Genomic DNA, 144179 nt, shown 5'->3' with positions numbered 1-144179 from the left:
AAAATCTTTAATACCATGAATGTACTTTCATTCTTTTGCATGTAATGGACAGATTGGAATCCATAGATTCAGAAAATATGAAATAAAGTTAAAGCAATGTTGACAATCCTTCGTTTGATATTGATAGGCGGCGACTATTGACGACAAGGAATATTCTAAGTAGAAACAAAAATAGTGTTTTCCGACTGTACTGAAAATTAGGGTAAACCTGACCTGACGTCATCCGGCCCACAATAAAGTATATACTTGGAATTTACTTGTGAAAATGACCTCAGGTGACAACATGAGTTGAAAGATGCACTGTGAGATAAAAAGCGCGGCCCAACCCAGACTATAGATTTATTTGTCGATTGTTTTCAGATGATAAGGGCAAGGCCCATGACGCCAATGAGGACAAAGACGATGACGTCCAGGGCTTCCTTTTCAGTCGCCTCAAGGAGATGTATCCCGAACTCAAGGAAAACCTCAGCGAATTCCGCAAGTTTCTGGTTGAAAGTAGCAACGAGATGGCTCCGTTGAAGGTGTGGCAGTTGCAGGGTATGTAACTGTAATAAGGAGTTGAGGAGTGATTTCTCGTATCAGCTCGGCTGGCTGAAAAATAAAATGCTTTCGTTTACACTCAGGACAGCTTCAGAAAATTTGCTCCCTGACATTGTTATCAGATTCTAATTTCAAAAAATGTTCTACTCTGAAATGATGGTTGGTTGAGCAAATCATGGTATCAACCAGTGAAGTTGAGCATTTTAAAATGTGTCAATTACCCCCCAAATGGCCCAAGCATATTTTAGTATTTTTAAATTTTCAGATTTGAGTTTCCAAGCAGCACAACGGGTTGTGTCCGCAGCTCCTAAAGAATCGTTACGAGTTCTACGGGACATCAGTCAGAATTTCCCGACGCAGACGCGATTTCTGGTTAAGACGACGGTCAAGGAGGAGATGAGGACTGAGATTCAACAGAACCAGAGGGTGAGTCTGAGGGATCTTGAGGCAGACGTCTCTGAGATCGTAACGACCCGGTAACGAGCTGGAGAAGTCTTGGGGTACGATGGCCTTCAGAGGGGCATAGCTGATCGGTTCTTCACTCAGGCTGAAACCTCAGTCAGACCTAGAATTAGGCCTGACAGATGATTCTGACCCCATGGCTGATCAGGGCTTGGCCAGTTCTCCACTGGTCTTCAAGGCCTGTTGGCTCCTGGTTAAACCTCAGTCAGACCCAGAATTAGGCCTAACAGATGTTACTGACCCAGTGGTTGATCAGAACTTGGCCAGTTCTCCACTGGACTTCAAGGCCTGTAGGCTCCAGATGAAACCTCAGTCAGACCTAGAATTAGGCCTGACAGAGATGATTCTGACCCCGTGGTTGATCAGAACTGGGCCAGTTCTCCACTGGACTTCAAGGTCTGTAGGCTCCAGATGAAACCTCAGTCACACCTAGAATTAGGCCTGACAGAGATGATTCTGACCCAGTGGCTGATCAGAACTTGGCCAGTTCTCCACTGGACTTCAAGGCCTGTAGGCTCCAGATGAAACCTCAGTCAGACCTAGAATTAGGTCTGACAGAGATGATTCTGACCCAGTGGTCGATCAGAACTTGGCCAGTTCTCCACTGGACTTCAAGGCCTGTAGGCTCCAGATGAAACACCAGTCAGACCTAGAATTAGGCCTGACAGATGATTCTGACCCCATGGCTGATCAGAACTTGGCCAGTTCTCCACTGGACTTTAAGGCCTGTAGGCTCTAGATGAAACCTCAGTCAGACTTAGAATTAGGCCTGACAGATGATTCTGACCCAGTGTTTGATCAAAACTTGCCCAGTTCTCCACGTGAATTCAAGGCCTGTAGGCTCCAGATGAAACCTCAGTCACACCTAGAATTAGGCCTGACAGAGATGATTCTGACCCAGTGGTTGATCAGAACTTGGCCAGTTCTCCACTGGACTTCAAGGCCTGTAGGCTCCAGATGAAACCTCAGTCAGACCTAGAATAAGGCCTGACAGAGACGATACTGACCCAGTGGTTGATTAGAACTTGGCCAGTTCTCCACTGGACTTCAAGGCCTGTAGGCTCCAGATGAAACCTCAGTCACACCTAGAATTAGGCCTGACAGAGATGATTCTGACCCCATGGCTGATCAGAACTTGGCCAGTTCTCCACTGGACTTCAAGGCCTGTAGGCTCCTGGTTAAACCTCAGTCAGACCTAGAATTAGGCCTAACAGATGATACTGACCCAATGGTTGATCAGAACTTGGCCAGTTCTCCACTGGACTTCAAGGCCTGTAGGCTCCTGGTTAAACCTCAGTCAGACCTAGAATAGGTGCTGACTCTATTCAGTTTGTCTGTCTTACTGACAATTTGTTTTCGTTCTATTTCAGATTTTGGAGTCCGTATATCAAGTTGGAACGGGTGAATCCACGTTATTCATCAACGGGTTACAGATTGACTTCGATATCTACGACCCATTCACTCTCCTTGATACCCTGAAGTCCGAGGCCAGGCTACTCGAGGGTTTCCATGCTATTGATATCAAGGTGAGTAGCTTGACTTGTAACGGGTTACAGATTGACTTCGAAGGAACTTTCAAGGAACTAAAATTCCTGGCTCTTCACAACACGTACATTAACGTTTGAAATAGTTGAGGGTCTGTCGGATGAGACTAAAAGCCGTGGTCCCTTGTACCTGAGTGTCTATGCCAGGGCAAGTAAAAGATCCCACATAGGTGGACAATAGCCTATAGTGGACTCCATACCTCCGGCAAAAATCTAATAGGGTTACAACGCCGGTAATGATGATGATGATATCTACAACCCATTCACTCTCCCTGACACCCCGAAGTCCGAGGCCAGGTTACTTGAGGGATATCAAGGTGGGTTGCCTCTACCAGTTAGCATTTTAATTTTTTAGAAGGGAAGAAAACACTTCTTAGACTGAGGTCTGTATTTTTTAGACTAACAAATAGTTATAGTTGTACATATGTGTATGGCACCTTTCGTGGTATATCACGGTCAAGGTGCTGTAGTATACCACACTCAAGGTGACTATAGTCCAATTCACGAGAAAAAGGCACTCCAATTTTAGATTATTTCACACAGAGAGCGTGGAAGTTGAACAAAATGTAGTATTTCATCGGAAAGTTCAAAGTCTAAGGTATCAAAAAGTACACACTTTTGCCAGACCCGGATATCACATCACCACGAGGGACCGAGCCATTTTTCCAGCCATTTTTGGAACTTTTTTCGCTCCACAAAGTTTTTCAGTTTTGTAGATGGAGTTCGCCTTTCTTAAAACGTCATAAAAAGCAACCTATTTTCAATTTTGGCCTACATTTTTTCTGTCTTGCAGGGTGATCACCTTCAGACGATGCTTTCACTTGAGATGAAGGATTCGGATGTACAATACGCTTTGGACATTAGGGACCAAAGTGTTCAGGTATCGTTGAAATTCATCAACCTTTTCTCGCCTCAGTTTTACATTTTTCTTCCGAGAAGGAAAAAGCCTATAGCATTCCGCGAAGATGACGTCACTGCAGCTGCTGCCCTCTATTTCCCCATCGCTGAATTACAGGCAATGTCGGACAAACATGCGATTTCGTAATGGATTCAGGCTTTCTAACTAGGGCAGTTAGATTCAATCTGGCACATGTCCGAGTGTTGGAAATACTACATAATTGTTCTGAATATTTCTCTCTCTGACTCTTTGGTATCATTCATGCTAAAAACAATGCAGGGTCAAAGATAATTGACTTTGAAATAAGCTCAAATGCGTAGAAATAAGTGTCGATGTCCGACTGTCACGTGACTAAAACGTCATCAATATCTTATTCAAATGACCTTGTGAGCTATAAATAGTAACTTCGCGGGATGCTATTGCTTGCAGTTACATGTACAACCTGTGGGCTGTGTTTGTCTTATTATATGTTTCTGGTTCTCTTTGCACACCAAAATACAAATCTCTGGTCCCAAACTTTTGTTGAGACATTGCAGATCAGTTTTAAATACACGTGTCATTTCATTTTATCAAAAGCAAGGGCACAAATCTGAGCTATGAAGTCTTAAAGGGACAATATACGCAGCAGCTAGGCAGGCAAGATAAAGTTACACAAAGTCACCAATAGGGGTCTCTCACATCTCACAGATTCATGCTTGTACAAGGATCTATTTCAAAATTTTTTGCAGTATTTAAACAATCTTCAAAAGGACAAAAAGTACAACAGCTGGCCTTCATCGGTCCAGGAGTTCCTGAGACCAACCTTCCCAGGGATGTTACGCCACATCGCCAAGAATATCTTCCACCTCGTCTTCATGGTCGACCCAGCACAGAAACCAAGTCGTGAACTACTCAAAATGGCGGAGGCGTTCTACGTCCACAGTGCACCAATCAGGTAAATATATTCATAACGTTTGTTTTAAGCAGTTTGCTAGTTCTTTTTTTAACCTTTGCTCATCACAAAACTATTTCTCATAACGATCATTTTTTGTCTTTTCAGGATAGGCGTGGTAGTCCTCTCAACCGACAAAGATGACATCGACGGCCGAGAAGATGCCAGCGTGGCACTGTACCGCGCATTCACCTACTACAGAAAGAAGGACTCTGCGTACAAGGGGGTGTCATTCATCACCGACGTCTACGAGAGAGCGGGCAGTGGAGAGATTACCCCAGAGGTCGTTGTGGCCGAGATGCTGAGCGAAGGCTTAACTGATCCCGAGATTAAGTCCATTCTTGGCCCGAAGTCAAAATATGATAAAGGGAGACTGGTAGGCTTCATTGTTACTGTAAACAGCCTCAGGGCTAGTACTAATTTTACAAACTTTCAATATACAGTAGAACCTCTCTATTAAGGACACCCTCAGGACTGAAAAGTGCTGTCCTTAATAGAGAGGTGTCCTGATTAGAGAGGTCAAATTGAATGGAAACACCCAATTTGGGACCAAAACTAGTGTCCTTAGTAGAGAGAGTGTCCTTAGTAGAGAGGTGTCCGCTAAGGGAGGTTCTACTGTATTTGTTTCTTGATATCTTTTTTTCTTTGCGTTGACAGTTTTTTTAAATACAAAGGGCCGCAGAGCTATTAAACGTTTTTTTTTTCCGCAGGAAGCTGTTGACTTCTATAAGCGTACTGGCCTTGGGAGCCTCCCTCAAGTCCTCATGAATGGTGTGCCCTTAAAGAAGGAGGAACTCACTGGCGATTCATTCGAAGAGGCAGTAGTCGGCAGCATCATGAAGGCTACCCCCGACATCCAGAAGGCGGTCTATAATGTAAGTTTGACACACTTTTTTTGCCGTGTGAACTGAGTTACAGATGACCAGTCCAAAGGAAATTTGGAGGTTTGTGTCAGTGCGGCACACCAGATCAGACACCAGAGCATGTGCTCCAGAATTGCCCACTTTGGGATACTGAGAGACTGGCCACATGGCCAAACAGTCCATCAATGGAGACCGAACTCTGGGGATCAAGGGAGGAACAAGAGACGACAGCCAGGTTTATTAGAGACATTGGCCTGGTTCTTACAGTGCGATCCTCTTGCGATGCTCCAGAACTGCCCACTCTGGGGCCCAGAGAGACTGGCCACATGGCCATACGGAGCATCAATGGAGACTAAGCTCTTGGGATCAAGGGAGGAACAAGAGATGACAGCCAGGTCTATTAGAGATATAGGCCTGGTTCTTACAGTGCGATGCTCTTGCGATGCTCCAGAACTGCCCACTCTGGGACACAGAGAGACTGGCCACATGGCCATACGGAGCATCAATGGAGACCGAACTCTGGGGATCAAGGGAGGAACAAGAGATGGTAGCCAGGTTTATTTATAGAGACATTGGCCTGGTTTTTACAGTGCGATCCTCTTGCAATGCTCCAGAACTGCCCACTCTTGGACCCAGAGAGACTGGCCACATGGCCATACGGAGCATCAATGGAGACTAAGCTCTGGGGATCAAGGGAGGAACAAGAGATGACAGCCAGGTTTATTAGAGATATAAGCTTGGATCTGTAGCATAGCCATGAAAAGGAATGGAATGCTAAGAAGAAGATGGGGAAGGATTACCTCTCCATATTTTTGTGGATTTTGCACAAAAAAATCAATTTGCAAAGAAAGGAAATTTCTTTTGGAAAAGGGATAGAAATAACACTATCCGCCATTATCAGAATTGTGAAAATTTCGTTTTGTTAGAAGATTTCGCAAATCTAATTTCCAGGGTAAAATCTATGATGGCAAGGACATCCTGGAATGGTTGATGTCGCAGAAGTCTGTCATGCCGAGGTTGAATAATCGCGTTTTCAACCTGGATGATGCCGAGTACTTAGACTTCACGAAGAATGCTAGTAAGTTTCATCCTTTAATCCCCGAAGTGAGTATGAATCTGTCGGTGGCAGCCATTTTCTGTCTCATCACACTGTGTGATTGCCAGGTATAATGTACTGTATTTTTCCAAGATGGCCGCTAATACTGTCAGAGAGAAAACGCTTGAATATATCATCTGCTTTGGAGATTGCCTTGTTCCCAGGAGTGAAAGTATTTTAAGCATATTCGGGTTTACAAAAGACAAATTTATATAGATTGATTTTGTGAAAAAACCCTTTTTTTCCCATCTGCAGATCCCGCATTGCTTGACCGCGGCACCGCCTTCAAGAAAAAGAGTCCAGCCGAGATGACAGGGGTGCTGGCTGGTGCCCTCAGATATATCACCAGGAGAGGTAATTATAAACGACAAGTCCAATTGGCATTTCCGATGTATTTTCTCTCAAGATTTAAGACATTATTTTTTGCGATTTTCAAAAATTCTGAAAAAAAAAAAAAAAAAAAAAAATTTTCTAATTAAAAAAATTCACAAATTTTTGTTTTTGGCGGATTTTGTAATTTCTTTCCAATTTTTGAATGAAAATAAAAAAAATTTTGCGATTCTTTTTTTTTAAAATTGCAAAATATGTGAAAATAAAACATAAATTGAGCATCTAACAGTATTAATTTTGTTATAGTGTGTTACAACTGCACATTCTAATCTATCCTAGATAAAAACATTTTGAGGGGGAGGGGGGCATTTTCCTTGCATATTGTAGTTGACCACCTTTAATGAAAAAGAAGATAGTCAATAGAAATGTCTTTCCTGTAATATACCAAATGTACGATAGCAAATTGTACTTTATACAATCCTTATTACAGTACAAGGTTCTCCTTCTTACTTACAAGTGTCTTTACCAACTTGCTCCCCAATACCTTTCAGAACTTCTCACCGTTCATACCATTTCTCGAACTCTGCGCTCTTCATCAGCCGTTCTTCTGTCTATCCCAAAGGCAAATGTCATGTCAGTCGGTGGTAGAGCATTTTCAATTGGAGCCCCTCAGTTGTGGAACAAACTTCCTTCAACTGTTAGGAACTGCAGCTCTCTGTTATCTTTCAAGGGACAACTCAAACCTTTGCTTTTTAAAGAGGCCTATCAAGCGCCTTGAGCGGCCAGTTAATGGTTGGATACTGCGCTATATAAGACTCGTATTATTATCATTATTATTATGCTTTCCTTTCATGACGCCCTTTTTCCCATGCAGATATTGACGAAGGTAATTTTGGTGGATTTGTTTGTAAAACTATTCCTAGCTTTCACCTCAGAGTCTGTTACATTACAATACAATAAGGAGTTAATTTTCCGAGGACCCCTCCCAAAATAGAGAAATCGATAATATGTATAACTTTTCTTGGAAAAACAAGTGAAAATGCGAATCTTGAAATGACCTTTTCACTGGAGAACTCTTTGTACCCTTTGGACGATATTGGAACTGCCATATGCAATGTGATTGATATTGTATTCGAACCTGCTGGAACTGAGCATTTTTTTACCAATACAATTAAAATAACATCTGCCAAGTCAGTAGGCTGTTTCAAGTTATGCTGGGGTGGGGGGTGGGGCTGGTGGTCAGCAGGCATACATACAGAGTTCAGGTGCAGATCCAAGGGTGATCCTGACCCCTGACCCCTCCTGGCCCCCTGCTCTGGCATCGAATTATTTTGTCGTTGGTGTGTCGTCAAGATTGGCTTGAAATCGCATCTCAGAGTCTCGAGATTTCAAACTAACAATCAATAGCATCGGGTTTTGGTACAATGTAGCATCACTCCCAAGTCAAAACTGCTATTATCAGTCCAAAATTTGTATTTCAAAGCAATTTTGATAGTTTTATCCCCTTCAATGTTTTCCCTGCATGCAGTCTTCTGACCTTTTCATGCCTGTTGCTTTAGGATTTAGATATTTTCTCAGTAGTAGTTGTTGCTACGGATACAGACACCATCCGGCTACAGTTGTGGCGATTTTTAAACTTTTTCCCTGTGTCACTATTTTTTTAGGCCGACTTATTTTAAGAGGGACGAGAGGAGTTTGTTAAAGATTTGAAATTTGTAATTGAATTTGAAAATTTTCAACAGCGTAAATATGTGCGAAATATAAAAATGTCAACATTGCCGTTGTGTGGATAGATATACAAAAACTATATATACCAAGTTTCAGCTAATTTGTATGCATAATAGCTCCACTAGGGCATTGTGTATAACTGCATTTCTATTCTCCTGGACCAGTAATTACCAACGGCGTACCCCTTTATGCAAGTATCAATTCGTGTCTTGTACCCCCCCTCCTCAAGGGTACGACACCTTATCACCCTATAACGACATCTTAAGACTCATGCATCACCCTTTTTTCACCAATGCTACTTTTTCTTCCGTCAAGACATCACCATCAACAATATATCAGTTATCACCATCATATAAAGTAACCGGACTAATTTTACTGGGTAAGGCTGTATGTTCGACAAGACATCGACACATTAGCATCCTTATTCTTTCCAGCTTCGCCAAATTTTTACTAAAGGAAAAATAAATACTACTCAAGCATCGGCAAAGATTAGTGGTGATAGCTTAACTACCCTTGAGGAGGGGGGGTACAAGAAACGAATTGATACTTGCATTAACGTTGCGTTCTTCATTTCAGATGATGTCTATGTGAGGCAGATGACCTACTGGGTGGTTGGTGATCTCGGGACGAAATCTGGACGCAGGTTGCTATACGACGCCATCAGGCATTCTGTGAGTTGAAGAACGGTGACATTTTTAGAATCAGTTTTGTGATCTGTTTTATCATTTCGTTTTGACTCCTGTCAAAACTTCTTTCAACATTTTGGACTATTTTTAGGCCCCGGAGAAAACCTCCATCGTCAGACAGTGACGCCATCTTTATCATATGTGATCCGTCACAGCAAAAGCAGGCGCATGTCGCTCTGAGCTCGGCAGGTTGAGACGGACTGTTTGTTCATTTCTCTATTGTCTGCCTTTCGTGAAATATGAGCACATCAATTTCTTCCATTATCTCCTGGTGTCATTTAGGCTCATCTTCTGTGCGACATGTGCCTGGTTTTGCTGTGACGGGTCACATATAGACAGTGATCTACCTAATGATGGAATATTCGACTATATCAAAGTCAACAGGCGCTGTTGTTGAAAATGTTGTTCCTGTATAAAGTCATGAAAGCGACCATGTAACTTTTCAGAAATCTTCTAACGACGCTCGAATCGGTATTGTACACAACCCGACCACTTTCCCGAAAGGTGCCGAGAAGCCGCTAATAGCCACAGCTGTTCAGGTCGCCATTGACACCCTGCCCAACAATCTCGCTAAGATGTTCATCACAAAGTTGCTGAAGGAGGAGAATGTTGTAGCGTTGGTTGATGGGACAAGGAAAATAAGGGACTTAGAAGTCAATGTGAGTAGATAGCAAGTTGAAGTTTTAAGTCGAAGTACCCATGCAGAGACCATCCCGAAAAAAATTTGGGAAAAAAGTAGGCCACACTCATTTTGAGGGCACCATATAAAAGCTGCCATCACAAGGTATGGCTGGTTTGAGCATTCTCACTTTTAAGGCATCTTACGAAAGCTGCCATCACATGGTATGGCTGGTTGGAGCATTCTCAATTTGAAGGCATAACATAAAAGGTGCCATCACAAGGTATGGCTGGTTGGAGCATTCTCACTTTGAAGGCATAACATAAAAGCTGCCATCACAAGGTATGGCTGGTTGGAGCATTCTCAATTTGAAGGCATAACATAAAAGCTGCCATCACAAGGTATGGCTGGTTGGAGCATTCTCACTTGAAGGCATATCATAAAAGCAGCCATCACAAGGTATGGCTGGTTGGAGCATTCTCAATTTGAAGGTACCATATAAAAGCTGCCATCACAAGGTATGGCTGGTTGGAGCATTCTCACTTTGAAGGCATCTTATAAAAGCTGCCATCACAAGGTATGGTTGGTTGGAGCATTCTCAATTTGAAGGCACCATATAAAAGCTGCCATCACAAGGTATGGCTGGTTGGAGCAAGCATAGATTCCCAAATTTCTAACTGAGTTTTGCGTTTTAGGGTATGGATATTGATAAGTATGAAGAGTCGCTGAAGCAGTGGACTAACGACTTTCTGCACAGCCATCGTGGATTCTGCGAGAAAGCTCTGGAGATTCAGCCGGGGGAGCGAGTGGTAATAGCAAATGGAAGGGTGAGTGTCAAGTACATCGAGGCAATGGGCTTAAAACCGAGGTATCTGGTGTCTATGCCAGCCCAAGAAAAGACACCACCGAGTGAGAAACATGAGTAACTTGTGTGGACTCTACCTCAGGCCAAAGACGGAGTCACTAGGTCAATAAACTTGACTTGTGTCTGACCGAAGTGGCACACAAAGATTGCTCATCCTACCTTAGAGGAGGAATACTCCCTTGAGAATACGCCCTGTAAATTTCAGAGTGAACGCTGAAGATGAAGAAGAAGATCGTGAATTAAATCGGTATCGGTATGTAATAAAGAGTTAGGTGAATTTTGCGGTCGATAATGACTGCAAAGTCTTTAAGGACTGCTGTTTCCGAATTCGGAAATATTTGAATGTTGCTGCTCAGATGACAGGTCTTTCATATATTTTCTATTCAGATTATTGGTCCGTTCCGTGATGATGAAGAGTTCAGCCAGGAAGACTTTGGCGTGTTGGAGAAGCATGGCTCACAGCTCGTGGCGAGCTCGGTCAAGGATAAGGTCATAGAGATGAGTCTCAATGCTCACCAGTGAGTAATCTGTGTCTCTCTTGGTAACATGATGTCGAGGACATCGCTATTGCATGCAATGTCATTGTGTCCGATCTGCAGTAGTTTCCTCAAGGTCTCCACCTACACCTGCAGTAGTTGCGTCCCAGCTCGCGACTTCCAACCATCACACCCTGGTTCTTCCTTGTGTCTTTTTCCCCCAGTCAATTCTGGGCACCATTGCAGCAGTCTCTAGCAGTCTCTTTTGAAAATAGAACTGACTTCATAAACACTAAATACATGTCAGTATAGTGAAAAAGAGGTACACCCCCCCCCCCCTTAACCCAGAAACAACTGGGGAGTACACTGCATCCATACAATTCATATGAACAGATGTGATTTAAATCGAGTAAATTGAAAAAAATCTAGATATTTTCTAGAAATTTAATTTGTTTTAAATTTTTTTACAGTTCTAGTGACATAGTTATGAAGATCAGTTCTCTCCTGCTGTCCAACCCACACTCCGGCAGCTCAAGAAAAAATCTTAATGGTCTTAGAGGTCGTCACAGCGCCGTTGACCTCCCCGCACCCAACGAGGGCCCGTCATTCGATATAGTCGCCGTAGTTGACCCGGCGACACGCGAGGCTCAACGTATGGCGCCGATCATTCTGGTGTTACAGGAGGTCGTCAATGCCAATGTGAAGATTTACATGAACTGTAGAGAAAAACTATCGGAGATGCCATTAAAGAAGTAAGTCTTTTTGTTGAGTTGAGTTCAGTCGTAAGATATATGAAGAGTTCACGTGCAAAAGCTGCTAAACGCCGTTCTCATAAAAATTGAGGTAACTTTATCAAAATGAAGCTGACAGTGCTCCAAGTTGTAAGAAGTCACTTTTGATGCTTCAACTATTAGAGTCATAGCAGAAATGTTGTGTTCACTCAAAAAGAACTCAAGTAGATTCAGTGGTTTTTTCATCTGAGCTCTTCTTTGAATTTGCCCAGATGCGGGGCCACTGTAGATTACACTTTTGCCCCATGTGTGGGATATTTGACCTGCCCTGGCGTAGACGCTCAAGTACAAGGTACCACAGCTTTTAGCCCCTTCAAACAGACCCTTTATAAATCATTCCAACCTGTATCTATCTTCCAGTTTCTATCGATTTGTATTGGAACCCGAAGTGACCTTCAAACTGGAAAAAACCGTGACGGGCCCGATCGCGACATTCTCCAACCTGCCCCACAAACCGCTCCTCACCATGAACTTTAATCCTCCTCAGAGCTGGCTGGTCGAGTCGGTCCGGACGCCGTATGATTTGGACAACATATATCTCGAAGAGGTAAGCGATTTTTGCTAAAAACGCTCTGCTACCATGAAAATGGGTTTATACTCACTGCAGTCCTACTGTTCCTGCTCCTATCCTTTGGGCCGGCCCGTGTCGCTTGTCTCCTTGACTTCCTACCCTTGGTATAAAGTTTACTCCTCCAGAGCATATATGAGTTGTCTACTTGACTCCATTACACAAACTGAACTGACCAACTAGCAAAGTCCACCTGTTGGTCCTCTGTAAAACTACACTAGTCTCACCACCTGGACCCAGGTGGTACTACTAAAAATTAACTGAATATGTTCCAATAACACGTTCAACTCCTTACAAAATATTATGTACAGTGCTTAGTTTGTTCAGGAGTCTTGTTTCATTTCCCAATTCCCTCGGCCCAACGAAGAACCAATCATGATATCTATATGTTTGTTGTTTTTCAGATTGAGACCGGAGTCAATGCCCATTATGAGCTCGAGTATCTTCTCCTGGAGGGCCATTGCTACGACACAGCCACCGGCACACCACCTAGGGGCCTACAGTTTACCCTTGGGACGACCAAGAACCCGATTATGTTCGACACCATCGTCATGGCAAATTTGGTATGTACAGTGGAACCTCCCTTAGCGGACACCTCTCTATTAAGGACAACCTCTCTATTAAGGACACTAGTTTTGGTCCCAAATTGGTACTTTCCATTCAATTTGACCTCTCTAATCAGGACACCTCTCTATCAAGGACATCACTTGTCAGTCCCGATGGTGTCCTTAATAGAGAGGTTCTACTGTATACATAAAAGAAACATGATTTGTAAAAAAAAACAACTTTATTCTTTTTTGTGAATATGAGGTTGAATCTGGAGCAAGTTTACTCCATGGTCTAAAAAAGATGTTTACTATTCTCTTTAGGGTTATTTCCAACTGAAGGCCAACCCAGGTGCGTGGACCCTGCGACTACGAGAGGGAAGATCTAAGGAGATCTATGATATAACCAGGTAAGCACTGGTCGGTGAATACTTGGGACTGTCGACGTCCCAGGAAATCAGTTATCTCGACCCACCTATGCACAAATGGCATGGTAGGCCTGCCTGTGCATTGGACATTCTGCACAGGAACTGATGTGATGTGGTTTGTTTAGAAACTGCTGAAGACATCGGCTTTTTTCCATATGAGGTCACTCTGTGAGTGCCCAAGTGAAAAAATGTATGACTTCACCTCTGTGAAAGTGTCCCCAGCTTGTGTGGAAATGGCATGACCTTCTCTCTTTGCAAGTGTATCCAGCACTTGTGGAAATGGCATGACCTTCTCTGTTTGCAAGTGTCTCTAGCACTTGTGGAAATGGCATGACCTTCTCTGTTTGCAAGTGTATCCAGCACTTGTTGAAATGGGATGACCTTCTCTGTTTGCAAGTGTCTCTAGCACTTGTGGAAATGGCATGACCTTCTCTGTTTGCAAGTGTCTCTAGCACATGTGGAAATGGCATGACCTTCTCTGTTTGCAAGTGTCTCTAGCACATGTGGAAATGACTTGCCTTTATCTCTTTGCAAGTGTCTCAGGCTCCTGAGGAATTGCATGATTTAGTCTCTTGTGGAAATGGCATCCTTCTGGTTGAAGGGCCTTCTTAGCTGACCAGGACCTTGTAGCTCGAATGGTTCTGACCTTTAGCCCTGTTCACAGTGAAAGTTTACCTTTAATTAGTGTGTTCCCAGCTTTATGTCCTCCTGTTTATCCTCCTGGGCGAGCCCTTGCTCCTTAGTACTCCTTGTTTATTATCCTTGTTATTTTTAACCTATATATACACATTGTGACTTTTCTCTACAAGCTTCAAGTGACCAGTCAAAAGCCTTCTAAAATCTACACCTATTATTATTTATATTCACAAGACCAAATCAGTCATGGGTATTAACTCCAACACAAAAGGGTCTTTCACAAAAGAATGTAGTTTGGCCTTTTACAAAAGATTGTGAGTTTAACACACAGTGTTTCTATTTATTTCCTATTCCAGCCACGAGTACACAGACTCACCCTCAGATTCGACAGACGTCATTGCCATGATTGACAGCTTCAAGAGCAAAATTATCAAAGTTAAGGTATGTCTGGGGATCCTCATAGCCTAGTGGTTTACACTGCTGGCCACCACGCAATAGGGCCCGGGTTTGACCCCAGGGAGAACCCAGGATTGAGGAGCCTCATAGCCTAGTGGTTTACACTGCTGGCCACCACGCAATAGGGCCCGGGTTTGACCCCAGGGAGAACCCAGGATTGAGGAGCCTCATAGCCTAGTGGTTTACACTGCTGGCCACCACGCAATTGGGCCTGGGTTTGACCCCAGGGAGAACCCAGGATTGAGGAGCCTCATAGCCTAGTGGTTTACACTGCTGGCCACCACGCAATTGGGCCCGGTTTGACCCCAGGGAGAACCCAGGATTGGGGAGCCTCATAGCCTAGTGGTTTACACTGCTGGCCACCACGCAATAGGGCCCGGGTTTGACCCCAGGGAGAACCCAGGATTGAGGAGCCTCATAGCCTAGTGGTTTACACTGCTGGCCACCACGCAATAGGGCCCGGGTTCGATCCCGGGGAGAACCCATGATCGTATGTCTGGATGAACCGGCGAGGCTTTCAAGGAACTAAAATTCCTGGCTCTTCACAGTCCTTCGAATGAGACTCAAAACCGAGGTTCCTTGCACCTGGTGTCTATGCCAGGGCAAGCTAAGACCCCACCAAGTGAGAAACATGAGTAGCTTGCGTGGACTCTATCTCTCTCGCCAAAGTCGGACCACTAGGCCAATAAACCCAATTGGCGCCTAACCGTAGTGGCACGCAGGATACGCTCATCCCGCCTTGGAGGAGGATTACTCCTAGGAGAATGACCCCTCAAAGTGCAGAGCGAACGCTGAAGAAAATGAAGAAGAAGAAGAAGAAGGTATCTCTTATGGCAAACTCTGGTTGGACAATGGTAGTATTGAGGAAAACAACAGTTCCAAGCTTTCAACCTGAGAAAGCCTACAAACAGAATCACAAGGGATGAACTCGGTGGAGTCCGCTAGGCAGACGGCGTCCAGGGAGGCAAAGGACCACATGGCGACGTTCAACAAAACATGAAACCAGGATGATAGAGATGAACTTGCCCCAAGTTGGAGAACTGCCCAGGACGGGAGGAAGTTGAAAAATCTTGTTGGCGAGCTTTGCTCCACTTGGAGTAACAGGGTTTAAGTCAAGTAAATCAAGCTGTACGTGTTTGTAAACAAAGTGACCTGAACTTCGGACAAATTTTGACTTCGTCTTTTCAGGTCACCAAAAAGCCCGAACATATCCGCGAAGATTTGTTGCAGACAGAGGACAAAAATGGCGGCATCTGGGACAGCATATCGAGGTGGGTCCCCGGTGACTCGTGGTGGAGGTATCTATCATAGTCTACTTTGTCTTCGGCTGTACATCAATATACACAACACGCTGTCCGTTTAATTTCCTTGTGAAAAACTTTCCTTTTGTTCCTTGTTAAAAGTGACCCTGCCATAAAATCCTACACGAAAGTGTTGCTTAAGTCCCTCCTGAAAACTGCCCCTTTGAGTTCCAAATAAACTATTTGTAGTTCCTTTGTAAACGTATCTCTTTTAACCCACTCCCCTTGAAAAGTTGTCTTATTTTTGAGGTCATTATACAAGGTCTCCTGTACAGACCCTTCTGTTGTTCTTATAAAAGCTTAATGATACTTGATACCCTGTCGTCAATTTTACTGAGAATGGCAAAATTCATTGTATAAATCAACTTTTCCGAAATATGAATACATGACGCTTAATACAATAAGGTTGAGTTGGTACATTTATAGCCTCTGTGTGCATTCTTGTATACATGTACTGTTGTACTGTTTTCAACACTGTCTTGGCTATAATTGTACCCCTTTACCTTACATTCTGTCAACTGCATGGGTACAATGTTTTATTAATTTTCACCTCATTTTCTCTCTCTCCTATAGTCATTTGCAAATTTTTTTTCCAATTCCAACTACAAAAATACCTCTTTTTCTGTTTATACCATTTTGTTTGTTATTCTAAGACATATCTTTTTTTTGCAACATCGGTCCTGGCTCATGTTCAACAAAGGTTTGACAGTCTTCGAGGTGTCCTCCAAATGTTTCTTGCATATTTCAACCTGAGGTACCGATATTATTCTACCCACTTGCACCACAAATTTTAATTTCATTGGATTTCTCTGCGTAAAATAGCATAAGTTTCTTTTAGTTTGTTTTCTTTACAAGCGTGGTATTAGTGTTATACAAATTCGCATCGCAATTTTGAATTTCTTTTTGCTATTTAGACATGCTTGAACAAAAACATAGCATTTTTTTACACATCATACAAATATTTTCTTTTGTTTACAATGAGTGATAATTGTGGTGTTCTGGTTGTGGGTTTGGCTAACGGAAGTGGTAATCAATTTCTTATGGCGGAATCTTTTAACCTTGAGGAAATGCCCTTCTCACATACATCACATACGAACTGGGACCTCGTTTGACGACAGGGCTTTCTCTGCCTGCGCTCCATCTCTTTGGAATCAACTCCCATCTCATATTCAGGATGCTTCAGATGTCCTTAAATTCAAATGTCATTTAAAGACCTGGCTGTACGCGAGGCACTTTGAGGGGGCAGGGCCTTGAGCACGATTTATTCGGTGGAAAGGCGCCCCACACAAATTTTATAATGTAATGTATTGTAATCAGGTTCTTGCAAACATCTTTACCCCACACCCAGGCAAATTCAGGCATTTCTCAAAAGTGGTCCTCATCGACATTAGGCCAATTTAAAAAAAATTCAGTTGAACAGATCTAACAGTTTATACTCATTGATGTGTAAAATATATGCGTTGGAATTCTTTTAATTTTTGAATCTTGCCAGTTCCAACCTAGAAGACAGATTAGTCCATTGCCTCCAGTTTGAATGATTCACTCTAAAAGAAATTTTATTTTCTGCCATATCTCTCTCCGTCCATAAATTCCTTCCTTTACGCTTCTTTTGCTTGCTGGTTAGGTTTGTTTTCAAGGTATTGAGTGTAAAACATTCGGGAACGTCTTTTGGTGTCTAAATCATGTCATGCATTAATCTGGGCATCAGATTGTTCTCAGTGAATATATATCCTTCAATGTCGGCATGATATTAATAGATTTAGAATAGAAAATATAGTCCCTCCATGGTTATAGAAATAATGCTGAGAAATTCCATTTGTTAGATTTGAAGTGCAACCTCAAAAGATTTATTAAATATTCCAGTAGTCGACATTATTTAAGTCCATTTCACCTAGTTGGCTGGAACTCCTTGTGGATTGCCTTAAAAATTTCATCTCAGTGCACCAAGGAGTAAAATCAGCTTGGCATGGAATGCACTCCATGTGTATTTTGATGTACATTGATGTAAAGTAAAGACAAAATAGAGTAGTTACCTCGATCAATGTTTTCCTTTGTAATGTACGTCTGCCTCCAATGAATCTAATGGGGAAATGGCATCTTGCATCATCTGGTAGTGTTTAAAGTATTTGAGAATTTGTCACTGCAGACGATGATGCCTTAGTCTAAAAAAGCTAGCGCAACATCATGGCAGACGTTTTGTTGTTGCGGTAACGTCTGCTCAGGTGTTGCACGTGTGGGTTCCTCAAAAATGGTCTCCAGCCAGCCAGTGCTGTTATGACATATTGAAGCTTCTTTTGTCAAATGAGCAGATGTTGTCAAATTGACAATTTGTCAATTTGACGTCTTGTTTGAATGATAACAGTCGTATATTAACGGCTATTGTCAGATTCCACGTAATGACTAGAATGATGTCAGATTGACATCAACATCATGGCAGACATCAACATCATGGCAGACGTTTTGTTGTTGCGGTAACGTCTGCTCAGGTGTTGCACGTGTGGATTCCTCAAAATTGATCTCCAGCCAGCCAGTGCTGTTATGATGTATTGAAGCTTCTTTTGTCAAATGAGCTGATGTTGTCAAATTGACAATTTGTCAATTTGTCAATTTGACGTCTTGTTTGAATGATGTCAGTCGTATATTAGCGGCTATTGTCAGTTTCCAAGAATGATGTCAGATTGACATCAACAAACATTTGCTGTGTTGAACCAAGATCGATAGAGACAAAAGGAGTTCACAGCCCTGTCTGATTTGCGGTGCATTTTGCGTTTTTTCCTTTGTTCTTCTCTGCCGCACTGCCTGTGGAGAATGGGACTAAAACGCATGACGTACCGCAATCTGGACAAATGTGTGTGTGGGGGGGGGGGGGGGGGGCCTTGAGAATGTACATGTAGAAGCATAACTACAGCATCTATTTAGCATTAGATTCAAATTTTGACAATTTTGGACTTTTACAAAATATCAGTAATAATCTTTGTTAATTCTTATTAGTACTTAATGATGGAGTTAGCAAGGTCCCTCCTTGGAATTCCATCTCATATCTTTGCCATCCCCCACGTTCTATTTCAGTAAGTTTACTGGCGGCGCCAAAGATGAGGACAAGGACAATACACTGAACATCTTCTCTGTTGCATCCGGACATCTTTATGAGCGATTCTTAAGGTGAGTTATGGGCTATTCATCTCCTAAAAATTCAGCCATGTGACAAGTAAGGTAAGGTCATACAGTTATAGCCCCTGTACAATTATATAACCCACATCTGCAGTAATGTGTATTGCCAGCTGCAATACATGTGTGATAACTGTACATTGGCTATCATTGTACCACTTTACCTTATTGGCAGTAGAAAGTGCTAATCAGAAGTTTTCAGTAAACAGTAATCAGTTTAATCTGTGATGTCATGTCAGTTCCTAGTTTGGGGTCGTTTCACTCTCTGAGAGACGTTGCCATTAGCCTTCAATGGAGTCACTGCAGTCTGCTGATTCAGACTCTCAACTAGCGGTCAAGAGGTCCCCATTTCTATTTCCACTGTTGACTCTAGGCTGATCCCTATGTCTAACATGCCTTACTGGCTTAGAACATCCTGGAGATTTGTAAACTGAACTGGCAATTCTCAGTTCCACTACTTCGAAGGTCTTTGTGAATTCCTTTTCAGAATAATGATGCTGAGTGTCATGAAGAACACGAAATCCAAAGTCAAGTTTTGGTTCCTGAAAAACTACCTGTCACCCTCATTTAAAGTAAGTATTTGTTCTCTATAATTTGGTAGCCATTTGGAATATCACATTTTCTGGAACTTTCGTTTCATATTCATTAAAGAGGTCAGACTTAGTATGATAATCAAATCTACATACTACACCTTCCCAAAACCTGCTTGTTTGAGCAATTTATTGAGTTTTCTGACTTCTCTTGTAGAAGTTTTAACTTCTACAAGAGAAGTCAGAGAATTTAAAAATGATGAATTCTGTATTTTCATGAACATTTTCTCTTTTCACTTTAGGAAACGATTCACCTTCTGCAAGAGAAGTACGACTTTGAGTATGAGCTAGTCCAGTACAAGTGGCCTCGATGGCTACATCAACAAACGGAAAAACAGAGAATCATCTGGGGGTAAAGTTGATTTTTGTGCCGTTATTCTTCATTGGCTGATGGTAACCCTCATAGCTATCTGGTCAAACTAGTTAGGCATTGTTAAAAACTAGTTCTAGGAATAGGCCTATGTGCAGATGAAAGGAGTTAAATGTACTCTGTCTCTGCTCAAGGTCAATACGCTATTTGCCCCGTGGGCATGTCACAATGGGTGTGTCCCAGTGGGCATTTCACAATGGGTATGTCCCAGTGGGTGAGTTTGAATGGGTATGTCCCAATGGGCATCTCACAATGGGTATGTCCCAGTGTGTGTATGTCCCAGTGGGCATCTCACAATGGGTATGTCCCAGTGTGTATGTTTGAATGGGTATGTCCCAATGGGCGTGTCACAAAGTGGGCATCTCACAATGGGTATGTCCCAGTGTGAAGGTTTTAATGGGTATGTCCCAGTGTGCATTTCACAATGGGTATGTCCCTTGGGCATGTCCAATTGTCAAGTTTTAACCACACATGAACAGTGAACCTTGTGAATAGGGAGGCCATGATGGATTGTTAAAAAAAATGTCCTAAAATGTTTGACAACTCTGTTTTGCCCATTTCAGGTACAAAATCTTATTCTTTGACGTCCTATTCCCTCTGAATGTCAAAAAGATCATCTTCGTCGATGCTGATCAGATTGTGCGCACCGACCTTCAGGAGTTATACGACCTTGACTTGGAGGGCGCACCATATGGCTACACCCCGTTCTGCGACAGTAGGACAGAGATGGATGGCTTCAGATTCTGGAAGTCTGGATATTGGGCGAGTCATTTGGGACATAGAAAGTATCACATTAGGTGAGGATGAGTCCTTTATTCTTCGATTGTTCAGGTACAGCCACTTCAGTGATTTTCCACCAAGCGCCCTCCGATTGTCATCGAGCCATGTCATTAGTTGTCCATCACTTTCACCTGTGTATAGTATTGCCACAGTCATTACAACTACAGTGGAACCTCTCTTAGTGAACACCTCTCTAATAAGGACACCCTCTCTAATAAGGATACTAGTTTTGGATGCAGATCAGTTCTTTCCATTCAATTTAAAGTGATACTATGATGTCATTTACAACTTTGCGGAAATATGTCCGTTTTTAATTGTTGATCACAAATGTAAAGCTCAAATTTTCCATTTTTGATTAGATTTACATGTATTATAAAATCGCTGAATGTAAACCACCACGACCGCGAAAATGTTCATGTTGTGACGTCATCAATGAAAACGGCATCGAAGCGAGCCGTCCGGGCGGAATTAAACCATCAATTTCTAGAAAATGTGCATTTCGATTCGAAAACCTTACCGATTAATGAGAAAGTGAGGTAGTCATTTGTCAAAAACAGCTAAAACATTATATGGTGAAATTTGACACGAGTTACCCTTTAACCTCTTCAATCAGGACACCTCTCAATCAATGACAGTACTCTGCGTGTGAAAACACAACCTTTGGACCATTTTAAACCAAACTGATGAAGCAATTTGATCTACCTGTTTTAATATTGTTTGTGGTTCGATACACAAATATATCTTTTGTATTTCTGTTTATCATTGGTTAGCAATTTTTCTTTTCAGTGCATTATATGTGGTCGATCTCGTCAAGTTTAGAAAAATAGCGGCCGGTGACCGGTTACGAGGACAATATCAGGGTCTCAGTCAGGATCCTAACAGTTTATCTAATCTGGATCAGGTAAGTACTCAATTTTGATGATATTCAGATATTTGTTCAGAAATTTCTGTTAATCGCAAAGATAAGAAGGCATGATAATAATTTGACAGTTTACAGTTCTCTGAAGTCAAAACTTGGTTAGCAGTTATCAACTGGATCAGGTGAGTACTCCATTTTGATGAAATTCAGATATTTTTTCAGAAATTTCTGTGAATCGCAAAGATAATAAGAAGGCATGATAATAATTTGGTGGTTTACAGTTCTCTGAAGTCAAAACTTGATGAATCAAACTGACAGAGTTGTATCTTTTTCAATTTCAGGATCTACCGAATAACATGATACATCAAGTAGCGATAAAGTCATTGCCTCAAGAGTGGCTCTGGTGCGAGACATGGTGCAGCGATGCATCGAAAGCGTCTGCTAAAACTATAGATCTGGTAGGTAGCACAAACTTTGGAACAGTCTCCCGGCTCAAATACGTATTTTAAAAAAGAACACTTTTAAACCTTCAATAAATGTTTTATATGTCAAAAGGTTGGATCGTCTGGATGTTGATGACATGTGCACTTGCAATGTCGGCCTACCTAGTTGGTGCGCATGCCACCTGCATCCCGACGATCCCTGCTTTTCTCCAGGTGCCATATAACAGGTCTCGACCTACATGGTTACCTGTGTAGCCGCTTCGGATTTGTTTTGGTCTGCATCGATCTTTCAGTGAGCGATTTCAAGATTAATTCACGCTTAAAACATCCACGCAGCACCCCAGATATTTCGTTATTGATCTCAAATTTCGTAATAAATAAGCTTTTGCGTGTATGGAATCGCTGGAAGCTAGTAAATCTGCAGTTAGTGATAAGACCCCCGAAAACTGGCTCCTACATGATACATGTACATTTGTAGTACATGTACATGTACATCAAGTTGTGTATTGATTGTAAATGTCTTGTTATGTTAATTTTAATATTGTAAATGTATTTTACACGAATAAATTAAAATTTAAAAAAATTACAACCGGTGTCGGTCTGCTGTCCAAGTTAGGCAGTTACATGTGCGTATAGAGTGGTATGGCTGTTGTTTAGTGACAGTTTCAAGCATCTGCGGAATTCTTGTACTGTGGGACCTTTCAATTGAGCTTCAAGACACCCTTGGGACTGCACATGCTTTCCTTATCCCGTTCGCTACTGCAGGGTTTCAGCAGTGTATAGTACCCCTGGCTCGCACCTCATATAGACCAGATGGCCTGGATCTCAACTTGTCTTAGAAAAGTTTCATTGCAAAATAGCGGGAATTATCCTATCTAGGTACGAGGTCTTCATTGAAGCAAGTGCAGTCCTGCCCTCGTGTGTTTTCAGGTGTAACCAACCAAAAACATATAGGGACTGTGGTGAACAATAGAACTTGGGGAAAATTTAGCAGAACCGGTACGGATTACTGCCGGCCCATAGTACGCATTGTACGGCCCTGGTAAATACCGAGTACAGTAGTGAAAGGGTTAATGGGGGACATTTGGTCGCTGTGGATTAGGTGTTGTATAGTAAAATCTATTGAAAATATTCTAGGCAGTTCACATTTCACTTGTGACTGAGGAAAACAAGTCCTAAACTGCTAAATTCCAATTTCTCGTCTAATTTATTTCCAGTGTAATAATCCGCAAACTAAGGAGCCGAAGCTACAGGCCGCCATGAGAATCGTACCCGAGTGGAAAGATTACGACCAAGAAATTAAAGACATCCTTGAAAAATATGGCACCAGTGGCGATGCAAATACTAGTCAAACTAGTCAAAGTAGCAAAACTTCGACAGGTGAGTATCAGGCAACTTAAAGTGATACTATGATGTGATTTACAACTTTGCGGAAATACGTCCGTTTTTAACTGTTGATCACAAATGTAAAGCTCAAATTTTCCATTTTTGATTAGATTTATTATAAAATCGCTGAAGGTAAACCACCGCGACCGCGAAAATGTTCATGTTGTGACGTCATCAATGAAAACGGCATCGGAGCGAGCCGTCCGGGCGGGATTAAACCATCAATTTCTAGAAAATGTGCATTTCGATTCGAAAACCTTACCGATTTATGAGAAAGTGACGTAGTCATTTGTCAAAAACAGCTAAAACATTATATGGTGAAATTTGACACGAGTTACCCTTTAAGAGATCTTTCCCGCTTTAAGGTCTCCTTAGAAATCTACTTAGCGTAAACCTCTTTATTTTAGTGAGAGGGGCTCAACCCCATGACCGTTAGATCTAGGGTCTGCAACCTTACCAGGTTGTCTAATCTTACTAGACAACAACAAATTTTGTATACATCTACAAAATGCATTGGATCTATTGGTAGACATTTTCGGCTCTGTACGGTTTATTTCCCAACCAATCTTGGTGACATCTTTAGTATTAGTATTTAGTGCTCCAGAGCCCCAAGTGATGTGGACAGAACATTTACAGCAGACTATAGTCTCTTACAGTGCTTAGAACAATTCAGGCAACATGGTTGTTTCATAGAGTCCAAATCATTTGAGGTTATTAATAAATGCACTGACATTTTGATGTCTTGTGACATGTTTGAAAGCTCTCAGTTAAGTTCAATATTCTAAACGTTTGCATGTTCGAACTGGCTATTCGAACCGCCATGGTGCATGGGGCCATTGTTTCCGGTCTTATTCGCACCGTCAGAAACAACTAATGAGAGCGCTTCTTACAAATGACCCGGATCACCTGCCCTTTCAAAATCGCTTTGTCTCCTGTACAAGCTGCTTCTCTTCAAGTGTGTGTCATGGTACGAATAGCCACGGCCTTACATGTTTCTATGGTAATACAATGTACTTTGACCTATCATCTCTTTACAGATTCCGAACACGTTAAACCAAGTATACAAAATATAAAAGTTAGCCACGGAGAGAAGAAGGATGAATTATAACAGAGCTGAGGAACTAGGGAGAATAGATGTAGAAATGATATTGCATTTAACAACGTTAACCTGATGAGGATTGCAAGGGATAGCAGGGTATCTGAAATCATATGCAGATCGCCATTTAAAGGCCCAGTACTATCTGCATCATTCTATTTCACCTATTGAGTAAAGGGGAGACAATACCTAAAGAGATTGAAAAAGGGGCAATTTTCAACATAATTTCAGCACTTGTAGAAGTAGGTATGTTTACATCAGATAATGCTCAATCACTTACTGTCAGTAATATACACAATTCAATTTGTAAGATCTGTTAGAATGTGCAGAATAGAAATGGTAGGTGTTCTCTTGTCATATTGAGGTGGTTGGAGTTGCTATTGCCACAGAAAGGGAAGAACTAAATAGGAGGGGTGGGGGGCATACCTTATGTGTACTTAGGTGTAGCCAGAGAAATACTGCAGTATGTGTACTGTAGTACATGTGGGTATCAAGTAGTATATTGCGTCTTTGTTAATTATTGTACCAATACAGGATAAATTTGCTAGCATCTACTGAAAGAAGCAGAGCGATATAGCACCGTAATTTTTTTGCTCCCCTGTGAGCAATTCCGGGGAATGATACAGGGAGAGATACTTGCCCAGATACTTCCCTGAGCGCTTGGGGAAGGATTTAGATTTCAACTGTTTGAAAGACATCATTGACGTCTCGCTCTCTCCTATGACGTCGCTAGCATCGCTATAAGATACACGGATCACATCATGGCTTATTTGTACCCTTCCCCTTGGTCTGTATCCTCTCCTTGCAAGGCCTACAGACACTCGAGGAAGGATACCAGAAAAGCCACGATATATAATCTCAAAGTCTCTTTGATATATACCATGTGGGTATCAGATCTTTGATATATCATGCGGGTATCAGATCTTTGATATATCATGTGGGTATCAGATCTTTGATATATCATGTGGGTATCAGATCTTTGATATATCATGTGGGTATCAGATCTTTGATATATATGTGGGTGTCAGATCTTTGATATATCATGTGGGTATCAGATCTTTGATATATCATGTGGGTATCAGATCTTTGATATATCATGCGGTATCAGATCTTTGATATATATGTGGGTGTCAGATCTTTGATATATCATGTGGGTATCAGATCTTTGATATGTCATGTGGGTGTCTGATCTTTGATATATCATGCGGGTATCAGATCTTTGATATGTCATGCGGGTTTCAGATCTTTGATATATCATATGGGTATCAGATCTTTGATATATCATGTGGGTATCAGATCTTTGATATATCATGTGGGTATCAGATCTTTGATATATCATATGGGTATCAGATCTTTGATATATCATGTGGGTATCAGATCTTTGATATATCATGTGGGTATCAGATCTTTGATATATCATGTGGGTATCAGATCTTTGATATATCATGTGGGTTTCAGATCTTTAATATATCATGTGGGTATCTGATCTTTGATAGGTCATGTGGGTATCAGATCTTTGATAGATCATGTGGGTATCAGATCTTTGATATATCATGTGGGTATCAGATCTTTGATATATCATGTGGGTATCAGATCTTTAATATATCATTTGGGTATCAGATCTTTGATATATCATGTGGGTGTCAGATCTTTGATATATCATGTGGGTATCAGATCTTTGATATATCATGTGGGTGTCAGATCTTTGATATATCATGTGGGTATCAGATCTTTGATATATCATGTGGGTATCAGATCTTTGATATATCATGCGGGTATCAGATCTTTGATATATCATGTGGGTATCAGATCTTTGAGATATCATGTGGGTGTCAGATCTTTGATATATCATGTGGGTGTCAGATTCCTTGTTTACAGTGATGTAGAGTTAATTTATTGCAAGCAAAATGGCCGGTGGTGTGTGGTTTACAAATGCAAACATATGAATGATTCGCTACAATTTCTGTCATTGATCACATCCAGAATGATTTGTAATAGTACCTCTGTTCTGTAGACTTGGAAATATTTCTTATTTAATAATTTGTTTGGTGTTTCGATGACAACCGCCATCAGTAAGGCGGTGTTATCTCAGTAATCTGTAACATGTTTTCTAGCGGCGGTGCTGAAGTAGAGAATTTCTACCCTCTTCAAACTTCAAATGTGACTCGCTCTACCAAAACTAGGCGCTTGTCGCATCTGAACTTGACAGGTTGATACGGACTTGTTGTTCATTTCCCTATTGTAGACCTTTTGTGAAATCTATTACAAACTGATTTGGTCACATTTCACAAAAGGTCTACAATAGGGAAATGAACAACAAGTCCGTATCAACCTGGCAAGTTCAGATGCGACAAGCGCCTAGTTTTGGTAGAGCTGGTCACAAATTTGTTTTGTTCAGAGTTGTCCAAAGCCAATCATGTAATATATGGGCGTTACCAGCGGGGGGAGGTCAGGGGGTGCAGTTTGTGAACATGATTTTGGTCAAAAAGGGTAGCCCCCTGGAGAATCTTTCGCTCGCAACACCCTGTAATATCTCTTGATGTACCTTATGCTCAAGTACTTAAGATGATAATGTTAAATAAAAACAGATTTGATTCATTGCGTTGGTGCTGTCATATCCCATTCAGTCCCTTTACTCCTTTTTAGCACTTGGTAATGTTTTGTAGGTGCTGTATATCTCAAAGTACAGTCCCAATCACAATTGACATACCCTCTGCTGCGTACAATATAAGCTCTCGTGGCGCGGAATGCTGCTTACACTTTTAGAGACAATAGTTTTTGAGCTCAGGCTCGACTGCCTGAACATTGTGCACAAAATACATGTGAGCGAATTCTGAGAGGTTTCTTATGATTGGGACTGTAGATGTACTTTACCTACAATTAACTAATAACCTCTACATGTATCACAGATTTGGTGAAATGATGATGTGATGTGGAGACCTGTGATGACCACCGCAGACAAGCGATTATCATCGCATGCGATTTAGATCCCATGTTACAGCAATTCAATTCGGTTGTTTGCGAGGTGCTTTAAATAACATTTGGAAACTTCTGATCGTCTCGTTTTCACAATGCACAATCGAGCTTACTTTGATTTTAACCCTTAAAAAGACGAATGAAATAGGGTCATTGGCAAACTTGATGCAATCTGTAAGGTTTGTACAGAAACTGTGTAAGTATTGATAAGTTTTATAATAAAATGCTGAATGTTTATAGAAATAACTCGTGAGTTTATTTGTCCTTTAGAATCATATCTGGTGCTCCTTTAAGGGCCAGAAAGTTTTTTTCTTCTTTAATTTGATTCTGCTGAGAATATAACCAACTGATCACTTTGATTTTAAAGGGGTACGCTGTTTGTAATTACGTGGGTTTCAGGAAAATAGAAATGCAGTTATACACAATGCCGTAGTGCAGTTATTATGCATACGAATTTGTTGAAACTTGGTATTCATAGTATTTGTACATCTATCCACACAACGGCAATGTTGAATTTTATATTTAGTACGTATTTACACAATTGGAAATTTTCAAATTCAATTACAAATTTTTACGAACGGCGTAGATCTTTAATATCCTGTCTCGTACAATGGCCATGATGAATTGAATGAGATCAATCGCCCACCCCTGGAGAAAGAAGCAATGTCCATGACATGGAGATAATAGAACTAGGCCATCCTGGACTGGGTAAGGAGAGCAGTCATTGTACCGGGAAATCCCATGGCCTGGAACTAGTCTTGGGTACTGTCGTACTAAACAGCTGTTCAATTCAATAATGCACAGGTTTTCAAGTGCAGCCTGAAATCGTGTTCAAAGATAGTTAACAAGCTTGCGAGAGAATTTGAAGTGTATACTGGGAATGACACCCTTAAAGAATTGGTAGCACAGGCTATCGGGCATGTACAGCTGGGTTTACACTCCCTTGGCAGTCCATTTCGTCATCCGATTCATACCGTCTCGTTGGCGAGTGACGAGGTGGGTCCACTGTGTCAGGAGTGTAGCTGGGTCCGACTCCACCTCACACAGTGCATAGGACATGTTCTACATGTTTCAAAGCTGCTGGTAAATGTTATTTGGCGGCTGAAATGATGGGAAACGCCGTCTTCTGCAATCCAGTTTTTAAGAGAAATCCCCCTTGGGAAATTTTACAAAGTTTGGCATGTTCGGAACACTATACACGCCCCTGAGCTGTTTCTCGGGGCTGCTTGTCCTCGGCATTGAAAAAATTTCAGATGGACAGTCATGTTCTTTGTGACAAATGTGTTTGTCCGTCAAAATTCATTCTGCTCACCCTAAAGCTGGCACTGGATGGAGGTTTTAGGACTCCTCCCTCGCATCCTGAACTTCAGTGCAAGACTCGGCACTGATGAGAAGCTTATGTAGCATATGTGAGGGAAAGAGCCTTCAGTCCTTTGGCGCTGGGTGGAGGTTTCAGGTATCCTCCCTCTCATCCTGAACTTCAGTGCAAGACTCGGCACTGATGAGAAGCTTATGTAGCATATGTGAGGGAAAGAGCCTTCAGTCCTTTGGCACTGGGTGGAGGTTTCAGGTATCCTCCCTCTCATCCTGAACTTCAGTGCAAGACTCGGCACTGATGAGAAGCTTATGTAGCATATGTGAGGGAAAGAGCCTTCAGTCCTTTGGCACTGGGTGGAGGTTTCAGGACTCCTCCCTCGCATCCTGAACTTCAGTGCAAGACTCGGCACTGATGAGAAGCTTCTTTAGCATATGTGAGGGAAAGGGCCTTCAGTCCTTTGGCACTGGGTGGAGGTTTCAGGACTCCTCCCTCGCATACAGAACTTCAGTGCAAGACTCGGCACTGATGAGAAGCTTATGTAGCATGTGCGAGATAAGGTGATTATGACTGACTCTGGAATTCAGGGATGCCTTCAGTTCTTTGGCGCTGCTAGGTCTGGGAATTTTGCCAGGGATGCGGTTGAACAGTTGCCTGTACAAACAGACTGGACTCCAGCAAACAATCACATTTTCGGGTGTCTTTCTCAAGCAAGCAAATAACTGCCTCCTCCTTTAACTTGATGGAGGGAGAACAATCCCATATCCCAGGCAGATGTCACCTTGAGCAAGTCACTTTACTTGAAATTTTATATGGGCAAGAGGCTATAGTGTTCACAGGTCACAAAGGTAACTAAATAGGATTATTTTCAGCCTAAATTTTGCCAACAATTGCTTGTTATAGACTCGTGCTGGGCCATAATTGGGGCAATACATAATAGCAATGATACATCATTGTGGCAAAGTAATGACACACATCGTTACCATAACACCCTTGAAATAAAATTAAACCACATATTTTAGGCCTAGATAATGACAGTTGTTTGATAATAAAATATTGGGCTATGAATCATCCATGATTTTAGACCCCAGAAAAAAGTTTGAGGTCAAATATTAGAGTGTTTATAGTATATATATATATTATACTGGTACTGATCTCGTAGAAATGTAGTGAAGGAGTAACTCGAGTGTTTAGCATATTCAAAGGGACAATATACACAGCAGCTAGGCAGGCAAGATAAAGTTACACGAAGTCGCCAATAGGGGTCTTTCACATCTCACAGTACGTCGAAATGATTCATGCTTGTACGAGGAATATATTCAGTGCTGAATCTGACATGACCCAGGGCCCTTACAGTGTATATTAGTCACCCAAAGATGGCCAAGTTAGCCCCTCTGCTCCTGCCTATAGTCCCCCTTTAAAGGGATATGCTGTCTGTGTCATTGCAGGCAATTTTAATACTGATTGCTCCGGAAAATAGTTTCAAATTCTATTACGAATTTCCAACGGCATAGACCTTTTAACTGTCATAGCTTCAGGCTGAGTAAGACCTGTTTCAGGTCAGCAATTCACCCCAGGTTTTAGGCAGTTCTTGAACTTTCGCTCCCTTTAGACATGCCTAATCCGTGTTCGTTTTTCATTCCTTGACGGAATTAATGCTTACTTAGTAGACCTGAAGATCCTTTATATATATAGACCTTGGAATTGAAATAAGGCCTGCTCTAAATAAACTCAAAATGGCATTAAAACCCCACGTCATTCTTCAAAAATTGTGTATTTTTTAATTTGATTTGAAATTTTCAATGACGAAAATACGTACGAAATACAAATTTCAGCATTTCTGTCAAGAAGACAGATATTCAAATACTAAAAATACAAAGTTTCAGCAAATTAGTACGCATAATAACCGCGCTTAAGCATTGTGTACAACTGCATTTCTATTTTCCTGGACCACTTAAAAGTGATTACGAACGGCGTACTCCTTTAAGGTATTTGGCATGCAGTGCTCACGTGGGCAACGGGAGACGAAGAACTAAAGTCCGAGGGTCATATTTGCACCCTCCTTGCCTGAATAAACAGAGTCACTTGGTCAGGAGGTTACAAACACTTGGCAAATGAATGACAAGTTGGGTCATTTATTAGTAAAAATCTGATAACAAATACATGTGATATGATGTTGCCAGATATTATAAAATACCGACATGTCCTTCAGGCCGAAGTTACATAGGCCTCATTCGTTCATTTACCACGAGTCACTTTCCGGGCTTTTCTTTTATTCCTCGGTGAATGCACGCCACAAGGCCGTGCTTTTACAGGGGAACGAAAGCAAAAGGGGAAAATGAGTCCTGGGAAATGAACGAATGAGGTCTATGTAACTTCGGCCTAATAGACCTTTTTGGTACATGAATTAATACCCAGTGGAACCACCCTTAGCGGTCACCTCTCGATAAAGAACAACCTCTCTATGAAGGACACTGGTTTTGATCCCAAATTGGTTGTTTCAATTTGACCTCTCTAAGCAGGATATCTCTCTATTAAGGACAGCAGTCCAGAGGGTGTCCTTATTAGAGAGGTTCTACTGTACTGTGTGCAGACATTATTTTAAGCTAGTTTTGGTGTGTCGCCCTCACTTATGCCCTTTACTCGTAATATAGGCATTTTGTACGGGTGGCTAAATAGCACCTGAACGGTTTATTGACGCTTTCTGACTCAATCTGTCTGAGACCAGGTTAAATTCAGGTCATTAAACCAAAGGCCTTTTCTATGCTACATGTTTACTCAACACTTAAACATTTTATCTTCCCTTGGGCTGACCGGGGCTACATGAACATGTAGGGCTTCAAGTCAAAGAGAAGGACTTATAGCATAGGCTGATCCAAGGGAATGCCCAGACCCTCTTATTTGGAAAATGTTGGATAAACTGACCATGAAATTGAGAAAAATCTTCAAAATTTAACAGGATTTGGAGAGGGAAGTGCCTCCCCTCATTTAAAAGAATCCTTAATTTGCCCCTGGTTGCCTATTACATAGAGAAATCCCCAACTAGCATCAGCAGCAGGTACTGCTAAAGAAAACACAAACAAATCGTCTACATGTATAACACTTTTATTTAATACTGATATAAAATAAATTCTGTACAACTTGGGAAGTTCTACATAAAACACGTGAAAACTGATTGCTTTCGTGTTCGCCGATGAGTAGGAAATACATCGTCAAACATTGCAAAGGAATTGATGCAATAACACTGATATATTGTCTCATAATTCTGTCGGTCAAGGCCAAAAGACTGCATTTTAGCTGTCTGAAACTTTGGTTAACCAAACCATTTTCTGCATATCCAAATCCTTTTTTTTCCATATCCGGTTTTGTTGTTAAGGTAGTTTACAGAAATTGCATTCCAAAACTGATTGGTTGACCAGAAATTTCCAGACATCACATGAAATAAACGATCACAATATCAAATGTCATTATGAATTTTACCATGATTCTACACTTTTCAAAAAACACAAACAAATGATAATGAAGATTATTGATACATGATTGTACAACTCTTCAATCACACAATGGACAGGAAGCAACACTTATCTGTCCAAAACAGTTTTGAGGAGAAAAATATGATACAAAAATTCATATTCATCCTGAAGTGCTAAAAAATTCCTGTTTTTAAAATAGGGTTGCAATTTTTTTCTGAGCACCAAAGAGAGAAAAAACAAAAAAATTGTCAGGTGTCATTTTGAAGATGAAATGTCTGAGAAAAATATATAAGGCTCACTTTTATTTTTGATATTACACAATATCAACAGAAATGTTATTATTACTCCTAATAAATCACATTAGTGACACCTAATATTGTTGAATTCAAATTTTTGTACTGGCCTTTCGGTTTCAAATATCAACACATTCACGCAGACTTTGGAAAATGAATGAATGAAGCATGGAAAAAGAAGCACATATTTCTTCTTAATATACTGAAGAAAATAGTCGCGTAGCACTAGCAGAGTACATTAAATTTAAGCAAAACGTCATGAACAGAACCTGTCATGAGTCACCATGTAAACAAACATTGAAACAAAGTAATGCCCACAAGTCGCTCCGTATTCGAAGCAAAAGCTGAAATTCAGCAAAAGAAACAGTTTTTGAAATTAGGTTTTTGCAGACGTCACATGCAGCAACACCTTCACAACCTCCATAATCGAGAAAAAAACAAAACATGAATTCAGAAATAGCCAATTTAGCCCTTGTCGGACTTGATACCAAGCCAATGACTGCCCATTTTATACCGGGTGAGCCAAAAATCTTCTTTATCCTGTTTGATACCCATCGATATTCAGTCTCATCGACATGATATTGATTGACTAAAGCAATGAAAATGGTGTGCTGCCATAGTTTTTTAGACACGAATATCATTAAAGCTGAACCGTCAACTTTACACAAGAAGTACACCAGAATGGTAGAAATGTTGCAAGTAGGTACCATAAAACAATGATTCATACCAAAACACAGGAGAAACAAGTAAAATAAAATAGAATGGCTCGGTATACCATGGCCAATAAGACTAAAAGCAGTGATCACAGAACAAATCGTAAAAATCACTGAAGAAATGTTATAAAGTGTAAAGGTAACGGTTAAGCTTTAAACAGGCAAGAACTCACTTGATATTGTAAACAATGCATGTCCGTCGCACATGCAAGTAAACGTAGAATGTGGATTATAGTCAGACATGGCAAGGCGGGATGGAGAATCGAGTGGAAGAAATATGTTCAAAGTTTAAATTCATGCCTAAATAGTGACAATATACTAATCGATACTTTCTCATGGCTCAGGTCTGAAATTCGCCGAGTCTTGACAAGGTATCAGTCAACACAACGACACTGAATTCAGTACGAAGTTTCAAATTTTAGTCAAATTGAATGAACAGATATATTAGGCCGTATTTAACTTGAACACCCAATGGGAAGTTTCTTCTGACCAAAAATGTATTAATATTAATAATAATAATAATAATAATAATAATAATAATAATATTAATATTAATATTAATATTAATATTAGAACGGTACATCATGTACTAAGTTTCCGGACACTGAAGATGTTGAATTGAACACTTAAAATAGAACACAGATACACTGTAATAATGTTATTTGTTGAACACTAGAGCCCAGCCTATCTCTAAACACCATGACCAGACCAAAGTCCAACAAGGCTAGACACTACACACCATGTATCCTTATCTAGAACATCAAATATTTGGTTATGTACAGTCTCACAATGTCAGTATCATTGACAAACATTCTGATATCAAACACATTCGAGGTCAATGAACCTAACTTTGGCCAAAACAATAACTCAATTTTTAAAATGTGGTCAACATTCTGAAAACTCAAGACTCAAAATGTGACTCGCTCTACCAAAACTAGGCGCTTGTCGCATCTGAACTCGACAGGTTGATACGGACTTGTTGTTCATTTCCCTATTGTAGACCTTTTGTGAAATCTATTACAAACTGATTTGGTCACATTTCACAAAAGGTCTAGTACAATAGGGAAATGAACAACAAGTCCGTATCAACCTGTCAAGTTCAGATGCGACAAGCGCCTAGTTTTGGTAGAGCGGGTCACAAATGTGAAGACTGTTGCCATTTTCAGGCATGGGCCAAAGTCACACCATTCCAGATGATGTTTTTGAACCACATTTTAGAGAGATTTTTTTTTCCGGTGTATAAATCAATTGTAAATTTCATTCATTCATTCTAGATTTATAACCCCTTATTATTTTTGATAATTACAACTTGGTGTATACAGTACAGGAACACCAGAAACTACAGGTAAAAACACTCATCGTGTAAAAACCATAACAATAAGTATGTATTGTAAAACAAATTTATAGAGACCATTATCATCATCTTGTCAGCTTCTGGTGAAGGTACATGTACACGACCGAGATCATAGGTTGGAGTAGGCAAGAATGGTGGCCGACATGGTTTTGTAATCCTTTCCCAGAAAATATTTGTGGGAGGTTTTTTGTTTATGCGGTTGCCTACCTTTTACAGCGAAACTTTACATTTTGTGCGTCAGTACTTTGCGGGATTACGGAATCTTATCAGGAAATAGTAAGGTTAGGTGGTACAATTATAACCTCAGTTGATGTGTAATGTACATGTACCAACACTGTAGTGGCCATACTTGTACTGGGGCTATGGAATAATTGTACCAATTTACCTTACATGTACATCATTTTCTGTAACTACACTGAAATTACAAGTATTGATCAAACAACAAATGTGGTATTGTACGTGTATCTGGAAAGTCTCTCTCAAAATATCAACCCTTTGTATTTTTAAGCCATTTGGCTTATTGCCAACATTCAGAGGGAAGGCACTGAATTCTAAAACACTTTGAAAAGACTCTATCAAAAAGATTTTTGCCCAACTCATGGCTATCATTTTAATACTCGCAAAAAAGAAACTTTTTACTTTACGCACACTGGCCCACCAGAAGCCCTGGATCATAGCTAATAAAATAGTTTTTCAAATGCCGCTAAAACTGTTCGCTTACAGCTAGCTACTCTCATCCAACGTTTCATTTCTCCTTGGAAAATGAAACATGGTCTATGCAAATCATGTCATCTTGCAAGGGTTGCAAAAGTTAGGGAAGTGATTTGAGGTCTTTCCCATTAGATGTGACCCACCACGGCAAAATGAGTCGCATGTTGCACAGAAGATGAGCCTAAAATTACACCAGGGCATAATAGAAGAAATCGATATACTCAGATTTCACAAAAGGCAGACAATAGTGAAATGATCAACAAGGCCATCTCAACCTGTCAAGCTCGGAGCGACATGCGACTCATTTTGGTGGGTCAGATATAAGGGAATCCAATATCCCATTAGTCATTTTGCAAGTCCTCTTACCCGATAGCACACCCCAATTTGCCACACAATTTATCCCAAATCCCAGAAGTATTTTTTCGGCAATCCCGGTGTTACAGAAAGACCATATCCCCCTATACTGATAACACAAATTTATATGATTTATTAACGAACATTCATATTCATAATAACACCACTAATTTGGAACACAATGCTAAGTTTTAACACACTCAACCTGTATAACCTGAGCCATTGGTTCATGTTCTTCACCTCCAGCAATCTCCGCCTCGGACACAGAATCTTTATGAGTTCGATACCTAATCTGACTCCGCAGCGGTTTCAGTACATCCACTTTATACTTATAAAGAATAACCACTAAAATAATGACGGAGAAACAAACACAGGCTGCTATAATCCCAACCATAATACGATGGTCAAATCCTTTCGCCTGTGGCTCTGGGTTAAGTCTAGTCGCTGCTGTTGGACACTCGAGATTTCTTGTGTCGAGGTAAACAATGCGCTGCCCAGGAAAATTAGAACTATCCATTCCGCATTTGACTGCCTCTATTTGTAAACGCGTTTTGTTGTTTAAACGCGACCACAGATAATAGTACATCCATTCTAAACTGCAACTGCAATCCCAAGGATTGTCACGAAAATCTATAAGGCTCATGCTATCGCGTGAAATTAGAAGATTATCGGACAATGATGATAGTTTATTGCCATATAATACTAGCTTCGTAAGTGAAGGTGTACTCAGCAGTGCATTTTCCTCCACTAGGCGGAGCTGGGGGTTACTATGAATCTCCAACTCTTCCAATTCCATGAGATCCGAAAAGGCATAGCTTCTCACAACTTGTAGCTTCGGCATACTGTTCAGTGAAAGATATTTCAGACTATCCAACCCCTTGAATGCTTCGGGTTCAAGCATATCAATAGGATTTATGCTAAGATCCAATGTTTCTAACGAAGGTATCGAATTGATGGCTTTCGATGGCACACGTGTTAATTTATTATTCTTAAGATTCAAATACTGAAGCTTCGGCAACTCGGATCCATCTTTTCCGTGGAAGGCAAACTCAGATATTACTTTAATTTTGTTCCCGATTAAACTCAGTTTGTTCAAGGCACGAAGGAGTCGGAAAGCATGGGAAGGCAAAACCGTGATTGGATTATAACTCAACATAAGTGACTTTAACGCCTTGACGTCCATCAGCGCTTCAGTCGGCACCTTCTCGAACTCATTGCCAGATAAATCCAGCGTCAACAGACTTGACAAACCGAGAAACGCATCCTTGTGCAGGGACAAAATATCATTTCTCGATAAATCCAAGCTGACCAATTTCCCCAAATCCTGAAAAACGCTCTTCTCGAGCCGCATGAAATCGTTTACCCGCAACTCCAAATTCGTCAAATTTGCCAACCCGCTGAATGTTTTGGGATTGATATAACTCAACCGATTGCTATTCAGTTTCAAGACCCGTAAGTTTTTTGCACCTCCCAAGACCGAGTCAAAAATCAGATTAATGTGATTAAAACTTAGATCAAGCACCTCCAAGTTCGTATAGGGCTGGATCTCGGCACCGACAAAACTTATCATGTTCCCACTCAGCAGTAGTTCTTTTACGGAATCAGGTTTAGGCATAGTTAGCGGAATGCTCCTTAGTCCAGCATTCTCGCAGTTATAGACGCCACTTTTAACGTTGCAGATGCACCTATCCGGGCAGTCGATTGCTCCTCTGACACAGATGAGCGACCCAAGCAGCACAGCCACGCTGAGGATACTGCAAGCTCGCATCGCCATGGTTATGATGTTGGTCTACTTGATGTGTATCTGAAATTAGTCAAAAGGAATTTTAAGGCAGCTGCAGTGGGGCCTCTTTTGGCAACTACTCAGTGAAAATACGATCACCCCCTCTCCCCCAACTGCCGCAACCAACTCTCTCCATGCAGTCAAAAGTGGTACCTAAACTGGGACACTCCTCCTGGTGCACTTGGGTAGAGGGGGCCTATCAAACGCAGCTCTCTGCCCTTCTCTGAAGGAGGCGATTCACATAAGCGCAGCAAGACCGACCCTGAACGAGGACGGTCACAACCTCATCCATCTGGAATGGCACAATCTGTGAGGAAAAGACCGCGGGGGCATGGTTATATCGAAATTCCTGCCACATCTCACGCCGGATGACATCACCAACCAAGCCAGTCGCATGAACAAGAGATCGAAAGCTCATAAGAAAGTACTTCACAGATTGGCGTCCAAAAAAGCTGGCCTATGACGCACTACTTCTATGCTATAGATCTACACTTCAATTACATGAAACGAACTTGCAATAAAAAAAAAAAATTTATGATGGACGTCGGATATAAAATTTCGGTCCTTCCTACCTCTCCGTCTCAAGTCAGTCAATAGGCCAGAACTAATTGATCTTAGTATGTTATGTACGACTGATGACATTCGAAAGTAGAAAGTCAGATTTTAGAAGGTATAGAACTTGGAAGTCCATATCTTTATCAATCCGGCAGGGCAATTGCGCCGCAATATCACCATCGATTAGATTATCAGCTTACTCCTTTATGCCATGAGCCCGATAAATGAAGTGTGAGAATGTGGCAGCTGACTTTTGAATACAATATCCCCCAGGCCCTGAACCGATACCATACTACTAAGGCCCAAGGTCGGCCTAGCAACATTACTTCAGTACACCTGCACTTAGCATTTTTGTTTACCTTCCCAGCTGATCAGTCTATTTTTAGAAACCATACAACAATGGCGAGCATGCCGTGGGGATCGTGAAGGCAACATTTTCTCGACCCAAAAGCATCATATACTTACCAATTTATGTATCCATCAAATGCACATTTCAGATCTATGCGATATATTCTTTCCGGATATGTAGTTTGTATGGTCCTAGGATGAACGGAAATGGTGAAATTAGAGCGATGAAATTACGATCGAAAAACCGCGAGCGAATTTCCTCACGGATGCAATCTTGTTTATAATCTAATTGACCACGTGAATTCCTCGCTGTTGATTGGTTGCGGGGTGCTTTGATCTTTTATTATAAACGTGACCTCGGAGAAGATTTCGTTAAATCGCGGGAAATCATGCTTGGCCACGTGGTCAGGCCCGGGTAATTTAAAAGTAGGAGGAGACCCTTTTCGTTTGCCGATACTGTTGAGGGATGGACGCTGGTGTACGATTAGAAGCAACTCTCTAGTATCTTAAAGTCTCAAATAAGAGCCATTGACCAGATTAGATAGCGGTTGAACCCTGATACAATGGGGACAGATCGGTTGATGATCGAGTCGTCCTCTCTCATGCAGTATGCCATGGTCTCCCCGCCTCCCTACTGAGTCTTCAGACATTTTTCCTACACTAAATTGAAGATCATCCCTCTATGACCTCTCAGGTCCCCACACTCTAAATGGGTCGTCCACGGTGGGATACAAGCAAGAGAGATGTCACCTCTACGATCATCCAGGTCCCCACACTGACTTATCTGATTACCACCTTTAGGATGTAATCTAGAGATGAACCCTCTGCGACCACCTTTGTCTCCTCTCTACATGCTCTATGGGACCTGAATGGTTCACGGTAGGATCACGTACCTCTTGACGACCACCCTTGTCCAACACGATGTAGTATCAAAATGGTTCTGCGGAGCGAGACATCAGGAAATAAATGAAATAACCCCAAGAAGACGTCGAATGAGTTGAAATATAAGCTAGAGATGACCTCTCGACGACATTCATTTGAATGGTTCGTCTACAGTAGGAATACAGTGTTGTGGACAACTTCAATTTGTTTGTTTCCGGCTTAACCGCGGCTCTCCTGGAACCCTTAAAAAATTTTGGGGGATAAACCTCTGTAAACTAATTCCACATTGACCGTGGCGTGCCCTTAAGATCTCAGTGGCATAATCTCCGAAAATGCCAGAGGCTCACTCCGAAAGGGGGCTCAACCAAGTGATGTTTCCATCATCCAGGAACACTAGCCGTCCACTCAATATCTGACCCCCACCTACCCAATTTTGGTTTCATATAATGTGGCCCACAACCTGACCCTCCGATGAGCCCCTCTCCCCATATTCCACACTCATGCCACACATTTTTAGTTGTTGATGTCGTTATCCAAACTACGTCATGACACCCGATTTTTAGAGTGCATTTTGGTCAAAAAATAAATGACCTCTCGATAACCACTCGGGTCTCACACGCTTTTGTATCAAAATGGTTCTTCCACACAGTACGGATACACTCTGCACATGCACGGTTGATCAAAGCATCAAAAGGGAGAGAGAGACATGTTGAAGAAAAGGCCGTCTCTTGAAGAGGACGTCGAATGAGGGGGCATACGCGTGCCCAATGACCCCTAGATCCTGCCCTTTATCTGAATGGTTCCTCCACAGTAGGAATACATTGACAACGCGCGTTGACAACGCATGTGCTGCGCGTGCGTTTTCCTTGGCCCTTAGACTGGCACTCTCGTATCTTAGATGCAGGTTTTGTAGTACATGTACACGTAGTTTGATTTACTTTATTGCATGTGTTTCAAGATGTTGTGTGTAAGCCTACACTCGTGTATCTCTTCAACTATGCATTAATTGCTAGTTTACTTTTGGAGACTGTCTTCGGTGGAGCAAATATCCAAGACCTCGCATACGTAAACTCTTCATTAACGGCCACACTATTGCCCCAACTGTCGACATGGTTCTTCAATAGGCCAATCTCTTTTCCCTCCATTAAGTTATCAAAACGGATCTTGCATTGCACATGCTGGAGATAACCTTTTTGCTTAGCACGACTGCAGTGTATCAGTCCCTACTCCGTCACAGTGGTAGACTCCCAAGGCAACCCAGTCCTCACCCTGTCTATGGGGGAGGGACGAGGCCTGTCCACTGCGTTGGGAATGTGTACTATGGAAGAACCCCTCAGATACTAAAGTAGGGAAACGGCGGCCGCGGGGGGGGGGGGGGGGAGAATCAAAACAGCACCTTGGGTACAATTTCAAAATATTGTTTATTTGTTTACACTGTCATGATATCTCAATAGTTTACATAATGCAACCATACATGAATACAAAAATATGGTAGTCAATAGGAATAGCACCAAAAACCAGCATGCAAGAAATATCGTTTATATAGAGAAGTACATGCACTCCAAATTGTAGCAAAGCTGTGGGCTCGCAGTTCATGTATTTTCCGACGTTGTCCCCCTCCCCTTACCATTACGTTTACAATACAAAGAAGTACATGCGCCACATGATTTTAATACATTGTAAAACAATAATATTTACACACACAAAAATGTATTCCCTGAGTTTGAACTTCTCTGGCAACTAGATTGGTACTCGGTCGTCTCACAGATGGCAGCACGGTGATTGCCTTGCGTGCCACCATCTGAGTAGACTCCCGGGGCAGTCCATTGCGTCATCCTAATTGGATCTCCTTCCAACAACATCTCGAACAGTGTCAATCAACCTTCCCCAGCTAGTCCAAAGCCCACCCTACGGCATAACTTATTAACTTGTGCTGTAAAGGGACAACTTGGGCGAGGGCTTTAGGATTATACCCTTGCCTGCCACCATGCGCCGCCTCATGTAGCAATCAAACTAACCTTCAATGAATTATTTTCGCTTGTGTTGCAAGGCATTTTTGGCCATGGCTTGCGACGCTTAACAGGTAAGCCTACAGTTACATTCCAACCTAGTGCATTGCTTTGGAGACGTCACGGTCCAGTTGGAAGCCATTTTTTTATGAAAAACCAACATATCTCATGCCCAACTTGTCCCTTTAAGAATCGCAGGGGGCACTGAGGGGGTAGCGATTGCCCACACCTCGGTGGGATTCCAGATTGTCGGAGGAAATGTCAACCATTGACGGGTGAAGATGCCACAACGCCTCTTGCCTGATTTTTGGTCCCAATATATTTGGTGTTCCTAAACTACACCAGGAACTGAACCTTTGCATAGAAATCTCTAAAATTATTGCACATTTCGGCCATTTCCCATTTCATTATGGTACAAAGAATACATGTACATGTATATTCATTCATATTTACACTATACATAAGCATTTATCTTCATTTCATTTGAAATGCGTCATTACATTTGTGACAACAAATGGGCAACATAATTTTACATCAATACAGTATCTTAATCTTTGTGACCAAAATGGACAAAATGAAAAAATCCTTATAAAAGGCAAAGGCACTTCGGGCAGCATTTGCATAATTTGCTCAGACCAAAGTAGTTAGAGCTGAAAAGTGAAATGTTTTCACCCCACGCATTTAGTGACTGGTGCGTGTGGAGATTGTGCGTTTAGTGACTGGTGCATGTGCTGGTGGTGCATTAGAGACTGGTGCATGTGCTAGTGGTGAATTAGTGACTGTTAATGCATTTAGTGACTGGTGCATGTGCTGGTGGTGCATTTAGTGACTGGTACATGTGATGTGGTTGTATATAGTGACTCTGTGCTATTAGTGCATTTAGTGACTGGTGCATGTGCTATTAGTGCATTTGGTGACTGGTACTTGTGCTATTAGTGCATTTGGTGACTGGTGCTTGTGCTATTAGTGCATTTGGTGACTGGTGCTTGTGCTATTAGTGCATTTGGTGACTGGTGCTTGTGCTATTAGTGCATTTGGTGACTGGTGCTTGTGCTATTAGTGCATTTGGTGACTGCTGTTTGTGCTATTAGTGCATTTGGTGACTGGTGCTTGTGCTATTAGTGTATTTGGTGACTGGTGCTTGTGCTGTTGGTGCCTTTAGCGATTATGCCTGTGCTCATGATGAGTAGTGCATTTGCTGGTGGTGCGTCAGGCTCTCGTACCTGTGCTCGTGACTGGTGCACGTCTGGTACTCATTGTGCACTCAGTGACACATGCTCGTGGGTCATGCGTTGCGTTGTGTGATGAACGCAAGTGCTTGTCATGGCTGAATATTTACTACTAGAATAAATAGATAGATGGATAATTTACTATATCTATGTATGCTAGTAATGATTGGTAAAAGTGGTACAACCGTCTCTGGGCCTACTTTGACATGCGTGGTCGCGCATACAACTTTTCATGGTGACAGTGACCAGTTGAAATTTTGTCTTGAAATGGAACCCCGGTCAACAGTCTTATTATAATTATGCATAATTTCACGACATCTTCCATCCGTCATTGCTGACGCAGTCCTATCGGAAAGTCGAATTGTTCATAAGTCTAAGCTTTCATCACGTGTACTGAAGTGTCGGAGAATCCTTTTTCAAACACAACGGGTGGATGCCCTGTAAATCTTTTGGTGTGTCCGTGTGTGGAGAGTCTGGTGATCCGTGCGAATGCGCCCGGAGAGGCATTCCGACGGACAGTAAAGAAGGCGGTAGCGCGGACGGCAGCGAGCTGGCTGGGTATCCGGACCCGGCCAAAGACGGATAGCCGGGGTATGCGACCTGCGTGACGTATGGGAGTCTTGATGCCAGGCTGGCCGCGGCTGAGAGATGGGCGGTGTCGTAGGGAGACGGCAGGAAGCAGCATCGGTCCATTGGGTTGACGTAGCCTGAGTATGCGTTCGGATAGGGTGAGGTGGATGGATAAGACGCTGGAATGGAAGAAAATTATGATACAATGTACAGAGTTAAATGTTGGAGGGTGGGACGAGGGGTGTCTCGAGGTGAGGCTTGGACTAACCTGATCTATCTATAGTTCTAGTAAAAGATTGATGACGAAAGCGTATTTCCCAAAACGACAATGGGACAACCTGAAAGTGGAACTGTCAAACGAATGTCTTAGCTCACTTGTCCTCGTCTCCGTTCAAGCTACTCTATTGGAGAAGGACTGTACCCAGTGAAGAATGGAAACAAACATCCTCCAACAGCAGGCATTTGCATCGTCCCTATAAAAATGCACTCTGCATCAAAGGGATGAGAAACGATACAATGGCCTGCTATGTGGTACGGAAACATAAGGGAAGAAGCAATAAATGCTGATAGTCTTATTTCTCTTCGCACAACTTACTTGGTACGGAATAATTCACTGGTTTCTTTGGCGTGTTCTTCCGCCATTTTGCGCGTCTGTTTTGAAACCACACCTGGACCCTCGATTCACTCAAACCAATCCTCATGGCCAGGTCCTCCCTCATGAACACATCTGGATAGGGCGCCGCCTCGAAAGCCTTTTCCATTTCTTCAAGTTGGTACGCAGTAAACGTTGTCCTTAAAAAGTTAAAACTAAGTTTCAGAGAAATGAAGACGGTATCATGCAAAAAGAGCAACGTTTGACGGGGGATGTCGGACGAAATTGGGCGGTATGATGTGAGAAAACTTCAACTGCCGTCACGTGTCGCCATTTCCTGAGCACTAAATTAGCAGCAACAAATCCTATACTAAACATGTAAAGGGACAATTTTCATGGCGCAATTTTGATGGTAGTCTGACCCCTGTCGGATAGCTTCATTGAAATGACAGCCTTTCCATGTCAGCCGAGTCGGCTTCAGATAAATGTTTACTTCTGTTTAGCCCGTTCAATTTTGAAGTCATGTGACACGAAAGTCAATACTGATTGGTCCGCTGAAGATTTGGCAGTTTGTCGTGTTCTGTTGCAACCACAACAATTTCTCTTGCAACATATACTGGCACATCACAGCTCCACACTCTCGTATACGCAGGAGGAAACCGGAACTCCGATCAACTTGTCTCGCATGCGGAAAATTCGAACGTGATCTCACCTGTACCTCGTCTTCTTCTTTTTGGGCGGTTCCTGCGCAGCCTGTTCCGTCAGCTGCTCCTGGCCTAGGTTGTTTTCTTCAGCTTTACCACTCTCATCGCTGAGATCTGAAAAATATGAATTTGTAAATTCTTGTTTAGTTATGACGGTATAAATTGCAGTAAAATATAGTTGTCTGGCTCTGTCCTCGAGCACCAAGTGTTCAGCTAGGCTGCTCAGAAGTTCGCGCCACCGGCGGGCTTTTTCTGATATCGTATGCTTTAGCGATCTTTTGATGAATTGTACTCTTTTCTTTTCATGTGCTGTAGCAATCTTTGATGAACTACCCTCTTTTTTCATATTATATTGCCGGTCGTTCTGATGAATTGCACTCCTTTTGTTTTAGAAAATCTACCTTGCACGTTGTTGTTTAGGTGACGAAAGCATCACAAAACATTTACGTTTTTCCCCAGGTCTAGCAAACATGACCATGTCAACAATATCATTTATCAAATCATTGCCAGGCCAACTTGTGACACGAAATAGTCTGAGATAATCACTCTGCAAACCTATATCCTACGCCAAGGAGTACACTTCTGATTAACTTAATTTGTTTGATGAGGTGAATTATGTTGACGAGGGCTATGAGGGCAGGGGGGAAGTCCTCGGCGAAATTATCTCCACGTATTGTCGGACCATTATTTGTGGTTGTCCTGCATCGATTGTTTTGCACGCAGGCTGGGTGGGGGGAGGTCTCAGGTATATGCTAGCGTTGATGCGGGCCGGGGTTACCCACGGAGTTATTGACAACCTAGTGAGGAGTTATTGTTATGTCATTATTCACATCTCTTTCCGAAGATGGTCAGTAACTTAATTAGAATAACCTCCCCATTCACATCAGTAACATCTTTGTATGCAAGGTTCATCCACATGCTCCTCACCCTTGCACATTATTGTTAGAAAATTTGTTAAACGATAGTGTTGAAATAAAGATATGTTAGACGAGTTTCAGATGGACCATATTATGTCTGGTAAATTCAAATTTGAGTGTATATCGAGTGCATTATTGAACAACATATCGCCACTATTTACGCCTGTACAAGGTATCACAGTGCATAACAAACTAAATCCAGGACCCTAACTGGAGTCACCTGGATCCTTTAGTTCCTGTCTTCAGCTACCCCTTTAAGGTTGAGAATGGGGTGGGGAGGTATGGACTCCCATGCAGTCCGTTTCGTCATCCTGGTCGTTTCTCCTTCGTGCGACAGGACGCAGCCGGTCCCCGGCTTCCGGAGAGTGTAGGGGAGGGGGCAGGGCATGCTGGAACATGTCACAATACCAACATGGTCAACAGAACGGGTGTTACTTTTGCACAAGAATAGAAAATTGGGCATCCAGCAACTTGCTGCCTCGACGACTTCCAGTACGACCCCCAAATGAATTACCCACTCTACTCACGATTTACAAGGAGTAAGAGAGACAGTTTAATGAAGTAAATTCACAAATTGATCGAAATCAAGCCTGGCATGTCTCTGGAGCAATTGCTAATAGGTTTTGCCTCATTTCAATAATTCTAAATGGGATTTAGTGTTCAAGTAATTGTTTCGGGGACGCAGGTTTCGTATGGGACACTTACATTTATGACATTTTGAGTTTTTATGCTGCTTGTTAACTTGGCTGAGAGTAATGTCAAGTTGGCCTATAGGGCGACTGTTTTGCAACCTGAACCAGTGTTTTTCAATACTCCGCCTCTCATTATTGTATATAACGATATTGTATATATCTCAGGATGACTGTTTTCGTACATGCAGTTGCCGCAATATTTGTGTGTTTACTGTCACTGTGTCTTCATAACGCATATGTCTCTGTTTTCTTCAGAAAACTAGAGCGCCTTTAGACCTCTGATTAGCTGTGCTGTAACGATAGCAACGTGGGATTGTGGTTATATTGTAAATTTATTGTTTTGATATTTTGATAGTAATGTACATTTGTATTTGTGTTTCGTGCCTTGTATGCAAAGATTGTGTTTTGGCCAATAAATTTCATTTCATTTCATTTCATTTTCATTTCATTTCATTTCATTTACGCGATCAATGACTGGGTCTGTGTGTACGTATTCTATTATGTGCCTATTATCAGGGCAAGATCCCAGACAAGGGGTCAAAATTGTATTTTATTATCTGCCTATATGTAAAGTCAGGGTAACATCCTAGACAAGTTGTCAAAATGATACTTATTATGTGCCTTAAGTGTCAGTGTAAGATACCAGACAAGGGGTCGATTTAAAAAAATTATAATTCTACGCCGCTGTGTTTTGTTAATTTAGTAATATCGGGGTGAAGAGGATTTAGACCCCTGGATAAACACTGTTGGTGAAATTTGATACTAAATAAAAAATAAATAAAATAAATTGCCATTGTATTTTCAAGCACCGTTGCCAAGACCCCTGACCCCTGCGTACCACACCAAAACGACCATCACCTTAACCAAATCAAAATATATAACAAATTGTGTCCCATATTTCTCATGGTCACTGATGATGGACAATCAATTAAATCAACTTATAATTAGAAAATTAAACGTTTTTGCGTAATGTTTACCAACTGATAGGTCTTAACTACCACCAATTTCACGAACACCCTCACCAATTTACTTCATAATTGCTACTAAACCAGAAAATCAATGTACCCTGACGTTTAGGGGCCCTCATACGTTAATATTTCAGGGGCCCAAGTCCATGGCCTCGGTGATGACAATACTATATAATTGAGCCAAACTGGTATTTTGTTTGAGGACAGGAGAATGTAGTACCGGCTGAAAAATAACAAAACCGATGTAAATATGTAGATTAATTTTGAAAGAAACCTTCAGTGGAAGTCTTATCTTTTGACGGACGAGCTCTTTAGACTTTCATTTCTGAGTTTTTTAGAGATCAAAATTTGATTTCAAGCACAGGCCGGATATAGAAATTTTGGAAATTCGGGGGAGCGCAGCGTAACCTAAAGAGCCCTTTGGTGGTGTGATCTAAGAAACTAGAGGGGGTTAGGGATCCATCCCCAGAAAGAAAAATTGACGTTTCGGCCCCAACATAGGCGTTTTCCCAGTTTTCTGAGGGCTAAAACTGGTCAAGTTCAAGTGAGCACCTTCTGGCTGCTCCTTGAAACCCCTGATTGATTTCTGTGGAGACCTGAGTAATAATTTGATATCCCACAGCGCTTTAGCAGTTACGTTACTGAGGAGCGCTATATAAATGCGTGACATTATTATTATTAAAACGAGATGTATACATTGGCTTCTTGGGGAGAGGAATTTGTGATGTTTTCAGTGTTCCAACATTTCAGTGTTTCCAAGCAGTAGACAGCTAGAGAGCATGGCTTTTCAATCGGAAAAACAGATTGAGGAAAACACTCCCCAACACTCAAAAGCGTTACACCAGCTCTGATGAGCAGTTCGGCGGCTCGGGCAATTGTCCATAATAGTTACAGCTGTGCATGAAATTAATGTATCTACATATCTGTACCCCCGGAATGCAAACTGAAATCATCATGTATTGTAAAATGATGGAAACCTCACGTTCATGCGATGTTTCATAACCTTTCCTGCCTCCAGACAAAGAAAACGTGACGTGATTGTATTGTGGGTGGTATCGTAAGTATTTGCCATCAATTTGAGAATACAATGAAAAGGATACCAGTCATTAGTTCGTTGGTCATTGGTTTTATATGGTAATGAATAAATGTTTAGCATTATACGGCGACGGAAGTCTTTGCCTTGTCACATGTTAACCCCTTCGGAAACCATGCAGGCAAATTATTGATAGTTCGACGATGCGAATTGCGAATTGCGAATTGCATCATTAGCATCGTCAGGTTTGAATAAAAACTTTTTCATCTGTCATCGGTATATATCATAAACACATCGTAGTATGTGGCATGAGCCTTGGCTGATTCCATTCATCCACACAGTGTAGTTTAAATGGATAATTTCATGACTGCTAACATCCTGGCAAAATCATGAGTGGTTTTCAAAATACTCCCCCTGACGGAGAGAAAAAAACTGAATCTAAGGATGAACTGCTAATGGCGGTAAACAAGAAATGCGGCGGTGTTTTGTGATAAAATCAATATCGTCAGTGGTCACACTGTAACAAAGGTGTTTTTCGAATTGAAAAATACAATCTTTTACCACAATATGTACCTTAAAAATATGGTGAGGTTTGTCATTTATGGTATTATCAAAGATGGAATATTTCGAATGATAACAAAATATCTTTTAATGGACTAGAAATAATTTATATAATTTATGTCCAAATCTCTAAATTGAACAAGTTATACATTTTCTATGTAGGCTACTAACTTCTGAGTGAAAAGTACATTTGCACCCGAATATGCTTTTAATGAAAATAATTTCAAGATGAAATTTTTTTATGTCATCTGCAGCAGTTTTTTCTCACGATGGACTAGACTGCAATTAAATCACAATTTCAGTTCAACGTTAAACATTGCTTAACTTACACTCTAACTGCCTCTAAAATCCGAAAACAAATAGCAACATCATCACTTCATGACATCAAACGTGCTTTATTACACAACTTAATCGGTTATAAAGTTATTGTCTGTGACTAATGACAGATTTTATAAGGGCTAAATCAATTAAATCGAGCAATAATTACAACAATTACGGACATGTCTCCGTGCGGGTTGTGTCCAGGGAAACTCGTTCTGGGCGAAATCAAATTTATCATGAATAATTTGACATGATTTATTCAATCAGACGTCACCACTATCATAAATTATCATTGCATCATATCATTTTGTCGTGGTGGGTGGGAGAAGGGATCCAGCATTGATAGGAATGCCGTGATATCGTTAGGCGAAGGCCGACAAGGCAGATTTTCCAGGGCCAAGCTACTCAATCGCCGTTATCGAGACAAACACCCGCAGCGTTAGTTAAACTGAGCGTTATCTCGATCAGTAAATTTCATTTGCAATAGTAGCGTTATGACTTAACAATGGTACTGCTAACGCCGATTTGTTGACCAGGACCGCTTTCAACGGTGGTGTATAGCAGAGACTGATAAAAGAGCTAATCGTGTACCCTTAATGCATTCTGATTGTGACTTTGTCCTCGCAAGACCAATTCAGTTGGGATGGAAATTATGACCAAACACGACGGAATGTGTCTCCGGAGCACAACAATGATAAAGATGGTTTATAAGTGTTTTTTCATTACAACAGGCACGACTAGGGGTCACATCAGGCCAATTTTTGAGAGCCAAGTACTTTTTCACGGCCTTCGAAAATGTACTTTTGAGGAATACATGTATTTGCAAATGGGAGAAGGCCATTTAAAATTGGCCGATCGAACAAAATTCTGCCGCACTAAAGTCTGTAGCTATAAATCCTTATTAAGCAATATGTGTAGGACTATCAAGATGTTATGCCCACGTAAACATCAAAATGAAGGTGTTGCTTTACAGTTATTCGCCTGAGACCCACTGGGAAAGGGGTAGATTTGGCGAAAATGGGAGCAGACGGAATGAAAGCACCATTGCTCGACGGACGCAAGGAACTTTGTGGAAAGGGGTAGATTTGGCGAATCAAGATTAGGACTATCAAGATGTTATGCCCACGTAAACATCAAAATGAAGGTGTTGCTTTACAGTTATTCGCCTGAGACCCACTGGGAAAGGGGTAGATTTGGCGAAAATGGGAGCAGACGGAATGAAAGCACCATTGCTCGACGGACGCAAGGAACTTTGTGGAAAAAACTCATGATTGTAATTATCCATCAAAGATATTAATGGGCCGAATTTACGAAGGGTGTTTAAGAGTTAGACGCGTGTAAATTCTACATAATCAGTTTCAGGGCCTAATGCAGTTTTCATGAAGAAACCCTGCAAGGCCCTGACTCTGTCTATTCAGACATTAAACGCTGTTTTAAGCTAAACACCCTTTGTAAATTCGGCCGAAAGTGTTGTCGCAGGCTAAGAAATAAACTATGAATTAAAGACACTGACCTTCTTCCTTATATGGAGATGATGGCGTCATTTCTGTCTTGTTACCAAGGATACCGTCGATACTATGCGAGTTTGTCTTCATAACAGCAGTGTGAATGACTTTCACCATTTCTGAAAACAAAGATTTTGAAGATTTTGAAGAAATTCCTAAAATATTTCGGCGCGACCTTCTACTTCTGATATCCTGTTTCATGTGTCGCCTGCTCATGGTGATCAGCCTTGATTTCGATAATTGGCGCTAATATCATCAAATTATAGTTGTCAATCTAATGCGTAACAGAATGTCCTGAAAATGACCGCCGAATCCCGCATGGGTTGTAGGCAAAAGCCCGGTTGTTCAAAACCACGAAATGCACGTTATCCCTAACGGTTACATGTACGTTAAGGATGCTTAAAGACGTTATCTCTTTCACTTAACCCCACTAAATACAATTTTTCACTCCGTTAAAGCTAACAAAGTTTTGACCAACACATGCCTGGTGACAGACTCATTGTAGGACACGTTCATTGACACGAGCTGTTTACGCATTTCTGTAAAAATCATCAGTTTCGCGAAAAAATGTTATGAAAAATTCAATATTTTACAAAACTAGGAGTGAATTCTCACTGTCGGCACGGGCCGATTTACGTCCGTGTTGTTGGGAATCATATTTCTTAAGCACAATTTCACCTTTGTCACCTCGCTGATTAGCCAGATCTCTGACTTTAAAATTCTTCATGCGGAGGTGAAATTCCTTGGCTCTTCAGTGAACCGTTCTTTTCGAATGAAACCAATAAAGGGTGTCGCTCCTTTAGAGTGAAAACAATGGGGTCCTCGCTCTTTTAGAGTGAAAACCGTAGTCGCTCCTTTAGAGTGAAAACAAAGGGGTCCTCGCTCTTTTAGAGTGAAAACCGTAGTCGCTCCTTTAGAATGAAAACAATGGAGTCCTCGCTCGTTTAGAGTGAAAACCGTAGTCGCTCCTTTAGAGTGAAAACAATGGAGTCCTCGCTCTTTTAGAGTGAAAACCGTAGTCGCTCCTTTAGAGTGAAAACAATGGAGTCCTCGCTCTTTTAGAGTGGAAACCGTAGTCGCTCCTTTAGAGTGAAAACAATGGAGTCCTCGCTCTTTTAGAGTGAAAACCGTAGTCGCTCCTTTAAAGTGAAAACAATGGAGTCCTCGCTCTTTTAGAGTGAAAATTGTAGTCGCTCCTTTAGAGTGAAAACAATGGAGTCCTCGCTCTTCTAGAGTGAAAACCGTAGTCGCTCCTTTAGAGTGAAAACAATGGGGTCCTCGCTCTTCTAGAGTGAAAACCGTAGTCGCTCCTTTAGAGTGAAAACAATGGAGTCCTCGCTCTTTTAGAGTGAAAACCGTAGTCGCTCCTTTAGAGTGAAAACAATGGAGTCCTCGCTCTTTTAGAGTGAAAACCGTAGTCGCTCATTTAGAGTGAAAACCGTAGTCGCTCCTTTAGAGTGAAAACAATGGGGTCCTCGCTCTTTTAGAGTGAAAACCGTAGTCGCTCCTTTAGAGTGAAAACAATGGGGTCCTCGCTCTTTTAGAGTGAAAACCGTAGTCGCTCTTTTAGAGTGAAAACCGTAGTCGCTCCTTTAGAGTGAAAACAATGGAGTCCTCGATCTTTCAGAGTGAAAACCGTAGTCGCTCCTTTAGAGTGAAAACAATGGGATCCTCGCTCTTTTAGAGTGAAAACCGTAGTCGCTCTTTTAGAGTGAAAACCATTCTTTTTGGGGTCGCTCTTGGTATACTAGCCGACTTCTCACGATTTTGGTATTAGAAATAAATTAGACATAAAAGAAATTAAAAAAACAGAAATAAAACCTAGGCAAAAGCAGCGTTTCTACATATATACAGATTGAAGAATCCAACCTTTTTTTGCAATTTCAAAAACGTAGCATTTGTTTTACATAATTTGAAATAAATTCAGATTACCAACTATTTGTCTTTCACAGGACGCGCGTACGAATTTTGATCATTGCAACAAACAATGATATTTGTACAAAATACACCGGCCAAATATCTCACTGGGCCCCCTTGATAGGGCCGAGACATAAATAAAGGCGCATTTTGAGAATCAGCAGCCAATGTCTAATATTAAGATATTGTATCTTCTAAATGAATTAGAAATGAATTTTATGAATGGAAGTTTGATACGAGGAGATGTATCGAGTCTGATACACATCCATATTCTCGATCCACATGAGCGATGTCCGCGTGAAAACTTTTACCATCAGGGCCTGATTGTAGTTCAAATCAAGTTTGTCACCAACTCTGGCGACATAACTTGGCGTTATTTTCTTCAGTACATAAAGTCCATTAGGCTTAACGCTAAGATTTGAAAGCTAACACAGTGTTGGAGACGAAATTTGTTTTGAAAAACCGGGCAGAGAATGCGGACAAGAGGAAATTTGAGTAGGCCTAATATCAATAGAATTGAGTGAAACGGGAAAAGGAATTATGACACAAAATTAACTTACCAGGGTGAAAAATTAAGCTATATCCGGTTAGTCTTTCCTGATGATGAGTAAACAAATGAATGGCAATTCCTGAAAAAGTTTGGCTTTATATGGGTGTCCGCCCAGTTTGATGACAACGGGTCCCCACGGTACGGAATCTAGTGATGTAATGAATAAAAGTCCAATTTATCCTATTTTCTCCCAATAAGTTACAATAATTGATCAATTACGGAAGGTGAAGTTCAACAAACACGTTCCATCGCCTCGGTATCGTCTGCGCAGCGGGTTGGTCGGATCGCAATTTATGGGCACCCCTCATGACAAATTTGTGTATTTATTAATTATCGGTCTGGCGCTGTTCGAATTGCATTAATTAGCGTTATTAACACAATTAGCTCTCGGTTAATTGAACAACAAACAATTTCAGATGAGTTGTGATTAGCCGAAAGTTGCTGCTGGTTCATCTAAATTATGGACTGCGCTGCCATCCCGGTCGCATCAAAAATGGCCGCCGGCAACCAATAGGAATCAACAGGTCATTTACCTCGCGAGGTTTCCCCGATAACAACCGGTTTTTGAGAATTATGGGGGATGGGATTACATGTTTTGTGATTTACAGTTAAATGTGGGAAAGTCGGGGCGGAATCAGGCGATACTTCCTCACGGCTCTGTCGCGGCCATGAATGGCCCGGATGAGGGCTGGTCTCGGAGTTCAGCAGACGCGTGCGAAATTCATTAAAATCAAAAACCGTGTTCAACAGGTGTGGGTGAAAAAAACAAAGTATTTTGTTGTAGTTCTCGGTAACTCTAATTGTCAATTAAACTGCACTAAGGTTGAATTTGAGTGCGTACTGGCTTTGGGATTGGCCAATTTATGTCTCGTCGGGCACACGACCGAGTTCAATAAACCACCATGTTAAAACGCGATTTTAATCTGTTCAGTGTGATTTTACGGGCGATTGTCAAGTGAATTGTCAAGTTTCCAGGTGTTGGAGATAACAGCAGAAATTAATGCACGATTGTCGGATAAAGTAGACCCCGGGGTATATCCAATGCCTCGGCAGAATCCTATTCATTACCGTACTCTGACACCCCCGACATCCCGGTTCAAAACAACATCTTGCGATTGGTCAGTTCGAATGGCAGGACCGCAGTGCAGACCAGGTCGCACTGATTGGACATGGAGAAACTGAAGTAATGGACATTTCGCATAAATTTGCTAACATTTATTTTGACAACATTTTCAAGCAAGCATGCAGTAAAAGCCATGATATTGCAATGAAATTCTCTTTGTTCGGGCCACATTCACCACAGTCATTTCGAGCCCTTTTATATACGAGAGAGGCTACCGTCGTTTTGTTACAAATGAAAAAATCATGACCTTCAGATGCCCTGACGAGCAACGTTTTTTCTCTCAATTATGGTAATGAAATTGACAATTATTGTGAGATTCTGATTTAATACATGGCCAATGCCAAAGTGAGACAAAAAAAGCGAAAATATCCCGCCAAAAATTAGCAATCAAAACTTGTGCGGGTGAATTGAATAATTTTGCGCGATCAAGGTTTTTTGTCCGTGATCTTTGCTCTGTCCATCGAAGTAATTAAAAAGACAAAGGAAACATTTCACCACAATTACAGACAATGGAAAAAAGTTTGCTCTCTTTTGATATCATGACGCATTTTCCTGTATGGCCACTGAGCACGACTTAAGTAATTTTTGATAAAAAGAACAGATTAATGGATAATGAAAAAAAAGATGTCAAAAATCATTTTTATTCAAAAAATCTGTTTCTGCAGATTATGTGGGTGCATTAATTGGCCAGTTATATCGTTCATTTTTGTGTCATTTTCCCAAAAAGAATAAAAATCTGGAAATCACAAAAAGGCAAGTGTCCTCAATTGTCCGATATTATTGTATAAAAATCTGTTTTTGTTCAGTTTTTCATGAATCAGAGAGGTATGCTGGTAGTATAGTCAGACCGTTATTTACTTTAGCGCCTCTTCACTTGTTAAATGAATGGTGTCCTTAGTTATCTCGTCTTTCCATTTGGGCTCAGTTCTCGTGTTCTAAACTGGTTGAGTTCACTATTTCAGGCTGCCTATCCAGGCGGTTTACTTGTGAACTTGTGGACTTGCGGTGTTGTTGTCATTGTCTCTAGACGCTCTTAGAAATAAAGGTTTTCAGATTCTGAAAAAAAAATGTTTCAGCCAACACAAATATGTGCCTTAAGTGGGTGTACATTTTTGTTGGGCGAAATACCCAAACGCTCGCTAAAATTGTTATTCTTATGAGCGCATAAATTGCATCGTGATAAAGGGAAGGGAACTATTCGTTCTGAAAAACATTATTGAAAACACAGGACGGGAAATTGTATCAATTCGATTGGAATAATTATCTTTGAATTTAAATTGCTGAACGCGACGACCGCCCCACGTACCGCATGACATTCGCACCAAAATTGGCAGTCGGAATCAAAATGCATTTTTCTTCATTAAATTTTGTTCAGATGAGATTTTCGTACTCATTTAGGGTTTAATGGGTGCTCTATCTTAAAGCATGACCTCAAATCAAATACATAATGACATATTTAAATGAGGGTCCTTGGCAAATCAGGGGACCAATATTGGTATTTACGGAGAAGCAATTGTATGTTACCAACCGGACCCAACATGATGGTCAAGCAATTTGATAACTAACTCGGTGCAGTTTTTGGGTTGCTATGGCCAGAGGACGCAATGACTGTTGAGGCCTTTAGTTTCATAACTTACAACCAGTTTTACCAATCTAAAACTGTGATATGTAACCCAGACAAACATACAAAGAGTCCGCAGTCGTGAAAAAGGGCCGGGTGTAGTAGCCGAAAATGTCGTCCCTGGAAAGGTGTCCGGCCCTATTGTATTTTAACAGATCATGGTTCACGCATATGGTTGTAGAGATACCATGACTGTCAACACAGGCGTTTCACTGGGTCTGTGTAGAAATAGGAATGGACTCGCTGCCGAATGCAAAATATGACTTATCCAGGTAATGCTAATGCATAGTGCCATAATACATAAGACTGGTGTACTGAGAACCCTCACCTGTGGTGCCGAAGGAGGGAATCTGTATAAAATTACTTTTTATCACGTTTATAGGTATCTTGACCCTCAGTATATTGACATTGCTCAGCTTTCAGACAAAGCACGTCAGACGGAGGCTAAGGAAGCGACTGGAGCCAATGTTAGTTCCTTTCATGACAGGCCAATGTCCCTTTAAGTCATGTGCGCTTCTTTTGACTTCTAGGTCAACTTGACCAACCTATTAGGTAAATTCAATTTTGTGTCATGTGCTGTATGACATCACCCTAACCGCAATGTGATAGTTCGCACTTAACAGAGTTGCCTTCTCAGTTACAAACTGCAGAAACAATGAGTGCTCTCCTAATAACTAGTTAACAACTCGGGTCACTAAATGACAATTTCCCAAAATTAATGTTATTATATTATTATCATGTCTATGTGTGCGCTGCAAGCACCAGAGTCTTTTCGGAAATTGTAAGCAATTTGGTCAGTGTCAGTTGATATTATGAGTAATTGGAATGTTGCTTACTGGTTTATTTTATATAGCACTACGTTCAGTGATTTCAATAGTGTCCAGTGACAATGTGAAGGCCTGTTGTTCGTTTTGTATCTTCGCGTTGCTTCGTCTTGCATGGGAAGGTTTCGTTATCCGTACGAATGATGAAGTAAGAAAGACGGTGGTGTCATGATAGGGTCCTGTGCTAATTCCTTACGTGACACTCGTTGCTGTGATCGTCTTTTATACTTAGTTTAACGAGGAAGGGGGAAATTTTCAAAAAAGTCGACGATAAAATTCACTCTTGCGTACTTCATCATTCACAGCTCTTTGAAAGGCTTGCTGAACCTGTCTATTGACTTAATATCATACACTAGTCTTACAAATATAAGTTATTTTAGCTTTTGAGAAAGATTTTTTCGGCCAACACAAATATGTGTTTTTCATATGAGGCTTTTAGGAATTGAAAAACCTTTGAAGACTGCTGAAAAGTATTCATAGCTTTTTCATTTTACCGAAAAACCTTCACTCTTGGGGAGACATTTGCCCCCTGTCCCTTAGCTCCGACCCTTATCTCGTACTTACCATCCCGCTGAACTTCAGTGCAACACTCGGCGGCACGATCGAGCTTTCGAGGGGAGGCGCATACGACTGACTCTGGTATTTGAGGATGGTACTGCACCAGTTGTACAAAAACAGCTTCTTCCTTATTTCGGAACTGACATAGTCTTGGGAAAACTAATAAATGAAATTACCCGAATGATGCAGTTAGATGCCAAAGTAGAGAATTTTTTCCCCATGTTCGTTCGAAAACTACCTAACGGTGCCTTTGTCGACCCGCGTGGTATAAATTATTGTTATTATTTATAATAACTTAATAATATGAGAGGACGTGCGGAGAATGATAAATTTCCTAATCACATGACAGACTGGATACAATTTGGGTTGTTACGGCCGATCAATCGATGGTCATCCGAGAACTCTATAACCCTGCAGAAGCGTTAGCGCGTTAAAGGCCGACGTGATGGAAATCAGTATTCTATTATGTCATTATCAAGATCTGTCATTTTGATACCAAAAATAAACATAAATGTAAGCTTATAAAACTAATCCTTTTTTAAATGTATATATGCCTAACTGCAATTTTTGATTTGTAAAACAGAAAGACTGCGAGTATCAATGGAATGGGCGCGGTGGTGAACCACGCCGCGGGTGCTAACCATGTGCGGCAGCCGCAAAACCGGGCCGCGGAATCGCCATGAAAATCAGGAATGAAAACGACCGAGTGCGGCGCGGCGTTAGTTTTCATCGGGTTCCTCGCCGGCCACGCGTCTGAAACAATTCTACTCTCTTATCACCTGTGGAACCGCCACTTCTCCATTCAACCCCGTCATGCTGAGATGTCAACCACCCACAAAAACAAACCCAACGGGTGGGACACGAACACTCGCATTGTCTCGCGGGTGCGCTGTAAAATCTCGCGCTGTCTCGCGAAAGCTGCAGACGACGCTATTGAAATACACTGACAGCTTTAACGAGCAAAAGATCTGAAAAACATCTTATCGCAGTTGATCTTGTTAAACGACGCGAATCTTTTGTTGCAGAATTGTATGTTGATTGAGTAAGCAGCACCAAATTTAATGAAATATTGTCCAGTTGTCCCGTTTTAATGTTGAGGCCATTGATAAACCTGGACAAATGAATGAGTTTTAAAATACCATTTAACTAGTTCAGTAAATGATGGCAACTAGATCATGAATGGAAGGTAAATTTTAAATGCGAAATTAGATATTTTAGTGGTGACAGTGACGAGAGTTGGCACGCGCAACATGGAGGCGTGACCATGCAAGTTTCAACCGTCAGGTTCTGTGCACGTGCATGACTTTTCCAGAGAGTTGATGAATTCAAAACGTCAAGGGATTAAACTTCTGATAGCTACATGTAGTATCGATGTACACATGCATTTCAAACGTTGATAGAATTTGATTTCGAAGCAATTGCCAGTTTCTGACGTAGGGATACTATCCCATACAATCGCAGTTTGTCTGGATCGAAGTAAGAACATTTCTTTCGATCCTAAAACACGATAAAAACAGAAAATTTGTCGTGTGGAACTGGCTTTCACAGCAGTCTTCAAACATGATGAAAGGTAGACCTATTAAAGCAAACGTCCCTGGGATTGACTGTCAGCAGTCTTCTAACGAGATGAAAATACAGCAAGCGACCTTCGGAATCGGCCGTCTTCGATACATGAACAAAAGCGCCATTAGGAATTGACATCAATGGTCTTCAAACAAGCTAAATAGTGCAGCAAGCGTCCTTTGGAATTGACTTTCGAATGAATTTGCAGAAACGCAATAGTAGATTAATGACATTTTCTGTCAATTATCGAGAAATCAATTGGTAGTTTTAAAATAAACTCTTTCAATGAATGAAACAAGTGATTTTTTCCTTAAATACGTTGTCATCATGTGGGCACAAGGGCAATGAAGACGAGCTTGTTTGTTTTGTCTCGTAGCGGCCGGACCGTGTCGTTGGCGGTTGCAGGTGCATAGTGTATCCTTGAGCGGACAGTTAGTGCCATTCAGGAGGAATTAATAAATCCATGGGGGTGATTCGTCGTAATAACATGCATCATTGAAGGTCATCAAAGGACAGGCGGCCGTTGCTAGCAACGCCAGAACTTCGTTTTCGTTCAGAGCTTACTTCGTTGGGGGCTTTTTATGAAATATATATTTTAGCCATCTTAGTATAAGTTTTTAAGTTTTTGATTATTTTCTTACTTTGGTGGTCGTTTCCATGAAAATGACACATGCCACTGCCGTGCCTGCACCATAAAGTTACATGTATCCATCTTACGTTTCATAAAGTTGTATATTTGTCCACTTTACTTTTCATAAAGTTGTATATTTGTCCTCTTTACTTTTCATAAAGTTGTATATTTGTCCACTTTACTTTTCATAAAGTTGTATATTTGTCCACTTTACTTTTCATAAAGTTCTATATTTGTCCATCTTACATTTCATAGAGTTCTATATTTGTCCACCTTACGTTTCATAAAGTTGTATATTTGTCCACTTTACTTTTCATAAAGTTCTATATTTGTCCATCTTACGTTTCATAAAGTTCTATATTTGTCCACCTTACGTTTCATAAAGTTCTATATTTGTCCATCTTACGTTTCATAAAGTTCTATATTTGTCCATCTTACGTTTCATAAAGTTCTTTATTTGTCCATCTTACGTTTCATAAAGTTCTATATTTGTCCATCTTACGTTTCATAAAGTTCTATATTTGTCCATCTTACGTTTCATAAAGTTCTATATTTGTCCACTTTACTTTTCGTAAAGTTCTATATTTGTCCACCTTACGTTTCATAAAGTTCTATATTTGTCCACTTAACGTTTTATTAAGTTGTATGTTTGTCCATCTTACGCTTCATAAAGTTGTATATTTGTCCACTTAACGTTTTATAAAGTTCTATATTTGTCCACTTAACGTTTCATAAAGTTCTATATTTGTCCACTTAACGTTTTATTAAGTTGTATATTTGTCCATCTTACGTTTCATAAAGTTCTATATTTGTCCACTTAACGTTTCATAAAGTTCTATATTTGTCCACTTAACGTTTTATTAAGTTGTATATTTGTCCATCTTACGTTTCATAGGGTTCTATATTTTTGTCCACTTAACGTTTTATTAAGTTCTATATATGTCCATCTTACGCTTCATAAAGTTGTATATTTGTCCACTTTACGTTTTATTAGGTTCTATATTTGTCCATCTTACGTTTCATAAAGTTCTATATTTGTCCACCTTACGTGTCATAAAGTTGTATGAAGGGACCTTGGCCTGTTCAATGCATATTATACCGGGGGCGATCATGTCTCAAAGTAATGAACCGGTCTTAGATCGGTGAGTCTAGAGTATACATGTACTTGCATTACGGCGCCATTCCGTCGCGAAAAGTCCGACAGATGTCGAACTTTCTGGCGTCAAAACTACCGTTAAGTCACACAAAGTCATGTTTTGAAAATGGCCATGATTACATTTTGAAGTTCTAAATGTCTTTAAAAGAAAAATTAAGCAATAATTACGATAGTTATATATTTTTTTTGCCCCTGTTAATTTTTAAAACGCCAATTGATCGTTACCACCATCCATTTTCAGAGGAGCCAAAATGTGTCCAAAAAGGCGCCAGGTTTCTTGGCTGATAAAAGTGTCGAACGATTTCAAAGCCAATCGAATCCCTGGCAATAATTACTATGCGATCGTTATATCGTTACGCCGGGATATTTCGTGATTTTAACGGATGTAGCTTTGGTATAATTTAACTATCTGTCTGGCTGTCGGATAGTAAAATAATTAGCTGTTATTAAAACACCGGGATATGAGTGATGAGAAAACACCTTGACCGAGTCACCTCGGAGGGATTGGTCCCCATCAAATAATTGTGCTGGCTTTCCCGGCAAAACAGAACATCGCTGTTATACTTTTATAATGCGACATACATTATTGTAGAGTCGTTTCACGTGACGTCATAACCCGCCAATGTAGAGGGACGGACAAAAGACATCAAGTTCAAATGACCATGATAGCATCTGATTCAGTTAAGTGGGGCATGACAAATCATTGTTCTGCCCTCCAACACCTATTGGGAGGAGAATGGAATTGACGATTCGGTAAAAACCTTATGTGCCAATCTAAACCGGAAAAGCCATAAACTATTGAAGCTTTTACTTTCACCCTTTTGATCGCTTTTTTATTCGTTCTCTGTGTATGATTTTTATTGCATATTTGTGTTGTCTACTCCTTATTTGGAGGTTTTTTTACAATAAATTATTATTATTATTATTATCATTGCTGACTTTGAGAACGCTCTAATATAGTAGTTTTATTTTGTCCTCAGATTGAGACCTTCTTCACGCTGGCGAACAAACCTCAACCCAGAAAACACATTTTCAACGGACTCCGGTCAAAGGTAAAATCATGGTCAGTTCGACAAAAATTTAAAATTTGTGAAAGAATTTGAAACTTTCCGATTGCGTAGATACGCACTAAAAATAAATTTCAGTATTGTTGTTAGGTAGATAGATACACAATTGATACCAAGTCTCAGCGAATTCGTGTGCATGATAATTGCACTGCGGCATTGTGTGTACATGTATAACGGACGGTGTTTCTATTTTCCTGGACCACAAGTATTACCACGGCGTCCCCTATGGAATTCCATAAATCATTCGGTGCAAGAAGTCAATTTTTGATAGCCGAGGTGAATCGACATCTGTGATAAGTGTAAACCGATTCATTTGCCCATCCCTAAATTTTCCTGGACCACAAGTACATTTGTATTACTACGGCGTCCCCTTTGGAATTTCATAAATTATTCGGTGCAAGAAGTCAAATTTTGATAGCCGAGGTGAATCGACATCTGTGATAAGTGTAAACCGATTCATTTGCCCATCCCTAAATTGAAATGTTGAACGAAATTGTACGTTCGACAGGTTATATTAATCAATATCTAAGTACAGATTGACTAATGACAGAATTATAAGGTTAGTGAAGGGTTGGCCGGTTCGCGCTGGGTATGGTTGACCCCATGCAAAATTAGTGGGTGCGCGGAAAAATATCTTTGTCTCTCTATAGTTTTTTTTATCACTTTCACTGAGATCACGAAAAACCTCAAAATAAGCCAACAATGCTCTTAGAAATAAATATTTTAAAGCTTTGAAACAAATTATTTATGGTTTTTGAACTGAAAAACGTTTTACGTTTTTAAAATAAACACAGTGCATTGACATGTATCTACCGCGCGTATAGAGATTTTTAGTAAAATGAAGAAAAAAAACTTTTTCAGAAACTCAAAAATAGCAAAAATCATCAGGTAATTTTTCATCTCATCAAAAACCTTCTGCATTTTTGTGTTGGCGAAAAGACCTTTTCAAAAGCTTAAAAACATTTGTTTATGTATAAGAGAGAAAACAATGCAAAGATATTTTGGTTTTCACGATGATCAGAAGTCCATGAAGCGGCAGTGACACCGAAAAGTCCCGGGTGAAAAAAAGTACGCCATCGTCAGTCATTTGCACCACACCAGGCTAGCCACTCTTTTAGCGGGTCGCGAACAATCTTTGTGTTCACCAACCACCCAGGGGGTACCAACGTTCGGGCGGTTACTCCACACCTGACAAAGATCTCAAACACCAAACGAAAGAATAGGAACATATTTCGTTACATCATTAGACCAGGTTGTCCCGTAATTTCGTCAAGGCACGCGCCTGCTGTGCTAGTCCGTGCGCCGGAGGGGGATCATTTCGTGATTTGGTGTAAGGACTCGTTATCAAGTTTTGCGATCAAACAAACGAAGAAAGCAAAGAAATAATTTCGAAAAATGTGACGCGGTAATAAGATGATGATTATTTCAATTTGAAAATCTTGAAAATCAGGTTTCTTGATTCGCTTTAGCATGACCCCTAAACCTATCCCCAAAACTCACCCCCGCCTGCTTTCTACCGTTTACCGATGATTTAATGGTCAATTTGATCAATTCCAAAGAAGTTTTAAAGGGCAAATGGTGCAAAGATATTATTACTATCCGAAATTATTTTTCTTGATTCGGTTCAGCACGACCCACGCCCATCCACCAAAGTTGATGCAGTTCATCTCGGCCTATACAATTCACTTTCCCCTATCAAACGGAGATCATCAACGATTTTTACGAGGGCACCTCCCCAAGAAGCAAAGATCTACTCCTAATTCTTGCCCTCCACTTATTATAATGCATAGGCCCTAAAATTTACCAATTCTTGTGGGTCCTTTCTCTTGGTGGGGCGGCACCCGACCCCTTTACCCAGCATTAGATATAAAATCTCGCACAATAGTATAAACCTTCTTCCCTTTTTTCTGTCCTATAATGAATAAGTTAGTCAAGGGCGTCTGGGTGACCTTCTTCTGATCTAAATCCAAGATGAGCATCAACCAATCGTTAGAATTGCTTTGTATCTATGTCCTGATATTTTCATCCTAGTCTACATTCGTATTATTTTAACTTTCATATTATGTTAAACACTGAATGACAGTTTCCAATTTGACGCGAATACAATTACATGTTTAATTAAGAATAAGTAATAGGATGCAACAGTAAATAGCGACCTCGCATTTAACATTGGGAATTATCGAAATGACAAATTTCCCAATCATGAAAACACGCGACATCAGAATTGACAAAAAAGTGTCGAAAAGTTTCAAATATGGAGTGCGCCTAAATAAGTAATAACTTCCCCAATTCGATAATTGTAGGTGAAATTGGTGTCTTGTTATTAAATGGGACACGGGGACACTTAATTAGTCAATATATAAGTGGAAGCTATTGAACATGTTGAATGGATTGTCAACTTTTTAATTATTTTTGCAACGTCACCTAAAGGCCCGATACACCCGCTGTAAAAAAAGCTAATTGTATTTGAATTTGCCATTTTCCCGCAGTACAAACAAACCGGATCCCCCAATCTCCAAAGCAGACAGAATATTCAGGCATATTCTCTCTGCAGAATATAGTAACTTCCATGTTGTGACAACATTGCGATTGCGTAGTGTAATCAGACTGAAAATGGCCGCGACCACAGATTCTTGCACACTTTGGAGATAAAAATACAAAAATGTATATCGTTTAGAATAAAATGATGTCAACTAAAATCAACTAAGATATCATTTTAACCGTGTCACAGACTTTTGGGTGACTGGAGGACCTGACAGTTCAATTTGTATAACATTGAAATGGCCTGGCCTTTTTCAACTTTTGAATTCTTTTTGCAACGTCACCTAACGTCACATATTTTGAATAAACGGCGCACCGATTGAACGACAGCCAGATTTTGTAGCCATATCCCACAAGGGACATTGAAAATGAACCATCCAGATCCTCTTCCAGATAATTTCAATGGCGGTTAATTCAAACAGGGATAGAACCACATCATCAAATATATACATATCCAGATCATGATTTCAATGGCGTCAATTCAAACTGGGGCAGAACCACGTCATCAAATATATTCTTCCGGTCCTTTGCAAGGAGGTTGGATTTCCCCTCCCCACACACACACACCAACTTACTTATCTTTAGCTTTAAAGAATCTTTCTAAATGGTTGGGCTTTATTCATCAATATTTTGCCCTCGTTACAGCTGTCCTATATTAACCACGGATGTAAATACTCGACATATTTTAAAGTGGTTTAAATTTGATGAAATTTATCTCAGCAACAATCAATTTTAATTTAACTTTAAGTTTATGCGATTTTGTTTTAAAGTAGGTCTATTCAAAAAGCTTTCCAGGAGAGCTGATAGTTCATTTTAATTTGTATAAACGTATATGTATGTCAAAGATGAATCATATTCAACTCCACATTAAACTTTTCAGGGACATTATTCTTATCACCGGCTCAAAATGTTTGCAACAGTTTTGTGAATGGTTGGGGAAAAAACCCTCGCCGCGACCCGGGTCGGCATCACCTCAATCGCATCAATGTAATCGACATTCTAAATCAAAACTGGTTATCTGCACTTGGATTTGTCGGCCCGAAGCTGCCCGACGATACGGACACCCCAGGACGATAGGGCGTAAGGACACCCCTGGGCTGACAATTGCTGACATGAATTGAGAGGTTTCCTGATGACAGAGGTAAAATTCAACAGAAATGACCAATTTTGGACCACAACTAGTGCCCTGAATAGAGAGGGCGTCCTTAGTAGAGAAGTGTCCACTAAGAGAGGTCCCACTGTATATTGAATTGGCGCATCAGACCACACCTCCGGGACGGACGTGTCAGTTAGATAACAAATATATAGGTCAAAATTATTGTTGTCAAACCTCGGGTACATTTAATTATACGAAATCATCCTAAATTATTAAACAATCATGACATGTCCGGTCGGATGGAAAGAAAATCACAGAGGCAATTAAAGTTAATTTTGTCATAATGAGCTTGGTGAATGGATAGAGCACGCGCGGAGGTCGATGTCAGCGTTTTAATTGCGATGAAAAACTGAACTGTCAGTCCTCTGTACTCATCCCAAGCATTTATCTAAAAATTGGCTCTGTTCGCGTTTTCAAACAGATCCCTCCCCCTTCAGGGTGATCAGATATCGAGCAACTTCTGTTTTACGCACATTCCGTTTAATTGATACGCTCGCGGAGAAGGACAATACTGGTAACTGACTGGCGGTACATCCTGCCTGTCCTTTAGTTTCAATAGGATCGAGAAAGCATGAAAATAGTCAAAGGCTTACTCTCTTCATTGAGAACTGAAATTGAATTTGAAACTTTCCGGTTGTGTATAAAAGCTAATGTGTAAATGTATGAATTTCAGTAGGCTTTTTTGCACTTGCAGGTTTAGGCCTAACGACAACCATAAAATTTGTTCTGTGGGGGTCGATTTCATCAAGATTGGCCTTAGAATAACCAGTTGATAAGACAAAAGAACAATAAGAATTCAGGGCTCGGTGAGATCGGGCTTTGTTCAGAGACAATAGGCCGTATATTGGGCTCGGCCTAAAGGGAAAAATAACGTAGTGCTCCACACAGTTGTTGTGTAGACAAATATACAAGAATTATAGATATCAAGGTTCACCCAATTTGCGTGGAAAATAACTGCACTGCGTAAATTCCAGACTTTCTGGCGACCCTAAATCCCTTATTTTTTCACATTCCCAAAAATACCTAATTTCAATCAAATTTTGAGTTCATTTGCCCTAAAAATCCCCAATTTTCTCTTTTTTCGGTGATCACGCGCTGCTCAATGTCTGATGTGAGTGGCATATCTTCTCAATCCTGGTATTTGACGGTCATCAAATCTGGTTCCTTTTAGAATCATGGGATCGTGCTTTAAATTATGTAAGTGACGATGATGCCAGATTTGATTACCGGTCTCCAACACGGGCAGTGGAGGTTTGCCAAACGCATCTAGATAAGTATTTTGTGAGTATTTGCATGAAATCCTGGAAATGGTGAGAAGGTTCTCCACTAGATAATATATCACATACCCGAAATCACCTTAAAATTGGCTCCAAATATCTCTAAACTCCCTAAATGTGAACTAAAAATGCTCTAAATTTTGCCCCCAAAAGGTCTTGTAGTTGGCCAGAAAGCCTGAAATTCATTTCTTTTTACCTATAAAAAGGCACAAGAAAAAATAATAAACATGAACGGCGGTTTCAAAGTATAAGGTGGGGTGTTCAAGATGCGTCGTCTTGACAACCAGGGGTTTTACAACACATCAATTCTGTAGGCCTAGCTAATTTGGAAGGAAGCATAAGACAATGGGAGTCTCTATGAGATGCGTACGATGCCGTCGGTTACAAATTAGGTGTACATTTCATCGGCAAAACCACAAAAGTTATATGACGCTTTGCTGATTATAATGACGACAAGCCCGTTGGCTTCGAGGGTCGCAGGTAGTGAGGCGGATGATGGCTGAGGAGAGATAAAATAGGAGTAAAAAAGGGGTAAAAAACGTTAGGCAAAAAAACCCATCACGAGGTTGAATTCCCAACAATGCAATGCACAGCGTGTTAGTACTTATCACCGTACAAAAAAAATACTCTAGATTTCTGGACTACCAAGGCTCATACACGGTCACAATGTACACTGTAATAAAAAGGAAAATGTCAAAAAGCCTCTAAGATTTCCAATACATACTTCATTCTCTCTCAAACTGAGTTATTCGCATCAACTCTAGACATTGTGAGGTCCGTGAAAAATTCATTGGCTCATTTAGACATGTAGGCCTGCTCCACAACAGTGCAAAACGAAACGGCTAGGCAATAACGTCAATTATAAAGGGAGCTAAAACCTGTTGCTCCCAATAACGTACATTTGTAAGTGTAAAAAGTAATCGGAGGTATATGCAAAGCTTCGCTTTTTTAGCCTATGCTTATTGCATGTATTTTTTGCCAATTTAACCTGTTCAACCGCACCTCCTCTGCCTGGAGACTGGGAGCGTAACCCAGTCATGTATTGCATCGTGATACACGTTAAAACAAATCGATCCATGCATGGAGCCTGAGAGCGATGCTCGGTTATACAACAGAACCCGGGGGTCAAGATGGCGCTTAATTTGACAAAAAGGAGGACGGGGAAAAATCGTTCATCCATCATTCTTATTGTCTCCGGAGGAAAAAAAACGGTAATAAAAGTACAATAGTCCGCCATGAAAGCCACTTTGGCAATTAGGGGAAATTGTTTACAAAATGAAAAACTAACAAATAACAGAAAAAACAATTGAAGATGAGCAAAGATAATAAGAGGACAAGATAATTACGCTAATTAACTATGTTTGGTATGTCAATAAGCTCGTGTAATATAGGCTACCCAATCTTTATGGAATTAATTACCCTAATAAGTAGAATTACAACAATTACCGTGTTGGTAATTCACGGTAATTATTTGGTAATTATTTGTATAATTATGAGACAATAAATTCGGAGATGGGTTTTGGGAGTGGGACATGATAGTTCAGGTTTTTTTGCGTGGTGTATGAAACTGTCAACGCTGTAAAACCATTAACCCTTAAATGGTTCAGTGAGAAAATCATCGCCACACACAGGGGAAATCGTGCGATGCCCATTGGACATTTCTCGTGGAGAGTCACATCTTGACCCTCAATGTATTGACATTGCTGATAAAGCTTTACAGACAACGCGCGTTGCGGAGGTAATGGAGGCAATACCGCTGGACATTCAGCATGGGAGTGTCATGGATATCAAAATAATAATGACCGCTTTAGACTTGGTCTGACTTAACTTTACATCGAGACATCCTTTGGGCATCAAATTAATCGACATCTTGACCCTCAACGTATTGACATTGCTAAGCTTCTTGACCCTCAATGTATTGATATTGCTGAGCTTCCGACAACGCGCGCCGCTGAGGCACGATGGCAATACCGCTGGAAGTTGAGTATGGGCAGAGGTATGGGGGAAATACCACTGGAAGTTCACTATGCATCACGACAGCACCAATGCATTTGCGTATTATATATATATATATAGTATGTTTATTCGTACTCTTAAGGTACAATGAATTTCATTACAGATAAATATCACGTCCTTACAACTTTATATTGTCTTGGTGAAAAGGCTACTGCATGCACTGGGTCCTCTGATGAACCCGGAGAATCAAAATCCCGGACCTTGGGTATCCCGTGCCTAATCAAGGTTCTGAGTCATCTCGTCTTCCTGATCTCCGATAGCGCGTCTTAGGAAAATATCCCTTTCTTGCTTCCAAGACACGATAAATTTCTAACTTAACGTGTGCAAGTTTTACAACAAAGGTTCCGTCCGATAAACTACAATAAGTGAAGGTTTTGTTGTCAGTGCTTGCTAACGATGTTTTGCCTCGTCACGCCTCCTTTGCAAGGATGTGATGCTTGAAATCAGTAGATAGTAGGCCGAGTATCTTTAGTTACGAGGATGAATGCTACAATGCCGGGAGGCCATGCGTGCGCCCCTGACGGGGAAGCATAAAGAAATCCTTAACTCCGAGAATGGGTGAACCAGGGAGCCGAGTCGCGTAATGCTCCGAGTTTTCGACTTGATTCTCCTACATGGGGTGAGGATATTAAAACCACGGGTGTGATGAGCCGTTCTGCGGCCAGGGCAATAGCGCTAGCCCAGCTGACGTGTGTCCTTCTGTAACTGTTAAACACGGAGATTAAATAGAGCAACAAAAAGAGGAGAGGTAAGGAAAAGGAGAAGTATTAGCGATGTAGGGATTATTTCATGGAAATTTTCGAGTACATTTGTGCAAAGCGTTTTTCTGTAGTTGCCACGGACCGATACACGAACACTTAAATCGTTTTAGTTAATTTTGGTCTGTGCTGCTTCTCTCGGCATTCGAAAGGTAGCGAACCTTGGTAGGAGCAGTTTAACTGAAGCTCGTTAGATGGCGACACCATTACGTCACTATTTAGACTGTTCCTCCTTTCAGCACGGCGCGAACGGGCGATTTAAATCGCTGCTACATGTTCCTGCGATTATAATACATGTAGCTGGTTGCAACGAAAAGATCTCTCGTCTGCGGGTACAACCAGTAATCACTGAGTTTGATAGGCCTACATTTATTTATCACAGGTCACAACGATCGCCGATTCTGGTGAGGGGTACCTGCGATGACCGTCGAAAACAAGCGATTATCGTCGCATGCGATTTAAATCGCGAGTAGCAACTACTTACATGGTTCGTTTGCGGGGCGCTTAAACGTTAATCCATCTTTAAATTCATGTATGAGGAAGTGCCCGCTTCGTTACCTCGTAAAAGTATATGTATTGACTTGGTTCAAAGATTATATCAGTTACATATTTTTAAATGTCGTTACTGTCTTCATCCAATTAAAGGAGACGCGGAAATTAGGCGTCACGATTGGGTAACGTGGTCACGTTGGCGGATAAGATATCTAATGGTGATGTATCCTCTCTATTTTATTGCAAATGAGAACAATTCATATTTTCGCACTGATCAAATATAAGAAGACCATCAGCGCCGTGTGACGGATTTATGGCCGCGCTTTTCTATTTGTTACTGTCAGTCAAGGCCTACCCATGCTATACATGTAATTCTAGGCCTATGCTCGGTCTGGTTGGGTTATAAAGCCATGGAAAAAACGTTAATCACGTTATTTTTAGTATTTAAAAAAAATGGACGCTCAGTCATTCGTCCCAGCCGTTCATGTGCACAAGATTACGACAGGTATTCAGCTTATATACTAGGCCCTATACTTAAGATATACTCTCTCTGTTAGTTTACCGAATGCACCTTGGCTACGCCGTTATCCCCTACCCCGCCCACAGGCAGATATATCGACACATTCCCAATGCTTTACACTATAGAGTTGTCACGGTCTGATTGGAGATCAATACGGGACGAGATTAAACGCGATCAAGACATGTACGAGTTCAACAATAAATGGCTTGACACACAGTAACGCAAAATCACGGAAAATACTACACGATTATCCGAGGAATATTAGTGTTGTGTCAGCTATAAGAAAAAAAACAGAAATAAATTCGAATTTTTGGATACAGAGCCGACAGATAATCAAATTTACGGCTATAGTTTCGGATACATTGCCTAAATCGGATCAATATTAGGATGGTGTCATCTTGAAATCTCGTTGATATCATCAGTGATGATGAGGCAATAACCCATTTCATTCTGATTCACGTGGAACTTTGCTACGATGACGAGTTTGTGTTTTGGAGATGCTGTGGCCTTCTTCTCCGAGGAGCAATACGGATTCGCCTTTTCAACACAGAGCAGGTAGAGATTACTTTCGGTCAAATTTACTTTAATTGTTGGCCTACTGTCGACATCAAAGTGCTAAAGGCCAACGGTTTTAGTTAAATATGTGACTAAATTTGAAAATTTTACATCACATAATCACACACTTAAATAACATAAATGTCATTATTTCCGTTGTGTAGACCCATATACGAGTGCGACTACTCGCACAAAACGACCATTGACAAGATTTCGACAACAATTCGCAAGTAACACAAAAGAGTGCTCTCCATATCAAGCAATTTCAGAAATGCATGCGCTTTATATCCACATTTCTTGACAAGAGTTCATGACGTGTACAAGGCCTTTCTTCTGATATCTTAAGACACCATATAAGCTATATGTGTTTAAAAGTTGTATTTGAGAAAAACTGTGGACACAAACATCCTTTGCATTAGTGCTATTAAAGGGAAAGTTTAGCCAGAAACCATGTAGGTCAGATTGAGTTACATAAAGTCGCCAATAGGAGTCTCTCATATCTCATGGTACATCGAAATTATTGCATGAGCAGTACAATTACCGCTGGATCAAACGACCAGGCACATGAAGACTACCAAAATTACCCCTGGTTCCTGGATGTTCTATCCCTTTAAGAGTATTTTAAATGGTCGATTCATTACAAGTGCCAAATCAGTTTTTGCATGGGCCTAAGTCTAGGATTTAAACTTTTTACGCTAAACATGCTATAGGCCTATACATGCAGCTAATATAAAAAAGCATTGAAAACAGAAAGGCGATTTTTTCCCCTCTCACTTGAGCCAATGATACAATGTACACAGTTATGTAGACTTGATATGTATCATAATAGTTTCTTCAGATTTCTTAGGTTAGCAGTGCAGCGTATCATATTAAAAAAGATAATATCAGAAAATGTGAATTCACGCAATGATATATCTTTGGGTTGACATTTGCGTGGGTGTTTCTTCGTTGAATGGGGATCTTTACCTCGTGCAGGCCTAGGGGGTCGTGTTGGTGCGCCCATTGTCCACACTGAGTCACGACCCATTCGACTGAGAACGTCGTGAGGATACAGAATAAAACTCATGCCAACCTGTTTTTATCTAGATTTTTTTGTAAGATTTCCTTTATGGGAATAACATACAAATCAAATGCATGCAAAAGTCAGAGAGAATACCCAGCACATTCACAATATACATGTAGTGCACGTGAAAAAGCTTTGGAAAGCATTAGGCCCTATCGCCATTTATATTGGGGTTTTCAAACCCGACTTGCCTCACGTATGTAAAAGGTGAAAGGTGGAGTCTTTAAGGGAACAATACAGCGTCACAACCACAAAAAACCCTCTATGACCTCTATTGAGACCACCCCCAAGGGAGCACCTGATAAAATCCACGAATTTGTCCACCAACATTGGCCAATATACTGGGTCACTATTCTGGTGCTGATTTTTTGGAAAAGAATGAATTAGCACCATTCTATCTCCTCATGGGATTGAACTATCTTTTTCGGCACAGTATGTATGGTAACCATGTCTAAAGGCCCATTGGCGCTGAGAAGTAGCCGATTAGCACGCATAGGGCATTCACTTTGGTCACGAATCTCCATATTGTCCGACTGCACTTCGTGTTTATAGGCTTCTCGTTCATTGTCTCCACTCTGGCAATGCGATTCATCAAGATGTAATGATATGGTTTCATGTGATGGTTCCGTGCATCCTGGGTCACTGTGATTTATATGATCTAGGAAGAATGAATAAAGACTAGTCTTTTCTTGGTATCACAAATAATGAGGAAAAGGAAAGAGGTCTTCGCGGCCCTCGTTGATGTCTTTTCGGTAAATCTGGATCCTTTTTTATTTTTCTATGTGCAACAACGTCAACAACGAATTTCTCCACGGCTGCTGAGAAAATGGTCCATAAAGTTTATAAAGTGCAATTATAAATAAAAAAAGCACGTGGCAAGTTGTGCAAGTACATGTGTCTACATTTGTATTCTAATTTACCACTGTAAATCAGGCCTTTTATTCAAGTTGTTTATAAATCAACGAAAACTAACAATACCTGTAGATTGTGAGCTGACTACATGTCGCTGTATATCCACTAGTAGAGAAAAATAGGTACCATGATTCCGGCCACACCCACTTGTTACCTTTACTGTTTTACTATAGCATGATGATGGCAACTCTTCCTGGTGTAGGGGATTATCATTGCTAAGGTTTTGGGACGGCTTTTTGCTAATTACTTCTTGGGCAATAGCTGCCTGTGTGGTCAGTGAGAGTGAGTTTTACGATCTCAAAGGCCAGGTGCAGAGATTAAAATGGGGATTGGTTCATTTTGATAAAGACCTATACACGTAGGCCCTATGCGTAGACACGGAAATAAATGGAAAATTAGTTCCAATGGTGCTCGCACTAGAAGTGTATATATATTTGAATTTGTATTTAAGGGGTAATAGAAGATTAAATGTAAGCCCGGTTTATTCCTGTCATTGGTTAATAAACGATACCCACTGCGGGTTCACGCTGAAAAAAAAAAAAAAAAAAAAAAAATTATCCCTTTTTGAAATGTGCATTAAGTTGAGTTTTTCCTTATTTCAATATTCATTCTAAATGATTTCACTTGTTTGTTAATTCCAGCTCAATTCATGCAGAAATTGCTGTTGCAAAGAACCAGGATCGGCGGAAACCTAATATTCCCGACTGTCAAGGTAAGCTAAAGAAGTTTCATGCGTATGCAAATGAACAACAAGGCCATTGTGATTATAGTATTTTGGTATAATGGATTAAATGATTAACATTAATTCCTGGGCTTGAGTTATCATGTTGTGATCTTATCTTATTATTTTCGAAGTTGTAGGCCTACTCAGTGTTGTGATCATAAAGGACTTGAATAAAATAGTAATGGTTAAAGAATGGAAATCACTGCTCAGCTTCTATCATTCTGCAGGGGGGGGGGGTAGGGGGTAGGGGGGTAGGGGGTAGGGGGGTAGGGGGTAGGGGGGTAGGAGGTAGGGGTGGGGGGGGGGGGTAGCAAGAATTGAATTGAACAGATTTACTGAGGTAATTTCATTTCAAAGAGTGGTAGAAAATGTTTTGAACATCCCAAACAGGTGGATTGCCTTGACAACCGAATTGCCCTAGAAGTAAACCCAGTGACACTATCGATAGGCAACTATGTTTATATCCAAGTACAGTGGGGCCCGTTTGCATGGGAACAAATCAATCTAGACCGAACCAGTCTCGATATGTAGGCCTATTCCTTTCCTGTCCTTTTGACTATATCCTATGCAAAAATTGTATTATTATATGCAATAAGTAAATGATACCTGGTGGTACGGTATAGGTTATAAGTTATAAACACAAAATAGCTTTTGTATTATAACGCAGTAATGACATTCTTGACATTGGTTATCCATTGAATGAACTGCAAAGAGCTGACACATTATTTACAAATACCGGTATTGCCTTAAAGAAAGTGTTCCGGCCTGTCAGTTATCTTTGCAGCATTGACCTGATAGCATTGACCTGATAGCATTGCCCTGATAGCATTGCACTGCTAAAGTACTAAAGTTAACCTTTTGAGGATGAGTCTTGACCTGATTGAGAAATCGAGATGAAAAACCTGTGTCATCGATGTCTCTGAACCACACTTCGTTATGCTTGGCAATGGTAATGAATATGTCTCGATGCAATGGCCCAAATACTGAAGAAAATATTTCATACTCAAGTTCTTTATTTCAGTGCTCTCTTTCAAAATCTGTTACGCAAACCGCTACAAGCTAAACAAAAAGTATAGAAAATTAAAGAAGAAATCTGAAGAAAATCCAAGCAATATTGCCTTAAAAAGCCAAGTCTCAGAAACAAAGGTAGGATATGTTATCTGATGTGAACTTTAGCTTCTTTTGATTGAGAAGGTCATGCATGTATATTGTATAGTTCCATGTGTTTGTATCTCTCCCTCGTTATAACGAACACCTCGCTATAGCGAACATTTTGCTGTGTCCGTTATAGCAAGGGACTACTGTAGTCTCGTGACAGGAAAGTTCCATCTTGGGCCCTCAAGTTTTGGGTCCACTCCGCCGACCTGGACTCCGTTACACCATGAGAGGAGGTTATGGATGGAGTAGCTCTCTAGTGAGGTGGCATGAAATTGAGCTTGATGACTTGTTAATACCAGCAAACCAGTACCCACCGGGCAATAAAAGATGAATTTTGTACTAGAAAACCATGCAGTATTCAGCTGACAGGAAAGTTACTTTAATTGAGAAAACCGGTACACAGGGGACATGAAAAGAGTTTAAAACGGTACCAGAAATATGTCACTCATTTAGAGTATATACTTAAAATTGTCATTATATTGGCTGTGACAATGTTCTTTTTCTTCTTGCACAGATAGCAGCTGATGCAGAAAATGATGACAATCGAAGTGAGCAGACCCGACAGAATGGCAAGAAACTGCTTTATGGACAAATTATACAGGTACATTTTTGATGAAACTGTGTTCCATTGAAAACATATCAAATTGACAGGTTTTGTTTTAAGAAATGTGTAGTATGATAACTGGCGTTTGCAAATTGAGATGTGTTTGGATGATGACCCTTGTATTTGGGGTTGTGTATCCCATGGTCCATGATGACTCTGGTATTTGGGGGTTGTGGATCCCATGGTCTATGATGACCCTGGTATTTGGGGTTGTGTATCCCATGGTCAATGATGACCCTGGTATTTGAAGTTGTGTATCACATGGTCCATGATGACCCTGGTATTTGGGGTTGTGTATCCCATGGTCCTTGTGTCCATCTGAGCTATTATGCTTCCAGAACTTTGGGGCCTTTCATTTGGCAACATGGTTCAGTTACGTGTGTGAGCTGAGGAGCACACAGCTGATCATGGTATTCGAGGATGCTATTAGGCAGCACTAACAAGTGATATGGTGGAACTCATTCCCGGCTTTTTTTTCCAGCTTTGCCATGTGTTCACAGGAAAATTCATTCAGATCAGCACAACACAAACATCAAAGACTGAGACTAGTAATATGGAGGTAGGTTGAAAAATTTGCAGCTTTTTTTTTTCGAAAAGGACTTTATCTGCTCAAAAATGTTTTCTAAGCCTAGAGGCATCGGTGATGCTCGAAATGATAGCAAACGAAACTGTGAAAATATGACAAAAGTATCAAACAATAGCATTCCGCGAAGATGACGTCACTGCAGCTGCTGCCCTCTATTTCCCCATCTCTGAATTACAGGCAATGTCGGACAAATATGCGGTTTCGTAATGGATTCAGGCTTTCTAACTGGGGCAGTTAGATTCAATCTGGCACATGTCCGAGTGTTGGAAATACTACATAATTGTTCTGAATATTTCTTTCTCTGACTCTATGGTATCATTCATGCTAAAAACAATGCAGGGTCAAAGATAATTGACTTTGAAATAAGCTCAAATGCGTAGAAATAAGTGTCGATGTCCGCCTGTCACGTGACTAAAACGTCATCAATATCTTATGCAAATGACCTTGTGAGCTATAAATAGTAACTTCGCGGGATGGTATTGGAGTCCGTGCAAAGATCAAAGTTCATGAAATGAAGGTTTAACGTGTTCAAAACGAAAGTGAGGGAAAACACGTGTCATTAAGTGTAGATTATTCTGTACTTGGTGTCATGCAGTCGGCATGTTCGTGTTTAAAGGCTACATTGTACGTAGTGTTCAAAACGAAAGTGAGGGAAAACACGTGTCATTAAGTGTAGATTATTCTGTACTTGGTGTCATGCAGTCGGCATGTTCGTGTTTAAAGGCTACATTGTACGTAGTGTTCAAAACGAAAATAAGGGAAAACACGTGTCATTAAGTATAGATTAATCTGTATTATACATGTTCGTGTTTAAAGGCTACATGTATGTGGTGATACTGTACGATGAGTGCTTAGACCAGCTATGGTTTAGTTGTGACAACTCAAATATTTATTTTGGTGTTCATTGGTGAAATTTTTTATTTGGTCATAAGCGTGCACTGTTAGAATAAAAAACCCATTACTCTGTCACCATGTTACTGGTCATAAATATTTGTCCAATGGTCAGATATTCTGTATCCATTGTCTAGGAACACCACTCGACAGGGCGGCCATATTTGTTTTTTTCCGGTCGCTGTCTGATTGGTTTTCCCACAATAGTTTTACAAATCAGCTATTTGCTACCACATTAGATGTTACGTTCCATATTTACCTCTCCACTATATTACTAACAACAAATTTGCACTTGGTGCTGAATAGGAATAATGCATTTGGTATCACTGTGAGTTTCGCAAATACTCTAAGTTCACTGATATAAGACCATTCCTGGTTATTCAAGTTAGGCCCCTGATGAGTACAAATCGTCATCCGGTGCGATTCAACGTGTTCATTTCCGAAAGACAAAGTTTGACATAGCTGATTCATCCATTGGTCAGTTCAAGTTCCAACTGGACCTTTGTTTCAGTATCACAGTAATAAGTCAACCGGTCTTATGTAGATGAAACTAGAGTATGTTGTAGCTTTGAAGGCCATGCAGTTTTTTTCTGTTTTTTGGTTTATCTGTTGTTGTTGACATTCATAATGGAAACCTCGGCATAAAAACACCCGTAGGACTTTGTAACAACAATAGACTCATCTCGATATCAAGAATCGAAAGGTTTTTATTTCTTCAAGAGCAGTGGATCAGGGCAAGCCTAAATTGCCGAGAGTTTGAACACCGGCCTGATTGATTCCAAAGAGTGGATAACTCCTGATGACATGTAGAGTATCCTAGTACCAAAAGATTTGTGTCGCTGGTGCTTTTTGGTCTGCAAAGTCTGACCCCACCCGCTAACGGCAAATAGAACCCATCTTTCAGTTTAAAAACCTTGAAATAAGCACTGGGGCATGCTTCGAAAGATAGGCCAACCCGCCACCCACTGCATAGCCCCTCGTTTTCATACTCATCTGTCAAAGGGAGCCGATATATTTTCATTGAATTGATTGATCCAGTGATGATATGGATCTATTGAAATATTCTATCAATGGATTCATTATTCCTAATCCTACTTGGTTTTATTGAGTATTTTGCGTATTATTGCGTATTGTTTGCGGATATGAGACCAAAAGCCGTGGTTTTGAGTGCGTGGCAGGCTCTATTGAGCGTGGTATTTGTGGTCATGGGGGGTTCAAGTCTTAGGGTGTAGAGGTGTGACAAATAGTTGCAGTGATCAAAATCTCTTGTTTGTTGGACACTTCAGAAGCATGTCACCCTTTTTGAAGTCTGTGCATTTACTTTCGCATGTAGAGTCACACTAGTCTCTACATGTATTCTGTGGGAAACTATAAAGAAAGAATTTGGAATCTTTGAACATTCTCTTGTCTACAAATTACACTGAAAGTTATGAATTTTACATATCAGCAATCAACAGACTTACAAGTGAACATTATTCAATACCAGTACTCATATGTACCAAAGAGTTATTACCTTTAATTACAGAACCTACATCAGATACAATTCCCACCCAAGAAACCAATAACTTAAAGGGGATTACGCACGCCCAACATTTCCATCTACTTTTTATATTTTCTCGGGCGGTGAAAATGAACCTTCTCATTTCCTGTTTATGAGTCTGGCTCAGATCAGTCAGCTTGATGAACTTGCGGATAATAGGGCCCGCAATAGGGTTCCATTCAGAAACTGGCTTATGACTTGCTGATGCAGCAACCGCGTTGATACCGTCTGAGGTGCGGTAAGGGCATTGTACTGCTCTTACGAAGTTCGCTTTAATCGATTATAATTGATAACCAGTGTATTGATCTGTTGAGATCAAATATGTAATCACAGAATATCTCTTGTGTTGATATGATCATTATAAAGGTTGTTATGATATGTTGTGGTGTATTTGTCCCTGGAGTGATCTCCCTCAAGTACCCAGCAAACGAGGGATTCAACTGACTGCGACCTGCGATTTAAATCACATGCGACTGTCATTGCAGGTTGCAGCAACCCACGAGATCAAATTCAGTGATAACCGGTTATAACTGGAGTTGGGAGATCCTTTTGTCAGCGATTTTAATTTCGGGTAACTGTGATTTAAATCACTCCTCTGTATTGCGCTAAAGCAAAAAGGCCCCGGAGCTCAGGATGGATAAAATAAGACATAGAAGCCAGCAGAATGTGAATATTTTATAGCTGACAAAAAATCCGACTTCAGGGACATGTTTTGATTGACAATTGACTTTTTGCCCTTACATGACTGCAGAGGATAAGCTCGACACTTATCAATCTTTTATTCGCCAACACATCCCTCAAGCTCATCAGATTTATCCAGAATTACTGTCAGCATAAATAAAGATTATCAACAGACAATCGAATTTGCCTCAAACATTTAATCATTAACGAAATACAATAAATCTATCACCATTGCATTGTGCGTCGAAAGCAAACTGGTTGCTTTTCCAATAACTTTGAATTTGTGATTTTTTGATTCAATTTATAATTGTGTGATATGCCAAGTATGAATGAGAAAACAAGCAATTTGTATTGCTGCGAAATGCAATCACGACCGCATGCAACACAAATCACTTGTCTGCGGTGGTCATTGCAGGTGTCTGCGACCAGAATCAGAAATCGCATCGATCTGCAATGAGCAGCAAACCCAGTGATTACTGCTTTTACCTGCAGACAAGGGATCTTTTTGTTGCATATAGCAGCAAATGTAATCGCAGGTCACAAAATTGCTTGTTTGCATGTGATTGATTGATTGATTGACTGATCTAGCTCTCTAGATTTGTCCACTGATGAACAAATAATCTTGAGGAAAAAAGCTATAGCGATTCTCTCCTCTGAATTGACAAATGTTTGCATCGAAGACAAACAATCGCCACTGTATATGTACACTCGATCATCGTACAAAGATCAACGCTGCATGACGTGCTGGATATCAATTATACATCAGTTATACGAGTCAATAGTAGTCTTTGATAACAATGTCTCACCATACTATCAGAATAATGAGGGACTTGGTTCTTTGTCGCTGAGGCATGATAATATCTAATGCCACAAAGCATCCATTATGTACTGTCCTGGTCATTATTATGATTTATCGCTATAATTGCTATATTATGTATGACGTATGTGATATGCCCTGCAAATGTAGCAGTGGTTGCATATGTGACCCACGAGGCCAAAATCATAAGGTAAGGTGATACAGTTATAGCTCCTACAGTGTGACCCACGAGGCCAAAATCATAAGGTAAGGTGATACAAATATAGCTCCTACAGTGTGACCCACGAGGCCAAAATCATAAGGTAAGGTGATACAATTATAGCTCCTACAGTGTGACCCACGAGGCCAAAATCATAAGGTAAGGTGATACAATTATAGCTCCTACAGTGTGACCCACGAGGCCAAAATCATAAGGTAAGGTGATACAAATATAGCTTCTACAGTGTAGAAAACAGCTGATAGGGATACACCGTTCATATTTACTGATGGCTCAGGAAAATACAAATGAAGTTATACATAATACTGTATTAATATTGCATAAACTTGAACTTAAACTTGGCAAAAACTCTGAATTACAGTCACTGTGTATTTAAACCACAGTGTAGCAGACAACTGTCTTTATGGTCAACCTCTCTATTAAGGACAATCTCTCTATCGAGGACACTAGCTCTGTGGGTGATATGAATAAAGACTAGCAAATGCTGGACACAAATTGCTTCCTTTCATTCAACTTGAGCTCTCTAATTAGGCCACCTCTCTATCAAGGACAGCATTGGTCAGACCCAAGTGTGTCCTTAATAGAGAGGTTCTACTGTACACATATCATGGCATGCTAGAACCTGCTCATTTTGCAATTTGGAAACAACCATATCCAATAGACAGGAAGGCTTCGATGATCAAAGCTCCATAATCCATCTGAGTGTGAAATATGTGCAATTGTATTTAGTGAAAGGACAATTAATGTACCACACCCTGTTTATGAACTTTGCTGGTTATTATGTGGAGTTGTGTCTTACTGTTGAAATAAGGCGTTAACCTTTTGTGTAAGGTTTGAGCCATTACAAGACTGGCTCAATCCAGAATTACTCTAGATTCACCAACCTAAGACCAGTTCGGATAATTCAATTCAAGCTACAGTGGAACCTACTTTAGCGGACACCTCTCTATTAAGGACACCCTCTCTATTAAGGACACTAGTTTTGATCCAAAATTGGTTGTTTCCATTCAATTTGACCTCTCTAATCAGGACACCACTTTTCAGTCCCGAGGGTGTCCGTTATAGAGAGGTTCTACTGTAGTTATCATGTATCATGCCCGTGACCATCCCATTATGACTTCAGCTTTCCATCACTACACCACCATGCTCGACTAAACCTTGTCAATACCTTCTCCAAAATCTCTCATTCCAGATCGTATTGTCGCCTCACGATTCCAAGAATGCGCAGTTCAAGATTATGCCTCGGTATAAGGTGAAAGCTGAGGGTGATGTGGTCCAGGTCGATGATCAGATCGTATTAGAATCCCTAAAGTCCCCTGGTCAATTTCTACATGTCAGTAAAGCGGTATTTGGCACGTCGTCTGTTTATGCTGGAAAGTAAGTTGATCTCATAGGACACCAATCAAGAAGTCGACTACAGCCCAAGTCACAATTGACATCCTTCCTGGTTTACGTCAGTTACACGCATCGTATGTACAAGTTGCGCGCCAGTGACGCCCTCTATCGCAGGATACTGCAACTAAAATCACTTGTTTCCAGGGTGTTTTAGGGAACAGTTTTAAAGAGTTGTTCAAAAATCTTTTTCCAGTCATGAGTTGAACTTGTCGGTGAGGCAGTCTGGCTTCACGATATACCGGAGGGATTCACCGAAACCGGGAGATGATTTGCGACTAAAGGTAAGAATGATCAAATCGCAAAGTCATGTATTGACCCTTTTAGCAAAAATACATAACATTGCATAAGTGAGTTTGTCTTATTTTTTCTTTTAGGCATATTGCAGTGTTTGAGAATTGATTTCACAATGGAAGAAAATACATGTTTGAAAATTTAATTCTCATCAAAGTTTATCATGCTTTGATCATGATTCGAAATCATGTTTCACACGATACCCTATATGTATAGCTCATTAACACGAACCATATTTAAAGTCAAAATGCCAAATGTTATCACATCGTCAATCAATATGTCTCAAATATTGTTGCTTTTAGCATACGATATTTGATTTTAAAAAGATATTGGCTCATTTTGAATATCAAGTGCCTTTTGTAAGAAAAATCGTAAATGTCAGCTTTATATTTTCTCCACCCATGCCTTTAGCAGTGATATTAACTCTTGTATGTCTGATGCAATTGATTGTTGGTGGGGGTGGCTGGGCTATTGAGTAGGTAGAGATGTGATACTCTACCAGCCTTTAGGCCACGTGTTTTTTATTTCTTGGTTTACGGGACCGACCGACTTGCTTTTTTGGGATTTTGGAAAAAAAATATCTGAAAATCATTGATTTTTTATTTTATTTTCCGCCCGACCCATCATAATTAGATAAAATGACGAGAAATAAAATAAAATCCACTGTATAGAGCAGTGTGATAACCAATGTTTGTGCACTTTCACAACTTATCAGCCATCTAGATGAGGGAAATAGCCCCGACTAAGACATTGCGCCTTGTTCTGAAAAAAAGTGAACTTTGATTCCAGCAGTATTTGGGTAATTTTATTTCTCCCGATCATACATAGTTATTTGGGTTATTTTTATTTTTAATTTTATTTCGACCACCCGACCATACATTTTTAAAAGCTCTTCCCGTAAACCAAGAAATAAAAAACATGTGGCCTTAGTATTCTCCCGCTGTACATCAATCCTCGACTTGAGGTCTTTGTGCTACATTTTGTGAACATCCTGCAGTTGAGGTCTTTTGCCTCCCTGGCATGGGCACCAGGTACAAAGCAGTGGCAGTTCCCACCCGTTTCTTTTTTCTTTACTCTTGGTTAAACATGCTTAACCGGTGAGCTTTCTGCTCCACGGATGATCGGGTAATGATTTCCATGCCCTATGGACACCACACGCCATATCTGTTGCCAACGGAAACCGAGCAACATTCTGATAAGGGCGGTATATTCTTCTGATTCTGCAGAAAATTTACGACTAAAATGACTAAGTACTCTGTGTGATCTACTATTTAATTAAGTTAACCCTTTTGCTGCTGCAAGACAGATTAGATCCAGGTTGGAATCTTGGTCCTTATTGGCTTATCACATATTTGGTACCGTAAACCACTTTTTTTTTGCCGACGTTTTATTTTGGTGGATTTTGCCAATAACCTGAATTCGCAAAAAAAAAATTCTGTATAAAAAAAGAAAGAATTGTCATAGTTGGCCAAAAAAGAAATTGTGAAAATCAATTTTTTTGTCAGAAATTTTTGCGATTAACATGAATAACCAACAGAAAGATGTTTCATAATCTGCCAAAAGAAAATCGTAATTTTTTTTTCAGAATTTTTCGTAAATTGCAAAAAGAGGTGTGAAAGTTGGTTTACAGTTCATTTTCCTTTCTTTTCGATGATTTCAGGCCGGTGTTCCCGTCCGTTTCTTCCACAAGGAGATTGAGGCTTATCTAGTGGCGGAGGGGCTCTTCGATGATGCCGTCACAGAAGAAGGTAAGAAAGAATAATCTGATGAAGGGCGAATATTCAGTAAGAGGTCGCTGCAATCTCCTGACCCTTTTCCCCATGAAATCTGTTCGTCTTCCGTGAAGTGGTGTGATAGGCTGCAGAATGTCAATAGACGTTAAACCAGGAAGAACTTGCCAAGCTTTTCTGATTAGCCCATCGCAATGAAAAATCAGGTCCTGATAGATAGATAACAATTGTAGCGGTACTGTTTCTTGATGCATGATTGGCTGGAAGTATAATGAATACGACATCATCTTTGAAGATCCGAGGAGATAAAAGTCCTATGCGAGATTGTCAAGTCTTCCTCTTGCAATAGTTAGCTCCAAATACACGCTTCAGCACTGGCTATGGTGAGATATATCGTCGTTTTTCATGTTCTTTTCCAGTTCACCTCCGAGTGCGGGTCATGGATCAAAACAATCCCAAGACGCTGTTCCCCTCCAGTTCGGCGCTAACGTATTGGCAGATAGAGTTTGAGGAGGGGATCATTAGTGGTAAGAATAGCAATTGGAGCTGGGGATGAGGGGGGTTGGTAGTGGCACATGTAACACTCATTTGTCTCAATCTAAGTCAAATGTCATGTTACAAGCAACATAACTGAGTTTGTATATGGTATGACATTGGAATCTAGAGGCTGTGTGCTTCTATCTGCCCATATGAAGTTGTGCTAAAACCTGCGGCGATCACACTGTTGAAATGATAAAAGAATGAAATAGTTGGACCGACCACATAACCATGGGGTCATGGGTTTGACACTCAGTAGTAACGCCACTGTTGAAGAAATCTCTGCGTCCTATTATAAGGAAGGTATAGTAACCTAGTCGACAGATCGGCATGACGGAGATAGTCCCAGCCAGCAGACAGGATAGAGAGTTCCACCATAGAGCCACAGAGCTTTGTGGTCAGTTGGTACACCTTTGATCAGTATTCCTCTCTATTCTTCATCAGGGAGCAGGTACAGAGCCCAGAGCTTTGTGGTCAGCGTGTACACCTTTGATCAGTATTCCTCTCTATTCTTCATCAGGGAGCAGGTACAGAGCCCCAGAGCTTTGCGGTCAGCGTGTACACCTTTGATCAGTATTCCTCTCTATTCTTCATTGGGGTGCAGGTGACTGAATGCACAAGTTCACGGTGTGCTAGCTGAACTGTCCTATCTTTCCTTCAGGTGAGGTAGTGCGATGGGAGCAACAGTGCCGGATCCGTCACATGTGCACGCGAAAGTATCTGCGGATCGAAACCGATCTGTCTCTGAAGCTGACAGACAAGTACCAGGATCCGAGCACGGTGTTCAGGCTTCACCCAGTCATCAAAGTAAGTGGGTCGTAACGTTTGATACAAGGATTGATCACGGTGTTCAGGCTTCACCCAGTCATCAAAGTATGTGGGTCGTAACGTTTGATACAAGGATTGATCACGGTGTTCAGGCTTCACCCAGTCATCAAAGTATGTGGGTCGTAACGTTTGATACAAGGATTGATCACGGTGTTCAGGCTTCACCCAGTCATCAAAGTAAGTGGGTCGTAACATTTGATACAAGGATTGATCACGGTGTTCAGGCTTCACCCAGTCATCAAAGTAAGTTGGTCGTAACATTTGATACAAGGATTGATCACGGTGTTCAGGCTTCACCCAGTCATCAAAGTAAGTGGGTCGTAACATTTGATACAAGGATTGATCACGGTGTTCAGGCTTCACCCAGTCATCAAAGTAAGTTGGTCGTAACATTTGATACAAGGATTGATCACGGTGTTCAGGCTTCACCCAGTCATCAAAGTAAGTGGGTCGTAACATTTGATACAAGGATTGATCACGGTGTTCAGGCTTCACCCAGTCATCAAAGTAAGTGGGTCGTAACATTTGATACAAGGATTGATCACGGTGTTCAGGCTTCACCCAGTCATCAAAGTAAGTGGGTCGTAACGTTTGATACAAGGATTGATCACGGTGTTCAGGCTTCACCCAGTCATCAAAGTAAGTGGGTCGTAACATTTGATACAAGGATTGATCACGGTGTTCAGGCTTCACCCAGTCATCAAAGTAAGTGGGTCGTAACGTTTGATACAAGGATTGATCACGGTGTTCAGGCTTCACCCAGTCATCAAAGTAAGTGGGTCGTAACATTTGATACAAGGATTGATCACGGTGTTCAGGCTTCACCCAGTCATCAAAGTAAGTTGGTCGTAACATTTGATACAAGGATTGATCACGGTGTTCAGGCTTCACCCAGTCATCAAAGTAAGTGGGTCGTAACGTTTGATACAAGGATTGATCACGGTGTTCAGGCTTCACCCAGTCATCAAAGTAAGTGGGTCGTAACGTTTGATACAAGGATTGATCACGGTGTTCAGGCTTCACCCAGTCATCAAAGTAAGTGGGTCGTAACATTTGATACAAGGATTGATCAAAAGTTTGTCTAAAGTTCTTGCTTTACTTAGGGGTTGGCAACAGGAACAACCATTTTGACTAGAACCAAATTCCTAAAGCAATGAGAACTCATTCAGAATGACGTGAATGCCACATTCCCTTGTGGTAGTCTATTCTTTGATTTCCAGAGAACAGCCTCCTGGGTTTAAATGGACATTCACTGCATTTTGAAGGAGTTCGAATTGCTTTAGGATTTCAAATTCTAGCCAAAATGGTGGTGGTCAACCCTTAAGACAGTTTCCAAGTCTTCATGTCTTTTCTGAACACACACACACGTAAACTATATTTTTGGGTCATAATAGTAGCTAAGCATGATCGAATATCAAAGCACACAGTTATTGTACTTCTGTGTCATGTCTTTGTATGAATGTGTATGTCATTACATGACAGAGTTGGCACGACTATTGTAAAACCACATAATGTTGTCACATGACCACATATTGTTGTCACATGACCACACATTGTTGTCACATGACCACACATTGTTGTCACATGACCACACATTGTTGTCACATGACCACATATTGTTGTCACATGACCACATATTGTTGTCACATGACCACATATTGTTGTCACATACGTTGTCATGGCAACTCATATTTTACAACGTTGAAAGTTATACTTTTGCCTGGGTTTTCTTGGTTACAAACATCACCATTTGGTTCTATTGCATAGATAAATTTTTTACAAAACAAAGAAATTGTGCTTTTTTATACCCATCAATTTTGACGGTAGTTTACTCAAATAAGGCATGGGATTTTGGTTCCCACTTCAGCTTAGTTCTGTTGGCGGTGATACACTTAAGGTACAGTGTCCTTTCAGATGAAATTCCTGCTGACCTTGTATGAAGGTCGTAACAATGCTTGTAATTTAGACTTTAAGTTGGTTGCACGGGACTGACCTTAAAATAACTGTTCAAGGTTGCACAGGACTGACCTGAAAATAACTGTTCAAGGTTGCACAGGACTGACCTTAAAATAACTGTTCAAGGTTGCACAGGAATGACCTTGAAATAACTGTTCAAGGTTGCACGGGACTCACCTGAAAATAACTGTTTAAGATTGCACGGGACTGACCTCAAAATAACTGTTCAAGGTTGCACAGGACTGACCTCAGAATAACTGTTCAAGGTGTTGCACGGGACTGACCTCAAAATTATACTGTTCAAGGTTTCACGGCACTGACCTTGAAATAACTGTTCAAGGTCAAATGGCACTGACCTTAAGAAACATCAGTGAGCTTTCAAAATCATGCAGCACAGACCATAAAAAAGTTGTTCGAGATCATACAGCTTCCAACTTCAATACCTCTAGTGCTTTTGCCAGGATTTGAAATTGGGAGTGTGTTGTGAAATAGGCTCGAAGTCTGAAAGTGGAGGGCTTGAATGATTTTAATCGTCTATTTTTGGTGACCATTTCTTGGACACAAGTGCCGTGGAGCCTTCAGAGGCCTTGCTTGTATTGATAGATGAACAGATCCTAGATAGCTAAGCACAGAAATAACACATCTACCATCTTTACAGGATATTTCGATTGACCTTCACACGGGTCGTTTAAATGTAGGTGGTCTCAAAACCCCACTTGATTGCCTATATAATTTTGCAGTGTTTTTCGTACGTGACTTGGCCCCCACCCCACCAATCACCTTCCCCCATTTTTCATACGTGATTTGCCACCCCACACCTTCACCATGTACATTTGCTTTCAGGATGTATCTCCTGTGACAGGAGAAGCTTATGTACATGTATGTCCATAATCTCAATATACAATCTTTACTCTGCTAACATTGTACAACCTCAGATTGTCATTCTGTGTGCTTCATCCATTTTGTTTCTGCTCATTGGGTCAGGTCAAGTCCTGGGGTTGAGAAAGTGTTAGGTGTTGGTGTTGGTGTAGTGTTCGTGTAGGAGGCCTACCCCAACCCCCAACACCGAGCTTGGGTTGGACATCGGTGTAACACTTTGAGCAACACCAGGGTGACACCAGGTGTAAGGTCCCGGTAGGCGTAAAACCGGTGAGTTGACTAGGTGTTTGAGTTCACGCCATCTTGTTTTCTCGCTTCAACCATGGTGACGGTGTTACACCAACACTTCACACTTTCTCAACCCCAAGACTTGACCTGACCCCACTGTTCAGACGATGTTTACAAGTGTTTTAGTTTAGTTATCTTGGATAAAATTGCGACAGTCAGCTTTTACAGTTGCTTTATCATTCAGAAAACAGTCCAATGCCAGCATTTTTGGATGTGAAATCGTAAAAATGTATCCCCCAAATTTCTTTGAGTGCCTTCAGCTCTCCAGGAAAGAGTTCTGGGTGTACAGTATTGAGTTAAAAAGCTACACCGGCCAGGGGGAACTGATAGAGAGGAGAATAAAGCTCAGGCCTGACGAGACAAGTCGAATTCTTACCCTGACCCGGGAACATTGGCAGATTCAAATAGCGCGTTGGAAGTCGATAGTCATGCCTCTGAATATAAATCGGCTTTGAATGATGTGATGGTGCTCGGATTCAGGCCTCTTCTGTGACCGGTTACAGCTGAGGGTTGCCACTACCGATATGGCCCTGTTGTCCCTTCACGTCTTAAGACTATGTCATGTTGATGCACTTCTGACATTCTAATCTTTAAATTGTGCTGATGCTCTGTGTTTCCTGATGTGACTTGACATGCTTGCTGTTATAATCCACACAGCTTCCTGAGATGCACTTGCACTTTACTAAATGTTTCTGAGGTTCCAAAATATGTGAAGTCGGGAGTTTGAAACTATTTATGGTATGCCTTTGAAGAAGCCTCATAGCCAAGTGGTTGACACTGCTGGCGAGTAAAGCTACCAGGCAATAGGACTTGGGTTTGATCCGAGGGAGAGCTGAGAGTTTTATTCTTAGCTAAACCAGCATGGGTTTCGGGGAACTAAAATTCCTGGCTCTTCGTCATAGCCTGAGTCCTCGGAATAGGACCTGGGTTCGATCCGAGGGAGAGCCCAGGATTGTATTCTTGCTAAACCAGCAGGGGTTTTGAGGATCTAAAATTCCTGGCTCTTCATCATAGCCCGAGTCCTCAGAGTAGGACCTGGGTTCGATCCGAGGGAGAGCCCAGGACTGTATTCTTAGCTAAACCAGCAGGGGTTTCAAGGAACTAATATTCCTGGCTCTTCATAGCCCGAGTCCTTGGACGAAGATTCATTATGTCTGGTGTATATGCCATGGCAAGCAAAAGAAACATGAGTCGCTTGCAATGGACACTATCATTCTATCTCTAAATATATTTTTTCAATTTCAACCATTCACTCTCATCTGTGCATCTAGTCGTTATTCTTTTTTCCTCGTTTTTCAAATGGCGCTTGACAACTGCCAGTGTTAAAACTGCGGAGCTCCGTGTCAGTTTTCCTAAATGAAAAGTCAATGGAAATCTGACAATAATCATTTAGAATCATGTCACATTGGACATGTTGGATTTAAACGAATAGAGGGTAGCTTTGAAGTAGTTCAGAAAAACACAACGTCATTTCTTATTTTCATGGTCTCATACTCCCTTTAAATGAAGCAATCCATAATCTTTTTCTCGTTGGTTTCATTTTCAAACAAACTAAGACTTCACGTGGTCATGCATATAAAAAATCTCGATCAGATGCAAAACCTTGGTGGTCAAGATGTCTAATCTTTTGGCACTCTGAAATTAGTAGTTCACCTTTTGGAAATGAAATCTTATGCCGAAATATGATGTCTTCGTGATTCTCAATGCCCCATTCTGTTCTCGACAGGAAATTGATGAGGTTGAATACGAGTCTTACTGCCGATTAGAACACGTCGTGACGGGGCGATGGGTGCACGCCCTGAATGACGAATATGAGGGACAGCTCTCCAAGAAGGTTGATGACAGGGATACATCCATGGCTGGCCTCAAGTGGAGCCAGGCTAGTCTCAAACAGGTTAGTTGGATTTAGGGCAAGTGGTCTTTTTCGGGACACCGGTACAGACCAAAAAATCGACAGGATTTTCGTGACTGACATCCACTCCAATTTTCAGCGGGATTCTTGAAAATTGTGCACAGTGAATTCATCTTTTGGATGGATAAACAAACCTCCCTATTTAGGACACCCTTGAGACTGACAAATCCTGTCCTTAGTAGAGAGGTGTCCTGATTATAGAGGTCTACTTGTTTTGAAAAAACTGATTGTAAATATCTGTCTTCATCTTCTAGATTACTGTCATCGAGGAGAAGCGATACGATGATGCGTTCACCATCCAATTAGTCGAAGCCCCATTGGTCGAAATTTTCAACTACATGGCGGGAATGGTGCCCTTTATTCAAAAACTCATCAAAGAAAAGAAAGATGGCGCCAACCTGAATGCCAAGCAGACGCACGAGATCGTGCAGGCATTGCAAGAGATGAAGGAGTATATGGTCGTCAATAGCGTCCCGAATAAAAATCGTCAGAAGTTGATGAGGAATCTGAGGGTAAGTGTCGTGCAACCTTCCCTAGATGTCATCTTGGGGACACATTTAACCCTTTAATGTCAGGGCTACTTTCCGTTTCCATTTGCCAACTGTCTGTCAACACAAGTTTCTCTTCATTGAAGGGGTATGCTGTTCAGGTTTATTGGATTAACTGATGGCTCAGGAAAAAAATCATCTGTGTCCTCTTTGATATTTCCAGATAGTTGAGCTCCTGGTGACACTCCTTCAGATTCCTTACAGAGGCAGCAACGACCAGAGGTGAGCAAATCAAATTTCATCAAACAAAACAACAGATCTTTAGACAATCTTGGTGTGATTTTTACCGTTTGTGGATCCTGAGTGGCTTCAAAGGTGGTGGTCCTATGGGTCACAAAACCAATAAGATTCCTCGAATGAGACGTAGAGGCCTTTCCTAGGTCCACAATGAGGTATGATAATATAAATTCCGTTCTATCAATCAATCAATTAAAATATTTATATAGCGCCTGATTCGAGGAAACAATTTCCTCGACTCTCAGGCGCTGTTGAAAAAAGCATGCCTGAATAAGTGAGTTTTTAGAACGGCCTTGAAAGATACCACTGAATCCGCCTTGCGGATGGACGTAGGGAGTTGATTCCAGAGGTATGGAGCAGCCCTGCAGAATGCTCGGTCACCAAATGTCTTGCATTTGGTGCGCGGAACAATCAGCAGGGCGGCTCCATCTGAACGCAGAGAGTATGAGGTCCCCCGCTGTAGCTCAACCATAACTCTCAGATAAGCAGGCGCAAGTCCATTGAGTGCCTTGTATGTGAGTAGAAGTATCTTGAACTCTATTCGGGCCTTGACTGGGAGCCAATGGAGTCGCCTGATTATCGGAGTGATATGATCAAACTTAGGGACAAGGCAGACCACCCTTGCAGCAGCATTGAGAATGAGCTGCAACCTACTCGTCTGATGTTCAGTTATACCATACAGCAGAGAGTTACAGTAATCCAAGTGCGAAATGACAAATGCATGTATCAGAGTTTTGGTGGATTCAAGTCTGTGACATACGCTGACACATCTGAACATAGGAACCTGCATCGAGCCGACTAACCGTGGACTTTCTTCTTTTCTAGCCATCTGACCAAGATATTCGTCGAGTCCTATGATGTTTTGTACACTTACCTGATGGGCGACAGCAGAAAGAATGAACTCTACATTGCCAAGTACATCGACTTCTTTCAAAATCAGATTTCATACCCGGTAAGTTTCCCATCGAGATTAATCAACCAATGAGGCCCTTTACTACCAGAAGGTGGCAGCAGTAGTTGGCGGTCCAATACAATACAGAACCTTTAGTGGATGAAATTGACTTGGGTTTGAGATGGGCTGGAAGTACTGTGTATTTGATTGCAACTTACTGCACCTCTGGTTATAAAGTCCCTCATTTGAGTACCGCTCAAAATTGGTTCATGGGTCCATGGGTTTAAAGAAGGACTTGTGCAAACGTCTTCTTCATTTGCCTCAATTCCTGAATGATGAGACAAGTTTTTGAATATACATGTAGTTATGCCATGATTACTTGGCCAAGTCGTGTGTTAAGCCTTGGCAGATATGAATTGGTATATAGTCATGTACTTTCATTTATAAAACATATCAGATTATGTATTGTTCTTGCTTATAGGCATCTGTAAGTAGGCATGGCAGTGCATGCGGAACATTGTGTTCACAGACTCAGGGAAAGTTTAGATATACAGTGAATCCTCCCTTAGCAGACACTCTCTACAAAGGACAACCTCTCTATGAGGACACTAGTTGTTGTCCCGACGTGGTTTTCCATTCAATTTCACCTCTAATCTGGACACCTCTCTAATAAGGACATCACATGTCAGTCCAGAGGGTGTCCTTTATAAAGATGTTCTACTGTAATCATATTCAAAATGTTGTCGTTGTGATCACCAATATTATAACAATGTAGCGTGATTTTCTTCGGCTTCATGAGAAACTGTCATCCATTGGATGGGGAAATTTTTTGTTCCCTCGATGGTGGACGTTCACTTGTTCTCACCTGGACCTAGACCTTCACAAAACCACATGTTGCTCTGTTGTGCGGGACATTTTTTTCTTTCTCAGGAGCATTTATGTCCTAGTGACAGATAATCTGCCTGTATCAATATCAGGTAACTGAAAAACTTGATCTAATTACTTCATCCTTAAAGTGATACTATGATGTGATTTACAACTTTGCGGAAATACGCCCGTTTTTAATTGTTGATCACAAATGTAAAGCTCAAATTTTCCATTTTTGATTAGATTTATTATAAAATCGCTGTTTTAATCGCATGTAAACCACCGCGACCGCAAAAATGTTCATGTTGTGACGTCATCATCGAAAGCGTTGTCGGCGTAGCGCGATTTCAACGGCATCAAAGCGAGCCGTCCGGCGGATTTAAAACCATCAATTCTAGAAAATGTGCATTTCGATTCGAAAACCTAACCGATTTATGAGAAAGTGACGTAGTCATTTGTCAAAAACAGCTAAAACATTATATGGTGAAATTTGACACGAGTTACCCTTTAACTCGAAAAACATAAACTTCTGCCTTCTGCCTTTTACTCTCTCCTTCTTTGGAATGAAATGTTTACGTTAGATTTCGACTGAATTTATGATCCTTGGTTATGTAAAGTTGGTTACGTGTACGAAAATTCTTCATGAAATTTTGGTATCTCCTAGGGTGAGATTGGCCTGAACGCTGCCCACATGACCATGGAACTCATAAAAGACAATCGCAAAATCGTCGACCGCATCACCAAGGAGTACATCAACGACATCATCAGCCTTCTTGGGGAGAACAAGAGCTATCGCTACCTGGACCTACTGAGCGTGCTCTGTGTGTGCGATGGGGTCTCGATCTCCGATAACCAGACGTATATTACGGAGCAATGGTTGATGCAGGGCAAGAAGGTAGGTGGCGCTGATGATCATGACTTGATAAAAGGGACCCTGGAGGCATATCCAAATATCCATTCTATGCAAAAAGGCCCTCCTGCCAAATTTTTTGAAAAATCTCAGCTAATCTGCAAATAAGAGGGACTGATAGAGAATCTGCCATCAATGAATTAGCTTTAGTGTCCAACAGGTATCCTGGAAGTAGGGTGTAGGTAAGCTGCATCTGAGTGAGAATTATTTGGGGAGGCTGGCTCCTGAGGAGATAAATTGATAAGTGATAAAGGATGACACATACTTTGACAGTCTCAAGTACACAAAAATCCTGTCTCTTCCATTTGTTTACATCTGGTTTACCATGTGCCAAGTGGGCTTGACAAGCTTGAGACAGTTCAGCCCCGGGGTTGTGCTGCCTGGATAGGTGCTGGGAAATGTAGGAGGAAACCAGATCATGGGGAAGTGCTGCCTTGAGGAAGGGTTACTCCAGTGTCCTCAATGGTGGCAACCCTATACCTGACTAGACTTGCAAATCATTGAGGTATTTCTCTGTTCCATTTCAGTGTGTCTTCTTGACTGAGCTTGGCCAGAAAATTGGCAAAGATTCGAATGTGGTGTATGTCTCAATGGACAATGGCAGGACATGGGTGTCACTCAGTGATTTTGCTAATGAGGTAAGTTGAAGTTATGATATGGGATGTTGTATTGGGGATTTTTCGTAATTGTCTTGCTGCTGTCATATTAGTTTTTTTGTGAGAAAGTGCAGCAAATATACCACATTATGTTGGTCTGTATCGTGAGTCATATTTGTATTGCATGCTTGAGACTGTAAACAACAAATTATTTTTGCTGATCTTTACGGTTGTGGATATTAATAAAACAATAATTGTCTGAAAAAGGGTTTGTGTGCATATGCTAACTTGCTCTGCAGTGATATAAAAAAACACAAAAATGGAAAAAATTGATAATTTGTGTATTCGAGATATTTACTAAATTTGAAGTGATGTGACGTACTCAAATCAAAAGAGGTTGGGGAGTGGAATAGATTATTTAGTTTCTCAAGAATGCGAAATTTTATGGTCACTAATTGTTTGAGGTTATCAGTATCTCACATCATTCTGTCTATAGAGAGAGATGTTGAGAAGGACACCCAGTGTACTTCCTCTGAAAAGTAGGACCCCTGTCTGCATGCTTAGGAATCCTGATTCTCTGTCTTCTGACCACCTTTATGAAATTGGCATCTCAGATTTTGTATAAAATTCATGTCATTTCATCGTAATCCGTGTAGTTTGATTTATTGTGGATCTTTATCATGCCCTTGAGGCCAAGGATGTGATATTTTGGAAAATGTAACTGGATTTTGGTGTCTGATATGTTTACTTAAGGTAGTGTGCTAATATAACATTTAGGAGATCATCCCTTTGTTGACGACCTTCTTAATTTTTCTATGTTAAGGGATTGAGTCTTGACAGTTTTTTAAAACGTTAATTTTTTTCAGTTTTATAGGATGAAACCAGAGCCACCTTTGGGAAAAAAGCCAGTCAAAAGGCTTTTCCTGCAACCCGAGGCGCATCATAGTAAAAACCCATCCAAAAAATCAGACATAATGGTGAATTTAAACTGTTTCCTCGATGTTTAAATACAAAATTAGTGCAACCCTTTTTTTCTCCTTTAATCTTGAGTTTACAAGCCTTCAACATTGTTCAAGTTAGCTTATGATGTTTTTCCTTTCATAAGGATTATCACATTTCAGTATCATAGGCACAAATATTATTAAAATCCTTCTATTTTTTTCAAAACCCTTCTATTTTCAGTTGAACCATCTTTACATAGTCTATCATTGCATTATTTGTCGCATCTCATCTGTGTGCCAGTTGACTCAGCAAGTCATCTTTATTTGCTTTTTTCCTTGCAAGCTTGGAACAGGATTAACCCCTTGTGAAAAAAGGCAGGGCAAAAAAGAGGAAAGTGAGAAATGGCGGGGTACTGTGCCCTGCCAAAACTCTCTAGCAGAAACAGTACTGGCCCTACAACGCTAATAAAATCGCTTCCACTGCGCAAACCTTAAAATCTTGGACCAGTGCCGGGGGAAAGCGCGGCATGTGTAATTGTACACATGACTAATGAGTCCACTATTTCTTCACCTCACTTCCAGGTTATCCCAAGTCTGCCTCAAGTTACCCAGGGTCAAGGTCGTTCGGGGAAAAAGGTGTCGTTCTCTTCCCTCCTCAGTCCTTCAAAAGGAAATTTTCCGTTCGATAAAAAACTTCCGTTTTTGCCATCAAAAGAGGTAGCAGACGTCAGAAAGGTGCAAAGTTGTTTTTGTTTGGTATTGTTGGTGCTGTGGTTCCAGTAACTGAGTTTGTGTTTTTTCCCTAACCCCTTTTCTGACCCCTGAAACACCTATGTGGGTGACCCCCCTGGTTTCCTGTCACAGTCCCATCACAGTCCCATCACAGTCCCGATGCATCCCCCATCCTTCCCATCAGTACTCACAGGTGTTTCCATTTAATCCCGTCATGTTTGGTGCAACACCCCCGTCAAACATCTTCCTGGCTAAAGTTGCTCGATCATATCAGGTGCAGTCCCAGTCACAATTGACATCCCTGAAACCAGTAACCAGTGTTGTTTAATTGTGTGCAAGTGGTAACCAGATAATCAGTGGTGAATATTCGAGATTTAGTGGTTGCCAGTGGTTTCAATGTTGCCAGTGGTAATCCAAGGATTACCAGTGGTGTTCCAGTGGTGGTCCAGTAGTAACCAGTGGTGGTCTCATGGTGGCCAAATCACAATTGACATCCGTCCTGCTTCGCGTCAGTGACTCGAACGTACGCGCGAGTCACGCGCCGAGTTGCGTACCAATGACGCGTTTATCTCTCTAAATGTTTTTCATAAATAACACACGACCTTCCCTCGACTTAGGCACGACCTACACCCTGGGTAGTGCGACAACGACGTACCAATGACGCGATTTAAAGGATGTCAATTGTGATTTGGACTGTAGCTCCTCGTTTCTGTCAGAATGTCTTCTTTTGCAGGTAAATATGTTGGGTTTCAATACAGAATGCGATTTCCAACGTTTTTGAGTTAACCTTGACATTGCCCTTGGTGACTGATTTACCCTCCCAATTTCAGAGCATTGGGACCAATTTTAGTTCTTTTAACCCTTTCACTACCGCTGGGTTTTGGCAGTGTAGTGTACCCCTGGCCCGCATCTGGTATGGACTGGGCAGCCTGGATCCCAACTTGGCTTAGGAAAAGTTTCATTGTAAAATAGCTACCATTACCTAATCTCACATGTCTTAGGGACGAGGTCTTCAGTGGATTGAGCGCAGTGCAAAGGTTGTGTAATTTATCAATTACCCTACATTAAAAGGGACTATAAGACCATGAGGTCCAGGATGCCAGTTTAACAGCGGGAGGAATCAAGACTATCACTCAGTTGGCCTAAACCACTAAAGAAAGCAATGAAAGACAGATATTTTGAAAATTTCATTTATATTTTATTTCTTCTTCTGCCAGCTGACATCATCTTCCCCCACTGACCACTCTCCACCCAGGATGCTACAGAAATTAGCCAAGCCCGATAATGCTCTCCTGAAAAAGAATGTAAAAGCTTGAAAGATGTCTATGTCTGTCAAATTTCTAAATACTCTTACATACCTTTTCTGTGTCCTGGTATCTTACTTTTCTTTTCACTATTTTCTATCAAACTCAAGTTGACTTTGATTGTAGGAAGTCATTACAAAAGTTACTAAACCCACTTAACATGCTTAAGGTAGCTGGGCAAAAATCCTGATGCATTTTGCCTCGGATACATTTTGCCTCGGATGCATTTAGCCTTGGATGCATTTTGCCTTGGATGCAATTAGCCTTGGATGCATTTTGCCTCGGATGCATTTGGCCTTGGATGCATTTAGCCTTGGATGCATTTAGCCTTGGATGCATTTTGCCTCGGATGCATTTAGCCTTGGATGCATTTGGCCTCGGATGCATTTAGCCTTGGATGCATTTTGCCTCGGATGCATTTGGCCTTGGATGCATTTAGCCTTGGATGCATTTAGCCTTGGATGCATTTTGCCTCGGATGCATTTTGCCTCGGATGCATTTGGCCTTGGATGCATTTTGCCTTGGATGTATCATGATATCAGATCCAAGATAGCCGCCACAATTGAAAATGGTACCAACCTTACTCAACTAGTATTTCTATTCTTCTGTGGTGGCTGTAACTTATCCAACAACTGAAGGTCACTTAGGTCTATCTCAGTAGTGATAACTTCTCATTGAGACTCCAGCTAACTTGATACAGCATAACCTCTTTTAATTGCGGACACCTCAGGTCACCCTCCTTATTAAGGACAGCTATTTTGGTTCTAAATGAGTCATTCTGATACAATTTGACCCCTGTTATCAGGATACCTCCCTATCAAGGACAGAATATGTAAGAGCCAAGGGTGTCCTTAAAAGAAGGTTCTACTGTAATTGAAGCAGAATATCTCTCAACATATTCATTAAGTCGGGAGTTGACAGGTAGATATTCAGGGAAAGTGGGGTTAGTCCCAGTGTATTGTCAAATGAGATCTTCATCCCTGGCGTGATGTTTAGAAGTGAGCCATGTCAGAAGTCCTGGTCAGTTTGCTTTCACTGTTTCAGAAATGCGTTTACTGAACTTCAATCAGAGCTACTAACGGTCATAATAATCTTCTTATCAGTTAATTCATCGACTAATCTTTCGTAATTCTTGGTTTAAATCTATTGATGTTTTCTTCCGAAGTGCCGAACTGCTATGATCGAAAACAAACGCAAGATGTTGGTGATCGACCAACCAAAACATGAAAAGTTACGCAGGAAAGAAAAGCTGGCGAAAATTGCGGTATTAAGATATTAGAATGCGCTTAAAAAATGCTTCTTAAATCTAAATTAACAGAAGTAGCGAATGATATTGCTTAGGTAGAGGGTATAAGTAGCAGGTGGCAGAAAACAATGTTTTTTACCAGGGACGAGCGATCTCTCACTCTCTGGTCATTGCAGGCTGCAATGATGTCAATCTGGTTCGATATTGATTGCAGCCTGCAGAGATCACTTGTTGTAGGCACCTGTGATGACCACTGCACATGCTGCAGACAAGCGATTTTTATCGCAGGTGATCACGATTGCAGGACATGGCCATTTAAACGACGCGTTTCAGAGTCGCTTTAGTTTAGATACCATAATCAACACTGCGTTAACTGTAAGCTTGCATAGGGTTGATTTCAGTCAATGCCATTCCATTCATGATGATTTCATGATGATTTCAAATCAACTCTGTTTTTACGAATGAACACTTTTGTATAGTACCCCCAGGCATATGGCACGGCTAAACCCATGGGCCATGAGGGAATTCCTTTATGGCCCAGTGAGTGGTTGGCGCGTTGGCCCTAGAGCGGAAGTTAAGCTACGTTGAGCGCGGTCAACCTTTGGATCGGTGACCGGCACGTACAATACAACTTTCAATCTGAGAATGTGGAAAACTTTCAATCTGGGGAGTAGGCTTAGAACAGTGTGATAACCTATCATGTGGACTAGTCACCGCTTGGAGGCTAGTAGTCAACAGGTCCCCGGCCTACTTTGAACCCCACAGTCTCTTTATGTATCTTGCCTTACTCCACCCAGGTGTATAAATGGCTACCGGTACCACCGTATGAGGGCTTACACTGCATGGTACCGATAAGAAGTGCTTAGGTTGTATAGTGCTGAGTCAGCAGTTCATCTGAGTTCTACTGAAAGGTTTCAGGACAGACCTTGTCTAAAGTGTGAAGTCAGATGAGACCTCTACAATAGTTCATGTCCGGCTATAAACCCAACCTTTAACTTTTTCTTAAGCTTTAACTTATTCCTAATACACAAACTAACCATTTAACAAGCATGCTTTGAATAATTTAGAGAATTTTAACCTTGTTACATGTAAATATGTTCAAGGAGGAGTTGGTTAGTTTAGCTTGATAGGATGTCAGTAATGTTTTGCCCCCGAGAGTCACGTTAGCCATCTTGAATTTCTTTTTCATCAATTTCGGGAAAACGTTATCTGAAAAAGCCAATTCTTCTCCTGTGTCTTGAAGTCATAAGGGGAAATTTCCTTTCGTAAATTGATGTGATCTGATGTCTAATATGAACATTTCGGGAAAACGTTTATCTGATAAAACCAATTCATCTCCTGTGTCTTGGAAGTCTTAAGGGAAAAGTTCCTTTCGTAAATTGATGTGATCTGATGTCTAATATGGCCGTCATGGCAGTCGTTACAAACATCTAAAACGAGAAAAGGCATGAATTAGTTCCATTATGTTTAAAATGTTCTTAAAATCATTCATAAATAAAAAATCTCACAATTTGTTAAAGTTGCAAAAGCATTTTTCTCTGCTAAATCGCTAGATTTGATGATATTTATAGCTCATTCTTAACTCATTGCAATATTGTGCCTAGAAACTCGTGATTAGATGCAAATTTCTCCTGTTTCAGTCAGCCGACATGGTGGAGAACTTCTTGTTCCTCGAGCATCAGCTGGACTTGTTCGGGAAGCTGTGCTATGTGAGTATTCTTGGTTTTCTTTTGATTCAGCCAATCTTTGGACGAAAGACAGCATTTTAACATGTTTAAAGTGAATATCGCAAACGTTGATATCAAAGAGAAATGAATGAAACTTCCAAATTGAAGAACAAGTTATTACTATTGAATTTGACGTTGTGAATTGAACATTATTTGGCACCTGTTTAGCGGACCAAATCTGAAGAACTGGGCATTCTTCTCTGCAATGCTGGAGCAGCTGAGATATGGGCAAGATTTCGAATCTTTTAATTTTCCTTCCAAGTGAATTAATACTGCTTACCCTAAAAAAATGAGTATTTTATGGTCTGGAAAAGCGTAAATTGACTTTTATGGTTTCAGGGCCGGAATGAATTTGCCATAGATGTGATCACCCAGAAGCTGTGCTATCTGACATGGGAGGAGGCATTCCTCTGCCTGACCAACGAGGTCTTCCCTGACCAACTCAGGGCAAAGTACTGTCATCTTATCATTGGTAAGTGAAGGTCCCCAAAAGGTAGCGTTGAACACCCCAGAAGCTGGGATACTTAACATTCCTCTGCCTGACCAACGAGGCCTCCCCTGACCAACTCGGGGCAAAGTACTGTCATCTTATCATTGGTAAGTGAAGGTTTACAAAAGGTAGCGTTGAACACCCCAGAAGCTGGGATACTTAATATTCCTCTGCCTGACCAATGAGGCCTTCCCTGACCAACTCGGGGCAAAGTACTGTCATCTTATCATAGGTAAGTTGAGTAAGGTCAAAGTCCCAAAGAGCCTGATCCATATCAGTGCTCTGCAGTCCACTTCTGGCTGTCCCAACAAAGTACATGCACCAATGTCTCAACCAATTTCTCTGTTAAGTCATAGACCATCTGTGGACATATCTTGAAACGTGTCTTTGTCATTTCCAGGCATGTTTGTTGATGTTGGTGTCAACCAGTCCGTCCTCGACAACATCAACCTCTCATTCGTCTATGACAATATCTACGGCGGTGGGCCGAACACCGCCAGGACAGTAGAGGTGACGACACCTAGGAGTCAGTTTGGTACCAAATATTTCCCTCAGCTGCGAGATTGGATGGAGAGGTTCTTGGATAACAACAAGGATATGACGGCTTCGGAGATTGGTCACAACCTGTTGGTGGAGCAGGTATGGATGATTAACTAGCGATTTCTTGCATCATTGAGGAAATACCCTGTTCCCTGTACTGGTACTGTGGAGTATCGGGTCCATTGACATTCGATAATTTTTCATTTGGGACAAGAAGTATCCCAGCGTATCTTGACTGCTTGTGTGGCCTCTGAATGCCGGTGTAATATATGTGAGTGTTTCCCGTGTGTGAGTGTTTCCCCTCATTGTTTGGGAACGCTCAAAAATAGATTGACAAGTTTTTCTGTGTATCCCCCCTATTGAAAAGTCGTGGTCTCTCTAGCTGCCTATTGTTTGGAAACACTGACACATGGGGAACAACCACAGATGTTACACCGGGGCCAACAGTACCAGACTCTATGCAATAACCAAGTACTTAATAATACCCAAGCGGACAGCTGGTTATGCATGTCCTTTAACAAGATGTAGGACTTGTGTGAGTGTGTGCTACTTTCATAGCCTAAAGTGACAGAGTCTGAATAAAGATTCTGTTACATCAGGTCATGTCTGGTGCCGTTTTTGGGCGATACTATTTTGGTAAGTGACTGTTCTGTTGAAAGCCATTTTGGGATGTAAAATCATGCTACCCCACGGTCTGCCTGGGCCTTTAGGACGTGATCAACACTTATGAGCTGTGGCAGGGGTTTAAAATGACCTGCAGCCCGAGCCTTCTAACATGTCTAATCAAATCATATGTGACCCGTTCCAGCAAAACCAGTCGCATGTCGCTCTGAGCTTGGCAGGTGGAGACGAACTGTTTGTTCATTTCAATATTGTCTGCCTCTTGTCAAATCTGACAACATCAATTTCTTCTATTATCTCCTGGTGTCGTCTAGGCTAATCTTATGTGCGACATTCGACTGGTTTTGCTAGAACGGGTCATATATGTGCTTCCTTCCTCCTGTCCACTATGTTAAAGAAACCCAATCCGTCTCTATCTCATTCCAGGTTCTGCGGCTGGTGCACTACTTAGTAAGGTTTGGATATTACGGTGAGCAGAGCGACATCAAGAAGTTACTGACGCCTCTTCTCAGTCTCCTCGATGGACGGAATGACAAGCCTTACCCCAAGACTAACAAGAGTGAGTACCAGTGACTCTGTCCAGAGTATCTACCGTCAGATAGAGAAGTGTTTCCTGATCAAAAATATTGCAATTGGACAAAACACTGCACTTCACAGCATGATTTATCTCTCAAAGGATGCGTTCCAGAAAAGTTAAATTTTGACCCAAATTAGTGAACCAGTCCTAACTTCGAGTTACCTGGCTTAACTCATACAGTCTAATGGATTAGAAGCCCAGTGATGGCCAAAACTAAAACAAACTTATGCTCACTATGAGCCAGCATCCGAGTTTTCATCCCTTGATCAAACTACACTGCAATTGACACAAGAATCCTTGATATATTTTGATTTCTTTGCTTTCAGCTCACAACCAGCAAGATTTCAACAAAGTGACTGAGCATTACAGGAACGTCGGTCGGTACCAAGAGAGCCCTGAGACCAAGGCCGTCGTGGATGCCAAACATCAGGCCATGGAGGTGTTGGACCTGTTCTTCAACTTCCGTTTCAACACGAGACTCGAGGTAGGTGCGAGAGGAAATCGGGGCCCTTGAAAATAGTTCATGTAATACTTGTCAGTTAAGCATTGTCAGAGGCGTAGCAAGGGGGAGTGAGGGGAGGGAAAATGCAAATGAAGTCACTGAAAAATGTGTTTTTGACCATGATTGTGGCGGAATAATTTCAGAGAGTCATTTTGCTCCCATCACAGAGCCTTTTGTCCCCTTCAAGACCAAAAGGCTAGCTATGGTCCTGACTCTCTGCAAATGAGAGGAGCGGAGCGAAAAATGTACCCAGTGATGACGTTGAAAAGGAGTATCTTGAAGCTCCAAGGGTTAAAATTCACTCAATTCTGATGTGCTTATCACCATTATCGAAATAAATGTCTAAAGTCCTGTAAAAGTTTGAACAATAACAAGTCCAAGATTCAAATTACTCGCATTTTGTGAACAAAACAGCATCATCTTTCAATATTTCACATCTATGACATATATGACATATATGACATCTATGACCTATATGATATATATGACATCTATGACAACTATGACATCTATGATATATATGACATCTATGACAACTATGACAACTATGACAACTATGACATCTATGACATCGATGACAACTATGACATATATGACATCTATGACATCGATGACATCTATGACATCTATGACATCTATGACATCTCTCTTACAGCGTTTTGTGAGTGAATTCAAGATGGTTCATCAACAGTCCATGACAGCAGGTGCATCGCCAGATCTTGGCCCCTTTCTCTCTGAAAATTATGACATCTATGACAGTGAAAGGTAAGACCCGTCAAGAAAATATTACCTCCAACATGTCTTAAGACTCTGACTCATTTAGTTCAACCATTCTAAGATTATCTCACCCCTAACTCACTCGGTCACATTGACAAATTGTGACCTGTTCTAGCAAAACCAGTCGTATGTCGCACAGAAGATGAGCCTACACGACACCAGGAGATAATGGAAGAAATTGATGTCGTCAGATTTCACAAGAGGCAGACAATAGTGAAATGAACAAACAGTCCGTCTCAACCTGCCAAGCTCAGAGCGACGTGCGACTGGTTTTGCTGGAACGGGTCACAATTTCACAAATTGTTAGAAGTTCTTACCTCTGTATTGATTTTCGGTTCAACATGGTTGGGTCAGAATTAGAGGTGTTAAAGCTGACCGGTCAATTATACATTCCCGAGTATGGCCAAAGCTGAGCTCACAGGAATGTTTGTGATGTGTTTATGGATCTTCTGCTGAATATACCCACTACAACCAGTGCAAAACTCGTAAGCGAAACATTCTCTCCAGACACTGTTGGGACTAACGTACTCTTGGAGTAAAAGTATCCAGAGTAGGGTATAAGATATGCGGACGCTAACGTCGTTCATTTGACTGGACATTTCTACTGTTTCTTTCCAGTGTTAATAAAGTCGCTAAGAAGAAACTTAAGGAGATGTTCCAAGAGTCCTCCTACTTCAAGGGATATGATATAGTCTCTATCCTCCTGGTAAGCAATTTCTACCAATACCACAAGGCGCAATTTCCGTAACGGCCATTTGCTTGGTGATTAGGCTTAGGTCGTCAAGTTGAGGCCTGATGTCAATATAAAAAAGTATTGTAATGTTCTGGTGGCTGAGCACAAGTGTGGATCCGGGGGGGGGGGGGGGGGGGTGGCACTAGACACCCCCTAGTGCATGACAAAACTGACCATGAAGTTTTAGAACATTCGAGGATTTCTGATGAGGAATGCAGTGCACGCTCCCTCTTTTTTTTTCGGCTCTTGGAGCCACCCCTCGACATACCACAAGAATCTTTTCCTCCTGTTTGGGACCCTGCCATCTCTGGCCAGGTAGAGCAATGCAAGCTACATGCTATTTCAAATTGGTTTCGAGCCCTCAGTCAGTGGAGGGTATATTCCAACATCTAAACACTTGAGTACAAATCTTGGCGATTCTCTTCAGTGAAACTTTTTCTGCTTTTAGGACTTGTCGCATTACAAATATGACAAGATGGTCACCCAGTCCATGCACCTTCTAAACCGCTACTATTCCGCACACGACAACCTGTTCCGGCGTGCTGTGCAGGCCCAGGTCCTCATAACCGACCGGTCCAACCAGGTCCTAACGGAGCTCCAGGAGATTTTACCAACACTGCGGAGGCTGGCGACGGCCAAGATGAATTCGGAGCAAGTCGAGACGATGTGTACCATACTGAATAAGTTGACGGGATACTGCTCATTGGAGAAAGAACCTGAGGAAGTTCACTGCATGAACCAGAGTATTCTCTACAATCATGGTAGGTTGGTGACCACTTTAAAGGGTAACTCGTGTCAAATTTCACCATATAATGTTTTAGCTGTTTTTGACAAATGACTACGTCACTTTCTCATAAATCGGTAAGGTTTTCGAATCGAAATGCACATTTTCTAGAAATTGATGGTTTTAATCCCGCCCAGACGGCTCGCTTCGATGCCGTTGAAATTGCACCACGCCGACGAGGTTTTCGTTGATGATGTCACAACATGAACATTTTCGCGGTCGCGGTGGTTTACATTTGATTAAAACAGCAATTTTATAATAAATCTAATCAAAAATGGAAAATTTGAGCTTTACATTTGTGATCAACAATTAAAAACGGACGTATTTCCGCAAAGTTGTAAATCACATCATAGTATCACTTTTAAGTAAATGCAAAATCTACCCAAGGATAAAATGAGGGATGTAGACATGAGTCTGTGCTGCAAAATCCAAGTCTTGGCCATGGTCCCTCTACCCAGAATAAAATTAGGGGTTGCCAGCCGTGTGTTTGGCACTCAAAAATCCAATCCAAGTCATTGGCACTATCTACCCCAAAATAATACCAGGGATGGAGCCTTGAGTCTTGCAATTCAAAATTGGAATTTTGTTCTTGGTCCCCATCTACCAAAAATAGATCAGGGGTAGGGCCATGTGTCTGGCAATTCAAAATGAAATCGTGGTCATAGTCCTTTTCCTAGAATCTTCTGTCATCAAAGGGGGCAGCCAGCATTGCCCCCTGGATCAGTTGGCTAAGATGGTGATTTCCTGAAGGTACCATGCGAAAGTATTGGCACAGCTGAATCTTTTCAACAGGTATCATCCTAATACTTCCATCTTCTACTAAAATTTGTATTTGATCTCAATTTCAGAAATCCTGTCTGACATTTTTGACATCCTTTCCCAGGAAATCGATGTTCGACTATTGGTAAGTTATACTTCTATTCTCAAATCTGAAGGCATGTTAGACTAGGAACGTTTATTTGTTAAAATCAAATCGTAATGAGCTTTTTCATGCCGATCACTTTCTATGACGTCATCATTCATTCGAATTTAACCCCTTCACTACCATGGACTGATATTTCATTAAGTGTTACATCCAAGCAAGTTGATACATTCATTGTTTAACGCGTCATCTTCTTGAAAATAAACTACGCCGATACCTCATATCTTGACATCTAAACACATTTCAGGGTGTGGTAAGAAAAATATGATTTGCTCGCAGCCAACACTGATTTACATTCAAACTACCATGCATTCTGCTGCCACATATAGGTCTCACTCTAGCCAAAACCTTAAGGGTTTGGCTATAGGTATACCACCATTTTTGCTAGAACTTGAAATCTAAAGAATGAATGAATGAATAGAAATACTTATATAGAGCGCCTTTCCGTGGTCCACCACGCTGAAGACACCCCCCCCCCCCCCCCAAATAGTCCTCAAACAAGGTGGTTTTGAGTTGCCTCTTAAATGATGTTTCTGGCAGAGCTCTGATGGAAAAAGGAAGTTTGTTCCACAGGTATGGGCCACAGCATGAGAAGCTGCGGTCAAAGCAATCAAATCTCTTTCAAAACAAAGTGAATGCTCATTTCAAGGGCAGGAGTCTGTTCTTTGTTTTACAGAGAACAGCCTCCAGGGTTTTGAATGAGCATTCACTGCATTTTGAAGGAGTTCTGATTGCTTTAGGATTTCAGGGCCTAGTCAAAATGGTGGTACAAAAGCCAACCCTTATGCAAGTATCAATTCGTGTCTTGTACCCCCTCCTCAAGGGTATGACACCTTATCACCCTATAACAACATCTTAAGGCTCAAGCATCACCCTTTTTTCACTAATGCTACTTTTTCTTTCGTCAAGACATCACCATCAACAATATATCAGTTATCACCATCATATAGAGTAACCGGACTAATTTTACTGGGTAAGGTTGTATGTTCGACAAGACATCGACACATTAGCATCCTTATTCTTTCCAGCTTCGCCAAATTTTCACTAAAGGAAAAATAAATACTTCTCAAGCATCGACAAAGATTAGTGGTGATAGCTTAACTACCCTTGAGGAGGGGGGTACAAGAAACGAATTGATACTTGCATTAAGGTGAACAACACCTCGTGTCCATGGATTGTTCCCTTGTTCCCTTGTGGCATCGTTCCCATTGCCTTCATAGCATGTTCCCTGTTATAATCAACGGGAATATTCAACATCCTACCAACTAAAGGTTAATTTTGTTTGTGGCGTGTCACAAGGTCACAAACGACGGAGCAAAGAAAAATGTCAGAAGTGAACAGCCAATGGACATGAAGCATTACACACCCTCACCTAGATGGGTGATATTCAATTCACAGACACCTAATGAAATCACTCATTCTCCAGTCTCAAACGGACGTCTCCGGTTCCAATTTTGATGCACCTTATCGGCAGATATGATAACACACAGATTTATTTCCTTGATTAGATTGGCCGGCCACGAAGGCACCGGCACAATAGCTTAATAGATGGCACTGATGCAGTGCCGCCGCTAGATAGTAGGGTTGGGAAGCACAGTATTAAGGTATGCACCAGTGCATCCTGGCTTATCAATGCTCCATCGAAACGCAGCACACAAAACCCCTGCGAAATTCACCTAGAACTTGTCGGCAAAAGCCAGGATTTTCCAGCTAATTCCAAACGATTTTTCCTTGCCAGAAGGTTGGAAATAGCTGGAAATTCCAGAAATGGCAGGGCTGGAGTTTGGCGGTATTTTGGTAAATGGCAGAGCCAGAAAATGCCAGTTGCTGGAAAAATCAGTGGCATATAGGCACGACATCCCCATCTGGAGATTAGAGGCCTACTTTCTGATGTCGTTTACCATTTGTGACCGCTCTACCAAAACTAGGCGCTTGTCGCATCTGAACTTTACAGGTTGATACGGACTTGTTGTTCATTTCCCTATTGTAGACCTTTTGTGAGCGGGTCACATTTGTGACAGCAAAACCAGGCGCATCCGCCGCCGACGGTCGCACAGAAGATGAGCCTAAATGACACTTGGAGATAATGGAAGAAATTGACATGCTCATCAAGTTGACTTGTCTGTGCCTTGAGGGAGGGTTGATAGCCGGGTTGCCCTACCACATGAAAGGAAAATACTTAGAGGAATTGTCCTTGCGGATCAATCTAACACTCAAAGCTCTGAACTACCACTAGGCCTGTCAAAAGAACCTATTTGAGCTACTTACGGTATTATAAGGGGCTGAAACTGAGAAATAGATTGCCCATTGTCTAAATAGACAAACACGTCTTTGATACATGTAAGGATATAGTATCAGTAGTGGATGATTCTCAGACATATAAGACATTTCTAAAGTATTTTCTTTTCTGATTGCACTTTTTTTCTAACTTGACTGCAGTGTATGCTCCTGAAATTATTTTGATATTGATATCTATATCAAACTCAGTCGCAATTGACATACCCTCTTCTTTGCATAAGCTGCACAAAACGCACACTGGTGCCTTGTAAGCTGCATACAGCTGTGAATATTTTGCATCTGTTGTGCGTGATAAACATAAAACTTACGAAAATCCTACTTGCATTAGCTCACGCGATTCCAGGTTACATAGATTGTGGTAGGAGTTTTTGTGCAACTGATGCACAGGTTGTGTGTACATTGCACTCATATGCAAATTTAGCGATGTCAATTGTGATTGGTACTGTACGTCATGATTTTCTTCAAGCTGTTTTTGAGGCTGTTTTTTTCATGTCTGACAGTTTTTGCTTTACTTTAACTTTTCTGTTTGTTCCATACTAGGGTTTATCCAACCTGTTTTCATGCTGTCTCGAACTTGTCACAGAAATGGTTGACCGAACGTTTAGGGATTACTTTAACTTTTCTGTTTGTCCCATACTAGGGTTTATCCAACCTGTTTTCATGCTGTCTCGAACTTGTCACAACTTGTTGACCGAAAGTTTAGGGATTATATTAGTAACAATATTTTTGGTAGCCAGGTGATGCCTTTTGAATGCGGTTTCTTATTTTCGTTGTCTTCTTTACAAATACTTGTACTTTTCTTTTTTAACTCCGTTGCTTTTAGTTTTACAAGGTACGTAATACATTAAGCACTGTGCAGACATGCAATTTTTGTCGCTGCGATATGCGAAAGGTCAATGACAATGTGACAATTGATTGCATTTCAACCAATCGGCAGCTGCATTGCGACCACAATCATCATGTTTCCATGGCTCAATCGCAGCAACAAAAATCGCTCATTTGTGCCTATGATGTTTTATGCCACAAGTCAATGTTGCATCTTCACCCAAAAGGGGGATACCTTGGGGACCAAATCAATAGTCTTCAAGTGACTTTGTGTTTCAGTTGCACCACCCCCTCTGTCTGCCATTGTTCAGTATTCTGTGTACCAAAGGAATTTGTTGTTTCATGTAAAAACAGACGTTGACTTAAATCAATGATTTAGAGTCAGTTCAATGTTATTGTATAGAGTGGTTTCACGTGACATCATCACCCACCATGCTGGGGTACAGACAAAATAATGCCCTCAACATGGCCGACCATGAAAACACTCTATTGTATTCTAATGTCTTTCCGGTTGATCATAGTTTTGTTTATTTCATCAAACCTGCTGCTTAATGTTACCTCTGTTGGCTCTCCCAACTTATACATTAATGGCAGTTCAACCAAAAACTAATTCTGAGTGTGATGTGTGTTATTCTGTATGTTCGAAATAATGCGTAAGACAACCCCCATTCAGGGTTGTTTATGGTACTGTAGACATTGAACAAGTGGCCTCGGCGGGATATCAGAAAGAGTCTAGATTTTCATTGATAAACTACAGCAGTGTCTCATTGTAAAGCGCTTAACAATGTTTAAATCAAAATCTAGGCCTTCTCGGTTCTCCTGTGGCAACTTATTACAATTGGCTACAGTATATTCATCCATATGCGAGTAGTTACTGATGCTCTTCCAGACAGAAGTCTCTTCAATGACCTTGACCTCAATTGCATTATGACCTTGGCCTTCATTCAATGACCTTGACCTTTTCTAGGACCAGTACGGAGGCATCCAAATGGTCTTCAAGAAGACGTTCATCCTGCTGCAGAGGTTGGCGCGAGGGAACGAGGTTGTTCAGCAACGTTTGTTCGATCGTCTGGACAAGTTGTTGACGATACAGGGTGCGGAGGCAGAGATGGCCATAGCTTTGACTGAGGTACAAACTGATCGGACGAAATGTTGTTGAGTTCACGTGACAATAATTCCTATCCAAAATAAATACTATCCGAAAGTAAATTTGAAACTGAGAAAAGATTCATGATGATAAAGAAGTTATAGTGCTTGGGTCATTCTCTTGACATATTTTTCATAACAATTGATCGAAGGAGGACCATTGGTTTGGATTGTGAGGGGTATAGGAACGCATTCCGAACGCCTAAGCATGGGGGATGGCCCTGGGTCTGAAACAACATCTGACCTCCAGTACTTGAGCATGAGGAATGTTTGAAAGCTTTTTCTTTTAGGTTTTCACAGGAAATAAGTCTACTTGTATGAAGATCCTGCCGTACCAGGTGCAGAAGATCATGATCCTTGTGGCCCAGAATCTGAACCATGCGCCACAGTTCCTCGACCTTCTGAACGCGGTCGTCAAGGTCGAGGAGTTGGACTTGCCCTTGAAGCGGAACCAAGGTTACGTGATGAAATACTTCATGCAGTACAGAGCCGAAGTTGCTGGGGTGATTGACCAGCCATCAGATGCCAGGTGGGTGGATTCTTGCAATCAAGGCTACGAAAAATATGGACTTAGTATTTGAGATCAGTTTGAAAACTATCATTGGGCAAATTTAGTTGCTGGACCTGGTTACGCAACACAAGTTTTGTCACTAACACTGGCATTAACTTCACTTGGCCTTAAGTCTAATGGACTTAACTGATGGAGATGAGGCCAAGTAAAGTTAACACCAGCATTTGTCACAAAACTTGTTTTGAAGAAGCAGGCCCTGAACAGTATTGCAGTTAAAGGATTCTCTCATGAAATTGGGAAAAAAGTTTTTCCCTCACTCACTCGAATATATTTCTTTGTACTTCTATTATTCCTGATAATTTTTCCCAGTAGAAAGATCTTGGTAGTCCCAAAGGAACAATCCCCGACGAGGTAAAGTTTTGTGTCTCCGAAATTAGTCACAAGTCTATCGCTATATTTATGCATCATTTCTCATAGGGTATATTTGTCACCATTTCAATGCTTAGGACTTGTCATTGATATATCACAAGTTCTCTAGCTTGCAATAAGACATACAGTAGAACCTCTCCATTAAGGACACCCTCGGGACTGACAAGTGTAGAGAGGTGTCCTGATTAGAGAGGTGAAATCGAATGAAAAAAACCAATTTGGGACCAAAACTAGTGTCCTCAATAGAGAGGTTGTCCTTAATAGAGAGGTGTCGCTAAGGGAGGTTCCACTCTAGTTTTTAAAGCACAATGATGCACCATACACGCTACTTGTAGTTATTGGAAATGATTTTCAATTCGGTGGTTGAGTTTGAGTTGTGATTACATTACAAAATGGCCATACTTTCAAAATGCTGGTAGACAAGAATTAAGTTCATGTAGAATGTATTCATACTTTTATTTATCATGAAACAAAAGCCTGAAGCTTCAGGTTTACCTTTTTCTTTATCATCATCATCATCATCATCATCATCATCATCATCATCATCATCATCATCATCATCATCATCATCATCATCATCATCATCATCATCATCATCATCATCATTATTCTGATTTTCCAGGAACAAGATCTTGACCACACCCAACCATCCTGACATACAGTACCTCATCTCCTTGGTCGATTTGCTAGCTACCTGTGCTGAGGTAAGTTAAACGCACTTACTACTTACCAGCAACATGATGTTCTAAGCCATCAAACGCGAGAGGGACCTTCACCATTTTCTTCTTTCATTGGCAGCTTCTATCAAGTTTTCACTAAGACCAGCTACCGCACCAACTCACTTCAGGGCATCAAGCCATCTTACACATGTCCTGCCTCTTCTCCTCTCAATAGTGTAACTTTCAATGAGTTGTTGGCCCATAGCCACTTGGTAAATGTGGAGGGCCTTCTCAAGCATCATCATCAACACTTGGATCAAAATCTGGTCTGGACCCTTGCCTGAGATCTGTCTGACTTGGTTGAACCTGCCAGGAGCTGGGCTCTCGCCAGTGTAGCCCTTAGGGTCACTGGGACACACAAGCCAGTGCGCAACGGCAAGCTCAGGACCCAGGGTACCTGCAAGTTAAAAAGCAAGTTTTCTTGCATTTGCCCTACTGTCATCTCATATTCGTATTTGTCATGTCCAGGGTGAGAATCGGTTCATCGAGTCCATCTGCCAGACCATCTTCAGTGTGATGGAACTGCTAGAAGTCATCAACAACACCAGCATCAGTAACAACCTCAAGAAGCCATACCTCAGGTTCTTCCTGTGGGTCTACCTCAATACAGCCGGTGGCATGATAGAGAGTGGCTCGGGGGACCTACCTCATGATCCGTAAGTTATCAACCTCAGGAAGACTTGCTAGTAGTTCTTCCTGTGGGTCTACCTCAATACGGCCGGTGGCATGATAGAGAGTGGCTCGGGGGACCTACCTCATGATCCGTAAGTTATCAACCTCAGGAAGACTTGCTAGTAGTTCGTTCTGTGGGTCTACCTGAATACGGCCAGTGGCATGATAGAGAGTGACTCGGGGGACCTACCTCATGATCCGTAAGTATCGACCTCAGGAAGACTTGCTAGTAGTTCGTTCTGTGGGTCTACCTCAACACGGCCGGTGGCATGATAGAGAGTGGCTCGGGGGACCTACCTCATGATCCGTAAGTATCAACCTCAGGAAGACTTGCTAGTAGTTCGTTCTGTGGGTCTACCTGAACACAGCCGGCGGCATGATAGAGAGTGGCTCGGGGGACCTACCTCATGATCCGTAAGTATCAACCTCAGGAAGACTTGCTAGTAGTTCGTTCTGTGGGTCTACCTGAATACAGCCGGCGGCATGATAGAGAGTGGCTCGGGGGACCTACCTCATGATCCGTAAGTATCAACCTCAGGAAGACTTGCTAGTAGTTCGTTCTGTGGGTCTACCTGAACACAGCCGGCGGCATGATAGAGAGTGGCTCGGGGGACCTACCTCATGATCCGTAAGTATCAACCTCAGGAAGACTTGCTAGTAGTTCGTTCTGTGGGTCTACCTGAATACGGCCTGCGGCATGATAGAGAGTGACTTGGGGACCTACCTCATGATCCATAAGTAAAAACCTCAGGAAGCTGTACCTGTCATCAGCAGCACTAACATCCTGAGGACAACCTCAAGAAGCTCTCTGTCAAGTTGTTCTTGTGAGTCCACCTCGGTACCGCACTGGGCATGCCAGAGAGTGGCTCAGGTCTGAAGCACATGAACTGGAGTTTGGCCTACAGCTCCACACTCACATTGTGAAGTCTCATTTCTTTAGGCTGCAGTGTTTTGTAGTCTGCAAACCGTCCGGTTTTGCGTTCTGTTCACCTGCAATATGTTTTGAACACTTGGTTTCTTTTCTCCAGGCGGATGTGGGAGTACCTTAACGGCCTCAACAAAGAAATGTCCAAGCTCTCAACGTTTGCGGAATCGAACTTGGACACATGTAAACAACTACTGAAGAAGCCACCGGCTAAAGTGTAAGATAATCCTACCGTATATCTACCTCTTTCATGGCAACATTACAGGAATTGTCTGAGAGGTTACCAGCTGCCAAACCTCTTGTCGTTATTGTCTGTTGGGGAGATCTTGATCACTTCTTTGATAGATCTTTCTATGGCCTCTGTAGAGGTTCTTCATGTGGCGTTTTGATGGCCACCTGCCGATGCATTTCCTTTATGTCGTGACCACATGTGACGTCCAATATGGCAGTGCGAAACAATTTGTAAAGTCATCATGTGACGTCAGTGAAGAACCTCAGTATTGTCCATTGTCTGAGGCAGCTCCCAAGGGCAGTTTGCTGGTTGGAAGATTCAGCGCATTGAGGTTCTGCGCATCACTCTGCGCATCACTCTGCGCATCACTCTGCGCATCACTCTGCGCATCACTCTGCAGACTTCTGCGCATTGAGCTTCTGCGCATCATGGGAGATATCCCAGCGACAATCCTGACAAAAAGGACCCATACTGGTGGTAACAGTAATAAGATTGAAAAGTTGAACTTTTGGGTTTATAGTCTGATATCAACTAAGTTACAGGTTATCATCCCACTTCTCACTTTACCCCAGTTTGTCCTAAAACCTTTCAGTAGACCTCAGATTAGCAGTTCAACCAGTGCTTCAATCTGAGCATTTCTGACCGGTACCCAAACACACCTGGGTTAAGTAAGGCATGTAAGACAAAGAGACCAGCCTAAAGTCATGTCAACAGCGGCGATTGAACCAGGGATCTCTTGACCGCCAGTCTGTCCCACTACACCACAGTGGCTCCTGATGCATAATACATAACAATTCTCTTCACCCTGTGTGTTTTCAGTTCAACCAACAAATCTGATGTCGAGTTACACCATGGGAGCCTCTGGTACATTTTCGACGGGGTCATGCCATTCCTACAGGTGTTCTTCAGGACGTATTACGCCCCTGACCGAGAGCACTACCCAGATGAGGCGGACAGGGTCGATAAACTAGCCAACACAATGATGGTGAGAACTTTTCTTCATTTCTTTCCAAGTGAACTGCGTCCTTCAAATATTAATTGCAAGTCTCATTGTTTTGATATGTGGAATTTGATGCCTCTGGATGGGGAGTGGCCACATGTGGACCCTCACTGTCAGCCGTGATTCAGCCAATTGCTGTGGCAGTTCAGTCAGCCATGATTCAGGCAATTGCTGTGGTAGTTCAGTCAGCCATGATTCAGCCAAGTGGTGATTCATTCAGACTTCAGTAGAAGTCCATGTTGTGCAGTGTTTTCCTGTCCTACTTATCCACAGAAGTTGTCAATCTGCACTTGTCTGGATCATTGGTGGTATGAATTGACAAGGATATGCCAGAGGAAAAGTGATACCAAGATCACGAGACTGGCATCAGTAATTTCTACCCCAGTATATTGTTCAAGGCTTCAATTGAACACTTAGAAGGAAATGATTTGAATACTGGTTTCTGACACTTCTGCTTTTTCAGGCATTTGTTGACAAATATGGCCCCCTGATCAGCGATGTCACCCGTATGAAGACCATGGTATCCTGCATGAGCTCGGTGCTGTCAGCATCCACTCTCCCGGTCAAGGTAGGTTGGAATGGAAAATTACGCATGTCTTTTGACTGAAATAATGGATAACTTGCATGCCAACCCCAGCCTAATAGATCTCCATACTACCAAGAGGGAAATGCAATACCTGCATCTACGTTACACAATGGCACAATCGCTAAGGCCAAAAGACTCTCCAGAGAGTCCTCTTGGATCCATCATTTGTGCACCATGTCTCTGTTAGGACTTAACATCAAGGAAAACACGTCCTGGTCCTCATACTCTTCTGGCGTTTCCATCATTACGTTACATAGAAGGCTTACAATAATGGTTTCTAGCAGTTTAACTAACTTTACGAGACTTCTTAAAGAAACACTACAGCTTGGTAATATTGTAATCCCTTGCCAGTATGGAGATCAGCTCAGCCTGGGTGATACCCACCAAAAGTCAGTCAGGCACTCCACTATAGTATTCCTCTTTGCCACTCAATTTGTTTACTCTACCACGCAATAGGGCCGGGTTAGGCCCAGGCGTTGATGATGATGGTGTGTTCTTCACGTGGCATGTATCACACACCAAGCTTTGTCTTTTGTAGCAAACACGTGGAATGGATTTTCTGCAGGAAAGTCTCTAGTTTCTGAGAACGGAATAATGTTATAGATTTTGTCAACGTTTGCTGTTTCGCGTCGTCCTTTAAAGGGGGACTATAGGCAGGAGGAGAGGGGCTAATTTGGCCATCTTTGGGTGACTAATATACACTGTAAGGGCCCTGGGTCATGTCCGATTCAGCACTAAATATATTCTTCGTACAAGGGTGAATAATTCCGACGTACTGTGAGATGTGAGAGTCCCCTATTGGTGGCTTTGTGTAACTTTATCTTGCCTGCCTAGCTGCTGCCTATATTGTCCCTTTAACCCCTTCTAGGTGATGTTTGTACGTATTAAGATAGTTGAGCTTGTTGAAAGGGTTTTTTTTCTTCAAATCTTTCACGAAATGATGAAATTTAGGAGAAAAAACAGCAACATGAAGAAAAAAAAACAGGTTGTGAAGAAAAAAATTTACATCTGTTTTGATAATCTTATCATCAGGCTGCATATGTGGTGTCATTGTCAATTGTCATAGCAAAGTCTGATATGTGACGTCTAGATTATCTGGGATGTTGTGTGATTATGGCATGGTTGTTCTTAGTGTTTATGTATATTTATGTCTTTTATCAAATCAAAGGTGAAAGAGACACGGTTCAAGGTACCAGTGATGTTGTATAGAGCTATACTCTGTTCTGAATTGATCTGTAATGCACTCTGGGATAAACACAGCTTCATTTAAGTTCAATTTTTAAAAAGTATTTAAGTTATTCAGTCTCTTTACTACTGATTGAGATGTATCCCAACAATCCAATATCAAATATCGCTTCAGAAGAGCTGTCCTTTATTTTGACCACATTAGGCCACGTGTTTTTTATTTCTTGGTTTACGGGACCGACCGACTTGTTTTTTTGGGATTTTGGAAAAAAAATAAAATCTGAACATCATCGATTTTTTATTTTGTTTTCCGCCCGACCCATCATAATTAGATAAAATGATGAGAAATAAAATAAAATCCACTGTATAGAGCAGTGTGATAACCAATGTTTGTGCACTTTCACAACTTATCAGCCATCAAGATGAGGGAAATAGCCCCGACTAAGACATTGCGCCTTGTTCTGAAAAAAAATGAACTTTGATTCCAGCAGTATTTGGGTAATTTTATTTCTTTCGATCATACATAGCTATTTGGGTTATTTTTATTTTTAATTTTATTTCGACCACCCGATCATACATTTTTAAAAGCTCTTCCCGTAAACCAAGAAATAAAAAACATGTGGCCTTACTTAACTACTGCTGAATCATTTTTGCTAGTGATAAATCTCTCATGCATCAATCTATAGTTGACTTTTGAACTTGTAATCATTTGAGATGAAAGTATGATGTCTTTTTTACTCCCATTTTCATTTTAGTAGATGTTGCATGATATAATTTTACATTTCCAATCCACTTTTATGAAGTCTTTCTAAAATATCACGGCCTTTTCTATCTGTGTTTGATAATGAAAAGTTGCAACTTTCAAAATTATGATCAGGTATCAAAGCCGGTAATATAGAGTTACAATTCCTCGATTGTGCTCATTTCTGCCTACAGTATTCTGCTCCCTACATCAATTTATAAGTGCCGTGTGCCAAGGAATGTGATGTTTTGACAGTACACTTTTCTTTAACAGGTGATGGAGAACTTCCAAGAGAAATATGGAGCGAGAGTGAGGACAGGGGAGCTCAAGAGTGATGGACAAAAGGTACTGTGGACTGTATGCTATGAATTGCGAAAATTTTGTTGGCGAGGTTTTTTTTCGATTTCACAAATAAAATTGAGATTTACAAAAATAACATTGCGAAAAAATATTTTTTGATTGAAAAAAATGAAATTATTTTGTTATTCACCATGTTCACCAAAATAAAATTTGTGAAAATATAATTTTTTTCAGAAATTTTGAATTTTTGCAAAAATAAAAATTGGCGTAGATTTTGTGGTTTACGTTATAAAGCATTGAGATTTGTAGACTGTGTATAATGTATTCAAGGAAACTCACTGCAGAGAGTCAGGAAAGTTCCTTAAAGTGATACTATGTTGTGATTTACAACTTTGCGGAAATACGTCCGTTTTTAATTGTTGATCACAAATGTAAAGCTCAAATTTTCCATTTTTGATTAGATTTATTATAAAATCGCTGAATGTAAACAACCGCGACCGCGAAAATGTTCATGTTGTGACGTCATCAACGAAAACGGCATCGAAGCGAGCCGTCCGGGCGGGATTAAACCATCAATTTCTAGAAAATGTGCATTTCGATTCGAAAACCTTACCGATTTATGAGAAAGTGACGTAGTCATTTGTCAAAAACATGTGTTTTCTGTACAAACATTTTCTGTCCGTTCCAGTCTTATGAAGAATACTACCGCTCTGAAGAAGAACTAAACAACCAGTTGAATGTCTTTGCCAACAACTACGGCTGTGCCTATGGCGGTTACAACGATGTCCAAACGCAAATTGGGTTCCCCGCCGATAAAGAATACACCGATATCGGGGGAGACGAAGAGCTTCCTCTGGGCGAGGAGTTCCAGAATCATATCAGTTGTTTCATCGACCAGAAGGCGCATGGTCAAAGGGAGAAGTACGAACTGTGCGGGAAGTTGGTGGAGACGCTCATGTAAGTTTTTGTAATTCCTTTGAGTATTTGAACCTGGCCAGCGATCTTGGCACCTTTAAAGAAACTGTATGAATAAATGAATGACGTTTACATCTATGTACCGCTAAATCTAAAATAACTTCTCTTATGTGGTTCAAAGACATCGTCTGAAAGGGTGGGTCTTTTACCCACACCTGCAAATGGCAACAGTCTTTTCATTTTGAATGTCAACAACAAGCCATAGGCCTAAACTGAAGACAGGGCTTCTCATCTGCAGAAAATTTGTGATTAATTCACTAGTGTGAGAGACCTTTGCCCATTGTCTTCTGACACGGCAGCTTCCGTTTAATCTTCAACAAGACCAGCTGCTGTGTGATCACTGCCTCAAGCCACCTTACTCATGTCCTGCCTCTTCCCACGAATTCGTTCCTGGCACCAGTTAGGTAGCCTCTTGGCGAGTATGTTCTTCCACATGGACAACATGTCCTCCCAGTGAAGACGTCTCACTTCTGTTTTACTATCTACTACATGTTGATATGAAATATCTTCATGAGGCCGTCCGAAAGAGACCATTAGCTCTGCACAGTAGAAAAGGTGATGAGGCACCGTGGTCTGACCTGGGGAAATATCCACAGTCTGGCTGTCGACCAGACTGGGTGGAGACTGAAGATTGAAGCCTCATGTGCCAACAAGGCCTAAAGAAGGCTAAGCTTAAAGTGATACTATGATGTGATTTTCAACTTTGCGGAAATACGTCCGTTTTTAATTGTTGATCACAAATGTAAAGCTCAAATTTTCCATTTTTGATTAGATTTATTATCAAATCGCTGTATGTAAACCACCGCGACCGCGAAAATGTTCATGTTGTGACGTCATCAACGAAAACGGCATCGAAGCGAGCCGTCCGGGCGGGATTAAACCATCAATTTCTAGAAAATGTGCATTTCGATTCGAAAACCTTACCGATTTATGAGAAAGTGACGTAGTCATTTGTCAAAAACAGCTAAAACATTATATGGTGAAATTTGACACGAGTTACCCTTTTAAGCTTCTTATACAATAGTTGCAGAATCCAAATTCTCAAACGAACTTTGCTTTTGCTCCATACAGGATTTCAGCGACAAGGACGCAACTCAACGAGAAAGACAGAATCGAACAGGCGACATTGGATCTGAAATGTCTCCAGTTGTTGAGGGGAATTATACACAACGAGATCATCAAGCTGCCAGAGGAGTGGCAGAATGATCCTGCAGTTAACAAGAGGTAAAAGAGAATTTTGCCTCAATACTTTGTGGTATCTTAGGAAAATTCGAGAAGATATGTGATTTACCTACATGTACAAATTATTTTGACCTCAAAATGACTGGTAGTGGTTTCATCCGAGATGCAACTTTGTTTCCATTGGTACCAAAATACTGTATATCAATCTATTTTTGCTGCTGTAAAGCTGCTGAAAATAATGCCCATTTCTACCTTTTCAGCTGGTCTTCTATTAAAAAGTATGTGTATTTTTCGTCATTAGTGAGTTTTGTCAATCGAAAAATCGTTCCTGTATGATTTGTCTGTGTTGATAAGTGTGTCGTACTGGGATGAGCAGTGCATACTTACATGATTCGATACAGATATGTCATATGGGTAGGCCCTACGTATAATGTACCTGCCGAAACTCACTATTAGTAATCGGCAATCCCACAATAGCGAAGTATAACCTTGGGCCTTCTTTGCTTCAATATTATAGTCTGTAGTGAAACACATTTAGTCTCCACCTGAAAGAACCGAATACCACGATTTCAACCAAAAATTGCTTACAGAAAGATTATTCGAAGCTGTAGTTTCTAATTCTGTCAATAAAACAAAAGAGTTTTGGGAGGGAGTCCCGATATATAGTGTGATATGTACATAGTTTCGTAGTAAATTCGTCATCATGAAGATTCGGACGTTATTATCGCTTGTCTATTGCTTTACAAATAAAACAACAGTAGAGACTGCACAGATGACATAATCACAGATCCATTTTGGATGTTAAATTGACGTCATTGATCCAAATGGCACACTTTGTCATCTGTGCAGCAGTGGTAATCTTGAGGTTTGACGACATTAGCTCAGACAACATCCACGTCACAACTTTTTCGACGACATCAACAGGGCCAAAGAGTGGGACAGACATCCAAAATGGATTCCAAATGACGTCATTTCTCAGCCTTTGAACCCATATCCATCTTCTTGTAATAAAATCCGTTTAGGGATACCACCTGCTTTTGTAAACTGTAAAAAGATGCCATGTAAATTCACTCGTCACTCTTAAGCTTGATTTTCATTTTCTGACTGTTATGAATGGCATTTGTACCGTTATGGAAATATTCATTATTGTGATACTTAACAATCATAAAAGCCTACACGAGTAAAATATGTATAACCTGTATTGTACGCGGCGGTCACCGATCCAAAGGTTGACCGCGCTCAACGTTGCTTAACTTCCACTCTGGGGCCAACGCGCCAACCACTGCGCCATAAAGGAATTCCCTCATGGCCGGCGGGTTAAGCCGTGCCATATACCTTGGGGTACTGCAACAAAAAACAAGCGTCTCCCGCATAACGTGTCAGTGGAGAGGTCTTTTGATTTGAAGGAAATCCCAAGTGCTTGGAAACCAGCTTATTGGAAATTTCTGCCATAACATCACCACATGCAACGTGGCCAGAGAAAAATCTGGCACGCAAAGGTGGCAGGTGGTGGTCTTAACCCTGCCAGCGTCATCCAACTCTTATCTACCCATTCAGAGAGAAATCAAATGATGTTGACGTGGCAATTTGGTGTCCACTGCGCCTGCATGACCGCAACCGAATGAAGAGATCATTCAGGGACTGTCTGACAGCTGTGATTGTTGAGAAATCAGAGAGAAATCATGTCAGTAATATCAGTCTGTCGGAAATTCTCCCGACCCCAGATTTGTTCGAAGACAAGATAGTCATGACGCCGCTATGGTGAGTTTTGACCCCTGTTGCCGCATCATGAAGACATGGTGCAGAGTTGACAGCAAGATATGGTAAAATTGAAAATTCGTCTTGTTTAGATGTACCTTCTTTTCTCCCCTAGGCAACTGAACATCATCTGTGAGGCCCAGAACGCCCTGAATGGTCATGACGCCATGTTGAAGGTTCTACCCCACATCACGCGACCCGGGGACGAAATTGTACGTGAAGTCTTGGGCTTCCTCGGAATGATGTTATTCGCCGGGAACGAGGATGTCCAGCAGAGCTTGATCTCCTACTTCCTGGGGACGAGGGAGGAGAAGTTCTTCTTTGCCGTTAAGAATCGGATGCAGCTCTCTGCAATAGCTACAAAGGAGAGGTAAGAATCTTGTAGTGTGTCCAGTGCTTCTCCTTCAACCAAATTTACTATTGTAAGCAATTATAGTATAGAACTAGGAGCCTCATGGCCTAGTGGTTTACACTGCTGGCCACCACGCAATAGGGCCCGGGTTCGATCCCGGGGAGAACCCATGATCGTATGTCTGGATGAACCGGCGTGGCTTTCAATGAACTAAAATTCCTGGCTCTTCACAGTCCTTCGAATGAGACTCAAAACCGAGGTTCCTTGTACCTGGCGTCTATGCCAGGGCAAGCTAAGACCCCACCAAGTGAGAAACATGAGCAGCTTGCGTGGACTCTACCTCTCTCGCCAAAGTCGGACCACTAGGCCAATAAACCCAATTGGCGCCTAACTGTAGTGGCACGCAGGATACACTCATCCCGCCTTTGGGAGGATTACTTCTTGGAGAATGACCCCTCCAAGTGTAGAGCGAACGCTGAAGAAGATGAAGAAGAAGAATAGTATAGAACGGTTGGATGCTATTTGGGTCCTCTACCCAGTGACTTATTGCCTTCAGCCAAGAGAGCCCATCACAAGCTTCTGAGGTTTCCCCAGCCAATTGTCAACACATCTGGTTCAATTATCAACCATATTTGTCAGCCGAGCGTAAGGCCCTTGGGCCTCTTGTTTTGTTCTTTAAACTTTAGACCTTCCTTGGAGCACAGTTCTTTGGGGCATTTTGTTATTGATGTACCCATTCCAGTCAGGTCTTCCCCATTAAATTCAGCACACACCGTGTCAGCTGAGCCCCAGGTCCTTTGACCTCTTGTTTACTCGACTCGATCTCATTTTATCCTTCAACCAAATGTCTTTGCAGACGTTCACTGATGGCGCAGCACCAAGCCAAACTAGAGGAGGCCATAGCACAAGCCAAGGCTCTGCGTAAGGCCATGAAAGCGGGTCAGATGGCGACGGAACAGATCATGGCAGCCAATATGCTGGGCTCTGTGCTACATTCTGGTGCGTCCATGAGGAGCTCAGGTTCTTGGAGCAAGAAAGGGGGAAGAAAGGTAGGAAAGTTGCAAGGAAAATACTAAGGTCTATTGTCTTCTCGAGTTTTAGTTATAGGGTCTATGAATGTATACGGCTGCGTATTCATTGGCTGTTCCCTTGTGGACTTGTGGCGTTATTTTCATTGCCTCCATTGCATGTTCCCTGGTACAACAATGGAAACTTGCGATAAGCCAAACAATGATTCGTTTTGTGTGTGGTCAGTGTCACAAGCCAACATGAAACACTGGGAAACACTGTACAAGGAAACACTGTACAAGGAAACACTGTACAAGGAAACACTGTACAAGGAAACACTGTACAAGGAAACACTGTAGGAAACAGTTTATGGGTATTCAGCCAAGAGAATGGCCTCTTGGGCTGTGTGCACTCTTAACTGGCAAAGATCAGTTGGCAGATTTTAAGTTTTGTTGATAGCTAAGATTAGCACAATGACATCTCTTCTTAGCAAATTTTGTTACACAAGCTAATAACTTGATAATGCTTAGGCTTACTCGGTGCACAGAATGAGAAGAGCTGTCCCAATATGAAATGTTAAGGGCACGAGGCTAGGTCAAGTGAAGACTGTGTGACCCGTCAGAGCAAAAACAGAAGGCAGTCACTCAGAAGATGAGCCTCCAGGAAATAGTAGAAGAAATCGATGTACTCAGATTTCACAAATGGCAGACAACAGTGAAATGAACAACCAGTCTGTCTCAACCTGCTCAGATCAGAGTGACATGTGCCTGGTTTTGCTGTGACGGGTCACATATGTGACCCGCCCCGGCAAAATGAGTCGCATGTCGCACAGAAGATGAGCCTAAAATGACACCAGAACATAATAGAAGAAATTGATATGCTCAGATTTCACAAAAGGCAGACATCTATGAAATGAACAACCAGTCCGTCTCAACCTGCCCAGATCAGAGTGACATGTGCCTGGTTTTGCTGTGATGGGTCACATATGGTCATTCCCTTCGAGAGATGTTTGAAACTGATAGAGAAGGTTGGCTCCATGAAGGATTACATCATCCTCTTGTTTTGAAGGATATTATTGGTAGTACTGGTCGTAGAGGTAGGAGGCCCACATTCAAGGTGACTGACCATGTTACTAGTGTGGCAGTTTTGATATTTGAGTGATTTTGATCCATTTAGGATTGATCTCTGACCTCTGTTTAGCATGTTTTAAAATAAACTTTAGTTCAAATACACTCAGGTTTGATCTCACTTCAATGTCTGATCGAGATGTTTTGGGTTCGAAATGTTGACACAAGAGAATAGTGAAAAACTGATCGTGCTTTTCTGTCATATCAATCCTAGGTGGATTTTGAGATATGACCAGTTATAGATTAGGATCTCGGTCCTGTCAATTTCATGTGGGTTTGTCCATGTATGAGGGCCATATGGTGGCGTTTGTCAGTCGGTGATATGAATAAGGGCTAGCAAATGCTTTTACTTCAATTTTGTACAGAAAGGCCAAGTGTAAATGTACATGGAGTTTTAGATAAAAGCATTTACTACTCTTTATTCATATCACCCAGTATCTGAACTGGTAGTTCATCAGAATGTGCGTTTTTCTTTTGAAAGCATTTGTATCTTGTGAGTACTTCGTTTCAATTGCGATGTGGTTGGGGCTTACTTTCGTTTTGATACTTGTCACAGCATTGCTCATCCAAAAGTGCTTCGTTTCACCATGACCCGTTCATACTTACACTATTGTAGTTCACATGCCCCTTGTGCCGTAACTGGGCACCTATATCTTCCATGTCGAAGTTCCGAGCGAACCATCTTGACTTCTAACTTTTTCACAGACTTCACAACTCCTGTGTGTTTGAAGGCCCACTCTGTGTTCAAAAATTTCAAAACTGAACTTGAATTCGAAACTTTCTGATTGTGTTAATGTCGCACTGAATATAGATTTCAACATTGCCGTTGTGAAGACAGCTATACAAATACTATACATACCAAGTTTCAGCGAATTTGCATGCATAATAACTGCAATATGGTATTTCCTAAGCCACCAGTAAATACAAGGAGCATGAATGGCCTAGTAATGATTAGGTAGATTAATAAAAAATTTTCCCGAAACTTTATTTTGTTTTCACTATCTGTTCTTAGAAAACTTAGAGACTTTAGTTTAATTAGTAATTTGTATTTTCAATGCTCTCACGGATTAGTATAAGAGTAAAAAAGATAGATTGAGGAGGGTAAGTGGCATGATGTGGTGTTTTTTATCATGTATTTTATAATGTTCCAATCCCTTGCTTGTCTATCAAACTTTTTTTGTCGGTGGGACCATTTGGATAAAACTGATTTCATTTCATACTCCAGGGTAATGGCCCTCAGTACGTGGTTGATATGGTCAAAGTCAGGCAACCATTGTCTACTCACAGACTCCGTAGCGACTCAGATTTACTACTTGTGGTACCAGCTGTGCGCTGCGTAACTTTTGGGGACCGGGCGTTTTGCTCGGGTGCCCCCAAGCTATGGAACAATCTTCCATGTAACATACGGTTGGCAAGTAACATCGGCCAGTTCAAAGCACTCCTTAAGTGTCATCTTTTTAGGGAGTGTTTTGCATTGTAAAGCGCTCTAGAATATGCCTTGTATAATTCGAGCACTAAAGAAATTCTCTTATATTATTATTATTATTATTATTATTGAATGTATTGTTGTTATATTTGAGGAGCCTTGTAGTCTAGTGGTTAAAACTGCTGGATACCATGCAATAGGGCTGGGTTCGACCCCAGGGAGAACCAAAGATTGTATTCCTGGATGAACTGGTGTGGTGTGGTGTGTCTTTCAAGGACCTTAAATTCCTGGCTCTTAATAAATCCTTGGTCCTTTGTATCTGAGTGTCCACACTTTCATCCCAATGAAATCTTTTCCAGGGAAAAACGTCCACCGAACAACTCAAGAAGCGTTTCGGTGGCGGACGGTCGCCGGGCGCCAGTCGCGTCAGTTTGAATGCATCCAGCGCCAACATGCTGAACAGCTCCTCCTTCAAACTGAACGCCTTGGCCTTACACCCGCCCCCAACGGTGAATGTTGGGAAGGCAAATGGGGGCATGGAGATGATGCCCATGAGGAAGGACGATAAGATGCCGCTGATTAAGAATTCGGTCGCACCGATTAATGCACCGGAAATCACGATTGATGTAAGTGTGATGTCTTTTGGGATGAGTTTGACTTGCATTTTGACAGTTATACCTAGATTTACCAGCAGTATAGTTTTGTAGATGTGTCCCGGGCTTCCCCGAGGAAAATTTAGAGAAAAGTTACCCATGCATTTAATTTCATTGCTTCTGAGGTCAAAGTCAACGGATATAATAGGCCTAGGAGGGGGGGGGGGGCGAGGTCGCCCTTTGGATCTGCCCATGTAATTATACACTGCTGGAATTACAAAAGTATTTCGTGTTGAAATCAGTTTCTTGCCGAATTCAAATAAAATAGCCAAAAATTTGTTTCCTTGCAGAAAGTTGATGATGAAGATCTGGACGAGTTGGCCCAGGAGGTGATGTTCAGCCAGAATGATGACGAACTTGAGTACAAGGATGAGGGCTACATCGAACTGGTGTTGCGGGTGCTGGCGTTCATGTGTGACGGACAGAACAAGACTTTACAGGTAAAGGCCCCCATTTGAACCTTCAAAGAGTGACTACATTAGTAGGCATAGGGCCAGTAATGTGACAACATGCAAGATCTAAGGAGATACCCTCTGTATTGTCTGTGACACTACTTCCCACGACAGTTTTCAAAACCAGACTGATTTCACCAATATCTCAGTTGTGGTGTGTTCTTTTCATAGACTGCATAAAATTCGAACTCATTACTGCAATCGACAAAAGCACAAAAGGTTTTTGGGACAAGCAGTAGCTGAATATGATTTTGAAAAGAATTCCTAACATTACCTTATCTTCATTCTTGCAGGACTACCTCCGAGATTTTGAAAAGAATTCCTGACATTACCTTATCTTCATTCTTGCAGGACTACCTCCGAGATTTTGAAAAGAATTCCTGACATTACCTTATCTTCATTCTTGCAGGACTACCTCCGAGATTTTGAAAAGAATTCCTGACATTACCTTATCTTCATTCTTGCAGGACTACCTCCGAGATTTTGAAAAGAATTCCTAACATTACCTTATCTTCATTCTTGCAGGACTACCTCCGTGAGCAGCCCGACAACATCAAGTCTGTGAACCTGGTTGCAGAGACAGCCAGATTTCTCAGTCTGGTTTATTCAAATGTCAACAGGGGGACGGTCGGCCTCATCACGCAACTCTTTGGTACTCTGGTTGAATTCACATCAGTAAGTTGAAATGAGTATTTTTTTCAGTTCATCATGTCAAAGCTAAACAAAATCATTGTAGAGGTCTTGATGAGCACTTTCTGATGGTACCATTTGTAACCCTATGGACATGACCATTCACTGCAGAGCTCTTCATGAGTACTTTCTGATGGTACCATTTGTAACCCTATTAACATGACCATTCACTGCTGAGCTCTCCATGAGCACTTTCTGATGGTACCATTTGTAACCCTATGGACATGACCATTTATTGGAAAGGTCTTGATGAGCATTTTCTGATGGTACCATTTGTAACCCTATGGACACGACCATTCATTGGAAAGGTCTTGATGAGCACTTTCTGATGGTACCATTTGTAACTCTGTTGACATGACCATTCATTGGAGAGCTCTTCATGAGCACTTTCTAATGGTACCATTTGTAACCCTATTTCTAACCCTCTGGACATGACCATTCACAACAGAGCTCTTCATCAGCACTTTCTGATGGTACCATTTGTAACCCTATTAACATGACCATTAATTGGAGAGCTCTTGATGAGCAGTTTTTGCATGTCATTTTTGGGAGAATTGTAGGTTTTGATAGATCTTTTTCTGAACATTAGCCCTTGAAATACATGTTATGTTATTGTTTCAATCTTTTCTCAGGGCAATATGATGAATCAGGCTGTGGCATTTGAGAACAAAGTATGCGACTACATCAACCACATCCTGAGAGTTGGCAAATTCACTGGAGTCAAAAAGCATCAGGTATGTCAATCCAACACCCAAAATCATCATCATCATCATCATTATCATCATCATCATCATCATCATCATCAATTGGTTATTTTTAGCACCAACATACAGATGAGAAAGTAACAAGCTAAATTTCCAAGGATGAGGGATCACCCCTTTTAGTCTCATCCTACTGACCATCATGGCTATATCTCATATTGAGCCAGAAGTTTGCTGTGAAGAGCCAGCAATGTATTTTGCCTTTTGCCCTGGACCCAGGTTGGTCATGCTCACCAGAGCTAATGCAGAAGAAGTGGAATAATCTGGACTGGATCTTTTGTATTTGGAAATATCAAATCCCCAAATTCTATAAGGAAAGATACCGATTTTGTTACCAAACTACATTTGGAGTAAGTCAAAGTATAGTTGTTGCTCTGTTGGGAGATCAAAATCTTCTGTCTGCTTTTTCAGGAGCTTGAACTAAAAGAAGCGATCGGCAACCTTGTGATGGCCATGATGGAAGAGAATTTCCTGAAGGGGAAGGAGGGTCAGTCAAAGATACCGTGGATTGCCAAGGATGTGTCAGTCACAGTTGATGCGGAGGGCTTGGCAGTCATTATGTACGAGAGCCATAGACTCATAACGGTGAGTATTGGTCTTGTGGTCAGGGTCTGGGCCCAGTTGTTCAAACAAGTTATGTCGCTAACCCTCGTGTTAACTTGGCTTAGATTTACTACAGTAGAACCTCTCTATTAAAGACACCTTTGGGAGGACAAATGTTGTTCTTATTTGAGAGGTATCCTGATTACAGAGGTCAAGTTGAATGGAAATTACAAATTTGGGACCAAATGCACAGGCCTTAGACGTACTGTGTAGAATTACCTCTCTATTAAGGACACCCTTGGGACTTACGAATTTTGTTCTTAATTGAGAGGTATCCTGATTACAGAGGTCAAGTTGAATGGAAATGACAAATTTGGGACCAAATAGGCCTTATTCGAGAGGGTGTCCTTAGTGGAGAGGTGTTCACTAAGGGATGATCCACTGTATGTACTTGTGTCTTTCAGACCAGGAATGAGTCCCTGATTGACAAGGTCTGTGACCCTAAAGATGAAGACACGCACAAGATGGACCACAAAGAGAAGCTGGAGAAAGTACAAGAATACAAGGAACACGTGAAGAAGGTCGGATTCCTTTATTTCCACATAGTGTGTCGTATTATGGATCTCGACGAGGAGGACACAGTCAGCAGATCACGTTAGTGTACCATTAAATCTAACTGTTTGGTTCCTTCAGGAATGGTACCATTAGCTCGGTTCATTCCTTAAATGTGACCCATCACAGCAAAACCAGGCGCATGTCGCACAGAAGATGAGCCTAAATGACACCAGGAGATAATGGAAGAAATTGATGTGCTCATATTTTACAAAAGGCAGACAATAGAGAAATGAACAAACAGTCCATCTCAACCTGCCAAGCTCAGAGCGACATGCGCCTACTTTTGCTGTGACGGGTCACAAATCATGGGGAAATTGATGTCCCCTTAACTCTTTTGACAGCTATGGCCGTTGATCAGGGTTTGGAAAGTATCATCTGACTCCAGAGAAGTAGATATACTTAGATATGATCTTGCCTTTGGCAGTGGTTTATCAAAATTGATCTTGCCTTTGGCAGTGGTTTATCAAAATTGATCTTGCTTTTGGCAGTGGTTTATCAAAATTGATATTTTTTTGGCAGTGGTTTATCAAAATTGATCTTACTTTTGGCAGTGGTTTATCAAAATTGATATTGCTTTTGGCAGTGGTTTATCAAAATTGATCTTGCTTTTGGCAGTGGTTTATCAAAATTGATCTTGCCTCTGGTTTATCAAAATTGATCCTACCTTTGGCAGTGGTTTATCAAAATTGATCTTGCTTTTGGCAGTGGTTTATCAAAATTGATCTTGCTTTTGGCAGTGGTCTATCAAAATTGATCTTCCTTTGGCAGTGGTTTATCAAAATTGATCTTACTTTTAGCATTGGTTTATCAAAATTGATCTTGCTTTTGGCAGTGGTTTATCAAAATTGATCTTACTTTTAGCATTGGTTTATCAAAATTGATCTTGCCTTTGGCAGTGGTCTATCAAAATTGATCTTGCCTTTGGCAGTGGTTTATCAAAATTGATATTGCTTTTGGCAGTGGTTTATCAAAATTGATCTTACTTTTAGCATTGGTTTATCAGAATTGATCTTGCTTTTGGCAGTGGTTTATCAAAATTGATCTTGCCTTTGGCAGTGGTTTATCAAAATTGATCTTGCCTTTGGCAGTGGTTTATCAAAATTGATCTTGCTTTTGGCAGTGGTTTATCAAAATTGATCTTACTTTTAGCATTGGTTTATCAGAATTGATCTTGCCTTTGGCAGTGGTTTATCAAAATTGATCTTGCCTTTGGCAGTGGTTTATCAAAAGTGCCGAAAAGTCTCTTACCTCTGCATGTTTAAATCTGTTATTTTCAGCTGCCAGGTCTGGTCATGTAGCTGACAACGATCTGACCCTATGTCTCTATAACCAATTCCTTAATGTGTTTCAGGGTTGGTGAAGACACCCGAGCAGGACACAGCGTGGGAGTATTACGCGGGATCTACTCTTTCTGCAGAATTACTCACTGGTGAAGACTTACAGAAGGTTTACTTCAGGGTCAGAGACAAGGTACGCATTTCATCCAGGGGTTGAGCCTAGACTCAATTTATGCCATATACTTTGAATGAGGGGTTTGCATCTTGGATGATTCGCTGGCCAATTTAAGGCTATGCAACTTGAATTTGGCATTGCCATACACATGGAATGAGTTGATATGGTCCTGAGTCGATGCCAGTAATAGTTGGAAGGGAGACATTTCGCCACAAGTATTGAAACACATCTTTAAGTTTTGGCAACCTTTCGACTGTGAAGAGTTTTGTCCCAATTGCTTTAGCTTGCCTTTCACACCAGGAGAGTAAACTCTGTCAGGTGCCTGGGCCACTCTCCTCTAGCATCTCAAGTAGATCTTTGATTATACTTTACATGACCTGGCAAATTCGTAGTTTTGTTGTTGTCTGCCCTTGTTGGCCTCGGGTGTGATTTCTGCTTCCTCCACCCCATACAATATCCCTGTTCAAAGGTCTCTCAGTGCTTCACCCCTAGATGGTGGTTGTCCTCATTACAGAGTTGAATATGAGTTTCCCGATAAGTACATTTGAACAAGTGACAAGGACCAATGAATTGTCCTTCAGTTCAAAGCCAGTATAGACATAGCTGCAAAGATTTCAGATTGATAAGTTCTCCAGCGATGATTTATCTTTGTTTTCCCCTAGATGGTGGTTGTCCTCATCACAGAGTTGAATATGAGTTTCCCAATAAGTACATGAGTTTCCCAATAAGTACATTTGAACAAGTGACAAGGACCAATGAATTGTCCTTCAGTTCAAAGCCAGTATAGACATAGCCGCAAAGATTTCAGATTGATAAGTTCTCCAGCGATGATTTATCTTTGTTTTCCCCTAGATGGTGATTGTCCTCATCACAGAGTTTAATATGAGTTTCCCGATAAGTACATTTGAACAAGTGACAAGGACCAATGAATTGTCCTTCAGTTCAAAGCCAGCTAGTAGACATAACCGCGAAGATTTCAGATTGATAAGTTCTCCAGCGATGATTTATCTTTGTTTTCCCCTAGATGGTGATTGTCCTCATCACAGAGTTGAATATGAGTTTCCCGATAAGTAGGCCTACATTTGAACAAGTGACAAGGACCAATGAATTGTCCTTCAGTTCAAAGCCAGTATAGACATAACCGCAAAGATTTCAGATTGATAAGTTCTCCAGCGATGATTTATCTTTGTTTTCCCCTAGATGGTGGTTGTCCTCATCACAGAGTTGAATATGAGTTTCCCGATGAGTACATTTGAACAAGTGACAAGGACCAATGAATTGTCCTTCAGTTCAAAGCCAGTATAGACATAGCCACAAAGCTTTCAGATTGATAAGTTCTCCAGCGATGATTTATCTTTGTTTTCCCCTAGATGGTGGTTGTCCTCATCACAGAGTTGAATATGAGTTTCCCAATAAGTACATTCGAACAAGTGACAAGGACTAATGAATTGTCCTTCAGTTCAAAGCCAGTAGACTTAGCTGCAAAGATTTCAGATTGATAAGTTCTCCAGCGATGATTTATCTTTGTTTTCCCCTAGATGGTAGTTGTCCTCATTACAGAGTTGAATATGAGTTTCCCGATAAGTAAATTTGAACAAGTGACAAGGACCAATGAATTGCCCTTCAGTTCAAAGCCAGTATAGACATAGCCGCAAAGATTTCAGATTGATAAGTTCTCCAGCGATGCTTATCTCTGTTTTCAGCTTTTTATAAAATGTTTTAGTAATGTCTAGTCAACTTTTTTATCAAAAATGTCAAAAAATGTCTTTTATTATGTACTAAAATCTACTTCTTTTATTTCTGTCACACTTATTTTATGTCTTTATATGTATATTATCTTTTGTAAAGTGCTCAGGAAATGATATTATTCGTTATTGTAGCACTCTAATTTAATAAATATTAATATGTTATTATTATTATTCAATTCTACTTCAGACGGTCTTGAGAGAAGAAGTAAAGGATAAATTCAAGTACGAAGTGGACCGATCATCGCCCAGCAATAAGTTACGAGACTTCATGGACTGGTCCAAAGACATTATCAAGGATATCAAATACCAACAATGGGTCCTCGCAAACCCGCTCGGGAAGATATTCGTACGCTTATGGATGTTTTTCAATTTTTCTGTGATATTTTTGAGTTTTTTGATTTCGTGTGTCATCATTGGAACATACGCGGAGCCGAAGTTGTCAGATGGAACAGCTGACTATGTCACGTGAGTAAAGATATAGTCACATTTGAAGCGTTTAAAATGAGTTTCAGATACTCATAAACTCAGATGCCCCTTTGTGTACTTGTTAACTTGGATGCCTTTTGTATATTTGTAAACTCAGATGCCCTTCAAATACTTGTAAACTCAGATGCCTTTCAAATATTTGTAAACACTGCTAGATGCCTTTCCAATACTTGTAAACTCAGATGCCTTTCAAATACTTGTAAACTCAGATGCCTTTCAAATACTTGTAAACACTGCTAGATGGCTTTCAAATACTTGTAAACTCAGATGCCTTTCAAATACTTGTAAACTCAGATGCCTTTCAAATACATGTTAACTCAGATGTCTTTCAAATACTTGTAAACTCAGATGCCTTTCAAATACATGTTAACTCAGATGTCTTTCAAATACTTGTAAACTCAGATGTCTTTCAAATACTTGTAAACTCAGATGCCCTTCAAATACTTGTAAACACTGCTAGATGCCTTTCAAATACTTGTAAACTCAGATGTCTTTCGGATACTTGTAAACTCAGATGCCTTTCAAATACTTGTAAACTCAGATGTCTTTCAAATACTTGTAAACTCAGATGTCTTTCGGATACTTGTAAACTCAGATGTCTTTCAAATACTTGTAAACTCAGATGTCTTTCGGATACTTGTAAACTCAGATGTCTTTCAAATACTTGTAAACTCAGATGTCTTTCAAATACTTGTAAACTCAGATGTCTTTCAAATACTTGTAAACTCAGATGCCTTTCAAATACTTGTAAACTCAGATGTCTTTCAAATACTTGTAAACTCAGATGTCTTTCGGAGACTTGTAAACTCGAATGCCTTTCGGATACTTGGTAAACTCTGATGACTTTTGGATAACTGTAAACTCGAATGACTTTGGGATACTTGTAAACTTGAATGCCTTTTGGATACTTGTAAACTCGAATGCCTTTGGGATGCTTGTAAACTCGAATGCCTTTTGGATACTTGTAAACTCGAATGCCTTTGGGATACTTGTAAACTCAAATGCCTTTGGGATACTTGTAAACTCGAATGCCTTTTGGATACTTGTAAACTTGAATGCCTTTGGGATACTTGTAAACTCGGATGCCTTTTGGATACTTGTAAACTCGAATGCCTTTTGGATACTTGTAAACTCGAATGCCTTTTGGATACTTGTAAACTCGGATGCCTTTGGGATACTTATAAACTCGGATGCCTTTGGGATAATTGTTAACTCAGATGACTTTTGGATACTTGTAAACTCGAATGCCTTTGGGATACTTGTAAACTCGGATGCCTTTGGGATAATTGATAACTCAGATGACTTTTGAATACTTGTAAACTCTGATCCTGCCTTTTATAAAAGTTTTGCCATTGTTTTTTCTTTCAGAGTCAAGCCAATCTTTGACACGTGGGTGTCATACTTCGTGTGGGTTTGTGGCGGAATTCACAACTTCCTCTCCATGGGCATGCTCATAAGTTACTTCCTATCGAACAAACCAGTGTTCCCACGATGCTCTGCTATCAAGAGGAGAATAGCGTAAGAGACTTATTAACTCTTTCACTACCGCACACGATATATGCCTGGTCCGTTCCTTGTGTACTACTGGTCCGCAGTAATCCGTACTGCTAAATTTTCCCCAAGTTCTATCTTTAACCAAAGTTTTGGAACCAAATTGGTTTTTTCTCTTCAATCTAATCTCTCTAATCAGGACACCTCTCTATTTGAAGGACAGCACTTGTCAGACCATAATGTGACCCACCATGGCAAACTGAGTTGCATGTTGCAGAAGATGACCTAAAATGACACCAGGACATAATAGAAGAAATTGATATACTCAGATTTCACAAAAGGCAGGCAATAGTGAAACGAACAACCAGTCCGTCTCAAACTTTCAAGCTCGGAGCGACATGCGACTCATTTTGCCATGGCGGGTCACATATGGTGTCCTTGATAGAGAGGTTTTACTGTATGTGGAATAAACTCCTCCCTGTTTAAATGTACATCATGATCATCTTGTCATTCAGTGAAAGAAGAGAGAAAAAGACAGGAGAAGCCAAGTCGAAGAAAACGAAGAATAAAGGACTATCTCAAGATGATGATGATGATGATGATGACGATGACAGAGAATCAAATCTTGAGGTCAAATTCTTCAGTTTTAGGACCTTCTACTACATGGTGAGTGAAAGCAGCCTATGATGTGAAATGTGAAATGAAATGACAAAAATGATGCCATTAGGAAACATAATTGTCTGGCCGGGAATTGAACCCAGGACTTCAGAGGTGACAGTTGCTGATGTTTCCACCGCACCACTCTGACAATCGATGATTATGGCATAGAAGATGACGATTATAATCATCGTCATGATGATGATGATGATGATGATGATGATGATGATGATGATGATGATATTTCTCTGTTTCAGATCTTATTTGGCTTGTCCATCCTGGGAACAGTATTCTGGGGCTATTTCTTCAGTGTCCACCTGCTGCATGTCGCGACTATCAATCAACTGTTAGCGAGGGTCATCCGAGCTGTCACTCAAAATGGTAAGACACTGTACTGGGTGTTCCACGAAAGAGTGTGCGATTGTAATTTTTACAATTTTGACTTTTACAAATATTGGAATTTTGTCGGGATTCTTCTTGGATTGAGTACAAATATTGGAATTTTGTCGGGATTCTTCTGGGATTGAGTACAAATATTGGAATTTTGTCGGGATTCTTCTGGGATTGAGTACAAATATTGAAATTTTGTCGGGATTCTTCTGGGATTGAGTTGTCTATTAGCATCTTTTGTCATAAATTTTGTTACATGTTTGATCTTCAGAAGGTCCATTTTTCCCCGCACTTTTCTGGCTTGTACGAAATTTGCTTTAACTTTTCTGCCACCTCTTCTTCCAGGGAAGTCCCTCCTCTTGGTGGCCATGCTGTTCGTGGTCTTCTTCTATATCTACGCCGTGCTCAGTTTCGCATTCTACCGCGAACTCTATGACGCCAACACCGGCCATTTCTGCACAACCATGTACGAGTGCTTCGTGACTGTGATACATAGGGGGTTAATTGACGGCATTTATAGCGTAAGTTTATCGCAACATCACCAAGAACGAGAATGCTCACTTTCTATTCTGCTTCCTTATTCTGCATTTAAGTGAATTTCACTACTTTGATAACTTTGACTTTGATGTTCATTTTAAAAAGTGTGACAATCCTTAAAGGCCTACGCCGTTCGTTAAAAATTTGAAATTTGTAATTGAATTTGAATATTTCAAAATGCGAAAATGCGTACTAAATATGAATGTCAGCATTGCCGTTGTGTAGAGAGATATACAAATACATGTACCGTACATACCAAGTTTTAGTAGATTTGTATGCATAGTAACTGCACTACAACACTGTGTATCACTGCGTTTCTATTTTCCTGGACCACAAGTAATTATGAACGGCGTACACCTTTAATAATAGTCATGTCAGAATTGACACGTTTTACTCTGTGTAAGGTAAGGGGGTACAGTTTAACATAACTCTGGGTAAGGTAAGGGGGTACAGTTTAACATAACTCTGGGTATTAAGGAAAGGGGGTACAGTTTAACATAACTCTGGGTAAGGTAAGGGGGTTCAGTTTAACATAACTCTGGGTAAGGTAAGGGGGTACAGTTTAACATAACTCTGGGTATTAAGGAAAGGGGGTACAGTTTAACATAACTCTGGGTAAGGTAAGGGGGTACAGTTTAACATAACTCTGGGTAAAGTAAGGGGGTACAGTTTAATATAACTCTGTGTAAGGTAAGGGGTACAGTTTAACATAAGTCTGTGTAAAGTAAGGGGGTACAGATTAACATAACTCTGTGTAAGATAAGGGGGTACAGTTTAACTTAAATCTGTGTAAGGTAAGGGGGTACAGTTTAACATAACTCTATGTAAGGTAAGGGGTACAGTTTAACATAACTCGGTAAATTGCTGATGACAACTAAGTAGAGATACTTTCGTGAGGACGCGTGCTAAGAAAATAGCTAACTCTTTATTTACAGTTCACGAACACAAAACTTGTAAGTAGTTACATTGCAACCTCGCTATAACGAACTTCACTATAGCGAATTCTAGGCTACGAACACGCTACCCAATGGAACTTGGTTTTTTCCAAGAATTTTTGGCATTTTGTAAATTTAACCCGACTGGTCACCAATTAAGAAGACACATACCGGTAGATTGCATTTTTTAAAAAGTAGATATTCGCAAGTGCGAACACAATGGCGGTTTGTGATGCTTGGTTTTTTGCCATCGGTTCCAATCATATAGCATCAAGAATAAATAAAGATTAGTCTTCATTTATTCTTGGTAGCATCAGTTGGTTTTGCTGCAGAGAGAACTTGAATGCCTAGCCGCTTGAGTGGGATATTTTGCATGTTGGAGAGGGCAATATTGTTTAGGGATTAAGGATTTTGCTTGTTGGAGTGACACTATTGTTTAAGTTGTTTTTTTTTGTTTTTTTTTAAAGTAGTCCAAGCACTATGAGCACTACTAAGGAAGCTAGAATTTCCCTCTCTGTCTTTTGTTGAAAGAACTGTATGCTAACTTTAATAAAACTGTATTAAAAGCAAAATAAAAAAATGGATATGATTATAAAAGTGACAATTGATGAAAATTTGTTTCATGACTCGAACATGTTGAAGAAAATATCCTTCAAAACAATTTGAGCTTTACTCACAATTGGAGAATTTAGTTCCCTTAACTCCATGTACTCGGCAAGTTGAAGGCCTGTCTCCTTCTCAGCAAGCTGGGGAACTGGTTCTCCAGTGTGATTCAATACTGAGAAGGGAGATGAAAAATCTCATCTCTTTTAACATCAAGTAATTTTGAGATGATCTTACATTGTGACGTAATGTTGATGACAGTTCTTTCAGACAGATAAGGGAGGATGTTCATCGCAATATCAAACACAAAATACTAATATTTTTAGATTTCAGGTAGCCACATTGAACACGCTTTTTCAGCACCTCTTGAGACTCTTTGAACCATGGGAAAGTGGTCTAATGTCGATTTCAGTTAGCTGGAATAAACAATACTTTTTCAGCACCTCTTTGGACGTGGTTTACAAACCCATTGGAAAAGTGGTCAAATGCGGAAAGCTTCCATAAATGTTTTCCTTTTCAACTCAAGTCTTCCAGTGGAATAAGTTGTTTAGTAAGGGCCGGGTCTATTTGGCAAGCCGCTCGCCGAACAGGCATATTTTTTTGTCCTGTTTGGAGAGCCGCTTGCCAAACAGCACTAAAAAGCCACCCTGTTCGGCCAGCCGGGCTTGCCAAACAGGTAAAAAATCTACCCTGTTTGGCGAGCTGGAAACTTTACTCCAATATTAATGAGTTCGGCTCTCCATTCAGGACAAGAAAAAGTCGCTGTTTGGTAAGCCGGGCTTGCCAAGTAGTCACTTCCTTTAGTAATACGCTGCATATGCATAGGATGTTGTTTTGTGGACTTGTGGCATTGTTTCCAATAGCTGATATGAATAAAGACTAGCAAATGCTTTTACTTCAATTTTGTACAGAAAGGCCTAGTGTAAATGTACATGGAGTTTAGATAAAAGCATTTAATAGTCTTTATTCATGTCCCCATTGTCTCCAGATCATGTTCCTTTGTCCAATGAATTGGGAATGCCCTATAAGCCAAACAAAGGTTCACTTTGTGTTTGACGTGTCACAAGGTCACAAGGAAACACAAAACAAGGAAAAACGCCACAAGCAACAGTCTTTGGATATGCAGCCTTAAAGGCCTACCCTTTACATGTACATCGTTTTTATTTGTGTCACAAGTAATTAGAAATGAACATTACCATAAACATACAATATGTACATGTAGGTGTCAATCACAGGCCACTGAATCAAGGGTCCGTAAGTCGTTAAAAGATTGTAAAATGTCCATGAAGGGTTTGGAAGAAGAAGGAGAAGGAATCCGCATAGGTCCCCTTTGAGACCTGAGATTTCTTGCTCCCTCTTGGATTTCTTGCTCCCTCTTGGATTTTTTGCCCCCTTTTCTACCTGAACCCTCTTTACAATGATTTGACCCCTTTAGTACTGACACTTGATTCAGTGGCCTGTGTGTCAATCTAGGAGCCCCGAAGAGTCTCGTAAAAATACAGTTTCTCAGTTCGTCAACATCCGTTTCTAAACTTACAGGAGGAACTGATGGCGCCCCCTTACGGCCGAGCATTCTCCTATTATGCAATTAAGACGATATTTGACATCACGTTCTTCATCCTCGTCACGACTATCGGCCTCAACATCATCTTTGGCATCATCGTGGATACGTTCTCTGAGTTGAGAGACAGCAAGGTAAGGTGGGGTTCTCCACGGGGTTTTCTCAAGGTTGGGTCAGGTACCCTTGATGTTGAAGTGATACTATGATGTGATTTACAACTTTGCGGAAATACGTCCGTTTTTAATTGTTGATCACAAATGTAAAGCTGAAATTTTCCATTTTTGATTAGATTTATTATAAAATCGCTGAATGTAAACCACCGCGACCGCGAAAATGTTCATGTTGTGACGTCATCAACGAAAACGGCATCGAAGCGAGCCGTCCGGGTGGGATTAAACCATCAATTTCTAGAAAATGTGCATTTCGATTCGAAAACCTTACCGATTTATGAGAAAGTGACGTATTCATTTGTCAAAAACAGCTAAAATATTATATGGTGAAATATGACACGAGTTACCCTTAAAAGGAGTTTTGCCAGTGTGCAACACGAGGTAGGGTGCCCAGCTATTTATCGTGAAGCAGATTGAAACCCTTTACAAAATTCTAGAGCAAGGTAAGGGTGGCTCTTCCAAAGTAGGGCGGTAAGCTGCAAAGGGTGGGCTGTAATGATATTATCAAATTGAAATTAAAATTCGCCGTGGTGAAGACATTGGATTTTGCAAAAATTCTGAATCTCTTTTCCAGTGGAACATTGACAATGACATGAAATCGACATGCTTCATCTGCAGCCGAGGCAGCTATGACTTCGAACATCACGGAGGTGTAAGTCAAATTCGAAACCAACTTACAAGAAAAACATCTGCTGTGACTCCGAGTCCATTTATGAGGAAAAAAGACACCCTGACTTTTGGCAAATTGTTAAGGAAAGCACCGATTGAATAAAATGTCACTCTAAATAAATTCTCATGTTGTGAAATTCGCACAGGGAATCACCAAGAAATACCAATAGTGATTCGAATCCAAAATGTGTCAAATTTCTTCAGCAAATTTCAGACTTTTTCCCTATAAATTGACTACAGCATTGCTTCTGATATTTCAGGGCTTTGAGAAACACGTCAAGCTGGAGCATAATCAGTGGGCGTATCTGTTTTTCTTCATTCATCTCAACGAGACAAGGAGCAATGACTACACTGCAATTGAACTCTACGTCCACAGAATGGTGAGTTTATAATACGAATTTGCCTTGACCAGTCTATTTTACATTTTCTCGGGTGGTGAAATGAACCTTCTCATTTCCTGTTTGGCGAAGATCAGTTTGCTAGAGTCGGCCTGATGAACATGTGGACAATAGCATTCCGCGATGATGAGGTCACTGCAGCTGCTGCCCTCTATTTCCCCATCGCTGAATTACAGGCAATGTCGGACAAACATGCGGTTTCGTAATGGATTCAGGCTTTCTAACTAAGGCAGTTAGATTCAATCTGGCACATGTCCGAGTGTTGGAAATACTACATAATTGTTCTGAATATTTCTCTTTCTGAATCTATGGTATCATTCATGCTAAAAACAATGCAGGGTCAAAGATAATTGACTTTGAAATAAGCTCAAATGCGTAGAAATAAGTGTCGATGTCCAACTGACTAGTGACTAAAACGTCATCAGTATCTTATGCAAATGACCTTGTGAGCTATAAATAGTAACGTCGCGGAATGCTATTGAGGGCCTCGCAAAAGGGTTCCATTCAGAATCTTGCGAATGACTTGATGATGCATGAATTGCTTTGATACCAATGGAGGTGCAGTAGGGGCATTGGATTGCTCAAACGAAATTTGCTTCAACCTTTTAGTCGCAACCTGAACTGAGTATACCCTTTACCATAAAGGAATAAACAGAAAGGTCTTGCTAAGAATGATGTTATTCTGAGGGAGGGCTTTAGGTTTATTCCTCTATGCTATGGCAATATGAGCCCATTTCATTCTCAAATTTAGTCGTTTGTGAAGTACAGTAGAACCTCTCTTAGCAGACACCTCGCTAATAAGGACAACCTGTGTATTAAGAACACTAGTTTTGGTGCCAAATTGGTTACTTCCATTCAATTTGACCTCTCTGATCAGGACACCTCTCTATTAAGGACAGCACTTGTCAGTCCCGAGGGTGTCCCTAATAGAGTGGTTCTACTGTATATGTATGTGTGTATGTGTGGGCACCTGTAACCAGGCACACACACCTGACATTTATTTCCTGACTTCCCCATGGCTGTTGCCATTGGTACGTTTGTTGGTGTGTATAAGTCGGCTAACAAGCATTGTAGGGTCCCCAATGAAGGTGTGAAAGGGTCAGAGGGTGGTATTTATTCCTGCTATCGTTTGGGAGACATGAGTAGATTTTATCTCAAACTGCGGCTGCGTTTTCCAGCTTGAGAGAGGGAACTATGACTTCTTCCCCGTGAATCGGGCGCTGGCGCTCCAGCATGAAGAGGACTCGAATGAGATGAGACTTGAGCAACTGATGACGCAAGTGTCCTATCTTGTCAGCAAGATGAAAGAAGAGGTGAGTGGGACCAGTGTGATGGGGGTCTATTTGTCCTGTGCAAGTCACACTTTCTGACCAAAAAACCCGTCGTGCATTTTGTGTTTCTACAGTGCTCCACACATGTCATTGGGGATGACCGGCTCCATCTCCTGGCTTTTGGCACTCTTCTGACCTGTCCAACCAAACTTCGCAATTGATTACTTGCTCAAAATGTCTCCATCTTGTTTCCAGGAGGCTTCCAAGCAACGTGAACTCGAGAAGAAGCGCCAGGCTGAGTGGGAAAAACAACACAAGTCCCATAGGGATGACTATGACTTTGAAAGCGACATGGCCAAGGCTGCCCTTCGGCCCAAATCTTCGAGATTGGCCAGGAAGCATTAACATTGTGCTGAGATTTTACCTTGAATGGATCTGTCGGAATTTGATGTCTAAATCTATCTGAATCACTCTAAGACCTTGTAATTCCTTCCTGTAAAAGCTGTAAACTCATAGTATTTTGTTAGTTGCCAGTGACTGATTTGAAGAAGTTGCAGATCTCATCAATAAAAAGTCAGTTACCTCATTCTAGTATTTGCAAAATTATGAGTCAAAGATATTGTGATATTGTAAATAGTGAAATGTCTTTTGTTTTCTTCAAAGGTTTTATTTGTTGAAATTATTTATCTATTTATTCATTGTTTGGGCACGCAGGGAAACAAGGATGTTTCTTAATACATGTAGTGTTGCCAGTACCATTTCAGACTTAGTTTAGAGTACAGTCCAAGTCACAATTGACATCCTTCGTGGTTTGCATCAGTTACGCACAATGTACACGCAAGTTGTGCGTTGAGTTGTGCGTCACTGGCCGCCAGTTTTTTGTACAAGGAAAGAATATTACCATGTAAACTGAACTGAACATTGTAAAGGACAAATTTTTACGGGAACTATAGTTTCGGCAGAGTATTCAAATAAGAGTGATTTGCAATTTGAAAAAAATTGGAAAGAGTGAAATTCAGTAAAATTATTATGAAACTCTGAAAAGTTTTGGGCAATGAAAAAAAGAAAAGGCTTGAAAATTTTTCGGATTACATACACTTTGTGAGTTGTCTTCACAGCATTGTTGAAATCATTTATAAAATTTAGTCGTTGTTGATAATTAGCTATGTACACAGATTATATGTTTACACCGCTCTAAACATTCCAATCAAATACATTTTGTAAATTTCAAGCGATGTCAAATAAGTTATTTTGTACACAAAACTATGTTTTGCTTGATTTTTTTCTTTGAAAATACACTGATGATGGAAGTTTGGTGAATTGTGGATTTACCGTGGTGAAATTGAGAAACATTTTCCCCAAGGATAAGGAGGAGGATGCATCGTCACTCAACACAGCATTTCTTGACGGACAGTATACAACTTTCCAGAAATGGGGCGCTGAGTGTCCGAAATAGTGATGTCATAAGGGGAAACTAGGCCTTATGGTGGAGGGACAAAGGAGATAGTCATGGTTGACCAACACACTTGAATGCCTTTAATGGCGGACAAGGGGGGAAAAGTTAGTTCCAATGCAAGCCACCAATTTCGGGAAGCATGTATAGTAGAGACCACCAGCCCAGATGGGGTTAATATCGCCATAAAGGTTTAGTACTCTCCCAAACGATGAAAATTCCAAACAAAAAAATATTCCCACGGTCTGAGCCAAACGGGCTGCAAGGTTAATAAACAACCTTGTACCCAGGAAGAAAAAATGAAAATTGCAGGTGTAAGGTATCAAGAAATTTTGAACTTTTTCCTAGGAACGAGGTTTCCATTAACCCTCTCATCCCGTTTGGCTCTGACCGTGGGAATATTTTATTTTTGCAAAATTTCTGCCTTATGAAAAGGATGTACCTTTTTTCTCTCAAAATTAACCCTCTCTGTGTGGAATCGTTGCCTATCAATTGTACTTTAAAATTACGTTCCCTTTTCACATCTTTGGAGCACAGAAGCAAATGGAGGAAGAATGTCCTGGTTCTAAGGAGGTGGATGCTGCGTCACTCAATACAGCATTTCTTGACAGACAATATAGTAGAGACCACCAGCCCTGATGGGGTTAATATCGCCATAAAAGTTAAATACTCTCCCAAAGGATGAAAATTCCAAAAAAATATTCCTGCGGTCTGAGCCAAACGGGCTGGAAGGGTTAATAAACAACCTTGCATCCAGGATCAAAAAAAGAAAATTGCAGGTGTAACGTATCAAGAAATTTTGAACTTTTTCCTAGGAACTAGGTTTCCAGTAACCCTCTCAACCCGTTTGGCTCTGACCGTGGGAATATTTTATTTTTGCAAAATTCCTGCCTGGTGAACTCCAATATTACCATGGTGAATCTGAGATCTTTTTCGTAAGGGAATGGACCTAGGTTATAGCTACGCATCTTCCCGGGCATCTTCCAGCCTTTCAGAGGTGAGCTATTTAGCGATAGCTAATCAATAGCTCAATAGCTCAATTTCACCATGCTATCATTTTCTTTATGAAGTGTGCATTTATTCTGGTAAGTTATCAAAGTGCCATGTGTTGATAAAGCGCGGCGCAGACTGCTTCTCGCGTCAAAGTGCCGCGTGATCCAAATATTCTGAGACGGTGTTCTGGCATGCTTTTTTCCTCCCCTTTTTCCAGAATCTAAAGGGTGTTCCATCCATGGAAAGACGTAGCAGTGTTGTTTTATTAGTCGTTCGGCAATAAGACTCAAAGAAGAGTTTTCGTCTGCACTGATGACTGTCCAGTACAGTTGAGAGGTGGTGACACCTGGATGTATCTCCCTGGTACAACCAACTTGGTGAAAAAAGTTGTCGCTGTCACAACCACACTGAAACATGGTCGGTGTGACTGTCACATCCAGTCAAGCTGTTGTCCCTGTGCGACAGAACATGTTGCGACTATCATAACCAGTAAGAGCAGTGTGTGACTGTCACAACCACATGATTGGACATGGGGTCACAGTCACAATCAGTCAACACAGTTGAATCTGACCAACAGGCTGTCTTCATTTGAGAGAAGACTCAAATTACAACACTGTCTTGCTACAGAACGCAACAGCTGTGGACTGACCAGCCTGTCCT

At 41.0% G+C, this 144179-nt stretch overlaps 4 protein-coding genes across 8 annotated transcripts in view; 2 read left to right on the top strand and 2 right to left on the bottom strand.

Annotated features, from left to right (window-relative positions):
- Window positions 1-25548, top strand: part of LOC135494431 (UDP-glucose:glycoprotein glucosyltransferase 1-like) — a 34589-nt gene extending 9041 nt beyond the window's left edge. For 2 of the 3 annotated variants that reach the window (XM_064782381.1, XM_064782380.1), the window contains 27 exons: window positions 361-537; window positions 806-966; window positions 2373-2528; window positions 3340-3426; window positions 4173-4378; window positions 4484-4751; window positions 5086-5250; window positions 6190-6316; window positions 6590-6688; window positions 8969-9063; window positions 9525-9737; window positions 10393-10524; window positions 10950-11080; window positions 11509-11790; window positions 12190-12376; window positions 12802-12960; window positions 13267-13352; window positions 14363-14447; window positions 15651-15760; window positions 18833-18925; window positions 19419-19503; window positions 19764-19873; window positions 20455-20688; window positions 21458-21572; window positions 21872-21988; window positions 23191-23353; window positions 24397-25548. In XM_064782381.1, coding sequence (XP_064638451.1) covers window positions 361-537; window positions 806-966; window positions 2373-2528; window positions 3340-3426; window positions 4173-4378; window positions 4484-4751; window positions 5086-5250; window positions 6190-6316; window positions 6590-6688; window positions 8969-9063; window positions 9525-9737; window positions 10393-10524; window positions 10950-11080; window positions 11509-11790; window positions 12190-12376; window positions 12802-12960; window positions 13267-13352; window positions 14363-14447; window positions 15651-15760; window positions 18833-18925; window positions 19419-19503; window positions 19764-19873; window positions 20455-20688; window positions 21458-21572; window positions 21872-21988; window positions 23191-23353; window positions 24397-24467 — 3914 coding nt within the window. In that variant the 3' untranslated portion in view covers window positions 24468-25548. The remainder of the gene's footprint in view (window positions 1-360; window positions 538-805; window positions 967-2372; window positions 2529-3339; window positions 3427-4172; window positions 4379-4483; window positions 4752-5085; window positions 5251-6189; window positions 6317-6589; window positions 6689-8968; window positions 9064-9524; window positions 9738-10392; window positions 10525-10949; window positions 11081-11508; window positions 11791-12189; window positions 12377-12801; window positions 12961-13266; window positions 13353-14362; window positions 14448-15650; window positions 15761-18832; window positions 18926-19418; window positions 19504-19763; window positions 19874-20454; window positions 20689-21457; window positions 21573-21871; window positions 21989-23190; window positions 23354-24396) is intronic. The other variant, XM_064782382.1, reaches the window with a different exon arrangement.
- A 6287-nt stretch (window positions 25549-31835) lies between these two features.
- On the bottom strand, window positions 31836-38592 carry LOC135494533 (SLIT and NTRK-like protein 2). The gene is made up of 2 exons (XM_064782589.1): window positions 38448-38592; window positions 31836-37448 (listed from the first exon to the last, which is right to left on the bottom strand). Exon 2 carries the CDS (start codon window positions 37416-37418, stop codon window positions 35829-35831), a length of 1590 nt encoding a protein of 529 aa, XP_064638659.1. The 5' UTR covers window positions 37419-37448; window positions 38448-38592; the 3' UTR covers window positions 31836-35828.
- Window positions 38593-40643: 2051 nt separating this feature from the next.
- On the bottom strand, window positions 40644-52929 carry LOC135494534 (homeobox protein aristaless-like). Its single transcript, XM_064782590.1, has 5 exons — window positions 52791-52929; window positions 50322-50432; window positions 44325-44430; window positions 43616-43812; window positions 40644-43199 (listed from the first exon to the last, which is right to left on the bottom strand). Exons 2-5 carry the CDS (start codon window positions 50428-50430, stop codon window positions 42835-42837), a joined length of 777 nt encoding a protein of 258 aa, XP_064638660.1. The 5' UTR covers window positions 50431-50432; window positions 52791-52929; the 3' UTR covers window positions 40644-42834.
- Window positions 52930-70284: 17355 nt separating this feature from the next.
- Window positions 70285-142327, top strand: LOC135494531 (inositol 1,4,5-trisphosphate receptor type 3-like). Of its 3 annotated transcripts, XM_064782584.1 has the most exons (60): window positions 70285-70638; window positions 73255-73325; window positions 74359-74483; window positions 75010-75096; window positions 75581-75658; window positions 81024-81208; window positions 81420-81507; window positions 83178-83265; window positions 83667-83774; window positions 84446-84591; window positions 86480-86509; window positions 89462-89629; window positions 89902-90159; window positions 90359-90417; window positions 91258-91384; window positions 92856-93086; window positions 93629-93739; window positions 97840-97938; window positions 99561-99629; window positions 99987-100119; window positions 100538-100776; window positions 101725-101857; window positions 102202-102359; window positions 103033-103142; window positions 103773-103860; window positions 104336-104648; window positions 105520-105575; window positions 109684-109845; window positions 110153-110391; window positions 111425-111506; window positions 111990-112177; window positions 113222-113335; window positions 114170-114335; window positions 114814-114918; window positions 116105-116125; window positions 117137-117208; window positions 117852-118120; window positions 119210-119362; window positions 119581-119598; window positions 121194-121448; window positions 122287-122479; window positions 124637-124666; window positions 125351-125617; window positions 125935-126084; window positions 126622-126771; window positions 127419-127520; window positions 127959-128132; window positions 128555-128744; window positions 130057-130175; window positions 132093-132370; window positions 133760-133909; window positions 134398-134548; window positions 134797-134920; window positions 135275-135450; window positions 136402-136419; window positions 138544-138699; window positions 139310-139387; window positions 139665-139784; window positions 140981-141115; window positions 141329-142327. In XM_064782584.1, the coding sequence occupies exons 1-60, from the start codon at window positions 70559-70561 to the stop codon at window positions 141476-141478; spliced, it is 8193 nt and encodes a 2730-aa protein (XP_064638654.1). In that variant the 5' UTR covers window positions 70285-70558; the 3' UTR covers window positions 141479-142327. The 3 variants fall into 3 exon arrangements, with proteins under 3 accessions (XP_064638654.1, XP_064638655.1, XP_064638656.1); XM_064782585.1 differs by lacking the exon at window positions 86480-86509; XM_064782586.1 differs by lacking the exons at window positions 86480-86509; window positions 116105-116125; window positions 119581-119598.
- The last annotated feature ends 1852 nt before the right edge of the window (window positions 142328-144179 follow it).

This window comes from Lineus longissimus, chromosome 10, assembly GCF_910592395.1.
Source record: "Lineus longissimus chromosome 10, tnLinLong1.2, whole genome shotgun sequence".
Classification (NCBI taxonomy): Eukaryota; Metazoa; Nemertea; class Pilidiophora; order Heteronemertea; family Lineidae; genus Lineus; species Lineus longissimus.
This window is presented reverse-complemented; position numbering and strand designations above follow the sequence as displayed.

What these genes read in the sequence shown, in the direction of transcription:
- LOC135494533 (XM_064782589.1), bottom strand. Translation starts at nt 37,418, where the DNA reads ATGGCGATGCGAGCTTGCAGTATCCTCAGCGTGGCTGTGCTGCTTGGG.
- LOC135494534 (XM_064782590.1), bottom strand. Translation starts at nt 50,430, where the DNA reads ATGGTGAAAGTCATTCACACTGCTGTTATGAAGACAAACTCGCATAGT. An exon ending in AAGAAGAAGACGAGGTACAG is followed by an intron (nt 43,813 to 44,324) that starts GTGAGATCACGT and finishes TAACTTTTTAAG; the next exon opens with GACAACGTTTACTGCGTACC. An exon ending in AGTGAATTATTCCGTACCAA is followed by an intron (nt 43,200 to 43,615) that starts GTAAGTTGTGCG and finishes CTTCCATTCCAG; the next exon opens with CGTCTTATCCATCCACCTCA.
- LOC135494531 (XM_064782584.1), top strand. Translation starts at nt 70,559, where the DNA reads ATGACGAGTTTGTGTTTTGGAGATGCTGTGGCCTTCTTCTCCGAGGAG. An exon ending in CATCCACTCTCCCGGTCAAG is followed by an intron (nt 114,919 to 116,104) that starts GTAGGTTGGAAT and finishes ATCAAATCAAAG; the next exon opens with GTGAAAGAGACACGGTTCAA. An exon ending in TCAAGAGTGATGGACAAAAG is followed by an intron (nt 117,209 to 117,851) that starts GTACTGTGGACT and finishes TGTCCGTTCCAG; the next exon opens with TCTTATGAAGAATACTACCG.